General features: G+C 44.0%; 4 protein-coding genes across 61 annotated transcripts in view; all 4 read left to right on the forward strand.

Annotated features, from left to right (window-relative positions):
* Window positions 1–20967: 20967 nt before the first annotated feature.
* Window positions 20968–36100, forward strand: CXXC1 (CXXC finger protein 1). 9 transcript variants are annotated; one of them, XM_032152289.2, is made up of 15 exons: window positions 29956–30834; window positions 30913–30998; window positions 31563–31681; window positions 31782–31882; window positions 32169–32404; window positions 32498–32677; window positions 33075–33101; window positions 33179–33424; window positions 33587–33706; window positions 33864–34048; window positions 34325–34532; window positions 34612–34722; window positions 34863–34912; window positions 35067–35574; window positions 35690–36100. In XM_032152289.2, exons 2-15 carry the CDS (start codon window positions 30996–30998, stop codon window positions 35834–35836), a joined length of 2241 nt encoding a protein of 746 aa, XP_032008180.1. In that variant the 5' UTR covers window positions 29956–30834; window positions 30913–30995; the 3' UTR covers window positions 35837–36100. The 9 variants fall into 9 exon arrangements, with proteins under 9 accessions (XP_058294330.1, XP_058294328.1, XP_058294329.1 ...); XM_032152292.2 differs by lacking the exon at window positions 30913–30998 and having other exon boundaries at window positions 29963–30834; window positions 35067–35163; window positions 35422–35574; window positions 35690–36099; XM_032152293.2 differs by lacking the exon at window positions 30913–30998 and having other exon boundaries at window positions 29972–30834; window positions 33587–33694; window positions 35067–35163; window positions 35422–35574; window positions 35690–36099.
* Window positions 36101–36882: 782 nt separating this feature from the next.
* Window positions 36883–49507, forward strand: MBD1 (methyl-CpG binding domain protein 1). 50 transcript variants are annotated; one of them, XM_032152305.2, is made up of 18 exons: window positions 36979–37060; window positions 38410–38544; window positions 41149–41263; window positions 41355–41521; window positions 41609–41691; window positions 41935–41975; window positions 42372–42518; window positions 42626–42754; window positions 42910–42984; window positions 43109–43225; window positions 43309–43377; window positions 44002–44169; window positions 44492–44791; window positions 44884–45021; window positions 45400–45531; window positions 45617–45678; window positions 46816–46887; window positions 48544–48632. In XM_032152305.2, exons 2-17 carry the CDS (start codon window positions 38435–38437, stop codon window positions 46853–46855), a joined length of 1893 nt encoding a protein of 630 aa, XP_032008196.1. In that variant the 5' UTR covers window positions 36979–37060; window positions 38410–38434; the 3' UTR covers window positions 46856–46887; window positions 48544–48632. The 50 variants fall into 50 exon arrangements, with proteins under 50 accessions (XP_032008187.1, XP_032008194.1, XP_032008189.1 ...); XM_032152304.2 differs by having other exon boundaries at window positions 48537–48631; XM_032152296.2 differs by lacking the exon at window positions 46816–46887 and having other exon boundaries at window positions 36883–37060; window positions 48537–49507.
* Window positions 49508–51671: 2164 nt separating this feature from the next.
* CFAP53 (cilia and flagella associated protein 53) lies at window positions 51672–91583 on the forward strand. Its single transcript, XM_032152334.2, has 8 exons — window positions 51672–52012; window positions 62321–62550; window positions 63298–63471; window positions 72440–72743; window positions 73248–73466; window positions 80832–81048; window positions 85142–85244; window positions 91166–91583. Exons 1-8 carry the CDS (start codon window positions 51776–51778, stop codon window positions 91392–91394), a joined length of 1713 nt encoding a protein of 570 aa, XP_032008225.1. The 5' UTR covers window positions 51672–51775; the 3' UTR covers window positions 91395–91583.
* A 32999-nt stretch (window positions 91584–124582) lies between these two features.
* The window catches only part of MYO5B (myosin VB), a 374136-nt gene continuing 355625 nt past the window's right edge, over window positions 124583–143093 (forward strand). Inside the window, exon 1 of the mRNA XM_058438377.1 lies at window positions 124583–124931. Within this exon, the coding sequence (XP_058294360.1) occupies window positions 124905–124931 (27 nt within the window). The 5' untranslated portion in view covers window positions 124583–124904. The remainder of the gene's footprint in view (window positions 124932–143093) is intronic.

A 143093-nucleotide genomic window follows, 5' to 3' on the forward strand; every position in this document is an offset into this window, starting at 1 on the left:
GTTCTCAATCACAGAAAGCAAGCATTTAGACCTTCTTTTCCCAATAAACAGGAAGGTAGCTTTAGATTTTTTACTCGTGTCCTGTATTCTGTTATTAGGAGAATATAGTTTTATGGTTGCCTTGTCTTCCTGATGAACAAAAACTTTTATCATTATGAATTGTCCCTTTTTATCACTGTTAATACTCTTCATCTTAAAGACTACTTTACATAATAGTAATACAAGTAAACAGCTCAGTTGTCTTATGTTTTCATAATATAGTTTTTTTGTGCACTTACTTTTAACTCATCTCTTTATATTTAAGGTGTACTTTTTGTAAAGAGCATATAGTTGAGCCTTGCTATACTTGGAGAGTTTCTTCATTATCATTTAATTTAACTATTGATATGGTTAGGTTTAAGTCTACAATTTTACTTTTTGTTTGGTGCTTTTCCCATCAGTTTCTTCTATCTATTTACTTTCATTCGCTCTCTCTAGTGCCTCAATATTTTTAAATATTTCTTCCAGAAATTATAGTTGTTATGTGAAAGAAAATTTGTTCAGTAGGAGTTACTTGAATATTATCAGAAACCAGAAACCTCTGATACACACATTTTAAAGATACTGGAATTTTTTTTTTACATTTACCAATTTATTATAAAGGATATTATAAAAGATACAGATTAAGAGATACATAGAGCAAGGTATGCGAGAAGAAGTGTGGAGCTTCCATGCTTTCCCTAGTGTGTCACCCTCTGGAGCCTTCACTTATTCAGCCATCCAGATGCTCTCCAAACCCAGTCCTTTTGGGTTTTTATGGAGGCTTTGTTACATAGGTGTGATTGATTAGATCCTTGGCCACTGATAATCAACTTAACTTTCATCCTCTCTCCTGTCCTCAGAGGTTGTGAAGTGGGGCACAAAGTCCCAACCCTCTAATCATTAAAATATGCTATTTTTAAATTTTGCTATAATGTCATCAATCCAGTAATCTCTTTTTTGAATGAAAAATGAAAAATGTATTGTTCTTCTCCTCTTAGTCCACATAATAGTCCCAATTATTTAATATAATAAATGTATTTAATTTCTCTTTTGCTTTATCAGACAAACTTGCCCTAACAGATTCTTTGACGCACTTTGACTTTGATTTTGCCTGCTTAATTTTTTTAGTACAGATTTTAACTGGGATTTTCCCATCCAAGTTCTAACCAGGCCCAATCCTGCTTAGGTTCTGAGATTGGATGAGACTGGGCACACTCAGGTTGGTATGCCATAGAAAACCTGGCGTTTTCAATTTCAGACTTCTGCATCTGCTGCTACTGTGCCTTCTCAGCATACCATATCACCAGTGTTTGTCCATCTTGCACTACTTCCAACTGGCATATGATTTGACCTATTATCTCGTTTATATCTTTAGCCTTTTGTTTCTGAATAAATGTGATAAAGGTATGTGACCTTCAGGAAGGCCTCCAATGCAGATTTTTTTTATAGTATCAGCAAGATCTTATCAAAGTTGTCACACTATAATCCCTCTCTCTGCTTTGCCAACTTCATACTTACCTATTTTTTACTTTCAAGTGATGATATTCTTTGAATAACTAGTTATTTCTCTCTTCTAGCATGTGTTTGTTTTTCACTCACAGCTTGATTTGTTGTGCATACTTACACAATTTATTTTTATATTAGTCATTGTGTTTTTCTATTTCATAATCTTTTTGTGCATATTACCCCATTGTTTGAAAACAACACATTTTTACTTTGTAGTTTGAGTGATCATTTCTTTAAGGTTTTTTTATCATATAATATATTCATTTTGTGCGTTCATGTTGTTACATGTATTCACTTTCCTTCTTTTGACATTCTGTGATAGGAAGTCTAACCAATATCTTTTGGTTCAGAGGGTAACTTTAGTGTGATAAAGCTCATTGTGTAGGTTACTACTTTAACATTTAGTTTTCAACATTATTGAGAAGGCGCATCATGGTTATATTTTAGTTCAGACAAATGAAAATGTTGGAACCTGATGATTTAATGTCTTACTCCGTTTATGTTGCTATCAAGGAATACCTGAGGCTCAGTAATTTATATAGGAAGGAGGTTTATTTGGCTCACAGTTCTGCAGCCTATACAAGAAGCATGGCACCAGCATCTGCTTCTGGCAAGGAATTTAGGCTGCTTCCACTCATGGTGGAAGAGGAAAGGGAGCCGGTGTGTGCAGATCACATGGTGGGAAAGGAATTGAGAGAGAGAGGAGGAGGTACCAGGCTCTTCTCTACAACCAGTTCTCATGTGAACTAAAAGTGAGAACTCACTCACTCCTGCGAGAAAGGCACCAAGCCATTCATAAGGGATCTGTCCCCAGGATCCAAGCACCTTTCACCAGGCCCCACCTCCAACACTGGGGATCAAATTTCAACATGAGACTTGGCAGGGCCAAACAAATTATAACATATCCCAACCGGCTTGGTGGCGGGTGCCTGTAATCCCAGCTACTCGGGAGACTGAGGCAGGAGAATCGCTTGAACCCGAGGGGCAGAAGTTGCAGTGAGCCGAGATCACACCACTGCACTCCAGCCTGGACAACAGAGCAAGATTCTGTCCCAAAAACAACAACAACAAAAAAAAAAACAAAAAACAAACAAACGAAAAAGCCATATCCCAACCATAATATTCAATTTCTCTTTGCTTTGTTTTTCATTTATTAATTTGAGTTCAATGTTGCTTTCTCAGGCATCACTGCATAAAGTAGTCCATTATACTGAATATTGTTTTGGCTAATATTTCTTTGCCAAGTTTTATTATCTTTTGAATATCAAAATTCTTTTCTGTTAAAATGTTAATATCCTCAATATATTTTCTCTGATCTTGATTTATAATTTTCATAATTTTTTCACCTGTCCCTTCTGAGATCCCATGATCTTGACTCTTTTATTTTGTTCAGTTCCACTCTTAGCATGGCAATTTCATTCTGTAATATGTCCTTTTTGTACAATAGATATTTTTCCTTTTCCTTGCCTTCAGAAATCTCAGAATTCTTAATGTTTTAAGTGGGTAATTTCTATTTCTTTCTGCTTGCAAAGTGATGGCTGAAAATTTCATTCTGGTAGTTTTAAAAAATGGCCTCAAACTCTTCGAATCCCTTCCCATCAAGAGGCTGGTCTGTTTCTCTTCACGTTGAATCTTGGTGAGTTTCTGACTGCTTCGACCACTGAGTATGGTAGAAGTGATGCTATGTGACTTCCAATGCTAGCCCATAAGAGGCTATACAGCTTTTGACTTGCTCACACATACACACGGTAGCCCTAAGCCGCCATATAAAACTATGACTACTCCAAAGTCACCATGCTGTGATGAAGTCCAATCTACATTGAGAGGCCATATGTAACTCTTGTCATTGACAGCATACACTTTACTGTGTCATTAAAGCACACACTTTACTGTGTCATTATAGCACAGGGACCAGACATAAGTGGAGAAACAACTAGGTGATTGAGGCCTAAGCCATAGGAGTCATGCGCAGCAATTTGTCTTCCCAGATGAAACTTCAGATGTCCAGTGATTTTAGCACTGTTGTCAAAAATCAATTGATCCTAGATGTATGGGTTTATTTCTGGACTCTCAATTTATTCCATTAATCTGTATGTCCAGCCTGATGCCATTACCACACTGTTTTGATACATACAGCTTTTTTTTTTTTTTTTTTTTTTTTGAGACAGAGTCTCATTCTGTTGCCCCAGCTGGAGTGGAGTGGTGCGATCTTGGCTCACCGCAACATCCACCTCCCAGGTTCAAGTGATTCTCCTGCCTCAGCCTCCCAAGTAGCTGGGATTATAGGCATCCACCACCACACCCAGCTAGTTTTTTCTATTTTTAGTAGAGATGGGGTTTCACCATGTTGGCTAGGCGGGTCTTGAACTCCTGACCTTAGGTGATCTGCCCACCTCATCCTCCCAAAGTGCTGGGATTACAGGCGTGAGCCACCACACCTGGCCTGCTAGTACTCTTTTTCTGAGTACTCTTTTCCTCTGCCTTCATGAAAATATCTTTCACATCACTAAAAACAAGGCTGTACTCAGGTTTGTATATAAAAGTATTTTCAAATTAATTAATTAATTGAAACATTTATCAAGTGTTGCATCAATTTACTTAATCTTGAGGGAAATTAATTGCTTGAAAGGAATTATGATGTCTAATGTTTGCATAAAGTCTCATTATAGGATCTATTCTTGTTATATAATCAGACCCAGCTAAAGAGAAAGAAGGCAATTATCTCAGAAACTCTGCAGGAAACTTACCAAATGGGCTCATACCAATGAGGCAGAGAATTTAGCTTCTGTCTTTTGACAATTTCAATGTGCCACACAATTTTGAGACTACAACAGTGAAATGAATAAACTTGTGAAGAAATAAAGCCACCTGTGGGAACAGATATTTTACAAGGTGCAGCAAAAACTGCCTTAAATGAACAAGCAAATATTGTTGGTACATGTTCTTCTAGAATAATGACATATACCTAAGTGTGAAAAGGCAATGCTGCAGCAAAAATTTGTGTTTCTCTAGTGTTCCTTCCATTCAGGTAATATAGGGGGAGGAGAGAAGTCTCACTATGATTAGTTGACTCTATTCTTGCCTAACTGCTTAACACAGTATCTCCGTGTGGTGTCCTTGCTTGAGTACACATGTGTGGTTTCCTCCTGCCAATTTCTGAAACCATTTGTAAGATTTCAGTAACCTAGCCCTTAATGTACTAAAAATAATGACTACTTACTTACTTATTGAGCTCCACTGAATAAGTCTACTTATTGCAGACTAAGTGTCTACATTCCTTGTCTCTAATCCTCTCATCAATCTTATAAGACACAGATTCACCCCATATTACGGATGGGGAAACTGAGGCTCAGAAATGTTGCATTATCAGACCAAGGTTCCACATCTGACAAATGGTAAAGTCAGAATTTGAATGGAGGAGTCAGTTTCCCTGGCTCCAGTGCTTGTGTTTCATCTGTGACGTCATAATGCTGCCTCCCAGCTGCACTCCCAGACATCCCCTCTTTTCACAGACTTTTAATGACTTTCAAATAGTCACTCTTAATTTGAATCTTTTCTGTTCATTCTAGATCTTTAATAATTCTGACTTTGAAAAAATACTAGTTAAATACACAGCTGCACCACACTTGTCCACCATCTGGAAAAAAAATGCCATGCTCTGAGAAATTTTAATGTAAGATTCTTAACACAGAAACACAATTTAATTGACATAATGAACTTCAAGAATAAAAAGATATTTGTGCAAGCTTTAAAGCAAGAAAGAAAAAATACTATGCACAATAGAAAAATCAGGCTAGTCAAAAATTTCTTCACAGCAATATTTCTGCTCAATATTTTACTTGAAAGACTTCAAACTTGCAGAAAAATGGAATAGTGCTACTACATAGAACACCACGATTTACCAACTAATATTTTCCTCATTTGTTTATCTCTATCTATGTATGGATTAATACCTTTTTGATTTTTGTATTCTCGTTTTCTTTGAAAACTTTATTCTCAACCATTTGAAGTTAGGATGCAGATATCACGACACTTCACATTTTTGTTGAAATGTTTCTACTTATGGGAAGATGAAATGTCCAACCCAAACAATGAATGAAAGATATCTTAAATTCTGACTACCTCTAATGCCTATAATGTGAGCTGGATGCTAGAGAAGCTCAGAGGTAACTGGAAATTAGAGCGTTGGCCTCTTATTTAAACAATATAGGTGAATCAACGTAGGAGCTTTATGGTGGGAAATTTCTCCAATATTTAGTAATCAGAGATTTATAATACTTGAAAGCATGAGTTAATCTATTCAAAGAAAAAGGAGTACATGTATCAGTCAGAATTCCAGCAAAATGTGCAGATAGTATTTAGGGAAAGCAACAAGCAATAGTAGGTTCCCTAGAGTTTGCAACACCAGGGAGCTATTACTACATCTAGCCTGGAAGGCAAAGTTTATGGAAACCTATTGAGAACAGCTATATGGGAGAGGGCCATCTGAGAGCAGCTGCGAAATTTGCTAGGGTACTTGCTAACCCATAGAGAATTGACAGGGAAAGATCTGGGACAGAAACCACCCTCCCTCATTCACCTCCCAGGACAGCAACCACCCTCCCTCATTCATCTCCCAGTCTCTAGGTCTCCTGGTGATCCTCCCCAGTGATTGAACCAGCTGTAAGACAAAAGTCAAAGGCCACTCATGAAACAGTCCACAAAGGTCAGCCCTATGAGGCAGAGAGTGCGGTGGCAAAAGGTATACGGTGCATTTGTTGGACAAAAATGAAAGACAAAATTGTTAGACAAAATTATCTGCATATACTTTCTACCTACCATTCCCATTTTGGTAGAATAATTTTTACAACACAGACATAGTTACACAAACAAAAACAATTGTAACTGAGTACTATATATAGGTTACATAATTATATTTATAATATAAAGCTATTGTAATATAAAACAGTATATTTGTAATACAAATCTGATTATAACATAAATAGACTTTGCTATTTTGAATAGTACTGCAATAAACATATGAGTACAGGTGTCTTTTTGATAGAATGATTTCTTTTCCTTTGAGTAGATGCCCAGTAGTGGGACTGCTGGGTCAAATGGTAGTTCTATTTTTAGTTCTTGGTAAAATATCCAATGTGTGGTAAGTAAATACACCAAGACACCAAGAATTGCAGCAGAGAAAGAGGTTTAATCACAAGGCAGCCAATCAAAGAGACTAGAGGAAACCTCAAATCCACCTCCTCAAGGAGTTTAGGGTCTAGGGATTTTAAGGGGTTTGGATGGTTAGTGGGCCAAGGTATAGGGATCATTGATTGGCTGAAGAATGAAGGGTGACGTCATGGAACTAAAGAAACTGCATTCTTGCATTGAGTCAGTTCTCCTTTGGGTGTCTTCAGACTAGTGGGCATCAGCTGTCCTGCTAGAATTCAGGATCTGGGCCAGGCATGGTGGCTCATGCCACCATGACAGAGATTCATCCCAGCACTTTTGGAGGCCAAGGCAAGAGGATCTCTTGAAGCCAAGAGTTCAAGAGCAGCCTGGGCAACAGAACAAGACTCTGTTCCTACAAAAATAAAATAAAGTTAGTTGGGTGCGGTGGTAAGCACCCGTAGTCCCAGCTATTTGGGAGGCTGAGATGGAAAGATCACTTGAGCCCAGAAGTTTAGAGGCTGCAGTGAACTGTGATCATGCCACTGTACTCCAGCCTGAGTGACAAAGCAACACCTTCTCTCTAAAAATGATAATAATACAATTTTTAAAAAAGAATTCAGAATCTGAAAAACATCTTGAATGGAAAGTTTCAGACTTCTAACGCTAAAGATGCTATCTATAGGAACAATGAGGAAGTTCATGGTCTGTGTTCTGGCCTACGTGACTTTCGGTTAGTTAGCAATTACAGCGAAGTGGGCCAAAGTGTAGCCTGATTAATGCTTGACTGCCCTTCAGCCCAGAACCTGGCATGTTATTATGAGGATGGTTTCAAGAAGACAGAATGAGAGAGGAAAAACTAAAAGAAGAAAATAAAGCAACTGAGAGAATACTAAAGTGAGAATATTAAAAAGAATTTGGAAATGCCAATTTACAGAAATAACAGCCTTAAGAGTGGATACACATCGGTCGTACCTTTATATGTAGGTAAAAATATGCATCAGTATATGATACAATGTGCAGAAAAGAACTAGAAAAGCAGACCTGAGACTGCTATTCTTAGAAAGGCCTGCTTGCAAAGTTGGCCCTTGGCTGACATCTGGGAACTTAACTGGTAAACAGGTACCTACATTGATATAAAACTTTCCCTTGGTCGGGCACAGTGGTTCATGCCTGTAATCCTACAACCTTGGGAGGCTGAGGCAGGAGGATTGCTTGAGGTCAGAAGTTCAGAAGTTCTAGGCAATATAGCAACACTCCGTCTCTACAAAAATATTTTATAAATTGGTCAGGTGTGGTGGCACACACCTGTAGTCCTAGCTACTATGAGCCTGAGGCAGGAGGATTGCTTGAGCCTGGGAGTTTAAGGCTGCAGTGAGTTCTGATCAAACCCCTACACTCCAGCCTGGGTGACAGAGCAAGACCCTGCTCCTAAAAAAGTAAAATAAAATAAAACACTTTCCCTAAATGATAAGGGTGGCTCACTGTGCCTAGACTGTGTGGATCGTATGGTTTATGCTGAACAACTGCTTTCCATCTGGGTATCTGGAATCATGGTACATGGTAGGCAGGGAATGCCTATATGGCCAGCTCCCAGTAAAAGCCTTAGGGACAGTCTCTAATGACACCCCAATAACATATCACACATTGTCACACTCGTTGCTAGAGGAAGTATGTCTTGTGCAACTCCACTGGGAGAGAACTCTTAGAAACTTGTGCCTGTGGTCCTTTGGATTTTGCCTCATGTGCCTTTTACCTTTGCTCATTTTGCCTTGTATCTTTTCATTGCAGCAAATCTTAGCCATGATTATGACTATGTGCTAAGTCATGTGTGCCCTTCTGGCAAATCATCAAAACTGGACCTGGCCTTAGGAAGCCCCAACACACGCAGATATTGATTTCGTCTGTGCTCTAGAGTTCTGTGTTCAACCTCAAGTTAGCATGGAGGAACCAAAGTGCGATTTTGTAATTGAATTCTAGATATTAGCTTCAGTCTTACTGCTGGCAAGAAGTACCTTGAAAGTTTCTGTCCTAGAGGTCTTTGGTAGATCTGTGTTCTCTTCTCCTGCTGCTGTGGTCCCCACTTGTGCTGAGACTCAATTCTTAGTTCCTTGTTCTGCATTGCCTGTTCCCATGCCTGGAATACTAAACCTTGGAGCTTAATTGCATTTTTAAATCTATGTCCTGATCCAGGTCCACTGTGACCCTCAGCTTTCAGAACCCTGGTCTTTACCATGCCCAGTCAATGCTATGGCTGCTCCGTTAGCTTTTTCATCTAGTTTCTCCCGTCCTGAGTTTCCCTGAGCCTATGCCCTAACTTCAGCCCAAGGCTAATTTCAGCACTCAGGGTAGGAAGATTTATTATTAATATCGAATGTGTTACTACTGGCTGTACAGCCTGGCAAAGGACTTAGGCTCCTGAGTCTAAACTGCTTAAACTGAAAATGAATAATATAACCTTTCTTCTGTTTGCCTAATAAGGCACTTGTGAGGATCAAATAAGATGGTTTTTTTTTTTTTTTTTTTTTTTTGAGACAGTCTCACTCTGTCGCCCAGGCTGGAGTGCAGTGGCACAATCTCGGCTCACTGCAACCTCCACCTCTCAGGTTCAAGTGATTCTCTTGCCTCAGCCTCCCAAGTAGCTGGGATTACAGGTGTGCAACACCACGCCTGGCTAATTTTTGTATTTTTAGTAGAGACAGGGTTTCACCATATTGGCCAGGCTGGTCTCGAACTCCTGACCTTGTGGCCCGCCTGCCTTGGCCTCCCAAAGTGCTGGTATTACAGGCATAAGCCACTGCACCCAGCCAGATTTTATATGTGTAAGTACTTATCAACTATGGAGCACTACACAGTTATACATTTCACATATTATGATTATTGCCATCATCTCCAAGCTATACCTACAGATAGAGTCACACAAATTTGACTTTTCTAAAAAGTTCTTACTAACCTTTCTCTAGGCCAACCACAAAAAAATCAAGCACTGGAATTGTCATACAAGACTTTAAAGCAGCCATATAATCATCTTCCACAAGGTAAAGGTGAATGCCCTTGAAATGAATGGAAAATCAGAAATTCTCCACAGAATAGAAACTTCAGAATTGAAAAATACAAAAACGTAATTAACATAAAACTGAGTGATATGGTTTGGGTTTGTTCCCACCCAAATCTCAACTAGAATTGTATCTCCCAGAATTCCCACGTGTTGTGGGAGGGACCTAGTGGGAGGTAATTGTATCATGGGGGCGGTCTTTCCCATGCTCTTCTCGTGATAGTGAATAAGTCTCATGAGATCCGATGGGTTTATCAGGCGGCTCCGCTTTTGCTGCTTCTTCATTTTCTCCTGCTGCTGCCATGAAAGAAATGCCTTTCGCCTCCCGCCATGATTCTGAGGCCCCTCAAGCCGTGTGGAAGTGTAAGTCCAATTAAACCTCTTTTTCTTCCCAGTCTCGGGTATGTCTTTATCAGCAAAGTGAATATGGACTAAAACACTGAGTCACTGGGTTAGCTCAATAGCGGAATGGAGATGACAGAGGAAGAAGTTGGGGAATTTAAAAATAGGTCAACAGAAAGTATACAATCTGAAAAATAGAGAAAAATAAGATTGAAAAGCAATGAAGCCAGGCACAGTGGAATGCCTATAGTCCTAACTACTTGGAAGGTTGAGGTAGGAGGATCACTTGAACCTAGAAAAAGTGAATACCAGCCTGGGCAAGATCCTGTCTCTATCTTAGAGAGAGAAAGAGAGAGAGAGAGAGAGAGAAAAGAAAAGCAGTGGACAGAGCTTTGAAAACTTTTTGAACAATATAAAAAGTTCAAGTTAACCAGGCATGATGATAGCTCACACCTGTAATCCCAGCACTTTGTGATACCACGGTAGGAAAATCACTTGAGCCCAGGAGTTCAAGACCAGCCTGGGCAACACAGTGAGATCCTGTCTTTACAAAGATTAAAAATTGAAAAAAAAATAGCCAGACATGGTAGCATGCAGCTGTAGTCTCAGCTACCCAGAAGACTGAGATAGGGGGACCACTTGAGCCCAGAAGGTCAAGGCTGAAATAAGCCTTGACAGCACCACTGTACTTCAGCCTGGGCAACAGAGAGAGAGAGAGAGAGAGAGAGAGACCCTGTAAATAAATAAATAAATAAATAAATAAATAAATAAATAAATTCTATATAATTGGAGTCTCAGAAGAAGAAAATGAGATTAGTGCGCAAAAAATATATTTGGAAAAAATGGCTAGAATGTCTCAAATTTAGTGAAAGACATAAATTTACATACTCAAGAAGCTCAATGAACCCCAAACAGGCTCAAAGATGGACTAAAAAAAGAAAACCATACCCAAACGTGTTCTAATTAAACCACTGAAACCAAAGATAAAGGAAAATTACTGAAAGCAGCCGAAGGAAAACAACACATATAGGGGTACAATTGTTGCAGGCCAAAAGAGTGAGGGTCGTGATCAACTCAGTATACCACTGGAGGCTATATGAGTAAACAGCAAACTGTTTTCATAAATGCAGAATGTTGGCAAACTGTCAAACTGCGTCTGCCACCCAGAAGGAATGCTGAGGGCAGTCACGCCCCAAGCGCAGTGTTTCCTGTGATTAGGTACATCTGAAGCCTGTTAGTAATAATATAAACCTGTGATCAGTTAAGCAGCTGGCCAATCGTTACCTTCTCCTCCTTGCTTTTTCTACCCAATAAATACCAAGGGCTGTAGAAGCTCAGGGGCTGCTTTGCTCGCTAGAAGCAGGGAGCTCTCTTCTTCTCCTGGCCCCTTCCTTTAAAACAGTTTCTGTTGTCTTAAGTTTTCATTTCTATGTTCGTCCCTTCGTTCACTCTTGTAATGACGGTCTCAAGTAGTGACAGTAGTAACTGCCCCACTGATGGTCTCAAGTAGTAACCGTGGCAGTCTGTCACATACAATGATTGAAATGCAGACTTTTCCTTAGTAACCAGAGAGTGAAAAAAAAATTTTTTTCAAGGGCTTAAAACTGACCAAAGGTACTGTTTTCTGTTTAAAGAGAAGATTAATAAAAATAAAAATAGCTGCTTCACAGTGGAAAATTTCTCATTTTTGTTCATGAAATCACCACTAATAGAAAAACGTACAGAGTGGAAGAAAGCAGAATTGGGCCGAGTGAGATGTTGAACTGCCATGGCCATTCAACATGAGATGTTGAAATCCACGGCCCAGCACATGGAGCTCTGAAGCTGGGACAACCTGCAAGAATTGCCCAGGATTGAGGCAATCAGGAAAGGCTTTAAACTCCATGTCACTGATGCGTCATTGGACGTGAACTGCCCAGGAAACGGGCGTGACCTTCAGTGTGTAACTCTCTTTGGCTTAGGCAACTCAGAAGAGGACTTACAATTGAAGGCTTTCTACTAGCAACACTTTCTGCTAGCAACACTCCCTGCAACTGGAGGAACACATTCTTGAGTCTGGAAGTAGAACCGGGTGGCCCACAGCATCCGTTATTCCTACACATTACACTGGTAAATTATCCTTCAGAAGGTGCTGTCCGGATTTGCACTCCTCTGTTATTAATGGCACTTTTTAAAAACTGAAATTGTTTTATTTCATGTAATTTCTCCAACTACATGGTGAGTGTCTCATGAGAAAGAATGTTGTATTCACCACCACCTATTTCCTCAGAGTCTCCACTTTTCGGGCTGAACCCGAGAGCCAGCGTGCAACGCAGCTGGGGGCGTGACCGACATGAGATGAAAACTGCGCAGACTCAGCAACTCAGCCCCAATAGGAGGGCGCGAGCCCCAGCGTCCTCGGTTTCCATAGTGACAGAGCCTACTCTGGTCTCTAACCGCCACGGTTTCCCTTCTTAGCTCCGGGCGCACCCAGGAAAGACGAAAATACGCCTAAGGCCAGCCTTTTGACCCCTTGCGGCGGAAGATGAAGGGCTCCACTCTAAACGTGGTGATCCTGGTAAACGCAGGAGTTGGGGGAGCGTGTAAGACCCTGAGATTTTTCCGGCTTTACCCGCCCCCAGGCCTAGCCCAGCTACCTAGACGCGATCAGCCCTCCCTTTATAAGGGGAGTGTGCTCTGGTGTAAGATTTGTTAGGTGATTAAATATAAAGAAAACCTGTTAACCACCTACCCTGCCTTCAAGAAATATCCCCCCCTAGCCAGCTTTAATACATAAATTATGTCTCTGGAAAATTGTCACTTGGGGTCTTGAAGGCCCATTAGTCTACAAGTCACCCAGGAGGGCTGTCCCCTTGTGAAGGGGTGTGTATGTCCCAAGAGGGACACAGGGCTGGGAGGCAGGAGATGTGGGCTCTGAACTGGCCGTTACCCAGCTTTGTGATCCGAAACTCGCTCTGCTCCTCTGAAGAGTGGTTTGTGGAATGTGATGGAGCTGTGGGCTTCTCTCAAGCCTCTGTCTCTCAGCCTTCTACGACTGCATTTCGTTATCAGTTCACCCCCGGGAGCTGCTTGGCAGAACTGGCCCTACACACCAGGAAACTGGAGGAAGGATGAAAGGCTGGAGGAACTGGGGTTGTGGAGGAGACCAAAGGAATGCCGCCCGCGGTAGTGTTGGCAGGTCTTGCTTAGCGCTACAGACACAACATATGGTGGCCTAACCACCCTAATTTCTTTGTTTCTGCCTAGCCAGTATAACAGTCCAGAAAACCTCCTTTCCTTTAGGAAATACTCAGGGATATGAAAATCGAATTCAGAAGAGAATTGGCTCATGCATGAAACTATTATAGACTAACACAATATTTATCTCTAGGTCCCAGAACATTAGCATCTGGAGCTGGTAAATAATCTGGTGTGCGCAGACTGCAGGCTTCAAGGCAGTGTTTACAGATAGTCTTGACAAGGAACAAAAACCGATCTATTTTGATTGGATTCTGTATTCAAACTTAAAGATCCTCTTCCAACCCAGAGATTGGACTTCAGGGCTCCAGAAATTCAGTTTAAAACTATGACTTAAACAACGCTATTAATTAACTTGATCTACAGGTCGTTATGTATCATTGTATCATATATAATTATATATATATACACACACACACTCTATTAGAATATCCCCACCCAACAAACAACAGAATACACATTATTTTCAAGTACACATAGAGCATTGGTAAAGATACATCGCATTTTAAGCCATAAAACACACCTTAACAAATTATTAAAAATTGAAACTATGCAAAATATTTTCTCTAAACATAAAATAGTTAAACTAAAAATAACAGATGTATGAGAAACTACTTAATATTTGAGATTTAAACAGCATACTTCTAAATAACCTATGAATCCAAGCAGAAGTAGATGTCAATTGGTAAATATTTTGAACTAAATGAAAGTGAAGAGTTCAAAATTTGTGGGATACAGCTAAAATGGTGCTTAGAAAGACATTGATTAGAAAAGGTCTCAAAATTAGTAATAAACCACCTTAATAAACTTGAAAGAGAAGAGCAAATAAAATACAAAACAAGCAGAAGAAAGGGAATAATAAAAAATTGAAAATAGAAATACAATAAAGAAAAATAAAAAACTCATTCTTTTAAAATATCAATCAATAAGCCTCTAGTCATACTGACAAAAAAGAGAAGACAAAAATTACCAATATCAGGGTCACTGAAGAACCTACAAGTACTACAAGGATATTGCAAGAATATTACAAATAATTATATGCCTATTAATTAGACAATGTAGATGAATTGGACACATTTTTTAAAAGGCACAAACTACCAAATTTTATTGAAGAAATAGCTAAACCTAAATAGTCCTATATATGTTAAGAAAATTAAATTTATATTTAAAATCCTTCTCCACTAAAAAACAATAAAGACTCCAGATCCAATTGGCTTCGCTGGCAAATTCTATAAAGCCTTTTAAAATTAAATCATACCAACTCTACATAAACTTTCTAAAAAATATAAAGGAAAATAACTCTGTCTGATGCATTTTATGAAGGCAGTATTACTCTGATACCAAAACCAGGAAAAGAAATTACAAGTAAAGAAACTTAATATCTCTCATGAACATAACTGCAAAAATCCTAAATGAAATATTACCATATCAAATCCAGCAGTATAACAAGAAAAGGTTTTAAGTAGTGATTAGCTGGGATTTAATCTGGGAATGCAAATCTAGTTCATTATTGAAAATGTATCTATGTAATTCACCGTATCAGTAGACGAATGATCATCTCAGCAGATTCAAAAAGAGCATTTGAAAAACTTCAATATCTAATTGTAACAAAAAGGGGACATCGGTAAACTGAAAAAGGGCTGCTATAAAAAACCTATAGCTAACAGCATACTTGATGACTGAATTCTTTCTGATCAGGCCAGGAAACAGGTAGGGGTGTATACTCTCATCACCTATGTTAACCATTGTACTGGAAGTCTTAGCCAATGCCATAAGGCAAGAAAAAATAAAATGCATAAAATTGGCGAGGAAGAAATAAAACTATCCTCAGATAACATGATTGTCTACATAGAAAATTGCAATAAAATTTTTAAAATCTAGAATAATTGAGTTTAAAAGGTTGTAGAATGCAAGGTCACTATACAAAAATCAGTTGAATTTCTATAAGCAATGAATATATGAAAATCAAGATTTTAAATCGAACTCTTTAACAAAATATGAAAATTTTAGGCATATATATATATATATATATATACATACACACCAATATATATGCTAGTTCTGCATGCTGAAAACAAAAAAGTGAAGAAAAAAGCAAACCTAAATGAGTGGAGATATATAGCATGTTTATAGATTGAAAAACTCAGTTTGGCCAGCCACAGTGGCTCACATCTGTAATCCTAGCACTTTGGGAAGCCAAGGTGGGTGTATTACCTGAGGTCAGGAGTTTGAGACCAGCCTGGCCAACATGGTGAAACCCCATCTCTACTAAAATACAAAAAGAGCATTTACAAAATTGAAAATAGAAATACAATAAAGAAAAAAACAAAAATACAAAAATTAGCTGGATGTGGTGGCACATGCCTGTAATCCCAGCTACTCAGGAGGCTGAGGCAGGAGAATCACTTGAACCCAGGAGGTGGAGGTTGTAGTGAGCCGAGACTGTGTCATTGCACTCCAGCCTGGGCAAAAGAACAAGACTCTGTCTCAAAAAGAAAAAAAAAAAAAAAAAAAGAAAAAGAAAAAAGAAAGAAAAACTCAGTCTTGTTAAGAGGTCAATTCTCCCTACACTATCATTTCAATGCAATTTCAATCAAAATCATGGCAAGACATTTTATAGAAAATTGATATGGAAAGGCAAAGGAATGAAAAAACAGTTTTGAAAAAGAATAAAGTTGAATAAGGCTTACGCTGTCTGATTTCAAGGCTTCTTATAAAGCTACAGTAATCAAGAGTGTGTGATTTTAGACAAAATTAGAATAGAGGATCACAGTAGAGAATCCGTAAACAAATACACTTATATATGTTCACAAACATACAAAGGTAGTTCAATGGAGAAAGCAGTTTCTTCAACAAATAGCTGAAGTAGTGAAATAGTGCCGGAGCCACTAGATCCGTAGGCAAAATGATATCACTTGTGGCCAGGAGTTTGAGATCAGTCTGGACAAAATAGTGAGACCCTATCTTCACCAAAAAAACACCAAGTGTGGCGGCATCCACCTGTAGTCCCAGCTGCTCAGGAGGCAGAGCTGTGAGGATGGCTTGAGCTCAGGAGGTCAAGGCTGTAGTGAGATATGATCATGCCACTGCACTCCAGCCTGGGCAACAGAGCAAGACCATCTCAAAAAAATTGTAAACAAATATTTCTAGCAGCTTTGTTCCTAACCACCACAATGTAGAAACAACATAAATGTCCTTCAATGGGTAAATAGATAAACAAAATATAGTACATGCAAAGAACTACAACTCTGCTATTAAAATGAAGAAACTACTGATACAAGCAACAACATGGGTTTCAAAAGCATTCATCCAAGTGAAAGGAGCCTATGTAAAAAAAAAAATCCTTCTATATAATATTTCGGAAAAGGCAAAATTATAAGAACAGAAAATAGATCTGTGGTTTCCAGGTGCTAAGGATGAGGGATAGGCTGACTAAAATGGAGCGGCACATAAGAATCACTGAGGATAATAAGAGAGTTCTGTGTCTTGAGTGTGGTGGTTGTTACATAACTATGAATATTTGTATGCTAATATAAGTAGATTTCATGTAAACTAAAATAAATGAACTATAAAATACATTTAGTTCTGACCATGGATGTAATGAATTCCTATCATGTCACTTCTGCATCTGTTTTGAAAATAGGTTTAACTTTCTCATTCCAGAAGCTGGCTTAGTCACCCTGGACACAGTTTCCAGCTTTCTGCCTACTCCTAGTTTCTGAATGTTCTTAATCCAGATATCTACCTTATACAACTGGCTCTTGGTTACCACTTCTCCACAGGGCAGCTAGATACAACCCACTAGACTGGCCCAACTGGCCCCACTGACCCCACATGCCACACAGACTACACAAATATGCTACAGTGACTTCTCAGTCACAGCATGACCCCATGGGATGCATGCCTGCTTGCTCTAAACCCACCACTTAGAACTCTCTGAAGGAGACCTGCTTGGGTAACAACACCCTGGACCCCAACAAAGGCCTTGGCCCATGGGTTCATCTTTCTCTCTGGCCCCCGGTTGAGCGTATTGTCCCTGCAACCTTCCTACTGGCCCTCAATTTTACTCTTCTCATCTTTGGTGCTGTAAGAAAATGCTTCTGCTATTTCATGGGTTTTGTTGCCTCTGTCCATTCTACTGGCACTCTTGAACCTAACTTTTCTCTTGGTCGGAGCTCTCCTAGATTGGCTATCTTGGTAGAAATAAACTGGACACAGGTCAGACAAGAGCCACAAGAGCATCTGCCAACATAAACAAGTTTCCTGTGAGATGGACACTTGGTCTCAGGTCAGACACTTAGGCATTGGACCATCACCTGGATAAAAAAGTAGCATGTGAAAGGCACACTGTAAACGTCCATGACCAAATTCCCCAGAGATGACAGGTGCAGTGGCTCAGGCCTGTAATCTCAGCACTTTGGGAGGCCAAGGTGGGAGGACTGCTTGAGCCCAGGAGCTCAAGACCAGCCTGGGCAACATAGTGAGACCCTGCCTCTAAAAAAAAAATTCCCTGGACCCCCACTAAGGCAGTGTTATGGTTTATGGCCATTCTCCAAAGACAGACCTCAAGACCAAATTAGAGAGGAATACAATGAGATAGTGGTTTCATCTTTCTTGATACAAGGCAGCAGTGTTGGACACACAAGAGGGATTTTTGACTTTCAATGTAAGCACAGCTCATACACTGATGTATAGGGAGGGTTGGCAAAAAGCTCAGAAAATCAAATGTGAGTTGGGGCCAAGTTGGGAAGGTTTTGTCCATATCTGGGAAAGGTGTCAACAAGGGAGAACCTGAGGTATCTGTGGGACCAAGAGAAAGTCTTCTGGGCACAGGTGCAGCGATAGAAAGGCTGGTAGAGCCATCACAGTGTAAATAAGGAAGCTGACATTTCCAGAAATAACTATGGGAGAGCGGATCTAAGAGATATAAACACAGGAAAGACAAATGAATGTTTTAAAAATTCAATTTATGAAGTTCAGGAAAACAGATGACAGGGACCTATTTTTCCTCCAAGACAAGAGGAAAAGATCAAGTCCAACTATCCTCCCACCAAGAGCCATCTACGTTGTCCCTACTGTCAGACTAAGGGACACACCTAAACCCGATTAGCAAAGTACTTGTTGGTGCTCAGTAGGTGGTCAGTGACTAGATCTGCTATACTTTTCAGTCCTATACATGCCAGTGGCTGTCTTACTTGGCAACTGAGTAAAGCACTTCCTGGCGGCAACTTTTATTTGTGTTATTTTACACAATCCATGAAAGGTTTACCATGGTCCTTGTGTTGCTCACTCCTATAAATAACACCCCAAAAAACAAGATCTGGACACCCAAAAAAACAAGATCTGGCCCAAAGATTCTTCCTGATAGGCTAAGGCAGGGGTTTGTGCAGTGCTGAGTTACCTTATTAAGGAAGAGTTGTAAGTAATCTTAAAATACTATAGTGATTGAAAAAAATCATTGCCTTCCCTCTTCTCTCATTTTTGTTAAAGGAAAATATTTATTCAAATGAAAACAGAAGCTTTGACATATGTTGTTCTTTGTAGTGTTACAAATTACTTCTCAAAAAACAAACCCTTTTATATAAATAAGCAAAAATAAATACATATGTTATAAATTCATGTTGAATTACATCTAATAAGATGCTTAAGAACAAAGGTTTTATAGTCATTTTTTTAATCCAAACAAAAACACTGCTGGTATCAAACACTAAAAACTATTCCAAACTATTTCAAACAAATTACACAAAAATTATTTTTTTGTCTCTTTGTTTTCACACAATTTTCTGGTATGCTTGAGACCAATAGAAGTTGGAACAATTATAGTTTAAAAAAAAATAGTTTTAAAAATTAAAAAAAATAAAGCAAAGCTAAGACACAACTTGGAAGCCTATAATAAGCGTTCTGAAGTTGGAAACATTTGTTTTATATTCCTAAACCTAAAGAAAGGGTCAGTCAGGGGACACAGCAGGGGGACAAAGTAATATCACCGTGTGGGTGACAATTTGACACACAGTGACAATAAATTTTATTCAGCTGTGGTGTGAAAAGTGGTGTCTGGGAAAGAATAGCAATGAACATGCTTCAGCCTCCAGCAGAAGGTCTCCCCCCTTGTGAACCTGCAAACCTGCTATCTTCCTCCTATCTCAGCACTCAAGGGCCACAGAGAGTAGAAGGGATAGGGGCTGACTTGAAACCACCTTTGCAAGAATCATAACGGAGAAAATTTTGACAGTCAAAGAGATATGCGCTAACTGACTTCATCCTGCTTCTAACCTCCAAGCTGTCCTTGATCATCCCTGGGTGTATGTGGAACTAACTTTGGGAGGAACTTAGATTATAGTTTAGGTTTGAAACAAATGCCAAAACAGCTCTTTCCCAAAACAAGGCCCCTTCTTGCCTGGGGACTAGACTGCCTTTGCAGCACTAACAAATTAGTGACAAGATTAGAAATTACGGTTTAGGAGTCACTGTTGCAAAACCTGAGATCACTGCTTGAGATATTTTTGCAGACCCTACATTCCGATATACTAGTTGACACCACCCAGACCGACAAACTGGCTCTTCTGGTCTTGTAACCCACCCCCCACTCTGCCACCACCCTCCCAATGAACTCAGCACAAGAGAACAGCTTCAACTCCCTGTGATTTCATCTTCGACCTGACCAATCAGCACCTCCCACTTTCTGACCGCCTACCCACCAATTTATCCTTAAAAATCCAATCCCTGAATTTCTGGGGAGATTGATTTGCGTAATAAAATTGCATCTCCCATGTGGTGTGACTGGCCTCATGTCAGACTTTTTTTTTTTTTTTCCTTTTTTCTTTGTTTCTTTGAGACAGGGTCTGGCTCTGTCGCCCAGGCTGGAGTGCAGTGGTGCAATCACTGCTCATTGCAGCCTGAATCTCCTGGGCTCGAGCAGTCCCCCTGCCTCAGTCCTCCAGGAGCTGGGACTACAGGCCACACCACCACACCCGGCTAATTTTTATATTTTTGTAGAGATGGGTTTCACCATGTTGCCCAGGCCGGTCTGGAACTCCTGGGCTCAAGGGATCCTCCCGCTTCTGCCTCCCTAAGCACTGGGATTACAGGCATGAGCCACCCCACTGGCCTAAATTCTTTCTTTACTGCAATGCCCTGGTCTTTATTTGTGCAGCATACCCACTGGGGGGTTACAGACTCACTCAGATAATCGAGGAAAGGGGCTTAGGTCGCCTGCCCCAAGAGCCCCGTGACTCTAGCTGTCAGCTAGGCCACAGCCTCCAGTTGGCTCAAGTGGCAGGTTTCTTAGCCTTGTGCTCCAGCTTGTGTCAAGTTTCATGAGGCCCCTGACATCCTCACTGCTTTCAACCTGTGGCTTCCCTGGGCTGTGCTCCTTGTCCCACCTGTCCCCAAGTGTGGGCCTGCAGGATCTAGCCATGCTATCTGCCACCGCCCCCCGACGTGGAGACAAAGGATCTAGTCCCTCCACGGCAGGAGAGGCTTGGCTGCGGGGTCCTCCTGCAGCCGATCCAGCTTTCCCCGCGATGGTGAAGGGCCGCGGGGATCCGTCAAGGGCCACCCGGGGCTGTGGGGCTTCCCGGAATGTTGCGGACTCGGGGACAGCCTGCGCCGCGACCAGACCCCTAGTGCTCCAGCTGCGCGCCGGCCGCCTAGACGCGGGGTTCTGATCCTCCCAAAAGCAGGTCAGAGATTGGACACACTCCACCAGGCCAACCGACCCCACGCAGGGCCCGACTTCTGGGGGCTCCTTGGTAGGATGCAGGGGACTCTAATGGCAGCTGAGGGGCACAGCAGGAGCTGCGGGGTCTGGGGGGAAGGGGGACAACCGTGGCCGCCGCGCTTTCCCGCCCGCTCGGAGAGGGGCGCTCCTGCCTGCCCACCCCCATTTTAAGCCAGTACGATAAATAGCAAAATAGCAAGGATCTTTCCCTACGTGCTAAGAAAGGCCCAACTGTGAGCTCCTGGAGCGCTCCTGGAGGGAGTGGAGATCTAACCAGACCTTTATGACTATTATAAGGCACAAAGAAACGTATAAACTGAAGCTGTATTAAGACCTGCGACTTTTCCAAGAGGAAAGGCGTTAAGTCGGCCTTTCAGGCAGAACCCGATAAATATCCAGCCAGAGAGACCGAGGTTGATCTGAAGATAGCGCAGATTCAGCTTCTCAGTGCCAAGAGGAAGTGGCTAGTTTCAGCGTCCACGGTTCCCATGGTGACTCTCCCCACTTCCGCCGGGACGCAAACGCACTCCTAGCCACCCGCCCTAATACGAGGGTAGCCCGTGACAACCAGAATGCGGCATCACTAAAGCCTCTGCAGTGACTGCGATTGTGGGATCCTGACTATGTGGCGGCGGCTGCCCGTGCCAGAGGCCCCGAAAATGTAAAGACAGCTTTTTGGCTTTGCAGGGTGTGGCAAGGTGAAGGGTCTCATAACTCGCTCTTGGGGATCGTGGAGCGTTGGGGGTGCGTGTTGAGAAGGAGGCTTGGGGAGGAAGGGAACTAGTGACCTGGTCCCAAGACTTTAGAGACTTTTCCAGCTGCCCCTACTCCCAGGCCCAACCAGCCCAGCCCTACTGGACTGGCAATCAGGGCTCACTTGAAGAGGAAAGGGTGACGTCCCATGTTGCTAAGTCAGACTTAATATCATTAAAGTGGCAATACTCCTGAACTTGTTCTACACATTCAACGCAACTCCTGTCTCCAAGCTGACTTTTTTGCAAAATTAGACAAGCCGATCCTCAAATTTACATGGAAATTTAAGGGACCCAAAATAGCCAACCTTAAAAACATGCTAAGTGAAAGAAGTCAGTCACAGAAAACCACATATAATATGATTCTATTTATATGAAATATCCAGAATAGATAAATATACAGAGATAGAAAGATTAGTGGTTGCCTATGGGGAGGGGCTTGGGGAGTGGTATCTAAATGGTGCAGAGTTTCTTTTGGGGGTAGTGAAAAAGTTATAAAAAATGATTGGGAGGCCAGGTGCATGGCTCAGGCCTGTAATCCCAGCACTTTGGGAGGCTGAGGCAGGAGAACTGCTTGAGTCAAGATCAAGATCAGCCTAGGCAACATAGCGAGACCCCATCTGTATAAAAAAAAATTAATTAAAGGAAAAAGATCAGGGCAGTAAATGCACAAGTCTGTGAATATACTAAAACCATTGAAAGGTAAACTTTTAATGGGTAAATTGCATAGTATTTGAATTATATCTCAATAAAGCTATTTTTAGAAAAATACTCGATGCCTTTCACTAGGGTTCAGAAAGATTTATTTTAAATGCATAAAGATTGGTTAATAGAAGAAAATGGGTTTTGAAAGAAGGAACCCCTTTTTTTAAAGGAAAGGGGTGTGATAGAATTTGAAAGATGAAGAAAGCTAATGAGGGCCCTTAATTCCCCCACCCCACATCTCTCATAGGCCAGACTTAAAATGTACAAATTCCATACCTGGAGAATTATCATTGGGATCTTGAACACTTTTATTCTCCCCTAGACTCCCAGGATAGCTGTCCCTTGCTATGTGTAGTGTGTGACATAGAAAAGGGGATTGGCCCAGGCAGGAGACAGCGCCTGAATAGGTGGTTAACCAGCCATGTGTTCCTGGGTTCCTGCTGCTCTAAGTGACTCTCGAGATTTTCCTGAGCCTGCTTGATATGATTGTAATTGAATTGTGAGAACTTGCTGTGCAGAGTTGGTCCTGCAGGCTTGGAAGTGGGAACGGTAGGTACCTTCAAGGACAGAAACAGTGCAGGAGGCCTGGGGAATGCTGCATGCTGCAGATTATTGATGGACCTTCCACAGTACTCCAGACAAAGGCAACTTAAACTGTTGGCCCAAGCACCTCTATTCTGTTGTTCCTTCAAACCAACCCTGAGAGGCCACATTGAAAACCTCCCTTGGCACATAGACAATTACAGAGATGGTAATGAAGCCAATTCTGTGTTCACAGCACTGCAGGAAACACAACTGTGGATTCAATTCACCTTGTGTGGTTTACTCTTCAAGAGATGCTTAGTTCTTACCTTCAGGGAGTTTATAATTTCATTAAGGAAACAACTTGCTCATATATGAAACCACTGCAGATTAACAAAATTACAGGAGTGTTCTGGTGTCTGTAATGGCAACTTTTGGAAGAGAACACAGGGATAATCAAGAAAAAAAAAATTATCATGAACACAGACCAGTACCAAAGGGTTTTATAATGCTCCGTTTTGTGTATGACAAACCTCAGCCTTGCTCTGTCTTCTGTAGGACCAAGGACTTCATGATCTGGGGCTGAAAAACCACAAACTGGAAGCTTCTGCAGGCTATAAAATTCAAAGTGATATTTACAGATGAGCTTTACGATGGATAGAAACTGACCTATTCAGGATAGAAATTGGTTGGTAGGAGTTGGGTAGGAATAAAAAGTAGAAAGAAGAATCTACCACCAAACCAGAGAAGCAAGCCTATTTAATTCTTTGTGCTTTTTTAGAGGGAGTAAGTGGGAAAGGAAGAAGTCAGATTAGAAAACTGGTGCACTTGTTCCTCTCTAGGAACCTGAGTGTGATAAGAAATGTGGGCCAGGTGCGGTGGCTCACACCTGTAATGCCAGCACTTTGGGAGGCTAAGGTGGACAGATCACCTGATGTCAGGAGTTCGAGACTAGCCTGGCCAACTTGGTGAAACCCCGTCTGTACTAAAAATATAAAAATTAGCTGGGTGTGGTGGTGGGCACCTGTAATCCCAGCTACTCAGGAGGCTGAGGCAGGAGAATCACTTGAACCTGGGAGGCGGAGGTTGTAGTGAGCTGAGATTGCATCACTGCACTCCAGCCTGGGTGACAAAAGTGAGACTCTATCTAAAAAAAAAAAAAAAAAAGAAAGAAATGTTGATGTTAGGGATGGGGAAGCTGTAGCAGGGAGGGAGCAGATTAGAATTAAAGCTACCAAAATGACCTAAACAAGTCCTCCTCATAAATGATATTAAATGACTTGTTCATGACATTTGGCAGTCTTTAAACATTTCAGAGGCATCAGCTTGAAAGTATAATATATGAGGAAAAAGGACATTTGTGTCAGGTGACCTAAGACCATCCTCAGGTTCAGTGACTCACTAGAAGAACACACAGAATACCAAAACACTGCTAAGCTCCCAATTACAGTTTGTTACGGCAAAAGAATACAGATTGAATGAGCAAAAAGGCTCATAGGCTATAGTACAGGAAAGACCATGCTTCCAGTTCTCCTCTCCTACAGGAGTCATATAAACAGCACTTAATTATCCCAGAAACAGCCTTGTGATAACATGAATGAAGTATTGCAAACCACGGAAGCTCATCCAAGCTTTGGTGTCCAGGGTTTTTATTAGGGGATTGGTTACATGAGTATGGAGGGTGCCATTGCTGACCTTGGTTACTCAGTCTCTGGCCTCTCCAGAGTTCATATTGATACCCTGTGGCCCAAGGTCCCCACCACAAATCACATTGTTATCATAAACTATCTGGTGTGGACCAAGATCCTAGGTAAATATAAACTTTTTTTTTTTTTTTTTTGAGACAGAGTCTTGCTCTGTCATCCAGGCTAGAGGGCAATGGCACAATCTGGGCTCACTGCAGCCTCCACTTCCTGGGTTCAAGCGATTCTCCTGCCTTAGCCTCCTGAGTAGGTGGGATTACAGGCACCCGCCACCACACCTGGCTAATTTTTGTATTTTTAGTAGAGACAGGGTTTACCCATCTTGGCCAGGCTGGTCTTGAACTCCTGACCTCAGGTGATCCACCCACCTTGGCCTACCAAAGTGCTGGGATTACAGGTGTGAGCCACTGTGCCCAGCTGAACATTCTTATTAGGCAAGTAATTCTGAGCACTTTAAGGTTATCTCCCAAGAGCCAGTCAAATATCAGATTTTTTTTTTTTCATGTGAAGGTTTGAACAACCAAGGCCTGCTGAGTTAATCTTTTACTGCATGACACTATTTGGAGAGTTCCCATTCTGGACCTAATTCATATTATTCTCTCAGATGTTTTTCTAGGAGGATGTTAATTTTGCCCATTTTTGTAGATGAGAAAAAGGTCTCAAAAAGATTAACTACACTCTGCAATGTCAAGTAGCTAGTATTGGTAGAGCCTAGAATCCAACTCAAGCTGTAACACTTCGTTCTTGAAGGCATGAACTGTAAAATATACCTCTAAAAACTATGACTTAAGATATTGCAATAGCCACAGAATATTTCAGTGTCATTGAAAAACATAAGATAGATATTGAATCCCTCGGTCTTATTTTTCTGGCATGTTTCAGCAAATTCTGCCTGAATTTGTGCCTGAATGGACATCAGCCTCATGAGAGACCTACAATAGTTCCTTTCCATTCAGAGTCTGGGTTCTTTCCAGACTAGGGACGCTGCACAGAATGGCCCAGGCTCTAAATATATCCCTCCCACTGGCTGCTGCTTTTGCTGATTCTCAAGTCCACTCTCTCTCCTGGGCCAAAGTGGTTGTCAGTACCACCGTCACCCATCCTGGCTCCTCCCTGCTCCCTATTCAATTCACCTGCACTTGAATGACTTCTAGGCTTGGTTCCTGCTCTCAGCCCCTATGTCCATTTGGAGAGTGAGTACCTGCTTTGATTCTTGCCCAAGGTCCAGTCTTGACCCAGTCCCTGCCTCCCGCATTCACAAAATGCCAGAAAGATTAGAGGGCCGCAGTCTGTTTTTCATACTGTTTTAGACCATTGTGATATGGCATAGTCACTTCCCAGTTCTAACTCAATGGGACCTAGCCCTCTGCCACACTCCTCTGCTCTCTCCCCACCCCAGCCCTGCCCTACCTAATCCACACTGAGTCTAGGCATCTATAGATACCTTGAGCCCTGATTTTTTTAAGCCAATTTTGAGTTTATTTGAATATTATATCAACGTCAGTAAACGAATTTAATAGTCATTATAATAGAATGATTTTCAGACTGGTCCAAAAAACAGAATTCAACTAAACCGAACAGGTGGATATGCTGGACAAAGGGATAATCTACATCCCAGATGGGATGGAATGGCACAGTGTGAGATTTCATCACAATACTCAGAATGGCATGGCAATTAAAACTTATGAATTGTTTATTTCTGGAATTTTCTTTCTTTCTTTTTTCTTTTTTGCGACAGGAACTTGCTCTGTCATCCAGACTGGAGTTCAGTGATGTAGTCATGGCTCACTGCAGCCTGGACAGCCCAAGCTCAAGCAATCCTCCTGCCTCAGCCTCCTGCATAGCTGGGACCACAGGCACGTGCCACCATGCCCGGCTAAATTTTTTTTTTTTTTTTTTTTTGAGACAGAGTCTCGCTCTGTCACCCAGGCTGGAGTGCAGTGGCACGATCTCAGCTCACTGCAAGCTCCGCCTGCTGGGTTCATGCCATTCTCCTGCCTCAGCCTCCTGAGTAGCTGGGACTATAGGCGCCCGCCACCACGCCCAGCTAATTTTTTGTATTTTTTAGTAGAGACGGGGTTTCACCATGTTAGCCAGGATGGTCTCAATCTCCTGACCTGGTAATCCGCCCGCCTCAGCCTCCCAAAGTGCTGGGATTACAGGCGTGAGCCACTGCGCCCGGCCTAAATGTTTTTATAATTTGTAGAAACAAGATCTTGCTATGTTGCCCAGGTTGGTTTCAAACTACTGGGCTCAAGGGACCCTCCCTCCTCGGCCTCCCAAAGTGCTGGGATTACCGGCATGAACCACTGTGCCCAGCCCTCTTGAATTCTTTACTTAATATTTTCAGACCATGGTTGACCATGGGTAACTAAAACTTCAGAAAGCAAAACTGTATATTCCTCAGCGAATAATTCCAGTACTGATTTTGTCTGTGCTTGCTGGCAAATTAGAATTGGAGTGCTAAGCATGATTTTGTCATTGAATTTCAGATATTTATGTCATCCTTGCTGTTTGCCAGAAGTGTGTGGAAGACTTCCGTCCCCCTCCCAGGAATCTTTAGTAGAGTTGGGCTCTCCTTTCCCTTTCCTGTGATACCCACCTTGTGCTGAGATCCTGTACTTAGTTTCTCATTCTGTGTTGTTTGTTCTCCTGCCTAAGATCCTAATCCTGATTCCTGGTGTCTGATCCCCTGGACTTCTGATCCATTTCCTGAACTCAGGTCCACTGTGACCCTTAGCTTTCAGAATCTGCTCCATTCTGTGCTTTCCTCATGAACTTTTTTATCTAGCTTCTCTCGTCCTGGGGGTTCCCTGAGTCTATGCCGATTCCAGCCCACAGCCCAACACTCACAGTAGGAAGATTTTACTATTAATATCAGATCCATTATTACTGGCTGTGTGACCTGGCAAGGGACTTAGGCTCCCTGAGTCTCAATTGCTTTCACTGCAGAGTGGGGACAGTAAGGCTCCTGCTCCATTCACTGTATAAGGCAATTAGGATCAGATAAACTATCATGTGCAAAAGTATCTTGCGAACTATCAACCACTAACAAAATAGGTTTTTAAAATTATGACTATTACCATCATCATCAAGCTAGACTCACAAAAAATTTACTATTTGACAAAATACTAATCTTTGTTTGCTTCATCATGTCCATACCAGACTACACACAGATCAGAGTGAGCACTAATAGTGTAAACTGGGAGCTCCTCAAGGGCAGCATCTCAGATGGTGCTCGGGATTTGAGAAAATATGAGAGATGTTTATATTTATTTTTATCTCATCCCTTTAAATATGTATTTTATGTAGTTTCTGATTTTTGCACTATATTAGTGTGGTAATGTGTAGTATTTATAAAATGGCTGTGAATGCTGACAGTTTTTTACTGACGGGGTGATGAATTTACAAGTTTGCACTGGCCAGGCGCAGGGGCTCATGCCTGTAATCTCAGCACTTTGGGAAGCCAAAGTGGGGTGGATCTCTTGAAGTCAGGAGTTCAAGACCAGACTGGCCAACATGGTGAAACCCCATCTCTACTAAAAATACAATTAGCCGGGTGTGGTGGCATGCGCCTGTAATCCCAGCTACTCGGGAGGCTGAGGCAGGAGAACTGTTTGAATCCAGGAGGCGGAGGTTGCAGTGAGCCGAGATTGCCCACTCCACTCCAGCCTAGGTGACAGAGCGAGACTCCGTCTCAACAACAACAACAACAACAACAACAACAAAAGTTCGCACTAATCTAACAACCTAATAAGGCTCTGATATAGGAATCTTCATACACTGCTTGTAGAAATATATGTATCAACCATCGAAAGACAAAATTACAACAAATTTAGTTATAGATGTAATGGCTTTTACTTGCAATTCATGAATTGAGGCAGATCCCATTATACAAAATAGAATGAGAGCTTCTCCTGGGAAATAGCAGAGCAGTGAATTTTGTAAGGTGGGAGCAAGGAAAAAGAACAATTTTTTTTTTAAAGCTGGTTAACATCAGATTGCTTCAGGTTGCTTTTTTATAAAGGTTAAAGCAAAGGGGACTTTCAAGCTAAAAGTGGCTTGTATGGGGATTTAGCTATTATTCTGTCTCTTTCTCCTCATTTCTTGGAAGGTCAGATGAACAATTTAGTTTTGGCTTGGTGGCATGGAACTTCAGCGTGAGTGACTCCATTTTGGTGGGGCCTAGAGCCAGAGCTCTGTCCAAAGCAATGGCCTCCTATAAATTTGAACATGTCTTACAATATTTATAGCCAATTACAAAGTAATTCTACTTTTAGAATTTTATCTCTAAGGAGAGTCAACTAAGAAGAGGCAAGAGACCAAGCTGCAATGCAGGAGTTTATTGGGGCATTAAGGAACTGCAATTCAGGGGACACAGATTCAGCTCGAAGTCAAATTGTACTCCAAAGATAGGAAGGGGAGAAGGAGTTTTTAAGAAAAAGAAAAAGGAAGCTAAAGGTGATTACACAACTTCTTTTAAAGAAATTATTATTGGTGGAGGCGGCTGGCTAGCACCAGTCCATAGTTCATTGGTTGTTGTTTAGGAGACGCAGCGCTGGTGAAATATAGCTGGTTTCCAGAATGGTGTGGTCATTGCAGTTTGGACCAATTCAAGGGTTCGAGGCAAGTTCCTGTTGTGTTTTAGTTTTGGTTTGTTTGTTTTCCTTTTTGCGAGTTTGCAGGGAGTCCATAGAATGCCTTCCAGGAGGGCCGGACGCGGTGGTTCACGCCTGTAATCCCAGCACTTTGGGAGGCCGAGGCAGGCGGATCACCTGAGGTGTCGGGAGATCCAGACCGTCCTGGCCAACACGGCGAAACCCCGTCTCTACTAAAAATACAAAAAAATTAGCCGGGCATGGTGGTGCATGCCTGTAATCCCAGCTACTCGGAAGGCTGAGGCAGGATAATCGCTTGAACCCGGGAGGCGGAGGTTGCAGTGAGCGGGGATCGCGCCATTGCACTCCAGCCTGGGCAACAAGAGCGAAACTCCGTCTCAAAAAATAAGTAAATAAATAAATAAAAATAAAAAAAGAATGGCTTCCCAGTTCCATCTTACAGCTGTTAACCAGAGTGACACCTGGTATATCACATTTGTATATTTGTAAATTTGCATATCACATTTCACAAGAAATAATCAGGGATGAGCATACAGATCTATGTTTAAGAATGTTCATTGCAACTTTATTTAGAATAATATTTGAAAATGTTCTAAATGCTAAACAATAAAGAAATGGAGAAGTAAACTGCGCTTAGGCTTATTGTGCAGCGTATAGAACTAAAATAAGATTTGATATTAGTTTAAGAATTGTTTTTAAATAAAAATAAAATAAATAGAAGCCGAACCGTGCCAGGCCTGGCAGAAGAATGACAAGTGGGAGGAGTAAGAGCCGGAAAGAGTGGTGGCAGGTGAAGTCCGAGACGACAGAGGAACTGGTTTCCTCCGCCCCGTAAGGCACACAGCCTGCCCCATTAATACATGTGGAAGGGGAAAGAGACTGAATGGAGGAATAAATACAACTTGATCCAGGTAGTGCTTCGAAAGCGGCCGCTGTACCTGTGAACCTCTCTGCCTGACAAGCGGCCAATGTACGGAATCAACTACCAAGATGGCGGCGCCCTCGAAGAATCCGCAATTAGGTCGCCGCCATGTGTCGCCTAGGAACGTACGGAATTCGACCCACGTACGGAATCAGATTCCAAGATGACGGCATCTATGAGGAAGTCACGCAGTAGGTGCAGCCATGTTGCCTGTACGTCGAGGCCGTACAAGCAGCCGCCGTACGGACTCTACTGACAAGGTGGCGGCGCCCTCGGGAAAGCCACAATGTGAGCGCGGCCATGTTCCCGGCGAACGTATGGATTCGGCCACCATACGGATACGATAATCAAGATGGCGGCGCCTGAGGGGTCTTCGGGGCTCTAGGCGGGCGACCTACTGGTTTGCGGCGGAGACGACGCACGAGGCCTGCGCAATAGGAGTACGCTGCCTGGGAGGCGTGACTAGAAGCGGAAGTAGTTGTGGGCGCCTTTGCAACCGCCTGGGACGCCGCTGAGCGGTCTGTGCAGGTTCGCGGGTCGCTGGCGGGGGTCGTGAGGGAGTGCGCCGGGAGCGGAGATATGGTGAGTACCGGGTCCAGGGAGGGGTTCGCCGGTGGAGGTCGGTCGGTTGGCAACAGTGGGGTCTGTCGGCCGACTCAGGGGTCTGTGGTGAACCATAACCGGAGTCTGTGGACTGAACGGCGGGAGTCTATGGGCAGAATGATGAACCATCTGGGAGTTCTATGGTGAGCCGCGGTGGGGGGCTCCTTAATAGAAGTTTAGTGGGCACTCCGTGTTGCAGTTCCGTGGGAAACCATGATCGGGGGTTCTTTGGGCAGAGGGATAAGGGGGTTGTAAGGAGTCACATTGGGTGGTCTGTAGTGAGCCGTGACGAGGAGTCCGTGTCCAGGTATCCGTGGACAGCCGCGACTGGGGGTGGGTGCGGGTGCCAGGTGGGTCTATGAGGTAAACAGGGAGGGGTGCGTGGAGAACCGCGATGGGAAGTCCGCAGTGAGTTACGCGGGGTCTGTGAGGCGCCACGATGGAGGGTCGCCATGACCCATTAGCGAGTGTGGACGCAGGGAGCGGGTGTGGGTGGGTGCGTGATGGGAAGCATGGAGCAGAGTAATAGGATGACAGAGGAAGGGATGGTGGTCAGTGGGGACTGTGATGGAGAGGTTTTTTGGGGGCCCCGATGTGAAATCTGCAGGCAGAGTGGGGATCCCTGCTGACCATGGTGGAGCTGTAATGGGGGGATGAGCCGCCACGGTGGGGGCTGTTTAAGGATCCGTAATGGGGGTGCCCCGCAGGAGGGAGATGGTTCAGACCCAGAGCCTCCAGATGCCAGGGAGGACAGCAAGTCGGAGAATGGGGAGAATGCGCCCATCTACTGCATCTGCCGCAAACCGGACATCAACTGCTTCATGATGTGAGCCCGGGAGAGATAGGCGGGGCTGACACTGGCAGGGTGGGGTGAGGCCGATGGGCCGCGCCCCTCACATCTCCACCACCTGCCCCATCCTCTGCAGCGGGTGTGACAACTGCAATGAGTGGTTCCATGGGGACTGCATCCGGATCACTGAGAAGATGGCCAAGGCCATCCGTGAGTGGTACTGTCGGGAGTGCAGAGGTGAGGGCCATGGATGGACAGGGAAGGCAGGTGGGGCTTCAAGGGAGGAGGAGGAGCCACAATGGGGAATCATGGGGATTAAGTGATACACGTCTGTGGTGAGCTGGAATGGGGGCTCCATTGTGAGTGGTAATAGAAGATCCCACGGGAAGAGGCAGCTCTGCCCTGGACAGGGGTGCAGAGTAGGTGGGTGGGACAGTAAGGGAGCGAAGAGGAAGAAAGAGGTTTTGGGACCATTCATACCGTCCAGTGCTCGCTCACTTTGGCCCTACTCTCTGCCCCACAGAGAAAGACCCCAAACTAGAGATTCGCTATCGGCACAAGAAGTCACGGGAGCGGGATGGCAATGAGCGGGACAGCAGTGAGCCCCGGGATGAGGGTGGAGGGCGCAAGAGGCCTGTCCCCGATCCAGACCTGCAGCGCCGGGCAGGGTCAGGGACAGGGGTTGGGGCCATGCTTGCTCGGGGCTCTGCTTCGCCCCACAAATCCTCTCCTCAGCCCTTGGTGGCCACACCCAGCCAGGTGAGTGGCTGCATAAAGTGAGTGGATGTGTAAAGTGATTCCGTTTCAGCCCTGCCTGGGTCCATGATTTCTGTTCTGGGCCCCCTCCTCCAGCATCACCAACAGCAGCAGCAGCAGATCAAACGGTCAGCCCGCATGTGTGGTGAGTGTGAGGCATGTCGGCGCACTGAGGACTGTGGTCACTGTGACTTCTGTCGGGACATGAAGAAGTTTGGGGGCCCCAACAAGATCCGGCAGAAGTGCCGGCTGCGCCAGTGCCAGCTGCGGGCCCGGGTGAGCACGGACAGAGCTGGGTAGGGTCAGGTGTGGGAGAGCTGGTGGGTCCATGCATGGTTAGTTAAGTCTAGACATGGATAAGCCAGGTGGGATTGGGCCTGACTGTATCTAGACAGGTGGGAAGGGGCCTGTCATGTCCAGATGAATGGGGCATGACCTTGTATGCTGGGCTGGCAGAACACCCCCACCAACCCTGGGTAGACAGAGTGGGGCCAGGTGTTTCCAGGTGGTCATGCATGTCAGTACAGATCAGCCAGGGCTGAGCATTCCTGGCAATGAGGGGTAGCGGGGAGGTGAGTCTGGGGATGTAAGGCCAGGCCAGGTGGGTAGGGCTAGGGCAAGGCCGCCCTCCATCCACCTGGGGCTGACCTGGGCCTTCCTCCTGCCGGCACAGGAATCGTACAAGTACTTCCCTTCCTCGGTGAGTCCAGCCCCCCAGGGTGGGGTGGGGCATGTGGGCAGGGCAGTCAGGGCCAGTCCTGAGATTCTGCCCCGCAGCTCTCACCAGTGACGCCCTCAGAGTCCCTGCCAAGGCCCCGCCGGCCACTGCCCACCCAACAGCAGCCACAGCCATCACAGAAGTTAGGGCGCATCCGTGAAGATGAGGGGGCAGTGGCGTCATCAGCAGTCAAGGAGCCTCCTGAGGCTACAGCCACACCTGAGCCACTCTCAGATGAGGACCTACCTCTGGATCCTGACCTGTATCAGGACTTCTGTGCAGGGGCCTTTGATGACCACGGCCTGGTGAGCAGACAGGAGCATCCACTGGTGGAAGGGTGGAGGTTACAGAAGCAGAGAGTATCCCTAATGAGGAGACAGAGGGTATGGAAGGCTGATATGGGACATGAGTAGGTGGTGGGGTTGTCATGAGCGGGGCAGGTGGGTCAGTGCATGCCCTGCTTGCAGCCCTGGATGAGCGACACAGAAGAGTCCCCATTCCTGGACCCCGCGCTGCGGAAGAGGGCAGTGAAAGTGAAGCATGTGAAGCGTCGGGAGAAGAAGTCTGAGAAGAAGGTGATGGAGAGGGTAAAATGGATGTGGAAAGGCAGAGGGTGGGGTTGAGGGAGAGGCAGAGGTCAGAGGCTGAATGGGGCAAGAGCCAGAAAGGGCTAGAATGGAGCAGGGGTCTGGGGTCTGGGGCTGACTTTGACTCCACCCTGACCTGACCTGTTTTGCTCAACAGAAGGAGGAGCGATACAGGCGGCATCGGCAGAAGCAGAAGCACAAGGATAAATGGAAACACCCAGAGAGGGCTGATGCCAAGGACCCTGCGTCGCTGCCCCAGTGCCTGGGGCCCGGCTGTGTGCGCGCCGCCCAGCCCAGTTCCAAGTATTGCTCAGATGATTGTGGCATGAAGCTGGCAGCCAAGTGAGTCATTCCTGAGGGGTTCAAGGGAGTCAGGAAGTGCATGGTAGGGCCTGACCACAGCCTTCTGTATGTTTACCAATCAGCTATCCACCATTCAGTCACCAAATAGCCACTACCCACTCACCTATCCACCTACCCACCCATCTGCCCTTGTGTCCATCCAGCCACCATTCCGCCAGTCACCTATTTACTTCTCCTTTTGCCATTTGCATCTATTTTGCCATCCTCACTTACTGATCACCTCACTCATTCTGTTGCTTGCTACCTTCCCTGCAGCCGCATCTATGAGATCCTCCCCCAGCGCATCCAGCAGTGGCAGCAGAGCCCTTGCATTGCTGAAGAGCATGGCAAGAAGCTGCTCGAACGCATTCGCCGAGAGCAGCAGAGTGCCCGCACTCGCCTTCAGGAAATGGAACGCCGATTCCATGAACTTGAGGCCATCATTCAACGTGCCAAGCAGCAGGCTGTGCGCGAGGATGAGGAGGTGAGCAAGCAGGGGCGCCAACAGGGCAGGGCCGGTACTTTGTCCTTCCCAGCCTTATTGTTCCTTCCACTCCATGCAGAGCAACGAGGGTGACAGTGATGACACAGACCTGCAGATCTTCTGTGTTTCCTGTGGGCACCCCATCAACCCACGTGTTGCCTTGCGCCACATGGAGCGCTGCTATGCCAAGGTTGGGGTGTCAGACTGAGGGGGCGGACCATGTGGGAACATCAGTGGGCCAGTGGGGGACAGATTTGTTGTCTGGGTGGTGTCTTGGGAGGGCATGCAGCGCACATCCACAGTTCCCTCCATTTGTGCTCATCCCTCCAGTATGAGAGCCAGACGTCCTTTGGGTCCATGTACCCCACACGCATTGAAGGGTAAGTGAGGGTGCCACGCAGAGTGAGAGGTGGGGGGTTAAGGCGGGGGTCAGAAGTGCGATGTGTGTGGAGCTGGGGCAGAATATGGGCACCAGCAAGGACAGGTGGACCTCCCTTCCCTCCCTCTACTACCCTCTCTACTCCAAACCCCCAGGGCCACACGACTCTTCTGTGATGTGTATAATCCTCAGAGCAAAACATACTGTAAGCGGCTCCAGGTGCTGTGCCCCGAGCACTCACGGGACCCCAAAGTAAGGTTTTCCCTCAGGTCCTCCCATTTTGCCCCTCCTCCCTGCCTCGCTGTCCCACATTCATCCCTTCCTTCCTCACCTCACCTTTCCTTCACTTTTTCCTCTCACCTTCCCTGCTGCTTCACCCTCCATTCCTCCTTTCCCATGCCTCCTCACCGTTCCCTGAACCCACCATTCTTTTCCTTCTCCCTCCTTGAGCCCCCATTCCTATTCTCCCTTATCACCGCTATTCATCCCCCCAACCCGGCCTCCTTGCAGGTGCCAGCTGACGAGGTATGCGGGTGCCCCCTTGTACGTGATGTCTTTGAGCTCACGGGTGACTTCTGCCGCCTGCCCAAGCGCCAGTGCAATCGCCATTACTGCTGGGAGAAGCTGCGGCGTGCGGAAGTGGACTTGGAGCGCGTGCGTGTGGTAGGTTTCTGTGCGGTTTCGGTGCTGCATGTGGTAGGTTTCCATGTCGGACGTGGCCGAGGGCAGGCGGGGCTGCAGGTGTTCCTGCTTAGGACTCCTGCCGCTCCCTTGGCAGTGGTACAAGCTGGACGAGCTGTTTGAGCAGGAGCGCAATGTGCGCACAGCCATGACAAACCGCGCGGGATTGCTGGCCCTGATGCTGCACCAGACGATCCAGCACGATCCCCTCACTACCGACCTGCGCTCCAGTGCCGACCGCTGAGCCTCCTGGCCCGGACCCCTCACACCCTGCATTCCAGATGGGGGAGCCGCCCGGTGCCCGCGTGTCCGTTCCTCCACTCATCTGTTTCTCCGGTTCTCCCTGTGCCCATCCACCGGTTGACCGCCCATCTGCCTTTATCAGAGGGTTTGTCCCCGTCGACATGTTCAGTGCCTGGTGGGGCTGCGGAGTCCACTCATCCTTGCCTCCTCTCCCTGGGTTTTGTTAATAAAATTTTGAAGAAACCAAGGAAGCTGTCTCCACATTGCTGCGGCTGCAACTGTTCCAGACTTTGGATAAGATGGGGGGCGCCTGCATTCCGGGAGAGCCCAGGGATCCACATTTCCAGCCTTGCACAGGCAGAGGGTCCACGCAGCGCGCATTCAGTGTGGTGACACCGCCCACACATGCTCCTGTCTCCCACCCAGAGCTGTCGTCCGCTGTGGACGCCAGGCCCCGCTTTTTCCCCACAAGTCCCACGATGGGGATCCGCCTCCTGCAGGGGCGCGCCCTCCCGCGTGCCTCAGTTTACCTGCGGTGCGGCACCGCCCCTTTCCCCGCCCCGCGCGCTCCCGCAGCTGTTCGGCAGGGAGGAGGGAGCGGGACACGACCGCCCTGGGGTTGATGTTCGGAGGGACCCGCGAGCACAGGATAGACCCGAGCAAGAAGTGGGAGAGGAGAGCGCCTGCGGGGCCAGGGAGTGCGCAGGCGCGAAGCAGCTTCCTTGCCGCTGTCGGTATCCGCTGTGGAGACCGCGGGAGGGAAGGCAGGGCGCAGGCGCAAGCCCTCCCCGACCACTTCCCTTCAGGTTGAGGCTGGAAAGCGCATGCGCAAACTAGATGGGCAGCGAGGAGAGCCGCGACTGCCAGGAAGGGGCGCAAGCTGTCGTTGAACGTCAGCACGCAGATGCAACTGGTTCTCGGCAGGGGGGCGCGCGCACCGCTGCCGAGCGCCAGCCCACAGGCGCGGGAGCCTCCCTATTAAGGGCACGCGACGTCGAGGCAATAGTGCGCAGGTGCTTAGCCAGAGGCGGAGCCCGAGAGGCAGGCAGCGGACATCCGGTTCCGGGAGCAACGAACAGCCGCGGAGGCGACAGCTACCGCTTCAGAGGAGGCGGCCGCGGAGGAGGAGGAAGGGGAGGAGGGCGAGGCGGGAGGCGCAGGAGGGACCCTCGCCATGGGTCCACGGGCCTAGAGTGGCGGAAGATACCGGCCTGGTGCCAAACTGGTGAGACAGCCTTGGGGCTGGACGTGGAGAGCGCTCAGGCGGAGGATGGGAAGGAATTGTGGCTCAGAACGCTGACGGGGAGGAATGAAGGGCCCTCAGGCCGATGAAGGGGAGGAATGGCGGCGTCGGAATACTGACTAGGAGAAATGTGGGAATTTAGGCTGAGGACGGGAAGGAATGGAGCTCAGAACTCTGACAGGTAGGAGTGTCGGGATCCTGGGACGAGGACGGAGAGGAGTGGTGGAGATCAGAACGCTAAAGGGAGACATCGGGGCATCTGAAGTTGAGAGAGAAATGGGGGTTCAGAACTCTGAGAGGGAGAAATAAGGGGCCCTCAGGCTGATGACAGGAGAAATGGAGGCTTTGGAATGCTGAAAGGGAGGAATAGGAGGCCCCATATAGAGGACCAGGAGCAGTAGGGGATCAGAACGCTGACAGTTAGGGATGGCATGATCCCTGGACAAGAGCAGAGAGAATGGGGGAGGGTTCGGAATGTTGAGGGGAGAAATTAGGGTCTCTCAGGATAAGGGAGGAATGGAGGATGAGAACAATAAGGAGGAGAAGTGAGAAGTGGGGAACTTTTTGGCTGTAGAGGAAGGTTTGGGGGCTCAGACTAGGGAGAAATTGTGGGTCAGAACATTGAAGGAGAAGAAAAATAAGGGGGGAGCTCTTGGGCTGAGGAAGGGGAGGCATGGGAGGCTTCCAGTGTGAGGAATGGAAAAGATGAGGGGCTGTTCAGGCTATGGGTTGGAGCAGTTGTGTCTCGCAGAGGAAGTCGAGGTTGTAACACTGAGGTAGCAGGATAAGAGGACATCAGTCAGAGAAGGAATGGAGTGGTTAAAACACTGAAGGAGGGAAATTAGGAACTTCTGGGTCAAGGGAGGGGGGAATGAGAGACTACTGAAGTGAAGTGGTGAGGGCAAGAGAAATGGGGCCCTTTGGGGCTGAGGATGGGGACTATGGGGGTCTTGGGGTGATAAAATAGAGGGATAGAGGCCCTTAGGTCAGTGACAGGGAGGAATGAGGGGGAAGGGTGAAAAGTTTCTGGACTGGCAGTGAGGAGAAATGATGGGCTGTCAGTCTGGGGATAGAGAGGAGTAGAGGATTCGGACACTGAGAATAAGAAACAGGGATCCTTGGGTTGAGGAATGACGATCTCCTAGGCCCAGAATAGGAAAGAATGGGGTGAGAATATGAGGGGTTTCTTTTCCATATATGGGCTGGTTGCCTGTGGCAGGTCCTAGGTCTTGGGCAAGCACTAATGGATACCAGTGATTTGTGTGGCCTGGGGCACAGTTTTGTCTCTTCCTAGAGCCTCAGTTTCCCTCATCCCCTCCACCCCCTTTCAGGCTACTGCTGCTTCCTGTGGCCTCCATGGCTGAGGACTGGCTGGACTGCCCAGCCCTGGGCCCTGGCTGGAAGCGCCGTGAAGTCTTTCGCAAGTCAGGGGCCACCTGTGGACGCTCAGACACCTATTACCAGAGGTACTGGGTGGGTAGTGGGCAGAGTCAGGAGTGGGGTAGAGCCTGATTCTGGTAAAATCAAATGGTGTGGTTATATTTATGGATGGAGTTTAAATTATGCACATACAGTTAATCCTTATTAGCGGATTTTATGTTTGCAATTTCACCTACTTAAAATGTATTTGTAACTTAAAAGTCACTACTCAGTGCATTTGTGATTATTCAAGGATATGTACAGAGCAGTGAAAAACTGTCACTAAATGCATGTGCTTCTATCTGAGGCTGAAGGAGCCCTTTTCAGCTTTAATACTGTAAACAGGTGTCCTTTTCGTGGTCTCTTTAGTGTCACATTTTTCTAATTTTTGTACTTTTTAGTGATTTTGCTTTTTAATATGGTCCCCAAGCATAGTGCTGAGGTGCTGTTTCGTGTTCTGAGTGTGAGAAGACTATGTCATGCTTTACGGAGAAAATACAAGGCAGATAAACCTTGTTGGTTATCTGAGTTACAGTGCTGTTGGCTGTAAGTTCAATGTTATGCATCAGAATTATGGTACAACCAGAAAAAGAAGGAAATTTGCCAATATGTGCACAAAGCTGCTTCAGAAAGTACAGAAAGCATTGAAGCTATGAGAAAGCAGCTACATTGCTGGGTTCATGAAATGACGATCAATAAAGCATAGTTGACAGCATTGTTGAGGAAAGCCAAAGTCACGTTACCCTGGGTTAGGAAAATATTAAGGTTATATCAGCTAGTGCTGGCTGACTTGCACATTTCAAAAGGCGACATGGCATGAAAAATGTTAAACTTGCATGCAATGCAGGTTCTGCTGATCAGGAGTCTTCCAAAGAATTTTAAAAATACCTGTTAAGTGTTATACAGAAAAGGCGTTGTGTATAAGAGTGGTTTTCAATGTCAATGAGATTGGCTTGTTAAACAAGAATATTGGCAAACAAACCTTACAGAACACATACGGCCTCTAAAGCCCCTGGTTTGAGTCATTCAAAGACCATGCAAATAATCATTTGTAAAAAAATATATATATTAAGTAATGTGTGTTTAAACAGAAACACACACAAAACAAAAGTTCAGATGCTCTCAGGAACCTAACCCTGTATGCTAGGAGCAATGGTTTTGTATTCAATGTTCATGGCAGCTTTGTAGAACATAACTACCATAACTAATGAGAGTCCGCATAGACGTTTATAAGCATTTACATGTGTTTAGGAAACATTAATTATTAAGTTTCTATATTCTTTCTGATTTTTTAAATCTAAGTTGCTATCTTTCCAGGTAAATATCAAATTACAAATTACTTTTTGTTTACATTTAGTTATAATTTATTCACATATTTATGTACTTGTGTAAAATTTTCAAAACTTAAAAGTGCAGTTGTCAAGAACTATAAAGGATCTGAGATTTCATTCTTAGGACAAGATAATAGTGAATTTGTCAGAATTTTGTAGATGCTGGTAGGAGGGGTAAGACTCCTGGGTTACAGATCAAAGACAGTTTATTACAACAGTTGCAGGATCCAGAATACAGTAGTCTCCCCCTTATCTGCAATTTCATTTTCCACAGCTTTAGTTACCTACAGTCAACCACCATCCAAAAATATTAAATGGAAAATTTTAGAAATAAACAATTCATTAGTTTTGAATTGTGTGCCATTTTGAGTAGTGTGATGAAATCTCACACCATCCCGCTCAGTCCTGCTCAGGAGGTGAATCATATCTTTGTCCATATCCGTATCCATATCCATGTTCTATACACAACCTGCCTGTTAGTCACATAGTAACCATCTCAGTTATCAGAAAAAACACAGTACATATTACATTAGGGTTTGGTACTATCCACGGTTTCAGGCATCCACTGGGGAACTTGGGATGTATCCCCTGCACGAGAGGGGGAATTACTATATTACTATTTTTGTGCCAGTTTCTGAATCCCAATTCCTACAGCATGACATGAAGAGGATTGTATTATTATAGGAAAAGAACCCTGAGCTTAGAGAATCAAGTCTTTTTAAATAATATTAAGACAGTAAGTATGCTTTCCCTTTACTATGAAAGGAGACCCTATCTCTTATCTTCCAAGGTTGTTTGCTTTACGAACATCCTTGGAAAGATAGTTTATCAAAAAGGACAATCGTTGTCTGTCTTGCAGGGCATACAAAAATGCAAGAAACCCATGGGGGTCCCAAAATCAATTACTTATACTTTAATTTGTGTGTAGTTGCATTTGTTTATATGTTTTTAAAACATATTTGTGCTTTCTTTACTTGATTATATACTTGGTACATAATGCTAACATTTATATGTTATTTAATATATTTGTGTTCCTATTTGCGTTTATTTTTACTTATATGAAATAGTTCCAGTATTACTAGTATTATATGTTGTAAATATGTTTATCTGTTTACATTTATATTGTTCCTAATGTTTGTATATGTGTTGGTATTTATATTAATTTTTTTATGTTTTCAAGGTTAGTTGAGGTGGGGCTGGGCAGGGCTCACAAGCCAATTCCAGGCTGCCTCCTGTATCCTGCCAGCCCTGTCAGAAGGTTGTATGGGTGAAATGGCATTGGCTCCACCTGGGTGCTAACCCATCATGGCCCATCCCTAGCCCCACAGGAGACAGGATCCGAAGCAAAGTTGAGCTGACTCGATACCTGGGCCCTGCGTGTGATCTCACCCTCTTCGACTTCAAACAAGGCATCTTGTGCTATCCAGCCCCTAAGGTACTTCACAACATGAGATGCCTAGGTAGGGGTGGATGTGCCACCCAACACCCACCCACTGACCCATATTCCTCCTTCCCTTACTTTCCAGGCCCATCCCGTGGCGGTTGCCAGCAAGAAGCGAAAGAAGCCTTCAAGGCCAGCCAAGACTCGGAAACGTCAGGTTGGACCCCAGAGTGGTGAGGTCAGGAAGGAGGCCCCGAGGGATGAGACCAAGGCTGACACTGACACAGCCCCAGCTTCATTCCCTGCTCCTGGGTGAGTGTTGGTCTAAGGTGAGCCAGATGGGTGAGGGTTGTGATTGGGGGTTCTCTTGGAGCCCCACACCTGCCTTTCCCATCCCAGATGCTGTGAGAACTGTGGAATCAGCTTCTCAGGGGATGGCACCCAAAGGCAGCGGCTCAAAACGTTGTGCAAAGACTGTCGAGGTGAGTGGCCTCCAGAGGATGGGGCATTGGGAGATAGGAGCTGGAGCAGGTTCAGTGTCATGCTAGGCTGGGGGTTGAATGTGGATGTCAGGACAGAGGCTACTGGGATGGTTAGAGGTTGGATATTGGAGATAGCAGGCATAGGTAGAGGTTGAATAGTGGAAGTCAGGGCACAGGCAGTGAGTGAAGTCAGATGTCTGTTGCTTCCTTTCCACTTTTCTTCTTCCCTCTTCCTCCCCACAGCACAGAGAATTGCCTTCAACCGGGAACAGAGAATGTTTAAGGTAAGCACAACCTGCTTCCTCTTCACAACTCTGCAGTGGGAGCAGGATGTGATGGAGCTGGTAGAGTCTGAAGGGATGATGATGGGTCCACAGGATGAAGAGTCATTTTACAGGGTGCTGTCCATAGGTCAGCAGACACAATAATGGGAATTAATGGGGTAATTAATTCCCATTACCATTAGTGCATCAGTAGACACAGTGATGAAATTAACAGGGGACCAGTAGACATACTAATGGCCTCAGTGATGGTGACCAACCAGACCTTCTCAGATACAGTGATGAGGCTAATGGGGGACTAAAATTCATGGTGATGCGAGCTGATGTAGGGTCAGTAGACATGGGAGGACCAGTGCTTCTGGAGCAGGCCCGTGATCTCGTCCCTACCATTCCTGGCAGCGTGTGGGCTGTGGGGAGTGTGCAGCCTGCCAGGTAACAGAAGACTGTGGGGCCTGCTCCACCTGCCTCCTGCAGCTGCCCCATGATGTGGCATCGGGGCTGTTCTGCAAGTGTGAACGGAGACGCTGCCTCCGGATTGTGGAAAGGGTGAGTCGGGCAAGTAGAAAGAGCCCAAGGCTCACCTCGGCCCCTGGCCCTCATGGGCTTGGCCCCATGCTTCATGCCTCTGCTCCCACCTGCCCCCCCGCCAACAGAGCCGAGGGTGTGGAGTATGCCGGGGCTGTCAGACCCAAGAGGATTGTGGCCGTTGCCCCATCTGCCTTCGCCCTCCCCGCCCTGGTCTCAGGCGCCAGTGGAAATGTGTCCAGCGACGTTGCCTACGGGTGAGTTGGGCTGGAGGGAGCAGAGCTCATTCTGCTGTTAAAATGGTCGCTGCCTCTGCTTCCTTTCAACCTGGCCTTGCCTACCTCATGTCTTTCTTTTCTGCCTAACCCTATGCTCGCCTTTCTGGCCCCGCCTACCTGCCCCTGTCTGCCAGCACCTTGCTCACCGCCTGCGTCGCCGTCATCAGAGATGTCAGCGACGCACTTCCCTGGCTGTGGCTCCCCCAACTGTGAGTGCCTCACGCCACCCTCTGTCTGCCTGTCCCATGCACGCTTTCTGCACTTAGGGGGTGGGGAGTTCCTGTATCTGCCTGGTGCCACCAAGCTGAAACCACCCTTTCTGATCTTTCCCAGGGTAAACATGCCCGCCGCAAGGGAGGTTGTGACTCCAAGATGGCTGCCAGGCGGCGCCCCGGAGCCCAGGCACTGCCTCCACCACCCCCATCACAGTCCCCAGAGCCCACAGAGCCGGTGAGGCCCCAGTGGGTGGAGGGAAGGCACAACCCTGACCTTACCCAGTACCTGCCCTGACCCCACCCCATTTGCCTCTACAGCACCCCAGAGCCCTGGCCCCCTCGCCACCTGCCGAGTTCATCTATTACTGTGTAGACGAGGACGAGCTAGTGAGTGGCCCCACCCTACCTGGATAAGCCTAGACTCTCAGGACGCTTGGTTAACTTCAAAGAAGCAGATGCTGGAATGAGCCTATTGGGGAACAGCAAGGCACAATAATGGGTCCTAGGATGGGATGAGTAGATAATGGAAAACTAATACGGGGTCAGCAGGTGCATGACAGTGCTTCATGTCACATATACCAACACTCTGGTAGCTGATGCGGGGATTGACAGAGAAGCAGCTAGCACAGTGACTGGGGTTCACATAGGATGAGCAGACAGAGTAGGCACAGTGATGGGAGCTAATAGAGAGTTATCAAAATGTTGCTGGAAATGGGGGTCAGAGACATTTTCTTGGTAGCTAGTGGTGGCCTAGGAAATACAGCAGTGGATACTTTAGTGGAGCAGCCACAGTCCTAATGGTATCGAGGGCCAGCTGGCACAGTGATAGTGGCCAATGTTGAACTAGCAAATGCTGAGGAATGACTAGCGGGGAGTTAGGAGGCTGAGACTAGTATGCAAGTAGCTCCCTCTTATGGGGCTAGAGGAGCACCAGGACCAGCACTGGAATAGGCGTTAAGGATGGCCTCTCCTAGTCCTAGTTGACAGCACCACCCATTCCCCCCACCCCAGCAGCCCTACACGAACCGCCGGCAGAACCGCAAGTGCGGGGCCTGTGCAGCCTGCCTACGGCGGATGGACTGTGGCCGCTGCGACTTCTGCTGCGACAAGCCCAAATTCGGGGGCAGCAACCAGAAGCGCCAGAAGTGTCGTTGGCGCCAATGCCTGCAGTTTGCCATGGTGGGTGGGGCAGGAAGGGTCAGGTGGACGGGATAGGTTGGGCCAGGCGCCCCAGTGCCTGGAAGTGGTGGGCAGGCTTGGTAGGTGGGTGGGTGGGGCAGTAGCTTTGGTTGAGGATTAACAGACATTGTGCTTGGCTTAATGAGTCTAGGTGGCATTGGTGTTGCTAATAGGAGACTAGCAGGCTCAGTGATGAAGGGCTCATATGTAAGCAGATTCTGTGCTGGGACTGATGGGAGATTAGCAGGCATGTGGAGCCGGGCAGGGTGGATGTGATTGGTCAGGACACCAGGTAGCCATAGCACCCTATCTTTCCTCATAGAAGCGGCTGCTGCCCAGTGTCTGGTCAGAGTCTGATGATGGGGCAGGATCGCCCCCACCTTACCGTCGTCGAAAGAGGCCCAGCTCTGCCCGACGGCACCATCTTGGCCCTACCTTGAAGCCCACCTTGGCTACACGCACAGCCCAACCAGACCATACCCAGGCTCCAACGAAGCAGGAAGCAGGTGGTGGCTTTGTGCTACCCCCGCCTGGCACTGACCTTGTGTTTTTACGGGAGGGCGCAAGCAGTCCTGTGCAGGTGCCGGGCCCTGTTGCAGCTTCCACAGAAGCCCTGTTGCAGGTGAGGGCCCCACCCTGTCCTGCCTTCCCAGCCCCACCCAGCCGCATGCCAGGGAGCTGAGACCAAGTCTGCTGCAATCCTCCCTCACGCAGGAGGCCCAGTGCTCTGGCCTGAGTTGGGTTGTGGCCTTACCCCAGGTGAAGCAAGAGAAGGCGGATACCCAGGACGAGTGGACACCAGGCACAGCTGTCCTGACTTCTCCCGTATTGGTGCCTGGCTGCCCTAGCAAGGTGGGGGCAGTGATGGATGTTCTGTTGGTGCCATAGCGGAGTGGTCTGTAAGCAGAGTGATGATGAGCCATGATGGTTCTCTTGAGCAGAGCAATAGATGTGCTGATTGCGACGTTTCTGCAGAATTACCCCGCCTGTCTAACAGACACCCTACCTCCCACAGGCAACTAGCTTTGCCCGCTTTGCTATCCAGCTAACAGAAAAACGGAGGTCAGTGAGGAATGGGAATGGGAAAAGTTTATAGGCAGAGAGATGGCCTTTCTGTGTTGAAATGTGATGGAAGTAGGATTTGTCAGCACAGTGAGGGGTTGGCTGATAGAGACTTTCCTCAGGTGAACTCTGCCCTTCTAATGGTTGTCTGTTTCCTACTTCTCCCAGGCAGTAGACCCAGGCCTGCCATCTGTGAAGCAAGAGCCACCTGACCCTGAGGAGGACAAGGAGGAGAACAAGGATGACTCTGCCTCCAAATTGGCCCCAGAGGAAGAGGCAGGAGGGGCTGGCACACCCGTGGTCAGTGCTGGGGATGCCCCACCCTACCCTGACCCTGCTGTAGCCCCAACAACCACATTGACCTATGGTGTTAATTCTTCTCTAGATCACGGAGATTTTCAGCCTGGGTGGAACCCGCTTCCGAGATACAACAGTCTGGTTGCCAAGGTGTGCCCCACACAGTGAGGGGTGGGGAAGGAGTGGGCGTTGGCCAGATGTGGGCCCTGAGTTTTGAAAGTATAGCCAGCAGTTTGGCATGGTGTAGTGGGAGGTAAAGGCCCATACCCACTATGCTGATCACAGTTAATGGGGGGCATGTGTGTAGGCCCCTAGAGATTTCTGCTGAGATCCAGCCCAATAGCATTCCAGGTTAGGACTCTCCTTTGGGGGTAGGGGAAAGACTTGGTACTCTATCATGAGATTTGAAAGAAATAGTTAGGGAGTCTGGTCCCTATTTTCCTAAGGAATTTCTATAGGGGTCAGCTTTAATATATAAATTCTTATTCAGAGAATAATCATTTGGGGTCTTGAAGGCCTTTGGAGTCTCCAGGAGACCTCTGGATGGGCTGTTAGCTGACATTGAGCAGTGTGTATCAGAGAAATGGTGCTGGGCTTGCCTGGGCAGTGGGATGGGCAGGAGATCTGGGTTCCGAGCTGGCTTTGTGAGCTGGGTTCACATGTAGTTGTGTGATCTCTGGTTGCCCTGCACTTCCTGGAGCAGCCTCTGTGGAAGGGCTTGGGCTGGATCTCTTGAGCCCTTCCTGAGCCTATTGAGGTTATTAACTTCAGATGCCATGCAGAACTGTCCCTGTAGTCCTGGCGTAGAACAAAGGGTAGATGCCTGTAAGGACTAGGGTGGTTGGGAGGACAAAGGAATGCTGGCTGCTGCAGAGTGTTGACAGACCCTGCATAGAGCCCTAGACACTGGCGATGTAAACTATTGGCCTAAGCACTTGGATTCCTTTGCTCCTACAAACCAGCCCACCAGGCTAGAAACCCTTTCATCTATACTTGGCCAATTACAGAAGTATTGATTGAGTTCCTGTTGGGTGCACAGCATTGAGGACAATAAGCCCTGCAAAGCTTACCCTTCAGGAGACACAGGCTACCTACCTTCAGGGAGCTTATAATCTGACTATGGACAAGCTGTCTATAATGGTAGTTTTTAGAAGATGTAAAAAAAGATAAAGGATAATTAAGGGGAAGTGGATGGAGGACACAGAATAGTAGGAAATGGTTTTGTAATGCTCCATTTCGCACATAGCAAACCTCATTCAACATACAGACCTGCTCCCTCTTCCCTAGGTCCAAAGACCTTAAAAAACCTGGAGCTAGAAAGCAGTAGACTGGAGGCTTCTACAGACTGTAGGATTCAAGGTGATATTTGCAGACTGGCTTTATGAGAGACAACACTGATCTACTAGGGGCTGGACCCTAGATTGGTTGCCAGGGCTTGTGTGTGAATCAACCCTAGGAGGAAAAACCTACCACCAAACCAGAAGAGCAGGCCTAACAGTACTTTGAGCTTCTAGAAGAAGTAAGCGGGAAAGGAAGAGAAAGAGTAGAAAGTTGGTGCATCTTCTCCTCCCCAAGAGCCTGAGTATAAGAAGTTGGATTTTAAGAGTGGGGGAGCTGGGATGGGGAAAGGTAATATAATTAAAGCCACCACAAAACAACCTAAACAAGCCATGTTTATGAATAATTGTAAGTGGCTTCTGGATGAGACCTGGCAGTGTCTCTACATACTTCCTCAGGGAGATAGCAATTGAAAATGTAATTGAATAAATAAGGAAAGGAACTGCTATTTGATGTGTTCCTCTGTGGACCCAGTTTATTTAATCCTTAAAATAATCTTTTTGGGAAGACATTGATTTTGTCCATTTATGTGGATGGGAAAACTGAGACTCATTAATTTGTCCAGTGTCGAACAGCTGGTGTTAGTAGAGCCTAGGATCAAACCCAGCTTTTAAAGCCCTTGTTCTTTAAGCCACTAAACTGTAACCTGTAATCCTGTATGCACTAACAGGAGTTTTCGGTGACCTTGAAAACACAGATTACTATAATTACTATAATAAATCCCTTACATTCCTGTCTCTAGCATGGTTTAGGGAGTGCCAAGGCTCGATGTAGATGGGGTCACCTTGTCAGAGCATCTGTTCATACAGAAACTGGGTTTCCTGCAGACCCCAGGTGCTGCATGGGATTCCTTAAACCCTACAGGATGTATCTCCCCACTGGCTGCTGTCCATTTTGCTTGTTACCCTGACTCCCCCTCTTCAGCCAGAGCAGTCTTTGTAACTAAAGCTGCCAGCCTGGCTCATCTTTCCTGACAATGTGCATCTCCTGCCCTGTGATGACCTTTGTGCTTGGCTCCTGCCCTCAGCCTGAATGTGTTCTAGGAGGCTGAATTCCTGCTTCGAGTCCTGCCCAAGGGCCAGTCTTGGCTCAGCCCTACCTCACTCTCTCCAATTCTTCATTCATAAAGTGCCAAAAAGATTAGACCTGTAATTTGTTAGCCAGCTTTACAAGGCCAGGACTGAGTGAGTGCCTCCTTAAACTTTGTATCCTGCGTGCCTCCCTTGCCTTACCCTAGTCCCAGCCCTGCAGCTTTAAGTAATTCAGACATGGATTAGCCATTTCCCAGTTCTATCTCATACAGTCCAGCTTCTGCCACCTTCCTCACCCCTTCCTTTATTCCAGCCTAACTAGTTCAGCCCTAGTCAAGACTGGATAGACTGATACTGCCTTGTTTCCCCCAGGAACCAACCACCCAACCCCAGTATTCTGGTAATTTTGACAATGATCTATATGAAATTTATTTGATTGACATTTAGACTCATGAGTTAAGCTTCTGCCGACCATGTATGTTAGGGTACAATCAGAGGAGCAGAACCATTAAGATAAAGATTATGTATATATGTATTTTAAGGGATTTATTATAGGGATCTCACCGCATGCCATTGTGGGAGCTGGTTAAACAGTCTCTGTAAGGCTGTTGTCTTTGCATCTAATGCTGGAGCTTGAAGTCTGCAGGGCAGGCACTCGGGAAGGGAAGATGGATGTAAAGTGTGGGAGACCAAGGACACAGTGGAGCCCACGAGCACGAGCTGGAACCCACGAGGATGGCCTGGAAACAATGTCAGTCTCTTACCACCTCCAGCTTCGATGATGTGGGTGTCCTGCAGAAGAAGCTGGTGCCCTTCCTCACAGAGTTAAATATGCATCTGGCCCAGGAATTAGAGAAGCTGAAGGGATGATCCTGGGGAAGGTGGAGCAGCTGCAGGCCTGGCTGCAGGCCTGACTACTGCCCACACCAATGAGGTGATCCAGCAGATACATGGCAACGTGTGAACTGCAACAGCACCTGGTGCCCCAGCACCAACCTTCCAAATGTAAAAACAATATGCTGCTGTTTCACTTCAGCCCTCCAGTTATCAAGCAAAATGTCTCTTGTGGCCCATCTTACTGGAAGAGAGTTCTGGGAAACAGCCTCACCAAGGTGACACATTACAAAGCCACCCTACCATGAATCTGCTCCCAAGGGTCTCACTGCTCACCTGAGGATAACTCAATATAACTATGTTGCTGAAAATGCAAAGCTGAAGACCATGGATTTCATGGTGATTCCAGCAAGTGCAGAGATTCTATGAAGCCCACCCAGAAAAAACTTGCTGGTCCTGGCTATTTTTGTGTCATTTATTCAAGTATTGAGAACCTGGCCTATGGTAGGCACTGTACTTAATACTAGGATACAGAAATGCAAAAGATACGGCCCATGCAATTTTATTAAATGCATCAATATGTATTACAAATGGTGAATGGATTTCCAACTTTATCATGGAATTTAATGCTGAATATATAGAATTCAGAAAATTGTTGGGAGGACAGCCCTTTTGTGAACCTTGTTTGGGGCACAGTAGGAATTGGAAATAATTTAGTTTCTATCTCTAAGCTGTTCTATTTTAAAATTATTTTTAAATTTTTATTGTCCCACTTACTCACATGCTTAGTGTTTCTTTTGGGAGTGGTTTGGTGGGAACAGTGTTGACTGCCTCTGAGAAACTGGGATAGTGGATGGGAAGATCAAGGTCCCTTCTTTCCAAGGACCCTGAGCGATTCACTTCCCTAGGCCGCGGGGGGCGGGGGGTTGGCTGAAAGCTGAGGCTCTTGGTGCTCAGCACTGGCCGGACACCTTCAACCTGCTGGTGGGTCCGCCAGGGGGCGCCGGGGCGAGAAAGCCCTTCGTTACCGGCCGCGGTCACCCACCGGGGCCCTGGAGGCACCGCCCGTCACCCATCACCCCTGGCCTGGCCGCCTGGGGCGTGGTCTCCGTCCGGCGGAAACCCCAGTACCTGGGCTAGGGCCAGAGGGAAGCTGAGTCCCCCTCTTCAAATAGTGGTAAAACAGTCAAAACCGAACCGGGGTTAAATTTCGGAGCTCGTCCAGGGTGAGGGCGGGGCTCGACGACCTAGGACGTTCGAGTGCAGCCGGGTGTCGCCAAGGGTCGGTTTACCCCATCGCCTCAGAAATTCCGACGAGGCCCTCTGGGCTGCACAACCTTGGGAATCCCCAACGGGCGGCCCCGAATCTCCGCCGATTTTCCCAAGCCCTGCTCCGGGCCCAAGGCGTTTTCATTGCCGCCTACCCGGAGGATGTGTGGTGGGGGTGGTTCCACCCAGACCGACGGGCGGGCCCGGCGCCCGTTGGACTCGAAGATCAAAGAACCGCTCCTCTGGACACTCCAGGAAACTGAGGCAACCACCTAATTTGTTTCTTTTCTGTTTCAGGCCACGTAAACTCTTAGTAAATGCAAATGAGTATTTTACTGAACTGCAATTGAAAGAACCGTTATAGAAAAGAACACAAAATGACAGAATTATTAAAAGATGATTAAAAGAGAAGACTATTTCGTGGCTGAAAAGCTGAACCAGCAATTCAGGAAATGGAATTCGTATTTAGAAACGTACCACATACAAAATCCGAAGTGGGTGGTTTACAAATGATGAAGGAATGCTAATTTACAGTAAATTGCGTCCTTAAGAGGGCATACACATTAGTTGCACTTATTTTACGTCAGTTTGACGTAGGTACTGATTTGTTGCATGTGCTCAAGTGTTCTATGCTCACCCCCACTTTAGAATGGGAGTACCACAGTGTCATTCTTAATTGGCTTTTAGGTATTACCACCTTGCTCTTGACTGGAAATGCAACTGTGGTTACCACCCGTGCTGCAGGTCCGTCCTGGTTCCCTGATTTGTGTTTCCTGTTCTGCCTGGATCCTGATTCTCAGAAACCAGTTACTGGACTTCTGATCCACATCCTGACCCTGGTCCACTGTGACCCTCACACTCTTAATTATGCTCCACCAGGTCGTGCCACTGCCCCACTAGTCCATTTGATCTGCCCCTATCCTAGGATATCCTGAGTCTAAGCCCTGGTTTCTGCCAATGGCAAATAGGAAGATTTTATTAACAGGTTTTTAAAAATTATTATTATTACTGGTTATTTGGTTTGACAAGGCACTTAGGCTCCCTGAGCTTTGCCTTAGCTGAAAAATAAGGATAGTAATACTTGCTGTTCTATCAACCACGTAAGATACTTGCGGCCGTGCGCGGTAGCGCACCCTGTAATTCCAACACTTTGGGAGGCCGGCGGGAGGGGCAGGGGAGAGGATCGCTTGAACACAGGAGCAGGATTTCCAGCCTGAGCAACATAGCGGGACCCCCTTCTCTTCAAAATTTGTTTTTAAATCAGCAGGGCGTGGTGGCGCAGGCTTTGTAGTCCCAGATACTCTGGAGGCTGAGGCCCAGGAGGACGAGGCTGCAGGGAGCCATGATCACGCCACTGTACTCCAGCCTGGGCGACAGCGAGACCTTGTCTCAAAAAAAATCTGTGAGGTTCAAAGGTTGTGTGTGTGAAAATATCTTGGAAATTGTAAAGAACTACACAAATATAAGGTTTTCCTGTGATTATTACCGTCATCAAGATTAAGCTAGAGAGAGTGCAAAATTTAAGCTTCCCAAAAAATGTTCGCTAACCTTTCTCATACTTTTAGACCATTACAGGATATAAATAGCAAAGTCAACTGGAATTGTAATTAGAGCTTTGATTTTTCTTGGGCTAGAGGTTTTTTGTGCCATTCTGATGAACCCTAGAGGAAGGGAGCAAGGTCGGCGGGGCTTGGCCGAGGGGCGGGGTGAGGACCGCGCAGGCTCAGCTTCTCGGCTGGAAGAGGAAGTCGCGAGTGCAGGCGTCTGCGGCCCCCATGGTGACCAGACCGACTTCCGCCCGGCCCGCCCACCTCTACAGGCCCTTAGTCCCGCGAGGCGCACCGCAGCAACCAGACTTCTGCGTCGCGGAAGCGGGTCCCGCAGGTCGTCACAGTTGGGGGAAACGCGGCGGACGCCGCCCCCATCCCGAAGGGGACTCGAAAATGTACAGCCAGCGGTTTGGCAGCATACAGCGGGAGGTTAAGGGCCCCACTCCCAAAGTGGTGATCGTGGTAAGCACAGGATGTGTCTGCCAGACCCTACAGCTTTCTCTGCGCACTCCAGGCCTGGCCTATCCCACTTCGGCCCCCACCCAGGGCCTTCTCGAGGGGAACGGGTGTCGCCTGATGCAGTGGGTTGAATTTTGAAAGAAGGAAGATAAGGTCGCTCACCTATCTACCCCACCTCTCACCCACTCATCTCCCTCTATTTTCATCCTTACAGCCTTTCATCTGCCCCCAAAGTTATAATATTTAGGTTCTGTTTTTGGAGAATCACCACTAGGGATCATAGGGTTTTTCAGTCTCCAAGACACCGGAAGGATGTCTGTCCCCCATGCAGTGGCGAGTGTGTGTTATGGAAAGGGCACCCGGCCCAGAGACAGATATGGGGGCAGGGCAGGCCTATGAATTGGAGCTGGTCTTTCACTCCTAGGAAAATCGTCTGAGGAAGGGGAATTAGATTGTGAGTGGTTATAGCACCCAACGCCTTTCCTGTGCCAACTCAACCAGTAACCATTGCTGGACAGAAGTGTCCCTTCAGACCTGGGAAAAACTCAGGTGCCTGCCTCTAAGGCTGGAGTGGTAGTTGGCCAGGAAAATGTGCTTGCTGCAGAATTTGATGGTTCCTGCTGAGAACCTCAGATACTATTGGTCCATACATGTAGATTCTTTTGTTTCTACAAACTAGTTTCTACGCGCCAGAAAACTGCCATGTAGGCAGAGTTATTGCTTGAGCCCCTGCTGTGTGCGCAGTATTGTGGGAGATACAGGGGTGGATACAATGATCCTGGAAGGTTAACTCTTTATTGAAGCCTGAGCCCTCCCTTCAAGGAGCTTATACAGGTCAAGTATCCCTTATCTGAAATGCTTGGGACCAGAGATGTCTAGGATTTCAGATTTTTTTGGATTTTGGAATACTTGCATATACATAATGCAATATCTTGGGGAGGGGACCCAAGTCTAAACACAGAATTTATTTATATTTCATTACCTCGAAGGTAATTTTATTTTCCCCTTGAGGATGCTGAATAAATATGTGTTGTTTGCTTGTGTTTTGACTGTGACCCCTTACATGAGGTCAGGTGTGAAATTTTCCACTTATGTCATCATGTGGGTGCTCAAAAAGCTTCAGATTTTGCAGCATTTCAGATTTCAGATTTTCAAATTAGGGGTGCTCAACTTGTAATCCAATTGCAAAAAAAACTTATGTATAATGAAACCACTAAAGGTTAACACGGTAAATAATGATGTGCTATATTGTCTGTGATGTCAGTTTATGGATGAAAGATCAGTGATACAGCTTTATTATGCTCCACAATGCACATAGCAAACTTCAGTCAACCTATAGACCTGCTCCTTCTTTAGGTCCAAGTACTGTAAGATCTGGAGCTGGAAAGCAGTAGATGGGACACGTTAGTAGGCTGTAGGGTTGAAGGTGATAATTATAAACACACTTCATGAAGGACAGAAGATCTACTTTGGGTTCTGTATCCAAACACAGGGCTCAGAGTCTGAGCCATTGTTGGGTGCTATTACTTGTGTTGGGAACCAATAAGGAACAGAAAACAAAAACACTAAACCAGAGAAGTGGGCCTATTGAATACTTTGCACCTAAGAAGAATTAAGAGGAAAAGGAAGAGGTTAGAGTTGGTGCATCTGCTCCTCCAGTGTTTGAGTGTGATAAGAAAGATAGATGTTAGAGGTAGCAGAATTGCGTTGCAAGAATTAAAGCCACCAACAGATGAGACTTGGACCCTAAACAATTCCCCAGGAGAAACCTATGAAAAATTTAATGTCTGAAGTAATGGGACATCAAAAGGAGCAGCTATTTGATGAGTGTCTCCTAGGAATCCATTAGGAGGATACTTATTTTGCTCATTTGACAGGTGAGAAAACTAAGAATCAAAGAGATTAAGTAACTTGCTCAATTCAGTTAGTAATGGACAGAGGCCAGAATCAAACCTAGGATGTAAAGCATTGTTCTTTAAGACAACCGAACTGTAAATTATAATCCTAATAACTATCATTGGAGATGCTACAGTAACAAAAAGCCTTCAGTGACCTTGAAAACCCACAGTAGTTAGTAAAATATCCTGTGTTTTCCTGACTTTAGCATGGTTTAGAGCTGTGATGTCCAATAGGTAGCCACTAGTCACACATAGCATTTGAGCACTTGAAACGTGCCTAGAGTCACATATTGACAAGATAATATTTTGGATATATTGGTTAAATAAAATATACTATCAAAATTAACTTTCCCTGTTTCTTTTTACTTTTTTTAAATGCAGCCACTTGAAAATTTAGAATTACATATCTGTTTTGCATTATATTTATATTGAACAGTACAGATTTTGAACAATGCCACGACTGTGCTGAGATTGGCATCACGTTTTTTGAGAACTCCAGGTCATACCCCTAACTTATCAAGAGATTGGGTCCTTCCCAGACCAGAGTCCTTCACATGATTCCCAAGCCTTAAAAGGCTTCCTGACCCCTTGGATACCGCTCATGGTATTTGTTACCTCTTCAGCCAAAATATACCTCAGCCCTGTTTCCTGTCCTGACAACTGGAGCCAGTGTTTCTAGATTACCTTGGTGTTTCATTCCTGTTCTCAGCTCACACTGGGAGCCTTAATTCCTGCTGTGTATGCTGCCCAGGGTGCCACTGTGATCCTCCTCTGCTTTATTTTCACAGATCTATATTCATAAAATGCCATCAGTATTGGAGAACAGTCATCTAATTAGCTGGCTCTAGGCTCCAAATAATTCTGACATGGGTTAGCTACTTTCCATGATATAACCCCCAACATCATCTTCTGTCTCCTTACCACCCCAGGCTTGCCTTATCTTGTTCAGCTAAATCTAGGTACCTATATGTGTACCCTGAGCCCTGAATCTTTTCATTAAACTGTCTTCAAATGTTGATTTTCTTTCCTCAGGAGACTTCATTACAAACACCTAACCCTAGTATTCCGGTAGTCCTGATGGTGATATTCTAAATGTAAATGATCAGATTGACTCTCTCTCTCTGCCTCTTAAGAGTTTTGTTTCTATGAATCAGCACCCCAGTATCTCACAACTTACCTAAGGAAGACTTGATAAAACTGTTCCTGAAAATAAAAAGCTCAAGACTGTGGATTTTGTGGTGGCTCCAGGAGGTGCAGAAATTGCATGAAGCCCACCCAGCAACATTGTTTCATTCATTCACTCATTCATTCATTCATTCATTCATTTCTATTGAGAACCTCACTGTAGTAGGCATTATGTTCAATGCTAGAAATACAGAAAGGAAAAAGATACAGTCTATGTGATTTCATTAAGTGTGTCTATATATATTCAAATGGTACATGCATTTCTAACTTTTTTAGTGGACATATCTGTAAAAACAATACATTTATAGAAATTCAAAGTAGCCCAAAAGGTCAGGAACACACTCTTTGCATTAAAACTTCTGGGCACCATAGAAATAGGAATTAAGTTCTACCACCAGCTTTTTTTCTTTTCCCTCCTTTCTTCCTCCCTCACTTCATTTCTTCCCTCTTAGTAAAAGATCTTTCATTATCACAACTCATTATTTTTTTTTTTTTCTTTTTTATTATACTTTAGGGTTTTAGGGTACATGTGCACAATGTGACAATGTGCAGGTTTGTTACATATGTATCCATGTGCCATGTTGATTTCCTGCACCCATTAACTCGTCCTTTAGCATTAGGTGTATCTCCTAATGCTGTCCCTCCCCCCTCCCCCCACCCCACAACAGTCCCCGGAGTGTGATGTTCCCCTTCCTGTGTCCATGAGTTCTCATTGTTCAATTCCCACCTATGAGTGAGAACATGCGGTGTTTGGTTTTTTGTCCTTGCGATAGTTTACTGAGAATGATGTTTTCCAGTTTCATCCATGTCCCTACAAAGGACACGAACTCATCATTTTTTATGGCTGCATAGTATTCCATGGTGTATATGTGCCACATTTTCTTAATCCAGTCTATCGTTGTTGGACATTTGGGTTGGTTCCAACTCTTTGCTATTGTGAATAGTGCCGCAATAAACATACGTGTGCATGTGTCTTTATAGCAGCATGATTTATAGTCCTTTGGGTATATACCCAGTAATGGGATGGCTGGGTCAAATGGTATTTCTAGTTCGAGATCCCTGAGGAATCGCCACACTGACTTCCACAATGGTTGAACTAGTTTACAGTCCCACCAACAGTGTAAAAGTGTTCCTATTTCTCCACATCCTCTCCAGCACCTGTTGTTTCCTGATTTTTTAATGATGGCCATTCTAACTGGTGTAAGATGGTATCTCACTGTGGTTTTGATTTGCATTTCTCTGATGGCCAGTGATGATGAGCATTTCTTCATGTGTTTTTCGGCTGCATAAATGTCTTCTTTTGAGAAGTGTCTGTTCATGTCCTCTGCCCACTTTTTGATGGGGTTGTTTGTTTTTTTCTTGTAAATTTGTTTGAGTTCATTGTAGATTCTGGATATTAGCCCTTTGTCAGATGAGTAGGTTGCAAAAATTTTCTCCCATTCTGTAGGTTGCCTGTTCACTCTGATGGTAGTTTCTTTTGCTGTGCAGAAGCTCTTTAGTTTAATGAGATCCCATTTGTCGATTTTGGCTTTTGTTGCCATTGCTTTTGGTGTTTTAGACATGAAGTCCTTGCCCACGCCTATGTCCTGAATGGTATTGCCTAGGTTTTCTTGTAGGATTTTAATGGTTTTAGGTCTAACATATAAGTCTTTAATCCATCTTGAATTAATTTTTGTATAAGGTGTAAGGAAGGGATCCAGTTTCAGCTTTCTACATATGGCTAGCCAGTTTTCCCAGCACCATTTATTAAATAGGGAATCCTTTCCCCATTTCTTGTTTTTGTCAGGTTTGTCAAAGATCAGATAGTTGTAGCTATGCGGCATCATTTCTGAGGGCTCTGTTCTGTTCCATTGATCTATGTCTCTGTTGTGGTACCAGTACCATGCTGTTTTGGTTACTGTAGCCTTGTAGTATAGTTTAAAGTCAGGTAGCGTGATGCCTCCAGCTTTGTTCTTTTGGCTTAGGATTGACTTGGCGATGCGGGCTCTTTTTTGGTTCCATATGAACTTTAAAGTAGTTTTTTCCAATTCTGTGAAGAAAGTCATTGGTAGCTTGATGGGGATGGCATTGAATCTATAAATGACCTTGGGCAGTATGGCCATTTTCACGATATTGATTCTTCCAACCCATGAGCATGGAATGTTCTTCCATTTGTTTGTATCCTCTTTGATTTCATTGAGCAGTGGTTTGTAGTTCTCCTTGAAGAGGTCCTTCACATCCCTTGTAAGTTGGATTCCTAGGTATTTGATTCTCTTTGAAGCAATTGTGAATGGGAGTTCACTCATGATTTGGCTCTCTGTTTGTCTGTTATTGGTGTACAAGAATGCTTGTGATTTTTGTACATTAATTTTGTATCCTGAGACTTTGCTGAAGTTGCTAATCAGCTTAAGGAGATTTCGGGCTGAGACAATGGGGTTTTCTAGATATACAATCATGTCATCTGCAAACAGGGACAATTTGACTTCCTCTTTTCCTAATTGAATACCCTTTATTTCCTTCTCCTGCCTGATTGCTCTGGCCAGAACTTCCAGCACTATGTTGAAAAGGAGCGGTGAGAGAGGGCATCCCTGTCTTGTGCCAGTTTTCAGAGGGAATGCTTCCAGTTTTTGCCCATTCAGTATGATATTGGCTGTGGGTTTGTCATAGATAGCTCTTATTATTTTGAGATACGTCCCATCAATACCTAATTTATTGAGAGTTTTTAGCATGAAGAGATGTTGAATTTTGTCAAAGGCCTTTTCTGCATCTATTGAGATAATCATGTGGTTTTTGTCTTTGGTTCTGTTTATATGCTGGATTACATTTATTGATTTGCGTATGTTGAACCAGCCTTGCATCCCAGGGATGAAGCCCACTTGATCATGGTGGATAAGCTTTTTGATGTGCTGCTGGATTCGGTTTGCCAGTATTTTATTGAGGATTTTTGCATCAATGTTCATCAAGGATATTGGTCTGAAATTCTCTTTTTTGGTTATGTCTCTGCCAGGTTTTGGTATCAGGATGATGCTGGCTTCATAAAATGTGTTAGGGAGGATTCCCTCTTTTTCTATTGATTGGAATAGTTTCAGAAGGAACGGTACCAGTTCCTCCTTGTACCTCTGGTAGAATTCAGCTGTGAATCCATCAGGTCCTGGACTCTTTTTGGTTGGTAAGCTATTGATTATTGCCACAATTTCAGAAGCTGTTATTGGTCTATTCAGAGATTCAACTTCTTCCTGGTTTAGTCTTGGGAGGGTGTATTTGTTGAGGAATTTATCCATTTCTTCTAGATTTTCTAGCTTATTTGCATAGAGGTGTTTGTAGTATTCTCTGATGGTAGATTGTATTTCTGTGGGATTGGTGGTGATATCCCCTTTTTCGTTTTTTATTGCATCTATTTGATTCTTCTCTCTTTTCTTCTTTATTAGTCTTGCTAGCGGTCCATCAATTTTGTTGATCTTTTCAAAAAACCAGCTCCTGGATTCATTAATTTTTTGAAGGGTTTTTTGTGTCTCTATTTCCTTCAGTTCTGCTCTGATTTTAGTTATTTCTAGCCTTCTGCTAGCTTTTGAATGTGTTTGCTCTTGCTTTTCTAGTTCTTTTAATTGTGATGTTAGGGTGTCAATTTTGGATCTTTCCTGCTTTCTCTTGTGGGCATTTAGTGCTATAAATTTCCCTCTACACACTGCTTTGAATGTGTCCCAGAGATTCTGGTATGTTGTGTCTTTGTTCTCGTTGGTTTCAAAGAACATCTTTATTTCTGCCTTCATTTCATTATGTACCCAATAGTCATTCAGGAGCAGGTTGTTCAGTTTCCATGTAGTTGAGCGGTTTTGAGTGAGTTTCTTAATCCTGAGTTCTAGTTTGATTGCACTGTGGTCTGAGAGACAGTTTGTTATAATTTCTGTTCTTTTACATTTGCTGAGGAGAGCTTTACTTCCAACTATGTGGTCAATTTTGGAATAGGTGTGGTGTGGTGCTGAAAAAAATGTATATTCTGTTGACTTGGGGTGGAGAGTTCTGTAGATGTCTATTAGGTCCACTTTATGTAGAGCTGAGTTCAATTCCTGGATATCCTTGTTAACTTTCTGTCTCGTTGATCTGTCTAATGCTGACAGTGGGGTGTTAAAATCTCCCATTATTATTGTGTGGGAGTTTAAGTCCCTTTGTAGGTCACTGAGGACTTGCTTTATGAATCTGGGTGCTCCTGTGTTGGGTGCATATATATTTAGGATAGTTAGCTCTTCTTGTTGAATTGATCCCTTTACCATTATGTAATGGCCTTCTTTGTCTCTTTTGATCTTTGTTGGTTTAAAGTCTATTTTATCAGAGACTAGGATTGCAACCCCTGCCTTTTTTTGTTTTCCAGTTGCTTGATAGATCTTCCTCCATCCCTTTATTTTGAGTCTATGTGTGTCTCTGCACGTGAGATGGGTTTCCTGAATACAGCACACTGATGGGTCCTGACTCCTTATCCAGTTTGCCAGTCTGTGTCTTTTGATTGGAGCATTTAGCCCATTTACATTTAACGTTAATATTGTTATGTGTGAATCTGATCCTGTCATTATGATGTTAGTTGGTTATTTTGCTCGTTAGTTGCTATAGTTTCTTCCTAGCCTCGATGGTCTTTACAATTTGGCATGTTTTTGCAGTGGCTGGAACCGGTTGTTCCTTTCCATGTTTAGTGCTTCCTTCAGGAGCTCTTTTAGGGCAGGCCTGGTGGTGACAAAATCACTCAGCGTTTGCTTGTCTGTAAAGTATTTTATTTCTTCTTCACTTATGAAGCTTAGTTTGGCGGGATAGGAAATTCTGGGTTGAAAATTCTTTTCTTTAAGAATGTTGAATATCGGCCCCCACTCTCTTCTGGCTTGTAGAGTTTCTGCTGAGAGATCAGCTGTTAGTCTGATGGGCTTCCCTTTGTGGGTAACCCGACCTTTCTCTCTGGCTGCCCTTAACATTTTTTCCTTCATTTCAACTTTGGTGAATCTGACAATTATGTGTCTTGGAGTTGCCCTTCTCGAGGAGTATCTTTGTGGCGTTCTCTGTATTTCCTGAATCTGAATGCTGGCCTGCCTTGCTAGATTGGGGAAGTTCTCCTGGATAATATCTTGCAGAGTGTTTTCCAACTTGGTTCCATTCTCCCCATCATTTTCAGGTACACCAATCAGACGTAGGTTTGGTCTTTTCACATAGTCCCAAATTTCTTGGAGGCTTTGTTCATTTCTTTTTATTCTTTTTTCTCTAAACTTCCCTTCTCTCTTCATTTCATTCATTTCATCTTCCATCAGTGATACCCTTTCTTCCAGTTGATCGCATCTGCTACTGAGGCTTCTGCAATCTTCGCGTAGTTCTCGAAACTTGGCTTTCAGCTCCATCAGCTCCTTTAAGCCCTTCTCTCCATTGGTTATTCTAGTTATCCATCCTTCTAATTTTTTTTCAAAGTTTTTAACTTCTTTGCTATTGTTTTGAATTTCCTCTCGTAGCTCAGAGTAGTTTGATCGTCTGAAGCCTTCTTCTCTCAACTCATCAAAGTCATCCTCCATCCAGCTTTGTTCCGTTGCTGGTGAGGAACTGCGTTCCTTTGGAGGAGGAGAGGTGCTCTGTTTTTTAGAGTTTCCAGTTTTTCTGCTCTGTTTTTTCCCCATCTTTGTGGTTTTATCTACTTTTTGTCTTTGGTGATGGTGATGTACAGATGGGTTTTTGGTGTTGAAGTCCTTTCTGTTTGTTAGTTTTCCTTCTACCAGACAGGACCCTCAGCTGCAGGTCTGTTGGAGTTTACTAGAGGTCCGCTCCAGACCCTGTTTGGCTGGGTGTCAGCAGCGGTGGCTGCAGAACAGCGGATTTTCGTGAGACCACAAATTCAGCTGTCTGATAGTTCCTCTGAAAGTTTTGTCTCAGAGGAGTACCCGGTTGAATGAGGTGTCAGTCTGACCCTACTGGGGGGGTGCCTCCCAGTTAGGCTGCTCAGGGGTGAGGGACCCACTTTAGGAGGCAGTCTGTCCGTTCTCAGATCTCCAGCTGCGTGCTGGGAGAACCACTACTCTCTTCAAAGCTGTCAGTCAGACAGGGGCATTTAAGTCTGTGGAGGTTCTTTGCTGAGTTTTTGTTTGTCTGTGCCCTGCCCCCAGAGGTGGAGCCTACAGAGGCAGGCAGGCCTCCTTGAGCTATGGTGGGCTCCACCCAGTTCGAGCTTCCTGGCTGCTTTGTTTACCTAAGCAAGCCTGGGCAATGGCGGGCGCCCCTCCCCCAGCCTCGCTGCCGCCTTGCAGCTTGATCTCAGACTCCTGTGCTAGCAATCAGCGAGACTCCGTGGGCACAGGACCCTCCGAGCCAGGTGCGGGACACAATCTCCTAGTGTGCCGTTTTCCAGGCCCGTTGGAGAAGCGCAGTATTAGGATGGGACTGACCCGATATTCCAGGTGCCGTCTGTTTCCCCTTTCTTTGACTAGGAAAGGGAACTCCCTGACCCCTTGCACTTCCCGAGTGAGGCAATGCCTCGCCCTGCTTCGGCTCGCGCACAGTGCGCTTCACCGTCTGTCCTGCACCCACTGTTAGGCACTCCCTAGTGAGATGAAACCGGTACCTCAAGCAGAAATGCAGAAATCACCAGTCTTCTGTGTCGCTGGGGCTGGGAGCTGTAGACCGGAGCTGTTCCTATTCGGCCATTTTGGCTCCACCCCCACAACTCATTATATATCCATATACATATACACATATATATACACACACACATACGTGTATATACACACATATATATTTTTTCTATATATTTGCATAGTAGCACCTTTTCATTGAAAGTATTTTGATGTGATAACTATGGTGTCCAACCATGAGAAATAATGTGGAATAATGGGTGGCAATGTCAAGGTCAGGAATTAGAAGACCTCTAATTCTTGTTTTATCTGCCCTATTTGAAGCAAGTTCAGCAAATCACTTAATGTCTCTGGGTTTGACTAGACAATCTCAACAGAGTCCTGTTCACATTTTTAACTTTGTAATTTCCATCAACTGTTTTTCAAATGGCACATTAGAAATATTTGAGACTGTTTTGATGACATCTTAGGTATAGGCTCAGAGAATGAAACAAGTTACTCTTTAGGTGCATAAGCTGTATTCAGTTGTAGTAGGATGTATTAGTTTTTTATACCCAATTTTATTTAGTATGAGTATTGATTGAGAGCATAACTAATTGAAAATATGCAGTTGATTCTTTGGCTTATTATAGGTGATAGTTGGTTTTTGTTTTCAGAGATCCAAGCCTCCTAAAGGCCAAGGGGCTGAGCACCATCTAGAAAGAATCCGACGCAGCCATCAGAAGCATAATGCTATTTTGGCTTCCATTAAGTCAAGTGAGCGGGATCGCTTGAAAGTTGAGTGGGACCAGCACAATGACTGCAAGTTTTTGGACAGCCTTGTGCGAGCAAGAATCAAGGATGCCGTGCAAGGGTTTATGATTAACATTGAAGAAAGACGAAATAAGTAAGGCTCACAAACCTGGGACACAAACCACGAAATATTCCTAAAACCACAATTTGAGATTGACCAGTCAAAAATCAAATGTGGGAAGGATCATGGCTGAGATATTTATATTGAATCCATAGCTATTGCTGGTTAATATTTTTAATATTTTTACTTGTGATAACCTATATTTTGATGAAAAACAATCTATTGTTTCGTATTTCATTATTTTGATTGAAACCTGTTCATTTACTCTTTTGTTAAAAATATATATTTCGTATCTTATTTGTATGTGATCAAATAAAATATGGTGCAGTTGGTTGGGCTTAGTGGGTCATGCCTATAATCCTACCACTTTGGGAGGCTGAGGTGGGAGGATTGTTTGAGCCCAGGAGTTTGAGACCAGCCTGGGCAACATGAGATCCCATCTCTACAAAAAATGAAAAAATAGCTGGGCATAGGGGCACCTGCCTATAGTCCCAGCTGTTCAGGAGGCTGAGGTGGGAGGATCACCAGAGCCCAGGAGGTCAAGGCTGCAGTGAGCCATGATCACACTGCACTCCAGCCTGGGTGACAGAGCGAGATCCTGTCTCAAAAAAACACAAAATGAAACAAAAAACAAACCAACCAGTCTTATTTTATGGAAGACTGCAATGATCTTTCTCTTCTTACAAATTAGACCTATAATTCTGAAATTGAATATAACAACAATTAATAAAATGATGCATGTAGCATGACAGTTTTCTTTTTTTTGGCTTTTTGTTTCAGGCTACGTGAGCTTTTAGCATTAGAAGAAAATAAGTATTTTACAGAAATGCAATTGAAGAAAGAAACCATTGAGGAGAAAAAAGATAGGATGAGAGAGAAAACTAAATTACTAAAAGAGAAGAACGAAAAGGAGAGGCAGGATTTTGTGGCTGAAAAGCTAGACCAGCAATTCAGGTAATGAAATCAGAAAACACACAAACAGAATCCAAAGTTGGTACATTAAAATAGATTTAAGAATGCTAATTTAAAGTAAATTAGTCTTAAGAGGATATACAGAGTAGTTGTAACTTTAAGTCTTGGCAATATATTACATATCATTGAATAATACAGCGTGTGCTTGAGAACTATGTTCTAATGTTCTGTGCTTGCTTCTCAATTAGAATGGAAGTAACAAAGGAGATTATGTTACTGAACTTTAGGTATTAACCTCACCCTTGCTGTTGGCAGGAAGTTCTTCAAAAGCCCCTATGCTAAGGAATCTTTGGTAAAGTTGGGCTCTCCCCCTGCTGCTATAGTCTCTACCTGTGCTGTATGTGTGCTTGGGTTCCCTGGGGGGTTTTTGGTTGTCATCTTTTGAGACAGGGTCTTGCTCTGTCACCCAGGCTGGAGTGCAGTGGCATGATCATGACTACAACCTCCACCTCCTGAGCCCAAAGTGATCCTCCCACCTGAGCCTCTCAAGTAGCTGGGACTATAGGCACGCGCCACTGTGCCCCACTAATTTTTTTGTATTTTTTGTAGAGACGGGGGTTTCGTCATGTTGCGCAGGGTGGTTTTGAACGCTTGGACTCAAGTGATCCACTCACCTCAGCTACCCAAAGTATTAGAATTACAGGCATGAGCCACCATGCCCGGCCCTCTCTCCTCTCTTCTTTATTGTCTGTTTCCTTGCCTGGTATTCTGATCATTGGGGTCTGATCACCTGGACTTATAAAGCATTTCCTGACCCAGACCCATGGTGACCCTCAGTTTTCAGACCCCTGGTCTTTACGGTACTCAGTCTGGCCCTGTGATTGCCTCTGTATCCCTTTTCATTGTGGTTTTCCATCGTAGGATACTCTGAGTCTGTGCCCTGATAGACTACCCACTACTGTGCACTTACAGAGGGAAGATTTGCGTGGGAGTACCCAAGAGTGATCCTCTGAGATGATCTATAGTGTTATGTACAGAAGCTTGGCAGATGCTTTTAATTTCACAAACCAAGACATTCCTTACCTCTAAAGCAAAAATATACTAAAAAGTCTCCCTCCCTAGAGCTACAGCTCTTAGAGCAAGAGCTATTATGTATTTATAATGTTATTGTAATTCCTCAGTTATATTTTCAGTGCTTCTGATACTTCTAAGAGTGTAAACATTAAGAATTGCTGTTATTTGGCTGGGCGCAGTGGCTCACACCTTTGATCACTTGAGGCCAGGAGTTTGAGACCACCCTGGGCAATAGAGTGGGACCTTATTTCTACAAAAAATAAAGAAATTGGCCGGGCGCAGTGGCTCATGTATGTAATCCCAACACTTTGGGAGGCTGAGGTGGGTGGATTACCTGAGGTCAGGAGCTCAAGACTGGTCTGGCCAACATGGTGAAACCCCATCTCTACTAAAAATACAAAAATTAGCCGGGCATGGTGGCACACGCCTGTAATTATTGACTATAGTCATCCTGTTGTGCTATCAAATAGTAGGTCTAATTCATTCATTCATTTTTTTTTTGGTACCCATTAACTGTCCCCACCTCCACCCCCAACCCTCCACTATCCTTCCCAGCCTCTGGTAACCATCCTTCTCTATCTCCATGAGTTCAATTGTTTTGATTTTTAGATAACACAAATTAGTGAGAACATGCAATGTTTGTCTTTCTGTGCCTGGCTTATTTCACTTAACAGAATGACCTCCAGTTCCATCCATGGTGTTATAAATGACTGGATTTCATTCTTTGATTATAGCTGAATAGTACTCCATTGTGTATGTGTACCACATTTTCTTTATCCATTCATCTGTTGATGGACACTTAGGTTGCTTCCAAATCTTAGCTGTTGTAAACAGCACTACAACAAACATGGGAGTTTAGCTATCTCTTCAATATACTGATTTCCTTTCTTTTGGGCCTATACCTAGCAGTGGGATTGCTGGATCTTATGGTAGCTCTATTTTTAGTTTTTTGAGGAACCTCCAAACTGTTCTCCATAGTGGTTGTATTACACTCCCACAAGCAGTGTACAAGGGTTCCCTTTTCTCCACATCCTCACCAGGATTTGTTATTGCCTGTCTTTTGGATATAAGCGATTTTAATTGGGGTGAAATGATATATCACTGTAGTTTTGATCTGCATTTCTCTGATGATCCATGATGTTGGGCATCTTTTCATATGCCTGTTTGCCATTTGTATGTCTTCTTTTGAGAAATGTCTGTTGAAATCTTTTGTCCATTTTTTTATTGGATTATTGAATTTTTTTCTTATAGAGTTGTTTGAGCTCCTTATATATTCTGGTTATTAATCTGTTTTCAGAGGGATAGTTTGCAAATATTTTCTCCCATTCTGTGGGCTGTCTCTTCAATTTGTTGATTGTATCTTTTGCTGTGCAGAAGCTTTTTAACTTGATATGATCCCATTTGTCCATTTTTGCTTTGGTTGCCTGTGCTTGTAGGGTATTGCTCAAGAAATCTTTGCTCAGGCCAATGTCCTAGAGATTTTTCCCCAATGTTTTCTTGTAGTTGTTTCATAGTTTGAGGTCTTAGATTTAAGTCTTGGATCTATTTTGATTTGATTTTTGTATATGATAAAAGATAGGGTCTATTTTCATTCTTTTGCATATGGATATCCAGTTTTCCCAGCATCATATATTGAAGAGACTGTCTTTTTCCCAGTGCATGTTCTTGGCTCCTTTGTCAAAAATGAGTTCACTGTAAGTGTGTAGATTTGTTTCTGGGTTCTCTACTCTTTTTCATTGGTTTATGTGTCTGTTTTTTTGCCAGTACCATGCTGTTTGAGGTACTATAGCTCTGTAGTATAATTCGAAGTCAGGTAATGTGATTCCTCCAGATTTGTTATTTTTGCTTAGAATAGCTTTGGCTATTCTGGATCTTTTGTGGTTCCATACAAATTTTAGGATTTTTTTTCTTTTCTTTTCTTTTCTTATTTTATTTCATTTTAATTTGAGACATGGTCTCACTCGGTTGTCCAGGCTGGAGTGTATATTGCCCAGGCTGGAATGCAGTTACAGGATCTCAGCTCACTGCAACCTCTGCCTCGCAGGTTAGGTTCAAGCAGTTCTCCTGCCTCAGCCTTCCAAGTAGCTGGGACCACAGGTGTGTACCGCCACCCTCAGCTAATTTTTGTATTTTTAATAGAGATGGGGTTTCCCTATGTTGCCCAGGCTGGTGTCGAACTCCTAGTCTCAAGTGATCTACCCGCCTTGGCCTCCCAAAGTTCTGGGATTACAGGCATGAGCAACTGTTTTTTCTGTTTCTGTGAAGAATGTTATTGGTATTTTGATAGGGATTGCATTTTGTCTGTAGATTGCTTTGGGTAGTACAGATGTTTTAATAATGTTGATTCTTCCAATCCAAGAACATGGAATATGTTTCAATTTTTTGATGTCCTCTTCAATTTCTTTCATCAGTGTTTTATGGTTTTCATTGTAGAGATCTTTCACTTCTTTGGTTAATTCCTAGGTAATTTTATTTGTGGCTATTGTAAGTGGGGTTACTTTTTAAATTTTTTTTTCGCGTTGTTCACTGCAAGCATATAGAAATGCTATTGATTTTTGTATGTTGATTTTGTATCCTGCAACTTTACTGAATTTGTTTAGCAGTTCTAAGACTTTTCTTGTGGAGTCTAGATTTTTCCAAATATGAGATCGTGTCATCTGCAAACAAGGATAATTTGACTTCTTACTTTGAAATTTGGATGCCCATTATATCTTTCTCTTGTCTGATTGCTCTAGCTAGGTCTTCCAATACTATGTTGAATAATAGTAGTGATGGTGCATTTTGCCCCTTTTTTCAGATGCATCTCTCAGTGCAGTGATGATCACATGAATGACCCATGGAATGCCCTAAATCATCGATTTCATCTGTCTTTTAATTTTAGAGTAACTGGCTAAGGTTTTTATATTCAGAAGGGATTTTTAAAGTCCAAATATTACCTGGAAGTGTTTAAAACATAGCTATTAGCATTCATTCATTCAGTAAGTAGTTTTGGGCTCCTACTTTATGCCGGGCTCTGTGAGAGTGAGTGTCACTTAGGTTGTTAGGTCATCTAGTATGAGTGGGGCAAGGTGTGTATCATGTTAAGCCAGATTCAGGAATGGATGATCCAAAAATACCTGAGTTTAAATCTGGTGGAATACAGAAGGAATACAAGAGTTCATTTTTCATAGCACTCAAAATTTGAGTAGACCAGAAATCCAAAGGTCAACAGATGTGAGAAAGCAGCAGAATGACATCTGTGGAGGGATCAAGACGTGGTGCAGAGAAAAGCTTCTTCCATCTACTCTTTCTGTCATGAAGTCGCTATTAATAATATGGACAGCCCTAAACCCTCAACCCTCCTACTAGAGGCCAGAAGGAGAAGTAAGCCATTGCAGTGAGTAGTAGATAAAAGTTGCAGATGCAGCTGCTAAAAGTAAATTCAGACTGCTAAAAGGAGAGGGAATGGGAAGTTTCAGGGCTTGGGGAGCTGCTGAAAGAGGGCAGTGAAGAAACCCGGAGTAGTAACGCACAGGGCCAGAAGCGACTTGCCACCCTCCTTGGCTTGTAGATGGATAACTGAGTTCTACAGGTAGGGATTTGTCTAGATCTTAAGCTTGAGGTGACCAAAAGAGGATTAGTCTTGGATTTTCAAGCCTGTGTAAAGCATGCACTCATACCCTGTCCTCAGTGGGATTTGGACATCTTTGCTACTGGTTGCTGGGGGGAAAAGATGCCGTGGGTGGAAAATGGTATATTAGCCAGGTGACTCTCAATGGACCATTCATATATTTTCTACTCCCTAGTAAATTTATCTTAATATATTAAGAAAACAAAATGGTTCATAAGTGGTTGTGCTTTTAAAATTTATGGATTTAGCAACATTTTACAGATTTCACTTGTATAACTGAGTTTTTGCTAGTTAGATGAATTGTTAAAAATCTTAAAGAAACAAATGTATCCTATAGTAATATAATTTGAAAACAAATTGTTTTTAGTGTTTTGAATGCAGCACTGCCAATTCCTCAACATAGATCAGCAAACGTACTTTTGAGTAAGGGTGCGTTATTAGACCCTACTACTGAAAATATAGTTGAGGCTTTAACATGTATATTAATATAAAGCAGAATGAAAATTTTCTTCTTCTTTTTCTTGTGCTTTTTTTTTGTATTCCATTGTATAAATATACCACAATTTATTTCTTCTCCTGGTGACAGTCATTTCAGTTATTTTCAGTTTGGGACTCTTATGAATAAAGCTACGATGAATAGACGTGTCCTTTAACGGCATATGCATTCATTTCTCTTTGATATATTCAGTGACATTTGTAGAATATTTGATACCTGGAGTAGATCATTTTTAGTGATCCCTATCTTCTATACAGCAAAATTATTTCCAGCAATAATAATGCAATGAAATGGATAATAATGACAAGCAAAAATTACCAGGGGTTTTGTTTTGTTTTAATGTTTAATTTTAAATAATTATATGTTTACAGAAAGTGCACAGATAGTACAGAGATCCCATTTACCCCTCACCTAGTTTCCCCCAATGGTTATATCTTACATAATTGTAATACAATATTAAGACAAGGAAATTGACAGTCGTGCAAGGTGTGTGTATAGTTCTGTGCCATTTTATCACCTGTAGACTGTGTAACCACCCTACAGTCAAGATACAGAACTATTCCATCACTGCAAACATTTCCTTCATGTTACTCTTCTAGAGTCATGCCCACTACTCTCACCCCCATCATTCCTAACCCTGGCAACAACTAATCTCTATCCCCATAATTTCATCATTTTAAGAATGTTATATAAATGGAATCACACAATATATGATCTTTAGAGATTGGCCTTTTTCACTCAACATAATGCCTTTGAGGTCCATCCAAGTTGTTGGAGGTATTGTTAGTTTGTCTTTTTTATTGCTGAGTAGTATTCCATTGCATGAATGTACCTCAGTTTGGTTAAACCATTCACTTACTGAAGGACATTTTGGTTGTTTCTAGTTTTGCTCTATTATAAGTAAATCTGACAGGAACGTTTGTGTACAGGTTTTTGTGTGAGCATATGTTTTTGTTTATTGAGGATAATTATCATATACTATTGCTGGATCATATGCAAATTTGTTTTGTTTTGTTTTGTTTGAGACAGAGTTTCGCTCTTGTTGCCCAGTCTGGAATGAAATGGCGTGATCTCGGCTCACTGCAGCCTCTGCCTCCTGGGTTCAAGCGATTCTCCTACCTCAGTCTCCCAAGTAGCTTGGATTACAGGCATGCGCCACCAAGCCCGGCTAATTTTTTGTAGTTTTAGTAGAGATGCGGTTTCTCCATGTTGGTCAGGCTGGACTTGAACGCCTGACCTTAGGTGATCCATCCACCTCGGCTTTCCAAAGTGCTGAGATTACAGGCGTGAGCCACCACTCCCAGCCATAAATGTAATTTTTTCTTTTTTAATAAACACTAAACTATTTTCTAGAGTAGCTGTACCATTTTATAGTCCCACCAGCAGTATATGAGAGATCCAGTTTTTCCACATCCTGGTCCTTTTGGTAGTGGCATTGTTGTTTTGTATTGTTTTGTTTTGTTTTTGTTTTTAGCTGTTCTAATAGGTGTGCTGTGATATCTCATCATGGGCTTAATTGGGATTTACCTAATGGCTGGTGATATTGAGCAACTTTTCATGTGCTTATTTTCCATCTGTACATTTTCTTTGGTGAAATGTCTCTTTACATCTTTTGCCCATTTCTAATTAGATTTTTAGAATTTAGCTTGTTTTAGCCGTTAAGTTTTTGCCTTTTTTTTTTTTTTTAGCTGTTAAGTTTTGAGGATTCTTTATGTATTCTAGATAGTACTTCTCTGTCTGATACATGGTTTTTTTCCTAGACTATAGCTTATCTCTTTTTTTTTCATTTTTTAAATGGTTTTTTCTTTTCTTACCCCAGACATTCAGCAATCTTCTCTTATTTATCCTATTAAAAGGATCTTTTACAGAGAAAAAGCTTTTAATATCAATGAAATCAAATTTGTCAATATTTCTTTTATGGATTGTGCTTTTGGTACATTACGAAATTTCTTTTTAAATGCCCTGTAATTATACACAGTTAATGATTAGACCCCAGATTAAGGTAGGCATTTCGAGGGTTTGTTTTGGGGTGTTTTTATTAATGAATACCCTAGGATGTTTGGTCAGAATGCCTGTGGGTCAGAGGTAGTCTTGCCTCTGTCAGTTGCTGGCGGAGGTGATACAATGAAACACCAAAGAATCCAAACTCCAGGGCCACACTGCCAGCTCTTCAGTCCCAGTTCTACCACATACGAAATGGACAAACTTAGGTAAGATGCTTAACTGCTCTGTGCTTCCATTTCCTCATCTGTAAACCAAGGACAATAAAAATAATAAAAATAAATTTGCAGTAATGTTCATTGCCATATTGATTATTATGAAGATTACAAGAGTTCATATGTGTTAAAGTGCTTACAATAGTGTCTGGCAGATAATAAGCACTTAATAACTTTTGCTAATAATATTCCTACTACTGGCTATGTGACTTGGGAAGACACTTAGGCTCCCTGAGTCTCTGTTGCTTTAACTCTAAGATGAGGATGATACCTGCTACCTGTAAACTATAAAGCACTCACAAACATAAAGTTTTCCTCTTATCAATGATTGTTATCATTAGAATAAATAGGTATTCTGTCTATCATTTAATTTATTTTTTTAGAAACAGGGTCTTACTGACCTAGAGTGCAGGCTAGAATGCATTGATATGGTCCTAGCTCACTGCAGCCTCAAACTCCTGAGTTCAAGTGGTCTTCTTGCCTCAGTCTCCCAAGTAGCTAGGACTACAGGCATGTGCCAGCATGCCTAGCTAATTTTTAAAAAATTTTTATAGAGACAAGGTCTCACTGTGTTGCCCAGGCTAGTCCTGGTCTCCAGCGATCCTCCTGCCTTGGCCTCCCAAAGTGTTGGGGTTACAGATATGAGTCACCATGCCTGGCCAGATATCCTATCTAGCTATAGTGAGTATCTCAGCCTGGCGTGGTGGCTCATGCCCGTAATCCCAGCACTTTGGAAGTCTGAGGCAGGAGGATCACTTCAGGCTAGGAGTTTGAGACCAGCCCTGGCAACATAGCAAGACCCTGTCTCTACAAAAATAAAAATTTTTTAATTAGCCAGACATGGTGACATGTGCTTATAGTCTCAGCTACTTGGGAGGCTAAGGTGGGAGGATCACTTGAGGCCAGGAGTTCAAGGATGCAGTGAGCCATGATCATGCCACTGCATTCCAGCCTGGGCGGCAGAGTGAGACCTTGTCTCTTAAAAAAAAAGTGAGTGGCTGGGCACGGTGGCTCGCGCCTCTAATCCCAGCACTTTGAGAGGCTGAGGCAGGCAGATCACAAGGTCAGGAGATCGAGACCACCCTGGCTAACACGGTGAAACCCCATCTCTACTAAAAATACAAAAAAAATAGCTGGATGTGGTGGTGGGCACCTATAGTCCCAACTATTCGGAAGGCTGAGGCAGGAGAATGGCATGAACCCGAGAGGCAGAGCTTGCAGTGAGCCGAGATGGCGCCACCGCACTCCAGCCTGGGCAACAGAGCGAGACTCTGTCTCAAAAAGAAAAAAAAAAAAGTAAGCATCTCTAAATTAGGGGTTCTCAAAGTCAAGTGAATAGGTCAGTCATTGGGGTTAACAGGTTGAGTTTTTGATCCGAGGTCACACAGGAAATGGAGTCAGGGCTGCCTTTGCTTCACTCCAGTTTCCATAGTCAGGCTGTGCCATCCTGGTGCTTGCCCTCCCTGCTGCTCCCTCTTGTTTCCTGTGCTCCGATGGCCTGCATACAGGTCTCTGATTTTTCTTGCTTCATTGTGTGATTGTACAGATGTGTGCCTCAATAGAGCAGTGCCTCATGAAAGGCTGGGTTTTGTCTTTTAAAAATTTTCCTTTCAGGGAACGCTGTGAGGAGCTCCGTGTTGAATTGTTTTGTATCCATCAGAAGAAGGTGTGTGAGGAGCGGAAAGCACAGATTGCATTTAATGAGGAGCTGAGGAGGCAAAAGCTGGTGGAAGAGCAGATGTTCTCCAAGCTCTGGGAGGAAGACCGATTAGCCAAGGAAAAGCGAGAAGCCCAAGAGGCGAGGAGACAGAAAGAGCTGATGGAGAACACACGCCTGGGGCTGAATGCCCAGATCACCAGCATCAAGGCACAAAGGCAGGCAGCACAGCTGCTGAAGGAAGAGGAGGCGCGCCTTGTGGTGGGCCTTTAACATGTTTGTTAGAGGGTGATCAATGCCATGGGTGTAGTACAGTTTGCAGGCCTGTTACTGTACAGTTTGTCTGATGGCCTGGGCTAGTTCATAGGCACATTTCCATTTTTGGACTCTTAGTGCTGGTTAATAATGTATCCAAATGTATGGTGCAGAGTACATAGAAGGGTCAAGTGTGGAAGGCCAACACACCCACAGGTGGAGAATGGTGGTGGACGATGGGTACTGGGATTAAAAGTGGCTTCTCTTTATGCTTTTCTGTTTTCAACTCTACAACTATTTATTACATTATAATCACACATGCCCAGGCAATTTTCACAGTTTTATTGCTGACTCAACTATGAAAATGCAAGTTTTCTTTCTTACAGCCTCTCTAAATCCAGGTGTGTATGTATTTCCAGAAATCCTTTATTCCCATCTCCGAAGTCAAATGCACTAACTTGTCTTGTCCAACTCTACTGATGCATTATCTTTATTATGATTCTACCTTAGGAAAGTAACAACGCACAGATTAATCATGAGAATGAACAGGATAAGCTAAAGAAACAGAAGGCAAAGCAGGAAACTAGGACCATTTTGCAAAAAGCCCTACAAGAGAGGATAGAACATATTCAGCAGGAATACAGAGAAGAACAGGACTTGAACATGAAGCTCGTGCAAAGGGCCCTTCAAGACTTACAGGAAGAGGCAGATAAAAAGAAACAAAAAAGAGTAAGACATTTTTTTGGTGCCTGCTACCTGCTGGAAGGGATTCCTTACTGAGTTCTCAGTCTTGTGGAAGATGGCTACAAATACATAGCAGTGCTACTCTGAGTGTGGTCCACGAGCCAACAGCATCAGCACCATCTGGGAAAATGTTAGAAACAGAAATTCACAGGCTCCGGAATCAGGATCTCCCAATCAAAATCATGACGGGCAGGAAATCTGTGTTTCAGCACACTCCCCCCAGGTGATTCTGATGCTAACTAAAGTCTGAGAACTCCTGGAATTTGAGGAAGACATCACTCAGAAAGTGACATTTGAGTTGGACCTTAAAGGATATGTCAAGTTTTGTCAGGCAAAAAGATTAGGGAAAGGCATTCAGTATTGAGTTAGCTACCTATACGTTTGGAATTTGAATTGAACTTTTAAGAGTGTTTTGTTTCTCCCACAAGTGCTTTTTCTTGTTTTTACCTGGTTCTTAGTGTGCATGTGCTTTGTTTTTTAATTAAACTTCTCTCTCTCTCTCTTTTTTTTTTTTTTTTTTTTTTTTGAGACAGAGTCTCACTCTGTAACCCAGGCTGGAGTGCAGTGGCATAATCATGGCTCAGTGTAGCCTCGCCCTCCTGGGCTCAAGCAATCCTCCCACCTCAGCCTCCCAAGTAGCTGGGACTACAGACATCCACCACCTAGCCTGGCTAATTTAAGTACTTTTTGTAGAGACAGGGTTTTGCCAAATTGCCCAGCCTGGTCTGGAGTGGGCTCAAGTGATCCTCCCACCTCGGCCTCCTAAAGTGCTGGGATTACAGGTGTGAATCACTGTGCCTGGATAAACTTTTCATTTTGATATGATTGTAGATTCACATGCAGTTTTAAGAAATAATACAGAGAGATTCCTTGTACCGTTTACTCTGGTTCCCTCAATGGTAATATCTTGCAAAACTATACTACCATGCCAGTCAGGATGTTGACATTGATATAATCAAGATACTGAACATCTCATCACCACCAGGATCTCTCATATTGCCCTTTTATAGCCACACCTACTTTCCTCTTGCCCCACCCCCTTCTTAACCCTGTTCATTTCTATAATTTTATTATTTTGGGAATGTTAGTAGAATCATATAGTATGTAATCTTTCCAGATAGCCTTTTTCACTTAGCATAACCCTCAGGAGATTGTCCAACTTTTTGGATCTATCAATAGTTGTTTATTTTTATTTTTATTTTTTTAATTTTTTTTTTTTTTTTTGAGACAGTCTTGCCCTGTCACTCAGGCTGGAGTGCAGTGGTGTGGTCTCAGCTCCCTGCAGCCTCAACTTCCCAGGCTCAACTGATACTTCAACCTCAACCTCCTGGGTAGTTGGGACTACAGGCACAAGCCACCATGCCCAGCTAGTTTTCTTATTTTTTGTAGAGATGGGGTCTCACTATGCTGCCCAGGCTGTTCTTGAACTCCTGGGCTCAAGTGATCCTCCTGCCTTGGCCTCCCAAAGTGTTGGGTTTACAGGCATGAGCCACTGCGCCCAGCCTTCTTTTTATTCTTTTTTTGTTTGTTTGTTTGAGATAGAATTTCACTCTTGTTGCCCAGGCTGGAGTGCAGTGGCGTGATCTCGGCTCACTGCAACCTCCGCCTCATGGGTTCAAGCACTTTTCCTGTCTCAGCCTCCTGAGTAGCTGGGATTACAGGTGGGTGCCACTGCGTCTGGCTAATTTTTGTGTTTTTAGTAGAGATGGGGTTTTGCCACGTTGGCCAGGCTGGTCTGAAACTCCTGACCTCAGGTGATCAACCCGCCTCAGCCTCCCAATTTATTCTTGAGTAGTATTCATGGTATAGATTTACCACAGTTTGTTTAGCCATTCACCTGTTGAAGGACATTTGAGTTATTTCCAGGTTATGGCTATTAACGAGTAAAGCTGCTATAATCATTTGAGTACAGGTTTTTCTGTGAACACATTCTCACTTTTTTTTTAGACGGAGTCTTGCTCTGTCACCCAGGCTGGAGTGCAGTGGCATGGTCTTGGCTCACTGTAACCTCCACCTCCCGGGTTCAAGTGATTCTCCTGCCACAGCCTCCTGAGTAGCTAGGATTACAGGTGTGTGCCACCATGCCTGGCTAATTTTTTCTATTTTTAGTAGAGATGGGATGTCACCATGTTGGCCAGGCTGGTCTTGAACTCCTGACCTCAAGTGACCCACCCACCTCAGCCTCCCAAAGTGCTTGGATTGCAGGCGTGAGCCACCACACCCAGCACAAATCATCATTTCTATGAGATAAATGCCTAGAAGAGCAATTGCTATGTCATATAGTAATTGCATGTTTAGTTTTTTAAAGAAACCGCTAAACTGTTTTTCAGAGTAGCCATACCATCTTACATTCCCACCAGCAATACGTGAGCAATCCAGTTTCTCCACATCCTCACCAGCATTTGGTGCTATCACTATTGTTCCTTTAACCATTCTGATAGATGTGTAGCAACATCTCATTGTGGTTTAATTTACATTTCCCTAATGGCTAATGATTTTGAACAACTTTTTATGAGCCTGTTTTCCATCTGTATGTCTTCTTCGATGAAATGTCTCTTCATGTCTTTTGCCCATTTTCTGTTTTTTTTTGTTTTTTTTTGTTTTTTTGTTTTTTTTTTTTGTTGAGCCAGTATCTCACTCTGTCACTTAGGCTGGAATACAGTGGCATAATCATAGCTCACTGCAGCCTCCAACTCCTGGTTTTTGCCCATTATCTAATTGACTTGCTTATTTGATTTGTTTTTTCCTGTTGAGTTTTTTGTTCACATTTAAATCATTTTATTTATTTTTTTAACAGCTTCAAGAGAGAATTCACATAACATCCAGTTCCCCAGTTTAAACCACACAATTCAGTGGATTTTACTGTTTTCACAGATATGCGCAGCCATCATCACATTCTATTTTAGAACATTTTCACTATCCTGCTGTCCCTTCTTCCCCACCTCCCACCTCCAGTCCTAAGCAGCCACTTATCTACTTTGTGTCTCTATAGATTTCCCCATTCTGGACTTTGATATGAATGGAATCACATGTTAGTGACCTGTTGACTGTCTTCTTTCACTTAGCATAATGTTTTCAAGATTTATCCACAATTGTAGCATGAATCGCTATTTTATTTGTTTTTGTGGCTGAATGATATTCCATTGTGTGGATATGCCACATTTTGTTTATGCATTATGTCGGCTGATGGACATTTGGGTTATTTCCACTTTTTGGCTATCATGAATAATGCTACTATGAACATTCATATACACAGTTTTGTGTGGACATACGTTTTTATTTTTCTTTGGGGCATGTATCTAGAAGTAGTACTACTGGGCCATACGGTAACTCTGTGTTGAAGTTTTGAGGAACTGCCAAACTGTTTTCCAAAGTGGCTGAACCATTTTACATTCCCACCAGCAGTGTATGAGGGTTTTGATTTATCCACATGCTCACCAACACTTGTTACTGTCTGTCTTTTTTATTTTACCCATCCTAATGCATCTGAATTGGTATCTCATTATGGTTTTTATTTGTATTTCCCTAGTGACTAATGATATTGAGCCTCTTTTTGTGTGCTTATTATGGTCATTTGTAAATCTTCCTTGGAGAAATCTACTTGAAGGCTATTCTGTATTCTTAGAGAAGTCTATTCAAGTCCTTTGCCCATATTTTAGTTGGGTTATTGGTCCTTTTATTATTGAGTTGTAAGAGTTCTTTTTTTTTTTTCTTTTTCTCTTTTTTTTAAGTCTCATTCTTGTCGCCCAGGCTGGAGTGCAATGGTGCAATCTCATCTCACTGCAACCTCCACCTCCCAGGTTCAAGCGATTCTCCTGCCTCAGCCTTCCGAGTTGCTGGGATTACAGGTGCCTGCCACCACGCCTGGGTAATTTTTTTGTATTTTTAGTAGAGACGGGGTTTCAGCATGTTGGCCAGGCTGGTCTTGAACTCCTGACCTTAGGTGATCCACCCACCTCAGCCTCCCAAAGTGCTGGGATTACAGGCATGAGCCACCACGCCCAGCCAAGAGTTCTTTATATTTTCTAGATTCAAGTCTCTTACCAGATAAATGACTTGCAATTATTTTCTTTCATTCTGTAGGTTGTCTTTTTACTTTTTTGATGATGTCCTTTAAATCACAAAAGTTTTAAATTTTGACAAAGTTCAATTTAGCTATATTTTCTTTTGTTGCTTATGCTTTGGGGGTCCTATCTAAAAAACAGTTACCTACTCTAGGATCACAAAGATGTACTCCTTTGTTTTCTTGTTAGAGTGTTATAATTTTAGCTTTTACATTTAGGCTTTTGATCCATTTTAAGTTTTGTATATGGCATGAGATAAGGATCCTAATTCATTATTCTGCATATGGATATCCAGTTATTCCAGCATCATTTGTTGAAATAATTGTCTAATTGTTCCCCTATTGAATTGTCTTATCACCCTTGTCAAAAATCAATTACAGTAAAGTGAAGGTTTATTTCTGGACACTCAGTTCTATTCCATCAATCTATATATCTATCCTTAGTCCAGTATAACAAATCTACATGTCTTGATTACTGTAGCTTTGTAGTAAGTTTGAAATCAGAAAATGTAAATGCTGGCTGGGCGCAGTGGCTCACCCCTGTAATCCCAGCACTTTGGGAGGCTGAGGCAGGAGGATCACCTGAGGTCAGGAGTTTGAGACCAGCCTGACCAACATGGTGAAACCCCGTCTCTACCAAAAATACAAAAATTAGCCGGGCATGGTGGCCCATGCCTGTAATCCCAGCTACTTGGGAGGCTGAGGCAGGAGAATCGCTTGAACCGGGAGGCGGAGGTTGCAGTGTGCTGAGATCACGTCATTGCACTCCAGCCCAAGCAACAAGAGTGAATCTCCACCATTGCACTCCAGCCTGGACAACCAGAGTGAAACTTCATCTCAAAAAAATAAATAAATAAATAAATAAAGAGAGAGAGAAAATGTAAATCCTCAAACTTTGTTCTTTTTCAAATTGTTTTGGCTATTCTGGCTCCCTTGCTTCTCCATGTATCTAGAAGTTACATGGATCAGCTTATCAATTTCTGCAAAGAAGCCAGTTGAGATTTTGGTAAAGATTGTGTTGAACCTATAGGTCAATTTGGAAAGTGCTGCCATTTTCACAGTATTGTTTTCTGATTCATGAACTTAGGCTGTCTTTCCATTTATTTAGGTCTTCTTTAATTTCTTTCAGTAATGTTTCTTAGTTTTCGGAGTATACATTTTAACACTTACTTTGTTAAATTTATTCCCAAGTATAACATTTCTATTTGGAAATAAAATTTTTAATTTCATTTTAGATCGATGCTGTCAAATAGAAATACAAGGACTTTTGTATATTGGTCTTGTATCCTGCAACATTGCTAAACTCGTTTATTAGTTTTAATAGTTTTTGTTTTTTTTTTTGAGATAGAGTCTCATTCTGTCACCCAGGCTCAAGTGCAGTGGCGTGTTCTTGGCTCACTGCAACCTCTGCCTCCCAGGTTCAAGCGATCTTCCTGCCTCAGCCTCCTAAGTAGCTGGGACTGCAGGCTTGTGCCACCACACTCAGCGAATTTTTTTGTATTTTTAGTAGAGATGGGGTTTCACCATGTTGGCCAGGCTGGTTTCCATCTCCTGACCTCGAGTGATCTGCCCACCTCAGCCTCCGAAAGTGCTGGGATTACAGGCATGAGCCACCGTGCCTGGCCAAGTTTCAATAGTCTTTTAGTGGATTATTAGTTCACTCTTCTTTTTGGTGCTCAGATTGCCTAATTCTAGATCATGGGAGTCCCTTTAAGTGGGCTGTCATGCTCTTTTGATACTGTCCACCAATGGACTTTGATAGTTTTCTTGATTCTGACACAATAAGATGTCCCAGGTTCATCCTGTTCAGTTTCTGCTCCAGTCTTATAATTGATTATTTTCCCAAGGATTGTTGGTTCTTTTTAGTGGGAAATGGTATTAGTCTGTTTTCACACTGCTATAAAGAACTACCTGACACTAGGTAACTTATTTAAAAAAGAAGGTGTAATTGACTCACAGTTTCACATGGCTAGGGGAGGCTCAGGAAACTTAAAATCACAGTGGAAGGGGAAGCAAGGCACGTCTTATTTGGCGGCAGGAGGGAGGGAGTGAAGAAAGCCACACTTTTAACCATCAGATCTCATGGGAACTCACTATCATGAGAACAGCATGGGGGAAACTACCCCATAACCCAGTCACCTCCCACCAGGTCCCTCCCCTTACACGTGGGGATTACAATTCAAGATGTGAGTTGGGTGGGGATACAGAGCCAAACCATATCAGGTATTTAATAATATCTACAACCTTGGTATTGGATGAACTCATTGCTATTGGATAATTACAGCAACATGGCAGTAGCCAACTAAAAATGCCTACACTAAATAAACAGCAGGTCTCAACTTTAGCTGCACATTACTATCACCTGGGGGAATGTAAAAGGTATCCATTAAATAGGAATTTCTGGGGGTGGGACTTAGCCCTCAATACTTTCTTTTTTTTTTTTTTTCGAAACGGAGTCTCACTCTGTCGCCCAGGCTGGAGTGCAGTGGTGCGATCTCGGCTCATTGCAAGCCCCGCCTCCTGGGTTCATGCCATTCTCCTGCCTCAGCCTCCCGAGTAGCTGGGACTATAGGTGCCCACCACCACGCCTGGCTAATTTTTTTGTATTTTTAATAGAGACGGGGTTTGGGTTTCACCATGTTAGCCAGATGGTCTTGATCTCCTGACCTCGTGATCCACCCACCTCGGCCTCCCAAAGTGCTGGGATTACAGGCTTGAGCCACTGTGCCCGGCCAGCTGTCAATACTTTGTAAAGCTCCCCAGGTGACTCCAAAGTGTAGCTAAGATTGAGAATTGCTGTAATAAAGTACAAAATGACTACCAGCCAGAGAGACAGTGCTATAATAGTAGAAATAACTTATTTTGTTGATCAGATTAAGATTTCATATACCTAAATTAAAGTAAATGAAAATAAAGCTGTATCATTGAAAATTATTTGGCAACTACTTTGAGAAACACTTTAGGAAAGTGTTTGAATTAACTTATTCAAACATGTATTATCAAACATTTCAAACAAATACAAAGAATTGCACAATGAGTCCCCATTTGTCCATCACCTCACTTTAACAACTATCAACTAATGGCCATTCTTGTCTCTTCTATATCCCTACCCATTTCCCCCACTACTCTTGAGTATTTTGGAATAAACTTCAGACATACATCTGTAATGTTTCAGTACATAGTTCTAAAAGATTGGGATTGGAGCTTTTAAGGATTGTTTTTAAATGTATCCTTACTATCGTATCACACCAAAAAATTTTAACAATATGAATTTTTATGTTACATAGGAAGATATGATAAGAGAACAGAAGATATACCATAAATATTTGGCACAGAGACGTGAGGAAGAGAAAGCTCAGGAGAAAGAATTTGACAGAATATTAGAGGAAGACAAGGAAAAGAAGTTGGCTGAGAAGGACAAGGAGCTGAGACTTGAAAAGGAGGCAAGGAGACAGCTTGTGGATGAGGTCATGTGTACAAGAAAACTTCAAGTTCAAGAAAAGTGTAAGGAACTGAATTACAGTTATATTATAGCTTGCCCTTAATTCAATTTAAGTAACAACCAAAATACTAACAACCATAATACTTACTATGTAAAACACCATGAGGGATGCAAAAAGGATGAAGGCAGGAGGCCTGTTTTTGCAAATCTTATCTAATTGGATATATATGGAGAGTTTTATATACCAGCAGGTTCCAATCAGTCACAGGGGAGAAGTTCTGAAGGTTAAAGGAACAGTACATCATTTGAATACTGTATGCCTTGGTGATTAGAATGAAGAGTGAGAAGGTGGGGCACAGACATCTGGCTCCCTCTTGTCCTTTGTATCTGTCCCTCTTTTCTTCCGAAAGTTGTCTCCATACTGTTGCGGGAAGTCAGGGACCCCGAACAGAGGGGGCGGCTGAAGCTGTGGCAGAAGAACATAAATTGTGAAGATTTCATGGACATTTATCACTTCCCAAAATTAATACTTTTATAATTTCTTACACCTGTCTTTACTGCAATCTCTGAACATAAATTGTGAAGATTTCATGGACATTTATTAGTTCCCAAAATTAATACTTTTATAATTTCTTATGCCTGTCTTACTTTAATCTCTTAATCCTGTCATCTTCGTAAGCTGAGGATGTATGTCACCTCAGGACCCTGTGATTATTATGTTAACTGTACAAATTGTTTGTAAAACATGTGTTTGAACAATATGAAATCAGTGCACCCTGAAAAAGAACAGAATAACAGTGATTTTCAGGGAACAAGGAAAGATAACCATAAGGTCTGACTGCCTGCGGGGTTGGGCAGAATAGAGCCATATTTTTCTTCTTGCAGAAAGTGAGTAGGAGAAATATCACGGAATTCTTTTCCCAGCAAGGAATAGCCCTGGGGAAGGAATGCATTCCTGGGGGTAGGTCTATAGACAGCTGCTCCGGGAGTGTCTGTCTTATGAGGTTGAGATAAGGACTGAAATATGCCCTGGTCTCCTGCAGTACCTTCAGGCTTACTAGGATTGGGAAATTCCAGCCTGGTGAAATCTAGTCAGACCGGTTCTCTGCTCTCAAACCCTGTTTCCTGTTAAGACACTTATCAAAACAATGCGTGCACAGTGGGACACAGACCCTCATCAGTAATTCTAATTTTGCCTTCGCCTTGTGATCTTTATGGCCCTTTGAAGCATGTGATCCTTATGACCTACTACCTGTTCGTACACCCCCTCCCCTTTCAAAATCCCTAAAAAAAAATTGCTGGTTTTGTGACTCGAGGTCGCCATCACGGTCCTGCCAATATGTGATGACATCCCAGAGGCCCAGCTATAAAATGTCTCTCTTTGTACTCTTTCTCTTTATTTCTCAGACCGGCCGACACTTAGGGAAAATAGAAAGGACCTACGTTGAAATATTGGGAGCTGGTTCCCCTGATGCCATACCTTTTGTTTATGTAGTTGTCTCTGCCTATGATGCTCTTGATTGTGAGAAATCTAGACATCCTTCAATGCCAGCTCAATTGACTCATGCCTTGAGTGGCCCTCTGTGTTCCCCCATTTAAAATAAATCATCTTTCCAGGGCACTTGGCTTGCTCACATCTCAGATGACCAACTGGCCAGGAGGGTCTTTATTTGGAGACCATTCTTAAAGTTTGGAGAATCTTTCTCCTTTTTAATACTTATATTCAATCCACATCAGTTACTAGGTGTTTCGTTCATAAAGGGAGTTTAAGCTATTCTTGTAAGGGTAAGCTTTGTTTTAAGGTTTCTGAAAGTTACATCTGTGCTGAGATGACCTTTGTCTCTTGGAAATCCCTGGACTAGGTTGCATCATACTGCTAAGTGATACATAGTGTCAGCCCTGCGAGATGCTTAAGTTAACTTTATGGCTCCCATTAATCTTGTAGCCACATTATGTCTCTTATTATTATACTACACTCTGCCACTATATTCCCTCAGCTTCAAGAAGTGCTTGGTCACAGAAGGATGTTTGTTGAGAGGGTGAATTTCCACCTCCAGATTTCTGCCATTTCCATGTCCAGCCCAATGGACCAGAGAGGCAATAAATATATTTATTGTTAGGGTACCATTGGATTTCACACTAGTGGTCTTTGCAAGAGGAAGCTCATCCTGGTCCCATTCATTAATTCTTCACTCCAGGAATTATAATAGCAGTAGAAAATTGTTAAGCTAATATTAGATGGAACTTTTAGAAACTGAGTAGAAAGTTTATATGCTGAAAAGATTTTTATATTCATCAGTGATGTTAGAAATAGACAATCGGTGCCACAAAGAAAAGTCAGCACAGAGACAGATGATCTCTCAGCAAGGCTATCTTTACTTTCTGCAGAAAGGGTGCTCAGTCACAGATGGAACAATAGTGAGAGCACACCTGGGCAAGGGAGGGGAAGGAGTTCTTATTCCTGACTCACGTGGCCACTGCTGCTGTGTCGTTCCACTATTGGCTAGGGTTGGACTGCACAGGCTAAACTAATTCTGATTGGCTAATTTAAAGAGAGTGACGGGGTGAGTGGTTTGGCAGGAAAAATGGTTATGGAATAAGTCAGGGTGGAGAATGAGGGCAGAGCAAGTAATCAGAATGAGTCAGGGTGGAGCAGGTGATCGGAATGAGTCAGGGTGGAGCAGGTGATCAGAATGAGTCAGGGTGGAGCAGGTAATTTGAATGAGTCAGGGTGGAGCAGGTAATCTGAATGAGTCAGGGTGGAGCAGTTGATCAAAAAAAGTTGCTTTATGAGGAAGTTAAGTTTAAAAGTAGAAGGCAAAGAATTGAACATACTGACATATTGATTCTTTGAAGATAAATTTAGACCTCATATCTAACAAGTGATAAATGTTATAGAAAATATTGAAAAAAATACAGAAAATTTATTGAGACCATTTATAAACAAGGAAACAAAATCAACCATCATTCTACCACCCAGGACTATTCACAGCTTTGTATATTTTCTTCTAGTGTTTTTACTACTTATATAATCTTCTTTCACAAATTAGAATCATGTAGTATATACTGTTTTATGGTCTATATTTTTCACTTATCAAAAATATTTTTAAGTCATTTTTTTGTCAATTATAAGATTTGTAATGACTGCCTAGAAATCTGTTATAAAAACGGACCGTAACTTATTTTACTTAAACACGGCAATGACTCTTTATATTGTTTCTAATCTTTTTACTGTTATTTTAGAATTCCAGGTTACTGTCTCCGTACATAGTTATTTTTGGATTGTATCTGGTTGTTTAAGATGAATTTCTGAAATAGACTGTGGTACCAAAGATATATACATTTCAGATGTATATTAGCCAGTTGTATTTATTATTTTGTAAACTCTGTTTCCTGTCTTTTTTTTCTAGTAGGATGCTTAAATATTTTTAACTTATAAGAGCTTTATTTATTTATTTATTTATTTATTTATTGAGACGGAGTCTCACTCTGTCACCCAGGCTGGAATGCAATGGCACGATCTAGGCTCACTGCAACCTCCACCTCCCGAGTTCAAGTGATTCTTGTGCCTCAGCCTCCTGAGCAGCTCGGATTACAGGCACGCGCCACCGTGCCCAGCTAATTTTTGTATTTTTAGTAGAGACGGGGTTTTGCCATGTTGGCCGGGCTGGTCTCAAACTCCTGACCTCAGGTGATCCACCTGCCTCAGCCTCCCAAAATGCTGGGATTACAGGCATGAGACATTGCGCCCAGCCAAGAGCTTTATATATTTAAATAATATTTATTTTATAATAAATAAATATATAATAAATAATAAATTATAATAAACTTATTAATACGAATGGCAATGAACTGTTTGTCTTCAAGGAGAGAAAAGTAGGAAATGTTTTAACATTGGTAATCTGGTATGAAAAAGGGTAATTATAGATTTTCAATGAAAAATGATTAACAGAAAATCTGTAGATTGTAGCATATATGAGCCTAAATCCAATTTATTTCTCAATTGAGATAAGTACTTCTACTTTATCAATCTAAGATCCAGCCATGACTCTAAGCTCTACCTTTCTAAAGACAATATGACTCTGGTGCCCAGAAAGATGTTGGCAAGTCGTGTCTGAAAGTCATTTGACATATAATTACTTTTGCTTTTCTTAGTGCAACGAGAAGCTAAAGAACAGGAAGAACGTGCTATGGAACAGAAACACATAAATGAAAGTCTTAAAGTACTTAACTGTGAAGAAAAGGAGAATTTTGCAAGGTATGATTTTGTTTTCTGTATCATCATTTGCTACCTAAAAAATGGATTTTTGGCCAGACATGGTGGCTCACACCTGTAATCCCAGTACTTTGGGAGGCTGAGGAAGGAGGATTGCTTGAAGCCAGGAGTTTGAGATTAGCCTGGGCAGTATAGCAACATCTCATCTCTACAAAAAAATAAAAATAAAAACTAGCCAGATACGGTGACATAGACCTGTAGTCCTAGCTACTTGGGAGCTGAAGTGGGAAGATCATTTGAGTACAGGAGTTAAACACAGCAGCTATGATTGTGCTGCTACACTCCAACCTGGGCAGCAGGCAAGATCTGTCTCAAAAAAACAAAAACTAAAACAGATTTTCAACATAAAGACCATATGCCATAATTCATGCATTACTGACATTATTTTACGTTAGTATTACACTTGTCCTTCTAGAAGCTCAAAGCAATTTACAAAATTTCATGTAAAAGTAGTCACCAACTGTCTTGGTAAAATTAAATTCCATTGCCATTATGTATATTATGATTATACACATAAGTTATTAGGCTGGATGAATATCTTTAAAAATAAAATAAATTTGAAACACTTAAAAAATAGGCACCAACCTTAAATCCTAATAAAATAGCAAGAAGATTTTTTTTCCTCCATGAAACAAATCCTGAAAAGCAGGCTGGCCTAATAAGCTAGATTAGCAGAATGGCTTATACGGACAGGATTCCATACAAATGTCCCCAGGAGGACGTGTTTAGCCTTACTGCACTTGAAAACTCTGGATGCTTTGGGAAATAGCACTGCTCTCCTCTGACAAGCCTTGGGCTGGGATTAGTTAGTGTCTTTCTGATCACCACAACCAGGCTCAGGTGGGGGAAACAGGCAGCTACCTCCCTGCAGCTTTTCTTACACCATCACAGTCTCTTCCCACTGGTGGCCATGATACCTAAATCAGGCAGCCAGTGTAGTGGAGGAAGAGGACCTGGCTTCTCTGATTAATGGTCACCCTCCCTGTTCCTGGGGCCTGTCCTTTGACTTACTCACACTTGGAGCATAGAAATAAGCTCTTCTCTTTCTAGAAACAGTATGGTTAATGTGCCTGATCCTATTCTCACTTTGGGGTCACAAACAACAATATCTGGCCTACCATTCTGAGTTGCTGCTACTGCCTCTGCTGTGGAAATCTTTCCTTCTTATATATATATATGTATGTGTGTGTACATATATATATATGTGTGTGTGTGTGTGTATATATATATGTATATTTTATATATATATATATATTTTGAGATGGAGTCTTGCTCTGTCACCTAGGCTGGAGTGCAGTGGTGCAATCTTGGCTCACTGCAATCTCCGACTCCCGGGTTCAAGCAATTCTCTGCCTCAGCCTCCCGAATACCTGGGATTACAGGCATGCGCCACCACGCCTGGCTAATTTTTATTATTTTTAGTAGAGACAGGGGTTTCACTACCTTGGCCAGGCTGGTCTTGAACTCCTGACCTCGTGATCCACCCGCCTCGGCCTCCCAAAGTGCTGGGATTACAGGCATGAGCCACTGTGCCTGGCCTCCTTCTCATTTTTAAAAAATCTCCTGTTGGAGATTTGTGAGGACTCAATAAATATCACATCTCTTCCCTGCTAAACTTCTGAATTTGTGGAGAGATAAGGAAAAAATTATGGGCAGAGGTATTACAGTTACCTATTGCTACATAACAAAACACTCTGAAATGTGTGGTTTAATTTTATGATTATCTCTTATGATTCTGTGGGTCAACAAGGCTCACCTAGGTAGTTCTTGCTTGGAACATCTCATGTCATTGAACTCAGATCCACATGACTGAGGCTATATTCATCTGAAGGCTCAACCCCTGCCATAGAGGGGTATCCACATACCTAGGATACCTACTCATATAGCTGGCAGTGTATGCTGACTGTAGTCAGGGATCTCAGTTATCAACTAGGAATTTTAGTTGTCACCTGGAACCCCTATGTATGGGCTCTCCATGTGATTTGGACTTCTCACAGTATGGTGGCTTGTTCTGAGAGGGAGAGTTCCAATAGCAAGTATTCCAAGAGGTAGGAAGAAGCAGCTGCCAGGCCAGTTAAGAGCTACACCTGGGACTGGCATAGCATTACTTCTGCCATATTCCATTGGTCATAGAAGTAGTTACAGGGCCCTTCCTGATTCAAGGAGATGGAGAAAGAAGCTCCACCTCTTGACAGGGTAGTAGAGGTTCACATTTCTGAAGAGCATAACTAGGCTGGTGGCATGGGGGTAAAAGAATTTACCAAGACAGTTGTAGGTACAGGCAGATGTATTAGAGAAAGTAGGAAAATTCAGTGCGAGAAAGCAACGAGCAGCCAGCAAGTGAGGAGCTGACTGCCAGGAAACAAAGGCTTGCCGAAGATTTTATAGGATGGTTCTTGGGCTACTTGTTAACACCAAGGTAGCAGGGAGCTAACTTGCATTCTTCTGTCAGCCGAGGTGTTTGACAATAAATCAAAGCATTTGATGATAAGCAGGAAGTTTGTGAGTTTTGTATATTATCTGCACAGGAGAGCTATATGTCCGGGGCCATGAACAAAGGCAGACCTATAGCTTATCTGCTTTATCTCTTTGCTTTATCCTGGTTCTGCCAGCCTGATTCCTTTTCCCTAATTAGGAGTACACATATGGGGAGGGAGATAGTACTATGGCCATCTTTGGAAAATAGAATCTGCCATAGAGGGGTATCCACATTATCTTTATTTCTGATAAAATTCCATTATCTTTATTTCTGATAAAAGTTGATGGAGTGTTTTCTGATTCTCTAGACCCCAACTGGGTGTCCAAAAATTCAATTCAGTTCTGATAGTAACTACCCAGAGTTAGTACAGACCCCACAGGGTAAGGGCTTAGTCCCACAAAACTGCAGCCACTTCAGACAGCAGATGCTAGTCCCAGACCACCTTCTGATAAACCAGCTATAATTTGGGAGTTCCCACGACCTCCTCCTCAGGTTCAACAGTTTGCTAGAATTGCTCAGAGAAATCAGGAACACATTTGACTATGTTTACCAGTTTATCACAATGGACACAACTCAGGAACAGCCAACCGGAAGAGAAGCATAGGGGCTTCCGTGCTCTCTGCGGGTGCACCATCCTTTCAGCACCTCCCTGTGTCACCATCACAGATGCCCTCAGAACATCCTTGTTCAAGAGTTTTTAGAGCTTCATCTCCAGCCCCCACCTTCCCCTCCCGAGAGATCAGCGGGTGGGGCTGAAAGTCCTAACTCCCTCATCACTTGGTCTTTCTAGTGACCAACCCCATCCTGAGGCCACCCAGGGGCCCTACCCTAAGTCAGCTTATTAGCATAAAATCGGGTGTTCTTATGAATTACAAAAGATACTTTTATCACTCAGGAAATTACAAGAGTTGTAGGAGCTCTGTGCCAAGAACTAGGAAGATCAAATATAATTCTTATTATACCACAGCTGATATTAAAAATGTGGCTTATATTTCTAGCCATTGAAACTACAAAGAGGCCAGGCATGGTGGCTCTTTGAGAGGCCAAGGTGGATGGATCTCTTGAGCCCAGGAGTTTGAGACTGGCCTGTGCAACATGGTGTAACTCTGTCTCTAAAAAAATACAACAACAGCAAAAAAATTAGCTGGGTGTAGTTGTGTGCACCTGTAGTCCCAGATACCTGGGATGCTGAGCTGGGAGGATCACCTGAACCTGGGAGGTTGAAGCTGCAGTGAGCCATGACTGTGTGATTGTGCCAGTAGTGTACTCCAGCCTGGGTGACAAGAGTGAGACCCTGTCTAAAAAAAAAAAAAGAAAAAAAGAAAGAAACTACAAATAAAAAAATGTGGCTTATAAATTGTAAAATTATATAACCATTATGGAAAACAGTATGGAGGTTCCTCCAAAAAATTAATATTAAAACTACTACATAATCTGGCAATCCCACTTCTGGGTATATGTCCAAAAAATTAAAAGCAGGGTCTCGAAGAGATATTTGCACAGAAATATTCATAGCACTATTCACAGTATTCAAGAGGTAGAAGCAACCCAAAGGTCTATTAATGAAATGAATAGATAAACAAAACATGGTATATATGATGGAATATTATTCAGCCTTAAAAAGCAAGGAAATCCTGTCACATGCCACAGTATGGATGAACCTGGAGGACATTATGCTAAGTGAAATAAGCCAGTCACAAAAAGACAAATACTGTATGATTCTACTTTTATGAGACATATAAAGTAGTCAGATTTATAGAAACATAAAGTGGAATGGTGGTTGCCAGGGGTTGTGGGGAGGAAAGAGGGGAGGGGAGTTTCGGATTTGCAAGATGAAAAAGTTCTGGAGATCTCTTTTACAACAATATGGAGACTTAACTACTGAACTGTACACTTAAAAATGGTTAAGATGTAAATTTGTTATGTGGGTTTTGTTTGTTTGTTTTCGTTTTTGTTTTTTGACAAGGTCTTGCTCTATTGCCCAGGCTGGGGTACAGTAGTGTGATCACGGCTCACTGAAACCTCAACCTCCTGGGCTCAGACAATCCACCCACTTCAGCTGGGACCACAGGCACATGCCACCATGCCTGGCTAATTTTTTATTTTTTTGTACAGATCGGGTCTCACTATGTTGCCCAGGCTGGTCTCAAACTCCTGTGATCCTCCTGTCTTGGCCTCCTAAGGTGCTGGGATTATTAGGTGTATGACCTACGTAATTTTTTTTGTTTTGTATTTTGTTTGTTTGTTTGTTTGTTTTTGAGATAGAGTTTCACTCTTGTTACCCAGGCTGGAGTGCAATGGCGCAATCTTGGCTCACTGCAACCTCCACCTCCTGGGTTCAAGTGATTCTCCTGCCTCAGCCTCCTGAGTAGCTGGGATTACAGGCATGTACCACCACGCCCAGCTAATTTTTGTATTTTTAGTAGAGATGGAGTTTCTCCATGTTGGTCAGGCTGGTCTCGAACTCCTGACCTCAGGTGATCCACCCACCTCAGCCTCCCAAGTGCTGGGATTACATGCATGAGCCACCATGCCCATCATAATGTGTTTTTTATTATAATAAAAATTATACTACAAATAAAAAATGTCATATATTTAAAATGTGGCTTATATATACAAGAAATTATCTAGTTAATACTGAACAGAATGATAAGATAAGGCTACCTTACCTACCCAGTCCCCAGCAGCATGAGATTACTGCAGGCCTCTTGTGCAGGGATGTGGCCCTTTGACTAGAGCAGAGCAGAAAACAGGCAGAGCAGCCTCCGAGATGAAAGGGGAAAAGCTGGCCAGGTGTGGTGGCTCAGGCCTGTAATCCCGGCACTTTGGGAGGCTGAGGCAGGCAGATCACTTGAGGTCAGGAGTTTGAGACCAGCCTGGCCAAAATGATGAAACCTCGTCTCTACTAAAAATACAAAAATTAGCCAGGCGTGGTGGTGGGCGCCTGTAATCCCAGCTACTTGGGTGGCTGAGGCAGAGAATTGCTTGAACCCGGGAGGCAAAGTTTGCAGTGAGCTGAGATCACGCAACTGCACTCTAGCCTGGGAGACAGAGCGAGACCCTGTCTCAAAAAAAAGAGGGGGGAAGTTGAATTGATCAGTTTGCTTATCCTCTCCAATTTTACCCATAGAGAAGAGTAAGGGAAGTGATGGAGGCAAACCAAGGACCATTCCCACATAGCAGTGAACATTACGAGCAGGGGAGAAGCATTTCCTCTCCAAGATCAGTATTTGTTCTAGGATTATATTAATGATTATTGTGTAAGAAACCCATTATTGAGTTTTTCATCTGTTTCTTCTCCACTCACCCTGATTTTAATGGGAATTTAATTTGACTTTACAAATTGTATTTTAATTGTAATGCTCTAAATAAATCTAAATGCTTACTTTTATAATTTTATGCTTTGACATTTCTAATACTTTAGACGCCAACGTTTAGCCCAGGAGTACAGGAAGCAACTTCAGATGCAAATCGCCTACCAGCAGCAGTCCCAAGAAGCAGAGAAGGAAGAGAAACGCCGAGAGTTTGAAGCAGGGATAGCAGCAAACAAGATGTGTTTGGACAAGATCCAGGAGGTCCTGTCCACCCATCAAGTGCTGCCTCAAAACATTCATCCCATGCGCAAGGCATGTCCCAGTAAGCTTCCACCGTAGTTCCATGAGCATCGATATATCTTTTCTTGGTCTTTTAATATTTTTAACTACAGTATGCTTGTATGCTTCTTTTAACTCCTGGATAAACTGTTCTTTTTTTCCCTGAGTTTGTGTAATTAATCAAACATAATTTTCTTCCTTTGAATAAACCTATGCCTTTTTTGGAGTTCACAGACTTACAAATCCAAATGATCTACTTCATTGCATGTTGTTATTTTCCTGCCCCCTTTGCCTCCTTTTTTAACTCACTTATGACTAGCTCCATTTGCTGACAACTATCTACCCATATGCCCATTTCTTCTTCCTTCCTTTCTCTTCTCTCTCATATACATAATTCAGTGTGAAGAGAGCGTTTTTGCAGGCAGAACTGGAATTAACAGCCACTTTCATTAACCCACCTATTTAGTCATTAAAAAAATATTTTCAATGTCTCCCATGGGTCAGGCACTATGCTAGATCCTGAGACTTCAGCAGAAACAAAACATACCGCTTGCTCTTGTTGAGCTTACATACTAGTGGAGGAAACTGGCAATAAGTGTTAAGTGCCATAAACTGGAAATGGCAGGTGTGCTGTTTCATTTTATATGTGATGGTCAGAAAAGGCCTCTCTGAGCAGCTGATACTTGAAGAGAGGTCTGAATGAACTAGCCATGGATTATCTGCAGGGTAATTATCTAAGGCAGAGGAAAAAGCCAGCGCAAGGCCCCTTGGGCAGAAGCCTGCTGAGTGCATTTGAGGCATAATATTTGTGCTGGAGTAGAGTGAGTGAAAAGAGATTAATCAGAAAGGTAGTTGGGGCCAGATGATGTAAGGCCTTGGAACCATGGTAAAGGCTGGCTTTTCCTTCACTAAAGGAAGCTATTACAGGGTTTTCAAGAGAGGAGCAACACAATATGATATAAGAGGGTTGCTGGCTGCTATGTCTAGGATAGACATCAGGGAGACAGAAACAAGCATGTTAAGTGATTGCAGCCAGGCATGGTGGTTCACACCTGTAATCCCAACAGTCTGGGAGGCCAAGGCAGGTGGATCGCTTGAGGTCAGGAGATCTAGACCAGCCTGGCCAACATGATAAAACCCTGCCTCTACTAAAAATACAAAAATTAGCCAGGCCTGGTGGTGCGCGCCTATAATCCCAGCTCCTTGGGAGGCTGAGGCAAGAAAATCGCTTGAGCCCAGGAGACGGAGGTTGCAGTGAGCCGAGATTGCGCACTGCACTCCAGCATGGGTGACAGAGCGAGACACTGTCTCAAAAAAGAAAAAAAGAATGTTAAGTGATTGCAATAATCCAGGTAAGAAGTGGTGGTAGTGTGGGAGCCAGCCTCCAAGATGACTCCCCATGATTTTCTCCTGTATTTATGTCCAGCCTTCCTGAATCATGGCTGATCTGCAGGACCAATAGAACAGGGTATAACTTCCAAGACTAGGTCATAAAAGACACTGCAGCTCAGTCAGCCACTTATGCTGGTAAGGATAGGATGCTCAAGAAGGCCTTCAAAGAGGCCCATGTGGGGAGACATTGAAGCCTCCCACCAAAAGGCAGCACAACATGCCAGCCATGTGCACGAGCAACCTCGGAAGATCCTCCAGCACCAGTTAGACATTGAGATGACTACAGCCCTGGCTGACGACTGCAATTTCATTAGAGACTCTGAGCCAGACCACTCAGCCAAGGTGTTCCTGATTCCCAACCCACAGAAACTGGCAAATAACAAACGTTTATTGTGGTTTAAGCCACTAAGTTTTGGGGTATATCGTTAGGCAGCAATAGAAAACTAATACAGGGTTGTATCTTGGGCACTGTGAGAGAGGTCAGATTCTATTTTAAAGGTAGAGCCAACTAGATGTGCTGATGGATGTACATGTTGAGTGTAGGGTTTGAAAGAAAGTCATAAAATAGAACTCCAAACTTTTGGTTTGAGCAACAAACCAGTAAACTGCCTCTGTGCTGGGAAACACTTGACATCTCTCTCAAGCTGTGAACCTGGAGATGTTAGCCAAATGAAGTCAAAGAAATTAACAAGTTACTGGGTAATTCTCATCAGTATTCTATTTGGCATTCTACCTCTGCACTGCACTGTGTTTTTCATATGTCAAAATATGTCTTGTGTTATACCAGTTTTTGTGAAAAACAAATCTGGAAAGGTCTGACATTTACATCATTTTCCTAGAGTCATTAGACACAATGAAATATTTTAAAACTCTAGGAAACCCTGAAGTAATGAAACCTAGTTACCTTTGTTTAATCCTCTGTTACTCATACTTACTTGATCTTGAAACTCTTTTTTAAAAAATCAAACCTATTAACACCTTTTGGTAAATGCTCATCTTTCTTCTGCATATTCACATGATTCATTATATCATCTCCATGGTATATTCAGAGAAGCTTTCTGCAGGATATTACTTTCTAAATAAAACAGTGCTTTATTTCTAGTAGCTCAGCCAATGTTTTATGTAAAAATTCTAGAGAAATTTATTCTTTTAGACAGTATTTTAAAAGCTATATTGAGGTATAATTTCCATACCATGAAGTCTACCCATTGTGAGTGATTTATAAAGTGATTTTTGGTAAATTTAGAGCTTTGCAATCATCACCACAATCTAGTTTTAGAATGCTTCCATCACCCCAAAAACTTTTCTTGTGCATGTTTGCACAAAATCCTACTTCTTTACCCAGTGCCAAACAAACACTGACCAACTTGTGTCTCCATAGTTGTCTTTTCTTCAAATTTCATATTAACGGAATCATTCAATATGTACTCTTTCATGTTTGCCTTTCACTTAACATGTTTTTGAGGTTCATCATGATACTGGATGCATCTGTAGTTTATTCCTTTTGATTTCTGTAGTATTCTGTTGTATGGATATACCACATTTTATACATCCATTCACTAGTTCAGGGACATTTGCATTATTTCGAGGTTTTGGCTGCTATGAACATTCACATACAAGTCTTTGTGTGAACATACACTTTCATTTCTCTTGGTTAGATACATAGAAATGGAATTGTTAGGTCTTATGGTGTTTTTCACTTAAGTTGCCAGGCTGTTTCAAGTGACTGCATCATATTACATTCCCACTGCAATATATGAAGGTTCCAGTTTCCCCACATCCTTGTCAGCACTTGTAATGGCAATTCTAGTGACTGTGGAAAGTATCTCATTGTGGTTTTAGTTTGCATTTTCCTAATGACTAATGATGTTGAGTATTTTTTTTCATGAGCTTCTTAGCCCATCATATGTCTTATTTTGTGAAGTATTTATTCAGATCTTTTCTTCTATTTTCTAATTGGGTTGTCTTCTTATTACTGAGTTGGAGGAGTTCTTTATATAGTCTGGAAACAAGTCGCAGCTACTTGGGAGGCTAAGATGGGAGGATCACTTGAGCCTAGGAGGATAAGGCTGTAGTGAGATCTGATGGTGCCATTGCACTCCAGTCTGGGTGACAGAGCAAGACCCTGCCTCTGAAAAAAAAATTTTTTTGGTCTTTGTCTTTGACTTTGCAAGAAACAGAAGCCCAAAGAAATTTCCTGTCTCTTGGTCTGGTACTTTTTGTTATGGGAAGTCAGGGAGCCCGAACAGAGGGACTGGCTGGAGCTGCAGCAGAGGAACATAAATTGTGAACATTTCATCTTAATATGGACATTTATCAGTTCTCAAATAATACTTTTATGATTTCTTATGCCTGTCTTTAATCTCTTAATCCTGTTAATCTTTGTAAGCTGAGAATATACATCACCTCAGGACCACTGTGATAATTATGTTAACTGTACAAATTGATTATAAAACGTGTGTTTGAACAATATATTAGTGCACCTTGAAAAATAACAGAATAATAGTGATTTTTATGGAACAAGGGAAGACAGCCATAAGGTCTGACTGTCTGCAAGGTCAGGCAAAAAAAGCCATATTTTTCTTCTTGCAGAGAGCCTATAAATGGACTTGCAAGTAGGAAACATATCACTAAATTCTTTTCCTAGCAAGGAATATTAATATTAATACCCTGGGAAAAGAATGCATTCCTGGGGGAAGGCCTATAAATGGCTGCTCTGGGAATGTCTGTCTTGTGCAGTTGTGATAAGGACTGAGATAAACCCTGGTCTTCCGCAGAACCCTCAGGCTTACTAGGGTTGGGAAAACTCAGCCCTGGTAAATTATTATTTTTATTGGGTTTATGTGCCTTTTCCTCTACTTATTCGACCTCTCACCTAGATGGATGCTCCTGCAGAGATCTATACTAATGATAGTGTGTGGATGCCTGGAGCTACAGATGACTGTTGCCCCACTCAACCAGGAGAAGAAGGCACTGCAATTAATGTTACTATGGGTTGTAAATATCTTCCTCTGTGCCTCGGACATGCACCTGGTTGTATCCATCTAGAAACTCAAGTCTGGGCTGCTTACCTTCCAGAGAGATCAGCCACAGGGGAATGGAGACATTTGGTCTCTGGCCTCTCCCTTTCTCCTTTAAGACAAATGAAAGGGGGAGTAATAGGAGATACCCCACACTTTCAATATAAACCTGTAGGAAAACCATGTCCTAAAAATTTTGAGGGCCCATCTAAAACTTTAATTTGGGAAGATTGTGTTAACTCACATGCAGTAGTATTAAAAAATGACTCATATGGTTTAGTAACAGACTGGGCACCAAAGGGCTATTTATAAAACTATTGCTCCTCTGGCGGAAGGGAATGCCTGGAGGCTACTTATTTTATTTCTTATTGGGAGAACGAGGATCACCATCCTACTTTGCATAGGAGGTTCAGCTTGTTCTTTCCCTTAAAATGGGAAGATAAGGGCATTACCCCACCCCCGCCAAGGCCTTGTATGGTATTCCCCATTCTGAGCCCAGAACACCCAGAACTTTGGAAATTGGCTATTGCCATGTCTGGACTATGAGTATGAGAAGGGGAAACTTTCCTGTCTGTTGTCCCCACTACTGCCCCTCGCATCCATGATTCTGAACCCCATGATAAATCCCCTTTGAACTCTCTTCCTCTTTTTGATGCCAGTCGTCCTTTATGGGACTCCGATTGGCATTATGATAATTATTCTCGACCCAGGTATGCCCCTCTACCTCTTCGGCATCCTGGGCACCTTGGATTGCTTCTTTATGGTGGAGAACACCCAGTGTTGCCACCACCGCTCATCTCCCTCAGTATCAACATAGATTCAAACATTCTGCTTTGTTTACCTCTAGCCTGACTATTCCTTTTTTTTTTTTTGAGACGGAGTCTTGCTCTGTCGCCCAGGCTGGAGTGCAGTGGCGCATCTCCGCTCACTGCAAGCTCCGCCTCCCGGGTTCACGCCATTCTCCTGCCTCAGCCTCTCCGAGTAGCTGGGACTACAGGCACCCGCCACCATGCCCGGCTAATTTTTTTTTGTATTTTTAGTAGAGATGGGGTTTCACCGTGGTCTCGATCTCCTGACCTCGTGATCCGCCCGCCTCGGCCTCCCAAAGTGCTAGGATTACAAGCGTGAGCCACCACGCCCGGCAAGCCTGACTATTCCTATACAGAGTTGTGTTAAGCCTCCTTACGTGCTGTTAGTGGGAAATATCAAAATTTTGATGAAAAATCAAACTGTCCAATGCATTAATTGTCATTTATACACTGTGTTGACTCCTGTTTTGACTTCAGGAAAAGTGTAATGTTGGTTCGAGCTCGAGAAGGAATCTGGATACTGGTAACTTTACCAAGACCTTGGGAATCTTCTCCCTCAGTACATTTAATTAATGAAGTGTTACAGTGAATTCTCAAAAGATCTAAGAGATTTATTTTCACTTTAATCGCTGTGATCATGGGTCTAATTACAGTCACTGCACTGGCCACCACTGCCGGAGTGGTATTACACCAATCTATTCAAACGGCTCATTTTGTTAATGATTGGCAAGCCAATTCCACCCAGATGTGGAATTCTCAACAGAGCATTGATCAAAAAATAGCTAATCAAATTAATGATTTAAGACAGTCTGTTATTTGGCTTGGAGATCGGCTAATGAGTCTTGAACATCGCATGCAAATGCAGTGTGATTGGAATACTTCTGATTTCTGTATCACACCATATTCCTACAATGAGACTGATCATTCATGGGAAATGGTCAAAGGGCACCTGCTGGGTAGGGAAGATAATTTATCCTTGGACATAACTAAATTAAAGAAACAAATTTTTGAAGCCTCTCAAGCTCATTTATCCATTGTGCCTGGAGCTGAGGCATTAGATTAGGTGGCACAAAGTCTTTCTGGACTAAACCCCACAACTTGGATTAAGTCTATTGGGGGCCCACTGTAGTAAATTTTGGAATCATGTTTCTCTGTTTAATCAGCTTGTTTTTAGTATGCTGGACCAGTCAAAGAATCTTGCATCAAAACCAAGAGAACGAACAAGCCTTCATTGCCATGGCACATTTATATAAAAAGAAAGGGAGAGATGTTACAGGAAGCCAGGTACCCTGAATGGAGGGACCAGCTGGAGCTGTGGCAGAGGAACATAAATTGTGAAGATTTCATCTTAATATGGACATTTATCGGTTCTCAAATAATACTTTCATAATTTCTTATGCCTGTCTTTAATCTCTTAATCCTGTTATCTTCGTAAGCTGAGGATGCACGTCACCTCAGGACCACTGTGATAATTGTGTTAACTGTATAAATTGATTGTAAAACATGTGTGTTTGAACAATATGAAATCAGTGCACCTTGAAAAATAACAGAATAGTAGAGATTTTTATGGAACAAGGGAAGACAACCATAAGGTCTGACTGTCTGCAAGGTCAGGCAAAAAGAGCCATATTTTTCTTTTTGCAGAGAGCCTATAAATGGACATGCAAGTAGGAAACATATTGCTAAATTCTTTTCCTAGCAAGGATATTAATATTAATACCCTGGGAAAAGAATGCATTCCTGGGGGGAGGTCTATAAATGGCTGCTGTGGGAATGTCTGTCTTGTGCAGTTGAGATAAGGACTGAGATAAGCCCTGGTCTTCTGCAGAACCCTCAGGCTTACTAGGGTTGGGAAAACTCAACCCTGGTAAATTTGTGGTCAGACCAGTTCTCTGCTCTCAAACCCTGTTTTCTGTTGTTTAAGATGTTTATCAAGACAATACATGCACCACTGAACATAGACCCTTGTCAGTGTTTCTGCTTTTGCCCTTTGCCTTGTGATCTTTGTCGGGCCCTTATCAGTGGTTCTGCTGTTGCCCTTTGCCCTGTTCCCTCAGAAGCATGTGATCTTTGTCGGGCCCTTATCAGTGGTTGTGCTTTTTGCCCTTTAAAGCATGTGATCTTTGTACCTACTCTCTGTTCTTATGCCCCCTCTTCTTTTGAAACCCTTAATAAAAACTTGCTGGTCTGAGACTCAGGCAGGCATCATGGTCCTACCGATATGTGATGTCACCCCTGGCAGCCCAGCTGTAAAATTCTTCTTTATATACTGTCTCTCTTTATTTTTCAGCTGGCTGACACTTATGGAAAATAAAAGAACCTACATTGAAATACTGGGGGTGGGTTCCCCCAATAACTTTTTCCATCACATACCATCATGATTTCTTACCAAAATCTAATTTGGTATCGAAGTACTCTTAATCAATCAATATGCCCTTTAAGGCTTGCTGTTTAGCAATGCTGTTGGCATTTTCACTCCATTGCCATCATTTTGTGGTCTCTGTCCAAACCTTTATGCTTGCTAACATAGCATTTGGTGCATATCCATCAAATACACCAATGCATGCACATTTCATAAATTACACACGGGGATGAATATTTTTCCTTCTATAAACCATCCTTCTGATATTTTGATTACCTTACATAAATGAGGCAAACAGCCTCTCAGAATATAGATGAGAATTTCATCTAATAAAAAGGATAGCTTCCTCTCTAGAAAGTTGCCTGAGATAACTGGAAAAGGGTATTTTATCGCAGTTAGTGCAGGGAACAATAAAAAGATGTGATTCCATTTATGCCTCTTGTGAAGCTGTCAGCTGGACAAGGGCTCTGAGAGCCTAAACTGCCTCCAAATGTCATTTTTTTTTTCTATAAAGTGCTAAGGCATGTGTTTTGGGTAGAGGCTGAGGGTTATTAGCTTAGTGCTTCCAAGCACTGCTATGTGAGACTTTTATTTGAAATGGTTTTGTGGATGTAGTTCTGGGAAAATGGACATAGCAAGACAGTTTCAGGCTAGGTTCTTGCCCTATATGTGTGACTTCAGGTTGGGCTTTCTGGGATTCATTTTTCTTCTCTAAAATCTGAACTGAAAGGGACCTGAGAGGGTGTCTAGTTCAAATCCTTCCCTTTATAGATGAGAACTCATCTTGGGTTTGGTTCTCCCGAAAGCAGAGCCTGAGATGAAGACTTGGGTGCGGTTAGATTATGTGGTCAGTGATCCAGGAAGCAGAGGTAGGGAGGCTGCAGGGAAGGAACCATGACAAGAATGTGCTACAGAGAGGTTATCACTGCAGATAACTGGGTCTCATTGCACCTGGGGACCTGCTGAGGAATTGTCTAGAAAGCATCTCAGGTTTGAAGTGCACAAGTGTGGCGGCTGGGGCATTGATCTCCCCACTCTTGCCTGCTTTGGTCAAGGGTTGTCTCTAGGGGCACTGACCCCCCACACCAGGTGGGGAGGCATACAGAAGCTGTGAGGGACTCCCTCCTAAGCCACCCTGTCCAAAGCTCTATTAAGCACCTGTGTTTGCTGCTGCCATCTTGTGGTCATATCTTTCTTCTTGATCAGCCTCAAATCCCTCTAAGCCTGGCAGAGAGGCAGAGGGAAACCTACTGTCAAAGGAGTGATATTTAACTTAATGACCAGAAGACAGGAAGGGGCAAAATGTCTCGCTCTTCAATCCCACACAAGCCCCGGAGACTTACGGAGATGAGGGGGCCACCATCCAGAAGGGGAGGAGGACAGGGGAGCTCCTGGAGACAGGAGGATATATCACCAGGCAACCCAGTGGGGTGTCTTTGGGTTCAGAGATCCCAGGGCCACACTGTTTGGGACCTCACTACTGCCAGGCCTATCATATCAACAGGGGACAGCTGTGGGGTGAAGTTGCACCGGGTATGCAAAGCAGGCAGGCTCTAGATGGCTAAACATTTGCTTGTTTGGGCTATATTTAAAATTAGATGTATCAACATTTGCATATGGTGTCAGCAGGCTGATCTAATGAGTCTCAACCTACAGTAAATAAATAAACAACCTCTGTGCCAACGCACAGGGGCCACCGTTAGCTCATTTTTATGATACTCTGAGCAGCCCGTATCCAGCTGTGCTGAACTGACAGTCACTGGTCTCCAAACAGACAGCCCCACCATTTCCCCGCAGCTAAGCCTTCACTGAGAGTGCTGTCTCCCTCCTGCAGCCACCCGGTGGATTCTAGCCTTTCCTCTCCTGAGAGCCCAACTCAACACCATCTACTCAGGCTACCCAGACATCCTAAAGGCTGCCTGCCATGCTGCTGTCTCCAGCTCTTTCTCTTTTTTATCAGGTCAGCTGGGATCCGACCTACATCCACTACTAGACCATGAGCTGTCGGAGGGAAAGGGTACTAGGGACTAAGCTGTATCTTCCCAAAACTTATCTGCTGAAGCCCTGCCCTCCATGTGACTGTATTTGCAGATGGAGCCTTCAGGGAGGTTATGAAGGTTTAATGGGCTCCAAAGGGCTGGTGTCCTTATAAAAAGAGGAGACACCAGAGCTCTCTCTTGCACACACAGTGAGAAGACTGCAGACAGGACTCCCCAGAAAGCAGCTCTGTGGACACCTTGATCTTCCAGCTTCCAGAACTATGAGAAAATAATTGTCTGTTGTTTAAGCCACCTGGACTGTGGAACTTTGTTATAGCAACTCAATCTGACTAATACAGAGAACTATCTCATTCTTCTTTAAATCTCTCGCAGCATCTAGAACAGTGCCAGGCACACAGAAACCCCTCAACAAATGTTGACTACATTGAATTGTAATCCCCAGGTGAATGAAAGATATGATGCTGCTGGGGCCCTGGATCTGAAATCTCTGACAAATCCCGAAGCCAATCCTGGTCCATGTTCACTGGAGAAGATAGCCAGGGTCTGCCAGCCCTCACCCAAAACTGCAAAACCCAAAAAGCTCTGAAACCAGAAGGTGTGATGCCAACCCTCATTTAGCAGCAAAGCTTGACCTGAATGGGAGTAAAGCTACTTAAAATTATCTCACTAGATTTTACTATAGCGCTATTAATGATTTTGATTACTGGCCACCGCCCCAGCTCTGGCAGCAAGTGTTATAAAATCTATAGTTTAGGCATCATACCACCTTTCTAGAATCAAAAAAAATCAAAATTCCAAAAAAAACAAAAACAAAAACAAAAACAAAACAAAAAAACAAAACAAACAAAAAAAAAAAAACCCATCTGACCCCAAGGGATTTGGATAAAGAACAGTGAACCTGTGCTATAGACGGGGTTAATACTAACCTCACAGCTGTCCACTCAAGGAAGACTATGAAAAACACTAATGACCCAGTGTGTAAATAAATTGCAATTGCAATTTGGACAGAATGGGAATAACTTTATTCTAAACTGGGGAGGTGTGTGATTGGAAATAAAACATGTTTTTTAATGTGAATGCTACAGATGCCAGTGGGGTTTTTCTTTTCTTTTTTTCTTTTTATTTTTTTGAGCAGTTTATTTCATCAGCCTACAAAATGTGCTGAGTACAGTTTTTAAACATGTAATGAAAAAGTACAAAACTACCTTGGAAAATAGCATCAGTGCAGTTTAAAGCCCAATTGGCTTTTTATAAATTGCCCTTAACAACTGGAGAAATCAATAACAAATACAATTATAAGGACACTAAAAATTATTCATTATCATTATCAGCATTGCTACCACAAATAATATGAATAAAATTCATTTGCTGAATGTATATAGTATATTTTTAGCAGAGCATCTCAAAACTTTTTGGTAACTAGTGCAATCTCAGCTGTGTGAACCCTCTGCTAAACCCTATGGGGCATACACTGTAAAAACGACATAATTTCTGCCCTGGTGGAATTTATAGGCTCACTGAAGATCAAAACCTAGGACAAGAAATAATTAAGAATAATGCAAGTCAATATCTAATGAGTGTGAAATACAGTAAGTGCATGCAACGGACTTACTTGTGCTAAGAAGGCTTCAGAATTTCTATGTAGCCTGGGTTTAAAAGGGCATCTGGCTGGAAGACAGTGTTAGGGAATGTTTCTTGAGGCTGCATTTGAATACCAGTATGCTGTTTTGTTTAGATTTTATGTTTATTTTGAGTGGCTTGGAGGAGGAGCTTTTGGTAACTTGACAGAGGGTGGTACTATGCAAGTCACACTTTAGAGTCACCCCACTGCTGCTTGGGTTTTTTGGAAAAGGGAGAGGTTTATGATGGCTGGGACCATCAGTTCTGGAAGTCTTCCAGGAAAAGGTGCACTGGAGCTGGACTTACAGGTTGGGTGGACTGTCGATGGCCTAGAGAAGGAAGAAGGCATTTGGAGTTTAGTGTTGGGGCAGGTCACAGTTAGAAATGGACTTGACTCAGTTGGAGAAATCTATCTTGGGGGCAGGAGATCAGAGCATTCATTCTCAGACAGACCAGAAAGAGCCATTCACAAATGAGAAAAAGGGAGTCTCCTATATCTCACCAGACTTCAAGAGAAATTAATTGCCTGCAGAATTTCAGTAACTGCAGACCCCACTTTGGGCATGATTCAAAACCAACCTATTGCACCTCCTTTCTCACTAAGGGCACGATCTTGACTGTATTGTTTACACTATTAGAGGTAATCATTTAGACTCGTTGCTTAAGGAAGAAGATGCCACACCATTAGTAACAGGCAGCAGGGTGCCTGCAGAGCCTTAGCAGCGCCCAAGTCCAGTCGAGAGGCCATATTATCCAGAGCAGCAGAGTCAACCCCACCTTAACTGTTGCAAAATTAAATGAGATGATACAGCAGAGGGTTGGCACTCCACAAATGCTAAGTGCTGTATCTCAACAACTGAAGCATTACAGCCCATAATACGTACCATATTCTTCCAGTGAAATTGTGTAATTTCCCAGAAGTGCTCAGTTTCTATTCCTAGTTAAGTTCATTCTGGTCTAGAAGAACCATTTTTTTTTCCCTCAAGGATCTAACATCTTTTTGATACCATCATTATTCCTTAACAATAGCAATGCACATGTGTTTGGCATTTTGCAAGCCTGTCTAGTTTTACTTGGTCCTTACCATAGCCCATAGGCACTAGACAGTGATGCTTTTCCTTTTTTAAATTGAGGTATAACATGCATGCCGTAACACATGTCAAGTGTACAGCTCGGTGAAGTTTTACCTATGTTTGCTCCTGTATAGCCCAACCAGCTGAAGATACAGAGCATTTCCAGCATCTCACAAGGTTCTCTCACGCCCCTTTCCAGTCACTGTACCCTCAGAAATAACCACTCTTCTGACTTCTAACACCATCCATTCGTCTTACTGGCTCTTGGACTTCATGTAAATAGAATCATACAGAATGCAATCCTCCATGCCTGGTTTCTTTCACTCAACATAATGTCTATGCGATTCATCATGTTGCTGCATATTTTAGCAGTTCATTCTTTGTTAGTACTGGGTAGTGTTTCATTGTGTGAATATACCACAGTGTATCCATTCTTTTGTAGGAAAAGATTATTAAACAAAATTTACAAAGGAAGAAACCCAGGACCAGAGTGACTAAGTCCCTGGCTCCAGATGGCACAGGTAAGAAGGTCAAGATTTGAACTTAGCATATTGGCTCCAAATTCCATCTCTTTCCTAAGGTGCCACGTTGAAGCAGTGCTTCTAGAAACTTTTTTGGGGGCTTGCAGAATTTTGAACTACATGCCTTATAGTCTCTTAAATCACTGGCAGGGAATAAGTAGTTCAATCAATAAGCAAAAGCAAAAAATAAAAATCCCATTTTGGTGGGAATCTTCATGTGAAAATGTGGCCATGTATTTAAAATGAACACCGAGCACATGGTCGGCTTTGAATAAATGCTTAATGGTCCTGAGCCATATGGAAGAAGAGGAGGTGGAGAAGAAAATGTCTGGGAGTGGTGAATGAATTCAGTTCTCAACTCTACACTTACAGCTACAGTGAAAGCAAGACTGGGAGAGAGGTGCCATTGTTTTCTTGCAGAGTGGTCGGTCTGCGGTGGACAAACCTGGGGTGTGTGTGTCTGTGTGTATGTGTGTGAACTTAGCATGCCACTAATCATGCCCTAATATGCATGTGGGCATATGCCTCTCCCTGCGTTGGAAACTGAGCTACTTTGCTCTGCCCCTGCAGGACCTGGCTTTCAAGGTCTCTCTCTCAGGAGCCAGCTGTGGCCACACCAGCTGTTTTCTTAAACGATCAACTGCAGAGTCAGATGAGAGGTGCTGGAGGCAGCTCAAGAGTGATTTGTGGAAAACCCTGGAGGGAAAAATGGATCCAGGCAAGGATTTAGGGCAATTAAAAAAAATAACAAATCATTTCATGGTAAATGCTACTAGTCAAATTCCAAGTCTGGGGCCAAGAACTAGAGAAATTCACATGCAGCAAAAATGCAAGGGACGAGATCGCTCATATTGAATGCGCTTTCGCAAAAATATGTGCTAAATACAGACATTTCCAATTGCTTCTTGGCCTTTTGGCCAAGATCAAGGGTAAATATAGGTGTCTCCGCTGTCAGGAAGAGGTGGTCTCTTCTGTCACTTAGCAGAGAAATTCTCTTTCCTGCAAGAGGAGTCTCCCAGCCACCCAAGTTACAATGGGGAAATAAAAATCAAGTTTTCTCTCTGTCAGTTCCTGTGTCCGCCTTCAGACACCCTCCCCTCTTAAGCCATTTGTCTCTCTTCCCAGCCCAGTATCTAAAGCTGCTCCTGGCTGCCCAGTGGGCAGGGTCCCACTCCTGGACACATGCCTTTCATGCCCTTTTTCTCCCACAGAGACTCTTAGTTACCACCTCCCTCCACCTCCAGCTAGTTCTCCTTTCTTTTCTGACCTCAAGCTAGCCTGTCTGTGTCCTGTGTGCAAATGTCCTACCCTCACCAGAAATGTTCTGGCGAACTAATCTCTGATGTGGCCATGACCCAGATGTGGGCCAATACCTCCATGGACAAATCTCCTTAGGGTTTTGTGCCACCAGGGGACTCCTGGAGATGGACATGTGGGTGGTTTCCAGGCTTTTGTTATTTCTGATTATGTTGCTGGGAATAAATCCACACAGTTGACTCATTTGTGTGTATATCAGGAAAGTGAATACATATACATGAAAGTCCATATGTATACATTTATGAGTATATCAGGAAAGTGAATTCCTAAAGTGGAATTTCTGGTCAAGGGAATGTGCATTTTGATTTTTGATAGTGGTTTCCATGCACCCAGCACTATCCCAGTCCATGCTACCGATTAACTTCAGAGAGAAGGGGCTGATTGATGGCTCCAGGGCTCAGTTACGGGAGGACAAACCTGACCCTGTCATGTTTCTTGAACTCTTTGGTCTAGGTTTCAAGTCACACTTTATTTTAATTTAATGTAATTTTTTTGAGACAGGGTCTGACTCTGTCACCCAGGCTGGAGTGTAGTGGCATGATCACAGCTCACTGCAGCCTTGACTTCCTGGGCTCAGTCGATTCTCCTACCTCAGCCTCCTGAGTAGCTGGGACTATAGGTGTGTGCCACCATGCCCAGCTAATTTTTTCATTTTCTGTAGATATGGGATCTCACTACATTTGCCCAGTCTGATCTCGAACTCCTAGGCTCAAGTGATCCTCCTGCCTTGACTTCACAAAGTGCCGGGATTACAGGAGTAAACCACCACATCCAGTCTCAAGTCACACTTTAAATATCAGAATATTTGTTGACACATATGCAGGGATTAAAACGCACAAAACATCACTAGACAAGTCAGCGGGGATTACAATTCGGCCATTACTGTGCCTCTCAATGCTTCCAAGTGTCTATAAAAGAACCCAGGCTAGCACGAGGCTCACTTGATCACAAGGATGTGGGTAGAGTGCTTGAGTGCACTGTCCACACTCCCAGCCTGGAATGTTCTAGCAAACATTTTATCCCATTTCTTACCTCCTGGATGAAGCAAGTGGCATCATGTTCATAAAAACTGTATCTTCAGTGGTAACAAAAATAAGTGTTCCATTTGAGGGATGTGATTTACATAATCACATTTGGTGGTGCAACAGTGACAGTTCACAGTGCTGCTTTAGTGTGCCTTGGGACATTGATTAAGAACCCCTGATGCTAAAGCCAAGCAGATCCCCCCTGGGGAAAGCAGGAAGTCTGGGACAGTCCCAACAATGCTTAACGGGAATCTTGACACGTGAGCAAATCACAGCAGCAGGAATCTGGAAGCAAGATATAGGCAGGTCCAGACATCAAGGAGAATCTGCTGCAAACATTGGGACCAAGTCATGAAACTTGGGCATACAGATAAGATCAGAGATGGAGGGAAGACTGTGATGAGTAAGGTGAATCTGGTCTCCAGGAAACCTGGACATAACAGGGAATTGGATAAAGATGAGGGCACTAGAGACAAGAGAAGGATTCAGTTATATGACCAGACTGACAGAGGCTTGTTGTAAGGAGTAACACAGGATCCCAACTACTGGAAGTAGAGTAAAGTTCAAGGGGAGAGGAGCATTGAAACTGGGTGAGGCCACTTACTGACTTTGCCTTTAAAACTGTGCAGCTCCTGGGGCCTGGCTTGCTGTGAACGGTTCCTGGGGTTTGAGGAGTGGCGAGCCAGGAGCTGGACAGTTACTTCTGCAACCACTTATGGAATAAGCTTTAAGATCAGCTTGAACAGGAGTGGCAAAATGCTTGAGTCCGATGACAACTTAGATGTGTGAGGATTTTTCAGCCTAATTTATGGAGTAACACATGTTGAAATAGAAGGAGACCATAAAATTTTAGCTAGAGCATAAAAATGTAATCCTAAATGATATGCCTCCCTACACTCCCAAGCTGCCAAGGGTGGGCATGCAAAGATTACTGGAGGCACCAGCAGGTGGGTGCTTATAGATGGCTCTGGAGTGGGGGCACCACCTCCCTCTGTGTGGGCTCTCTTGGGACTAATCACATAGTGATGTTATTTGCTTTTCCTCACTAGCCTGGGAGCTCCCTGGGGTAGAGGCCCTGCCTATCACTTTTTTATTTTTTTCTCCAGTGCTTAGCAAATGCCTGGCTCTAGAAGTGTTTGTTGAATAAATGGGTGAAGAAAGGAAGGAAGACTTTCTGTCTTATATAACTATGGCAGCTGGCCAGGCATCGTGAATCATGCCTATAATCCCAGAACTTTAGGAGGCTGAGGTGGAAGGATCATTTGAGGCCAGGAGTTCAGGACAAGCTTAAGCAACATAGGAAACCCTATCTCTATTTAAAAAAACAAACAAACAGAAACAACATCTCCAGCCTCGTATCTTTGTCTTGGTGGAACAGAACTGCTATTGGACAAAACCACCCTCAGGTGTCACCTGTTAGGGGCTGAGTTGTATCTCTCCATAAAGATATGTTGAAGTCCTAACTGCTAGTACTTTGGAATGTGACCTTATTTGGAAATAGGGTCATTACAGATATAAATGTTAAGATGAAATCATTCTGGGGCCGGGCGAGGTGGCTCCCAGCACTTTGGGAGGATGAGGCGGGCAGATCACCTGAGGTTGGGAGTTTTAGACCAGCCTGACCAACATGGAGAAACCCCATCTCTACTAAAAATACAAAATTAGCAGGGCATGGTGGCGCATGCCTGTAATCCTAGCTAGTCGGGAGGCCGGGGCAGGAGAATGGCTTGAACCTGGGAGGCAGAAGTTGCAGTGAGCTGATGTCATGCCATTGCACTTTAGCCTGGGCAACAAGAGCAAGACTCTGTCTCCAAAGGAAAAAAAAAAAAAAAGAAATCATTCTGGATTAGAGTGAGCCCTTACTCCAATATGAGTGGTGTCCTTATACAAAGCGGGGTACAGACAGAGAGACATAGATGCACGAGGTGAATGCCATCTGTGACAGAGGAAGAGACTGAAGTGCTGCATCTAGACAGGAGGCCATAAGGACAAAGGTGGGGTCACACCCCGGAAGCCCAGGAAGCCCAAACATAGTGGGCAGACCCCCAGAAGCTGGAAGAGGCAAAGACAGATTCTTCCCTGCATGTTTCAAGAGGCTGGCCCAGCTGACACCTTGATTTTGGACTTCCAGCTTCCAGAACTGTGAGAGAATGAATTTCTGTGATTTTAAGCCACCCAGCTTGTGGTTCTTTGCTATGGCAGTTCTGGCAAACCAAGACATCATCCAAACTATCCTGCATGCTGGAAAGAATCAGGCTGGAGTTGAAGAGGTCCCTACAAGTTAGAGAATAAAACGGCTTATATTTTAGCAACGGGATTGGGAAAAAAATAACCAAATAAATACATTATATGCTAGATGGTGATCATGACATAGAGGAAAATAAAGCGGACAGGGGATGTGGAGTGCCAAGGGGCCATACAATGTAAGTGAGGCAAGCAGGGAAGCCCTCACTGAGAAGACCCCTGAGGAGGTGAGGGGGTGAAAACCTTGAAGCCAGGAAAGGCAGAGGCACTGAAGCTGGCCAGACCATGAGGCATTCAAGGAACAGCAAGGGGACTGGAGAGGAGGGGATAACGGGGTTGTTGGAGCCAAGCCATTGTAAAGACTTTGCTGTGTACCCTGAGTGAGATGCTGTCTGTTTCCAGATCCATGAGTTGGATCTCACTCAAAGTACAAGGCAAAGTCCTTACGAAGTGAGATGGAAACCCTTAGAGGGTGTGTGCATGGGGAGGTCTAGAAAACAGGAAGGAGAATTCCTGGCCAATGGCATGTTAGGAAGTGTTTGGAGCCCTGGGATAGGAAGCCATAAGACAAGGGTGGGGTTCACACCCCAGGAACAACACTCAGCCTGGGGATAATGGAGAGTTATGACCAGCCAAGTACAAGAAAGTGAAATAACACTCAGACGCACAGGCATGAAAATGAAAATGTTAATGTTGGATAACTTTGTTCACCCATCTTCCCTTTAGGTATTGTTCATATTTTAATAATGGATACCTAGAAATACAAATCACAATTGAAAAAGAATAAATCATTTCCCCAGGACAGACCAGAACCAGGGCCAATGTATCTTTTCATAAGCTCCAAAGCTAAGTTGATTTATGCAAAGTTTGAATATGCAAACCAGTAGTTTCTGCACTTTGACATGAGTGCAAATTGATGGCACACTCTGTAAATAGCTTTTGTTAAATCAGTAACATTGGAAAGAGCTAGAGGCATCCTTCAGCTTAAATATTCCATCTAGACTTACCTCTGCGGGTCCTTTTAGCCTTTGGATTCCCCAGCCATGGAGGCCGCTTGGCAATAAACGACACCAGGAGAAACCTCAGCTGTGTGGCTGCCCTTTGTGTCTGTAACCATGCAGCCTCTGTGCAGAGTCAGTGCAACTGACATTTTACCATCAACCATGTGAGGGACACTCTTCTGTCGTCTGAGAGTTTAGCAGTGAGCAAGACAGACAAGCTCTCTGCTTCAGGGAGCCTATATTTGAGTTGAGTGGAAGGGGTAGACGGGAAATTACAAGATAGAAATAAGATCATTTTAGAATGTGAAGGGATGCAATGAAAGAGAAATGGAGAGGATGCAATAACAGATAAGGTTATCAGAGGCCTTCCTGATTACGTACTATTCTGATTAGGCTGGAAATATGAGAAACCACAGGCTTGAGGGTTATAGGGCCACTGCGCCCAGTCTATGGATCAATAATATTTTTAAAAATCAAAATTAATGCAAAAAGTCCACAAAGCATGAAATATCAAAATTTTAAATAAAGACAGGATCTGGCAGTGCTATGTTCAACCATGTTGGAATCAGAGGCCAAAAGAAAAATGTGTGTCTGTGTAGACATGCCTTAATGTATTTCTTCAGTGGTTAACTTTTTCCAGAAGTAGATATTGAAAATATTATTGATGAGTTTGCTTCATTAAAGCCAGCGAAATTATACTAACTTCTGGTTTTGTTATTATGCAGTTAAAGGTTAATTCAGCAGGCTTGAGGTGTCCAACCCTGCACATTCCAAAGAAAGGATGGGCCCTTGAGCTCCCGGGAGATATAACCTGTGAGTTCTTGGAATTCTGCCTGATATGAGTGTCTTTGTCTTCCTAGAGACTTGGACTACCCTAGATAGCTTCTTATTTTTTATTTTAGAGATGGAGTCTCACTCTGTTGCCCAGGCTGGAGTGCAGTGGCACTATCATAGTTCACTGCAGCCTCGAATTCCTGGGCTCAAGCCATCTTCTTGCCTCAGATTCCTGAATAGCTAAGACTATGGGAACATGCCACTACACCCAGCTAATTTTTAAAATTCTTTGTACAGGCAGGATCTTGTTCTGTGCCCAGGCTGGTCTCGAACTCCCAGCCTCAAGCAGTCCTCCTGCCTCAGCCCCTCAGAGCACTGGGATTACAGGCATGAGCTACTGCACCTGGCCTATCCCGGATTTATACTAACAATGTGATTTTTGTTGAAACCTGTTGTTGTTCACCTGGGAGCCTGGGCCATGCTGTATTCATTTTACCTCTGGAGGTGGGATAAACGAAGACTGGCCCCAGTGAAAACCTGACAAGTTTGGGTGAGCTTCCCTGCTTGGCAATACTTCCTCCATGTTGTCACACATCATTGCTGGGAGAAGTAAGTGCTCTCCCTACGATTCTCTTTGTTAAGGACAATGGAAGCTTATGTCTGGTCTCTTCTGAACTCTGCCCTGTGCACTTTTTTTCCTTTGCTCATTGTAATCTTCTTCCTTTCATTGTAATAAACCAAAACCAAGACTATAACAGCTTTTTTGAATTCTATGAGTCCTTCTAGCAAATCCTCAAACCTGGAGTCCTGGAGATCCCTTAACACAAATATAATAAAATATTTAAGCTTAAAATAATGTGCATTTTAACAACCCACTTTATAATTTTTCAATATTTTTTAACTCCCTTAAGATCCTGGGAAAAGTTAACCTTTAAAAATATACAGCTGGGGCCGGGCGCGGTGGCTCATGCCTGTAATCCCAGCACATTGGGAGGCCGAGGCAGGCGGATCACCTGAGGTCGGGAGTTTGAGACTAGCCTGACGAACATGGAGAAACCCTGTCTCTACTGAAAATACAAAAATTAGCCAGGCGTGATGGAGCATGCCTGTAATCCCAGCTACTCCGGAGGCTGAGGCAGGAGAATTGCTTGAACCCGGGACGCGGAGGTTGCAGTGAGCCGAGATTGCGCCATTGCACTCCAGCCTGGGCAACAAGAGCGAAACTCTCTCTCTCTCTCTCTCTCTCTCTCTCTCTCTCTCTATATATATATATATATATATATATATATATATATACATACACACACACACACCACACATATATACAGCTGGGCATGGTGGCACATGTTTATAGTCCCAGCTACTCCAGAGGCTAAAGCAAGAGGATTGCTTGGGTTCAGGAGTTCTGGGCTGTAGTGTGTTATGCTGACCGGGTGTCTGCACTAAGCTTGGCAGCAACATAGTGAACTCTCAGGAGCTAGGATCACCAGGTTGCCTAAGGAGGGGTGAACCAGCCCAGGTCAGAAACTGAGCAGGTCAAAATTCCTGATCGAGGCTGTGAACAGCCACCGTACTCCAGGCTGGGCAAGATAGTGAGACCCTGCCTCTTGAAAAGAAATACAAGGCTGGGCGCGGTGGCTCATGCCTGTAATCCCAGCACTTTGGGAGGCCAAGGTGGATGGATCACCTGAGGTCAGGAGTTTGACACCAACCTGACCAACGTGGCGAAACCCTGTCTCTACTAAAAATACAAAAATTAGCTGGGCGCGGTGGCAGGTGCCTGTAATACCAGCTACTTGAGTGGCTGAGACATGAGAATAGATTGAACCTGGGAGGCGGTTGCAGTGAGCTGAGATCGCACCATTGCACTCCAGCCCGGTCAATGGAGCAAGACTCCATCTCAAAAAAAAAAAATGTATATAGGGGCACACGTTTTTACCTCTGGCCTTTGGATTCTATATGGCTCAGCATGGCACTCCTGAATCCTGTCTTTATTTAAGTTTGTGTTTTTTCTCGTCATGGACCTTTTTTTTCTTTCTTTTTTTTTTTTTTTTTTTTGCTATTGCATTAAATTATTGTCCTAATGTCTTGATTACTAAGTTTTTTTGGTGCTTATTTAAATTTTGGGCCTGAGGTGAATGTCAGGGGTAGAGCATTCCAGGGAAGGAGCCAGTAGGTTCAAGCAGCCTGAGGTGAGAATAAGCACAGCATGTTTGAGGAACAGAAAGAAGGGATTGAGGTCGGGAGATCAAAGTAGGAAAGGAGAAGGGCAGGAAGAGATGAGGTCAAATAAATGGAAGTGGAGAGACCAAGCAGGTAGTTTTTGCAGTAGCCCAGCAGGAAATGGCTGGGGCTGGTGGAGGGTGGCAGCATTGGAGATGGAAAAGGTGCCTGATTTGGGATGTGCCTTGGAGATTGAACTATTAGGCTTTGCTGATGGATTAGAATTGAGAATTGAGGAAAATGGGCTGGGCGCAGTAGCTCACACCTGTAATCCCAGCAGTTTGGGAGGCCGAGATGGCGGATTGCTTGAGTCCAGGAGTTTGAGACCAGCCTGGGCAACATGACAAAACCCTGTCTCTATTTCTTAAAAAAATGTTTTTTAAAAATAGGCCAGGCTCGGTGGCTCATGCCTATAATCACAGCACTTTGGGAGGCCGAGGCAGGAGGATCACCTGAGGTCAGGAGTTCGAGACCAGCCTGGCCAATATGGTGACACCCCGTCTCTACTAAAAATACAAAAATTAGCTGGGCATGGTGGTGCGTGCCTGTAGTCCGGCTACTCAGGAAGCTGAGGCAGGAGAATGGCTTGAACCTTGGAGGCGGAGGTTGCAGTGAGCTGAGATCACACCATTGCACTCCAGCCTGGGCGACAGAGTGAGACTCCATCTCAAAAGAAAAAAAAAAACAAGAAAAACAGAATTGAGGGAAATAGAGGAATCAAGGATGACGCCTAGCCTAGGATTTTGGCTTGATGGTAAGTGGTGATGCTATGTATCAATATGGTTAAGATTCGGGGAAGAACATGCATGTGGGGTGAAAATTAAGATTTTCATTTTAGTCATATAAGTCAGAGTTACCCTTAGACACATATGTGGAAAAGACAAGTAGGCAGCTGGATGTTTGGGCTGTGCTCCCAAAAGACATTTTATTCTTCTGTAAATCTCTGTAATCTCAGAGAGTGTCTGAAATATAGTGGGTGTTTAACAAATGATGTTTAGATTATTTTTTATTTAAAGGAATCAGAAACATATAAGACTCAGAGTTAGAAAATGACTTAGGATTCTATGCCACATTTAGATTCTTTTTGGCAGATAACAATTCGTTGCCCAGGAAGCTTGTGGTGGCTACAGGTGATAGAGAAAGCAGTTCATTCAGCCCACGTGCTACCACTTATTAGACAAGCTTTCAGCAGCAAGCAGGTCCAGAACTGGCTTGGTAAGCTTGATGAGGTTTCAGCACTCCTGCCTTTTAGGGATTCTGATCACACCTGCAAGGCAGGGTTACTTGAGGCTGCCTGTATACAAGGTTCATTCATTGCAGCATTCAGAGGCAGGAGTTCGTGATTCTAGTCAGCTTTTTACAACCAGACGTCCTCCTCCACCATCGGCTGAACACCAGGCCAAATTAGGATCCAGCCTTGGGCACCCTCCCTCATGGTGCAGGTTATAGGGCACTCCAGATTCTTGCTCTGGCGTGTTCTGGCAAGAGCGGGGAGTGTCTCTAGCCTACCCCTAAATCTTGAATACCCATCATTTAACCAGAGTGCCAACTTCTAACACGCATCCTGCAATTTCACAAGTCACCAATAAAAACTCACTTGACATTCAGTCTGTTAATTAGCCTAGACTTGGTGATTGATTGAAATGTGATAGCAGAAGGATTTGTGGTGGCTACATCTAGAGTGTGGCCTTTTGAGATGTGCCTGCTGACTGCTCTGGAATGGAGATTCTTCACAGCCTGTCACCTGGCCATCCCTAGAATTTAAGCTCAAATTAACTGAGTGGGACTGAAGTATTTCAGAGTATATAACAGACAATCTTCCCTAGTTCCCTGATCTTTGAAAGCGGTAGCTGGAAGAGCCAATCCTCTCATTTTAGTAACGAGAAGTCAGGCTCAGAGAGGAAGCGGGACCGCCCAAAGTCACCCCTTTGGTTGGCCGTGCGGCAGCTCTTGGACTGGGCATTTCTGGGAAGAACTAGGAAGATGATAGGGGCTCCCGAGACCCGCTTGAGTAGCAGAGAATTTCATAATCTCTCCCCACCTGCCTGGCTCAGAAAGTTTACCCTTCACCCCACATCACCTGGTAATAAATCAAAATGGAACCATTAAACCAAGGCCTTGCCGTGGGGCCCATGTTTCAACCTGATTCTAGGGGAGACTTCCTCTCGGTTGAAGTGAGAGGGATTGAAAAATGAGAAAAAGCAGAAACAAAACTAGCTGTTGGGAAAAGTGTCCAGAAGAGGGCGTGAGACGCTGGGTATAAAACATTCCCGCGGCCTCTGTGATCCTCGGGAAAGGGACCGGCAGCTGCTTAGGTAAGAGCGGATTGCGGTGAGAGCCAAGTGTCTGTTGGAGGACTGGAGGCTCAGAACACTTCAGTGGGGTGAGAAGGAGACTGTGCGTTCGCGGACGGTGATATTACATTTCTTCTGATCCATGTCACCTCACTTTTCTCCTCCCTCCTCTCCATCCAAGCTCCAATAGACTCATCATTACCTTCTGGGGGGAGGGGGCGCGGGGGGGGCGTGTCATTACAGTTACTTATATAGAGCCCGTGAGCCCTGGGAGTAGCCTCTAGGGGCAGGGATTTTGGAGGTTCTGGGAAAGCATAAACCACACTGTTTTGCCTCCCTCTTCTTCAAAGAGAAGAAGTCAGCCCCGCCACCCCTTTTCAGCAGTCAGGATGCCTCCTAGGAAGCAAAGCCGCTCATTCCATTTCGCATTAAAGGCGAGGTTTACGTGAAACACCCCCTAAAGGAAGCACATGACTTACAGTCGTACTGAGTTGTAAAAAACTGGTATCAAACCTTCCCGGGAAGCAAGCTTTAAGGTGCAGGTTTCCTCCCTTGAGACTATCAATCCAGCATCTGTGACAACAGCTCTAAGCTTTCTTGGGCACCATAAGCCAGGTGTAAGGAGGGCAGCCACCAGGGAACCACCAGTAATTCCCAGCAGGGATACAGCCCACCGGTGGCAAAATAGCATCCTTGACAGTGATAATCCAGGCTCTGCTTGCATTCCTTCAGGGACAGCTTGCTCACTTCTTCGTGAGATGTCTGGTCCTCTCTTGATAGTTTTTCTTATGTGAATGTTGTACTTATGCCTCATGGTTGTCCAGGATTTATTACCCTGAAACTTCCTCCCTGTGGGCCTGGCCTCTATTAATCAGCTTAATCTCTCTTTCACAAAACTGATTTTTAAGTATTTAAGAACACAATGTCCCTATCTCTCGTTGGGGGTCCCCAGTCCTCACCATTCCTCACTCCTCAGAGTCTTCTTTTCCTAAACTAAACAACTTCAATAACCTTCAATCATCCTCACATGTTAGAGCTCCACCATGGAAGAATGTTGGAGCAGAAGTCTGGGTCAGGGGGTCGGGGACTGTGCCAGGGCCTCCCCGTCCAAATAGTAACAGAAGTTACTGCTGAAGCTGCAGAGGCTGGGTGCTAACTTAAAACAGGTGAAAAAATAAGTCTGTATTGTCCCAAGAGAGACCTGGAGATGAGCACAGAATAACTGGCAAGCTAAAAGCATTTCACAGCATCAAGATGGTTAACACCATTTTAAATCCTGAATTCCTAAAGAAAGTCCTAATGTGGAGAGCTGTGGAAGTGGCTGTCCTCCACCCCAGGGGCTTTAGACTTTCTTGCTCTTTTTTTTTTTTTATTTGCCAGGGTCTTGCTCTGGTTGCCCAGGTTGGAGTGCAGTGGCATGACCACAGCTCACTGCAGCCTTGACCTTCTGGGTTCAAGCAATCCTCCCATCTCTGCCTCCTGAGTATCTGGGACTACAAGTGCATGACACCACACCTGGCTAATATATTTTTGTAGAGATGGGGTTTCCCTATGTTGCCCAGGATTATCTCAAACTCTTGGGCTCAAGTGATCCTCCATTTTGGCCTCCCAAAGCATTGGGGTTATAGGTGTGAGCCATCATGCCCAGATGACTTTCTTGCTCTTATATTCTCAAAATGAATTTTTTAAAACCTATATGTCTCCATACATTTTGGATATTTTTAAAGTTTCCATAGTTGAAAAAGATGTAATTTTGGTGTATCTAGTCACTTAAAATACTGTATTACTGTTTTAAATGAACCCAATGGACTCTGTCATAGCAATTTGATAACTTCCATTGCCCATTTTTAAAATACACAAACAAGTTATTTAAATCAATTATTTTTTGTTCCTTGAGCCTGAAACTCCATTCCACTTTTTCCACGGAATTTTATCCTACATTTTTTTTTGTGGTAGAAGTCCTTTTAATAACCACCCTATAATAATTAACCACAACAAAAATAGCTATATAAATTAATATATTTAAAAAATTTCCAGTGGTCTAAGTATTAAAATTATTTTGAATTATCACAAATAGTATTACTGCACAGCTTCAAAAATCTATTCATATTTTTGTTATAGTGCTGAGAGGAATCTTGTTTACATAAAGAAATAGATAGGAATGGAAGTTTTGTTGGAACAGCATCCTTCAATTCTTTGAATTCCTTCTGAGTTGCCAAAAATTACATAGTGATCCATCAAAGGATTATTTTTAATAACCTGTCAGCTGACCACTGGCTTAAGTCCTGCTTCAATTTTGTTGATAGCACAGAAGTGGAAACTACTTGAGCTGCAAAAGAATTTGTGGCCCCTTCTTTAGTTACTTGCTTTCTCAACACCAAATTACTAAGTGTCCTTTTGTGTGGCATCATGCTTTGGCTACCCAGGCAAACCACCATCCTACTACTCAGGAGGTCTGAGAATGTGTCTTTTGCAAAGCAAGAGAAAGGGACCTGGGAACTGAGACCTGAGAATGACCCTCACCTAATTGCAGGCCTGATTTTTTTTCAAATCAGTGTTTAGGAAGAAACACATATGAAGGTATAAGATCTGGACACTGATTCCTTTAAAACAAAATATGGGAATAACAACATGAATAGTCTTGGTGTACAGGGCCCCACAAACCCCAATTTGAAGATGGCCACTTTAGCAGGTATTTGGGGAATGAACCTGCCATGATGAGGAGAGAATTTGCTAGAATGAAGTTCTTATCAGTAAGCCAAGGATCACAGAACACTTTTGTATATGATTATATTAGTCATCTATCACTGCATAGCAAATTATCCTCAAACTTAGTGGTTTTAAACAACACATTTATTATCACACAGTTTACATGGGTCACAGAATTATATCACAGTTTCTTCTCTCTTTCTTCTTTTTTCTTTTTTTTTTTGAGACGGAGTCTCGCTCTGTCACCCAGGCTGGAGTGCAGTGGCGCAATCTCGGCTCACTGCAAGCTCCGCCTCCCGAGTTCATGCCATTCTCCTGCCTCAGCCTCTCCGAGTAGCTGGGACTACAGGCGCCCGCCACCACGCCCGGCTAATTTTTTGTATTTTTAGTAGAGACGGGGTTTCACCGTGGTCTCGATCTCCTGACCTCGTGATCCGCCCGCCTCGGCCTCCCAAAGTGCTGGGATTACAAGCGTGAGCCACCGCGCCCGGCCACAGTTTCTTTAATGTAGATGCAGCTTTATGGGATCCTCGCTTCAGGGTGGATCACATGGTTGCAATCAAAGTGTCAGCTGGGGATGTGGTCTCATCTGAAAGCTCATTGTATTACTCAGGGTTATCTAGAGGGACAGAACTAATGGAAAATATATATGAGTTTATTAAGTATTAACTCACACAATCACCAGCTCCCACAGTAGGCCATCTGCAGGCTGAGGAGCAAAGAGAGGCAGTTGGAGTTCCAAAGCTGAAGAACTTGGAGTCTGATGTTTGAGGGCAGGAAGCATCCAGCAGGGGGGAAAGATGTAGGCTGGGAGGCTAGGCCAGTCTCTGTTTTCCCATTTTCCTGCTTTTTATTCTAGCCAGGCTGGCAGCTAATTAGATTGTGCTCACCCAAATTAAGGGTGGGTCTGCCTTTCCCAGCCCACTGACTCAAATGTAAATCTCCTTTGGCAATACTCTCACAGACACACCCAGGATCAATACTTCGTATCCTTCAATCAAGTTGACACCCAGTATTAACAATCACAGTCATTTGGACAAGAATCTCCTTCCGGCCGGGCGCGGTGGCTCACGCTTGTAATCTCAGCACTTTGGGAGGCCGAGGCGGGTGGATCACGAGGTCAGGAGATCGAGACCACGGTGAAACCCCGACTCTACTAAAAATACAAAAAATTAGCCGGGCGTGGTGGCGGGCGCCTGTAGTCCCAGCTACTCGGAGAGGCTGAGGCAGGAGAATGGCGTGAACCCGAGAGGCAGAGCTTGCAGTGAGCCGAGATCGCGCCACTGCACTCCACCCTGGGCGACAGAGTGAGACTCCGTCTCAAAAAAAAAAAAAAAAAAGAATCTCCTTCCAAGCTTACTCACATAGTTGTTGGGAGAATTTGGTCCCTCAAGGGCCGTTGGACTGAAGCCTCCTTTATTTCCTTGCCATATGGGCCTTTCCACAGTAACTCTCCATCAGGGCAAGCATATGACAAGAGCCAGAGAGAGTTCCAGTAAGATGAAAGTCAAAGTCCTTTATAATTTAATGAATCTGGCATGCTATCATCTTTGCTCTATTTTATTGTTAGAACCAAATCTCTAGGTCTAGCCCACACATAAATGGAAGAGATTACACAAAAGGAGACCATTAGGAGGTGAGAAATATTGGGAGCCATTTCAGAAGCATCCCATAATCGGGCTTTAATGACTGTTGGGGAAAACAACTTCGAGCATTATTCCCATGTCTCAGGGACTACTATTTCAACCATACTTCCATTTCTTGGATACAATCTGGAAAACTCAACTCAGTACTCAAATCTATATGAGAGAGACAGTGGATTGCCAGCTGGCCGAGGGTGATGAGGACATTATGGATCTCTGGAAATGAGAGAGGACCTGCAGAAGTTCAATGACTGTGCTGGCTGCCTCACAGGATAATGAATTCTCTATCGGCAGCAGTGACTAATCAGAGCCTGGGTGGTCCCACATTTGGGAAGCTGAGCATTCTTGCACTGTGCATTAGGCTAGATGACCTCCACCCCAAAAACTGTGATTCAGGGTCAGTGAGTCCATGCCCAGGTTTTAGTTCAGGGATAAGTTTGTTTTCTCTCATCCTTTCTTCCATGCAGGTAAAGTTGTCCCCTTTTCATGTTTAGGGAGTTTATATTCCAACTGTGAATATACTTTATGGCTCCTCATCCAGATCCAGAATTCACTTTATTCATTCCCTTGCCCTGGTTTGGGGGGCCAGACCTCAGGAGAAATCCTGACATAGTTTAAGACAAGTTTTCTGGAAGAGACAGAATTTGGAGAGAAAGGAGTCTAATGGATTATGTTATTACTGAAAACATTTGAAACATTTGCTGTCCTGTTCTGGTTGCTCCTCCAGTCAGTGCCCTGCCCTGATAATTTCAGAAGCGGCCCTGCATCTTGTTTTGGCCAATGAGATGTGAGTGCATCCCTCTCAGTACTGAAATGTGAGTCAGTCCTCAAGCAGAAGCTTTAGAAGCTGGAACGGGGTTTGCTACATCTCTTTTCCTTCCACCACAACACAGGGAAGCTTCTAGGTAGGAGCCCAAAGGAAAGTCTCTAGAGCAGAGCCGCATCCAGCCCATGGTGGGTATGTAATATGAGCAAGAAAGACAGCCTTTGTTTCAGGAACTGAGGCTTTCGGGATAGAGCAGGAAAGGGAGAAGATATGAATCTGTTTGGTAAAGGAGAAGATATAAGAAAATTATTATTATTTTTGGAAACAGAGTCTCACTCTGTTGCCCAGGCTGGAGTACACGGGCACAATCTTAGCTCACTGCCACCTCTGCCTCCCGGGTTCAAGAGATTCTCCTGCCTCAGCCTCCCAAGTAGCTGGGTCTGCAGGTATGCTAATTTTTGTATTTTTAGTAGAGATGGGGTTTCACCATGTGGGCCAGGCTGGTTGTGAACTCCTGACCTCAGGTGATCTGCCTCAGCCTCCCAAAGTGCTGGGATTACAGGTATGAGCCACTGTGTCCGGCCCATAAGAAAATAATTTTAACTGTCACTGTATAGTTTATAAACTGCTTTCACAGAAGGGCCAGTGAATAAGAAGGGTTCTTCTTAGTGGAATTCCTCCTCTCTTTCTTTCGTTGCTTATGCGAATTTTTCTGTTTAGTAATCCCGTTGTTTTCTCTTTTCCACTAATTAATGAGCAGTACTTTGTTTAAGACTTGGCCCAAAACATATCTCAATTTACCTACTATTTACTGTGATCAACTTTGTGCAAGTCATGTTCTAGGATGTGCAGAGGACACAAATATGGATCAGGTGTGGTCCCTGCCCTCAAGACTCTTAGAGCCTAGTGGTGAGGAGGAGCAAGGGATATTAGTTCACATACCATACAGGGTGCAAATGAATGCCTTGGAAGTTCACTTTTTGTTATTTGTGTGAGAGAAATCCTCACCTGTCAGGAAGGAGACTAAGGCATTTCCAACAGGTATCTTCTTTTTACTTTGAGAAGCCATGGAGCACAGAGCAATGTTTCTCAAAGTGTGGGCCCTACACCACCTGGGATATGTATTAAATTTGCAGATTCGTAGGCCGGGCGTGATGGCTCATGTCTGTCATCCCAGCACTTTGGGGGCCGAGGTGGGCAGATCACCTGAGGCTGATCAATCTCTACTAAACCCCCTCTCTACTAAAAATACAAAATTAGCCAGGCGTGGTGGCGCATGCCTATAATCCCAGCTACTCAGGAGGCTGAGGCAGGAGAATTGCTTGAACCCGGGAGGTGGAGGTTGTGGTGAGCTGAGATGGCGCCACTGCACTCCAGCCTGAGCAGCAAGAGCAAAACTCCATCCAAAAAAAAAAAAAAAAAAAAAAAAGCAATTCAGACTCATTGATCATGTCTCTGACCAAATGAATTAATATCCCCTGATAGCCCCTTAATCCTGGTACACACTCAACATCCATTGACATAAAAAGCAAGGGTTAGACACTCGAGTGAGACTTTAATTGAACAGTAGCTGTCTGACCTGGAGTGTTTTTCACACCCTTCCTCCCTAAGCCTCACTTTGCCCATCTGTAAAACAGGCTTAATATTCTGAACCTCCTTTATAAGGTTGTGAGGCTTCAACAAGATCACAGAAGTAAAGCGCTTGGTATGTTTCCTGGATCAAGTAAGTTTTAAAATGTCTTTATTGTTCAAAGGAGGGAAAGACCATATCTGACTGTGGGATTAGAAATTCACAAAGCTCTGGCCAAGTGTAGGATTCAGGAATGCGATTCAGTTCAGTCAACATGAATTGAGCCTTTCATTTGTGCCAGGTGTGATGGAAGCCAGACAGTTGGAACCAGTTAGGGGTGGGGAGAAAGGATGGAAACAAATGAGTGTCAGGTTGGTCCGAGGTCCAAGTGGCATTGTTACCATTGCCTATCTGCAGGTGGAAAGGTTGATCTTGAGTAAGGTTAGAATTAGATTCGAGAATTAGCATTGTGAGCGAGAGACAAAATGGGGGCGTGGCTGAGAAGAAAGATGAGATCTCTGAAATGGAGCATAGTTTTATTCAGAAACCAGGAAGAGGACGCAGGCCTAGAAAATAATGTTGAGAAGGTTTGGTTAGAGAGGCTGAGAAAACAAGAGAAAAATAATACCCAGGGAAGAGATGGTTTAATAACGTAATGGGTTGAATCAATTCCCACCCCATGCTTCACAGTGATGAGGCAATTTCAATAGCATAGGGCTGAGTGGAAGCCAAATAAGAAGAAATTAGAACAGCAACTTTTATTTATTTATTTTTTATTTTTTAAAGATGGAGTCTTGTTCTGTCACCCAGGCTGGAGTGCAGTGGTGTGGTTTCAGCTCACTGCAACTCCACCTCCCAGGTTCAAGTAATTCTCCTGCCTCAGCCTTCCAAGTAGCTGGGATTACAGGCATGCGCCACCACGCCCAGCTAATTTTTGTATTTTCAGTAGAGACGGGGATTTCACCATGTTGGCCAGGCTGGTCTTGAACTCCTGACCTCAAGTGATCGGCCCACATTGGCCTCCCAAAATGCCGGGATTATAGGCGTGAGCCACCACACCCAGCCACAACAGCAGCTCTTAAACTTGGCTGCCATTAGAACCATCTGGGAGCTCTTCAGAATCCTTTCACCCAGGGCAACACCCCCCAGACAAGTTAAATCAATTTCTGGGAGTGGGAACCAGACATCCCACTTGTTTCAAAAGTGATTTAGATGTGCATAAAGTGTTGAGAATCAGAGAATTAAGGAGGGACTGGTTGTAAGTGGAGATAGCTAAATAAGTGAAGCTACTGCTTTAAGAAGTTTAGCAGGAGAGGAAAACACAAAAAGCCAGGAGCCAGTGGAGAGAGGAAGAGTTGCTAGTAGAGAGATGGGACCACTAATGGTGGTGGAGGAAGAGGCCAGGATCTAGACAAGACTGACGACTTTCTTATTCAAAAAGGGGAGAATCACCCGGAGGCAGAAAGAACAATGAGTACTGGCCCCACACCAGAGTTTCTGGTTCAGTAGGTCTGCAGTGGAGCCCAATAACTTGTATTTCTAACAAGTTACCAGATGATGCTGATGGTGGGCGTGGGGGGTGGGGACACACTTTAAGAGCTACAGGAATTCGGGGAAGGGAACTATGCAGAAAAACTTTTGAGGAAGAGAAAAAAATCCCTTTCTGCTCTTGCCACTGATATGAAGAGTTCCATTTTAGGTCCAATGAGAGCCGCCCAAGCTTTGGTCAATGCATTTGTCACCCTGGAAGTACTATCCTTTAGACTTTCAGAGGAGCTTTAAAAATTGGGATACCCAGGTCCCATCCTTCATTATATCAGAATTCCTTGGGTTGGGGCCTCTTCCTTGGAACGCTTAAAGCTCCCCAGGTGACTCTCATTGTGGAGGTGCCCATGGGAAGGCCTGCACAGGTGAATTACAACGGGATCTTGCGTTCCAGGTGGGATGCCTCTGAGAATCACCTTTTGGGGCTCCTCAACAACGGCCTGGGCTGGTACAGATGTATCTTCTGGTTGAGAACCACTTTTCAGGGGCAACCCCTGGGTCAGGGACAGATGTCACCTTCAAAACGGAGTGTCTCCTCTGACAGCCCCTGGTCTCCCACCACAGACTTCTGGCAGTTTTTTTTTCTTGGTTGAAATTTCTACTTTTCGCTGCAAGTGGGAGAGGAGCTGAAGTTGCTGTAGGCAGCCAAGTGCCATGGGCAGAGAGGGAACACAAATAAACGAGGTAGTGAGTGGCAGAAGGACCCGGAGTCTGCATGTAGGAGAGACGGGGGTTGGGAGAACGTGAGACTTCCCGGAAAAGCAGAAACCCTCTGAGATGAGTGGCCTGGAGTCTCCTTGGAGGCTGTGGGCAAAAGTGGCCAATATTTGTACAGAAGGAGTTACGACTCCCACCTTTCTGACAAGGATTTCCGCTCAGAGAGTTCAGTTTGAAGGAGAAGATCCTTGGTGTATGTATATCCAGGTCGCCTTAATAACGATCTACGAGTAACTGAATTTTAATCATGAAAGCGCTGAATACAGCCAGGTAAAATCGAGGGCAATGTCTGGGGCCTTCCAGCCATAGACGCTTCTCTTTTTTTCCCCCCTCTCTGGTTAGTTCCTCCCCCCTTATCTTGTCTGCACCGCGTGCGTGCCGGACTCCGCGGGGCCGGTGCGGGTGGAAGCCGAGCGCGGCAGGGCAGGTGCGGGCACCGGACGCACCTGTGCCTGCGCGCGCGCGGCGTCCAGCAGGGGGCGGCCCGCGCCGGTCCCCGAGCTCCTCTCTGAGCGCCCCGCCCCCGGCCCGGAGGCCCAGGTGGCAGCGGGGGCGCGGGAGGGCGCGTCGGGCCGGGCACCGGCAGGGCTCAGAGGCGCGGCGGCGCACGGGCCGTCCGCTCTGACGCGAGCGGGTCCTCCCTCCTCGCCGGCCCTCGCCTCCTTCCCACACCTGGGCGGGGAGCGGTGCGGCGCGGCCTCCTCCCCCGGCGCTTGCAACTCCTGTTCGGCCGCAGTTGCGCCGCCGCCGCGGGAGTAAAGGTCGCGCCGCCGGGATTTAGCCGGCCGCGGCGCCTCCGGGAAGCCGGCGGGGCAGGTCGGAGAAGACCGAGAAGATCGAGAAACTCCAGGCCAGCCCGGGAACATGGCGCCAGGCGGGCCAGCCGCGGACTGAGAGCCGCGGGGCAGCGAGGAGCCGGGGCCCAAGCCCCGCCCGGCCCGGGCCATGTCGGTGGGCGAGCTCTACAGCCAGGTGAGCGCGGCAGCGAGGGAGACGCCGCGGGGCCGGGGTGGCGCGCTCGGGGCCACCTAGCACTCAGGGTCGCCTTCTCCCTCGGCTACTGGAGGCGGGAGGTGACGGGAGACCCCCCCCGTGTCCCCCTCGTCACCGTCCTCGGAGTCGCTAACTTCGGTTGGAGGAGAAAGTTTGGCGGTTCCGGGAACGCCCGCACTGACCCGCCACCCGGCTCCTGGAGGTTCCGCAGCGCCACGCCTCAGCACCAAGCCGGGGCTGTCGCCCCCTCCCCGCCGTGCCCCTCACTTTCGTTGCCTGGGCTTGGCTCCAGCCGAGTTCCCCGAACGGCAGGGCGACCCTGCCAGCTCTGAGCGCCGTGCGCGGGACGGTCCCCCGCGGTGCGCCCGCCGCTGTCCCCTGTCCCCGCCGTGGACCCCGCCCCAGGGGCTCTGCGCCGCCGGCTCTCGAGGGCGCGCCTCCGAGGCGTCCTTTCCTCCCGCAGACCCACAACAGGGAACCCTGGACTTGGGAGAGGTGGGGGTTCTGGACTTGGTGGAGAGGTAGGACACAACCTGGCGTGAGGGCGCGGCGGCTGGATGGAGTGGGGGTAAGCAATGGGTAGAGGGGTGCGCCGTTATCTCCGGAGACCCCAGGGGAGAGTGTTGTGAATTTGCTGGGGATGGGTGTTTTGACGCGGCCCCTTTGGTACAAAGAGGGCTTCAGTGACTGCGGGGAGGGGATTGGAGTAAAGTCGAACCGGGACAGGGTGTGAGTTTCAGGATGCCTTCAAGGTCAGAAGGGATGTGCGAGGCTGGGTGCTCCGAATCGGGAACAGGTGCAGACCGGGCGGAGACGCCCGCGTTCCGCAGCAGTTGCTGTGGTTAAAGTTAGGGACAAGTCACCGCTTCCAGGGGAGCTCGAGGCAGCGCTGCAGCCGCCCGGGACCCCTAGAGTTTCAACCTGGAGTCAGTAGTGAGAGGGGCAAAGGCCTTTTCTTCACATGTGCCCCATGCCCCTTTAAGAAAACAAGTTTTGGATAGTCCAATGCCTGGTTTTCCTGTTCGTCTTCTTGGGTGGCCAAAACACGTTTAACAGTACCTGTGCACACGCCTCCATGCAGAGTTGTGTGTGCGTGTGGTGTCCACGCGCGTTGCGTGGGTGTGCGATTCCCGGGACACCCGCCCGGGCCAACAGGTCTGGGCTGGGTAGGAACAGTCACTTCCGCGTCCTTACCTGGCGATCACTCGCGGCTGTCTAGCCCATGTGGGAGCCCTTCAGCTCCGTGGGCCGGCCACCCTTCTAAGTTTGAGGAATTTTCAACTCTCCCATTCCTCCTGGAGGGGAGCAGGGCCAGGATGAGTTCACGCTCACGAAGGTGGCCGCAGAGGCTGTCATCTGGCTGGGGGTGGGGCCGCAGCAGCCTCAGATACCGCTTTCGAGCCCACCAGGGGCCACCTGTGCAGCGATCAGGGATGGGCGACGGCCTCTGGGGGAGGAGGGGAGGAGGCGGGAGCCAGGGCGTGAACTCTGTGGCAGTCCTGGCCTTGGAACGGCACCCCACCCCTCTTAGCTGTGGAGGTATTGGGAGGATCCCTAAAAGCTCAGCTTTCAGTTCTTTCCCTGAAGCCGGTTAGGTTTTCAGGAGCTGGGACTGGAGGCTGGAAGCCAGTGAGGCAGGGGAAAAATCTGAACTGGAGTGCTCAAAGAGCCGAAGCTTTGTTACATTAAAGTGCATGGAGATACAACTTGTACTCCTAAGTAAAAGGAGTGACTCAACTGAATATACCTACAATGTGTTAAAGTATTTTGTCAGGCAATATTGAATTGCTGTATTATATGAGGGGGAAAGTTTGTGGGGGAAAAATGGAGTTAAAAGATTAAAAATATAAACTTTATTTCTCAACACAGTTTCCATCAAGTTCAAGACACTTTTGTAAGTTATACCAGCCACTTAGTTCGTCCCTAAAGAACTGAGGGTCCTGGGAATTTAACCATGTCAATGCAGTCTCTTTTACATTATTAACTGGAAAAGATGCGGGTCATTTACTTCAAGATTAGGACACAAAGTCAGAAGGAGCCAAATCAGGACTGTGAGGTGGACGCCTAATAGTTTTCCATAGAAACTCTTGCAAAATTGCTCTTCTTTGAGAGGAATGAGAAGGAGCATTGTTGTGGCAGAAAAGGACTTTCTGGGGAAGTTTCCTGGATGTTTTTCTGCTAAAGCTTTGGCTTCCTCAAGACACTCGTAATAAGCAGATGTCATCATCATTTGGCCTTCTAGAAAGTCAACAAGCAAAATGGCTTGAGCATTCCCCCAAAATGTTGCTATGATCTCTGCTCTGAACCAGTCCACCTTTGCTGTGACTAGACCTCTTCCACCTCTTCGCAGTCTTTGCTTTGATTGGGCTTTGTCTTCAGGATTGTACTGGGAGAGCCACATTTCATCCCGTTACAATTCAAAGAAATGCTTCAGGGTCTTGATCCCACTTGTTTAGAATTTCCGCCGAAAGCTCTGCTGTTGTCTGCGGTTGATCTGGGTGCAGCAGTTTTGGTAGCCATCAAGTGGGAACTTTGCTCAACTGTTTTTGGTCAGAATCATGTAAGCTGAACCAGTTGAGATGTCTGTGGTGTCAGCTGTTGTTTCTACCATTGTCAGCCCTCTTCAGTTAGGGCACAAACAAGATACATTTTTTTTTTTTTTTTCTCTCAAATGGATGTGGATGGTCTGCTGGTACAGGCTTCATCTTCAACATCGCTTCGTCCCTTCTTCAAATGAGTTATCCACTTAAAAACTGATTTCTTTGGGGGCGTTGTCCCCATAAACTTTTCATAAAGTAATGATTTCACAATTCTTCTCTCCGTGCTTCATCATAAATTTGATGTTTGGTCTTGCTTCAATTTTAGTAGAATTCATGTTGCCTTGATAGGGGCTTCTTTTCAAACTGATGACTTACCTTTCTTAGTGCCTCAAACTAGACCCTGTTCTAGATCCCATTCATACTTGTTATAACAAATATAAAACTATGAGTTTGTTTTGGTGCAGAAAACTCTGAAATCCATGTGAATTTTTTTCATGATATGCATTTTCCATGACCTTGAATAGTGCTCATATGAGGCTAATGGACAATTGAATAAACCCTTAATCTTCGGAGTACTAGTTTTGAAGAACAAGAATTAATATTGGATTGCTTTTAAAGACAACACTTGTAGGAGAAAACAATTTGATTTTTAGTTAGAAATGAATACATTGCATGTTAATCCTTAGGAATGATGAAGTAGTGGGAGTCTGAACTTGGGTTTCAGTGTACTTTTTCTCAGGTTATGGAGATGTATAAAACTGGTGTCACTAGAGGAAGGTCTTGGATATAAGACACTTAAAAAGTAGCTTCATTGGTGTGAGGGGTTGGCATAATTAATCCCAAACAAAAATTAGAATTCTTCCCTAAGGGCTGCTGAGCTGCACCTTGCTCTGTTAATGGGTTTCCAGTTCTTAATCATTTAGGGTCTTGATTCTGAAATTAAGGAGATTTTCTGGGACCCAAGACAGTAGCTTCTAGATTTATGTTTTGAGCATCTGTTATTCTTCCTGGCAATTAACACACTTGTGCTTTACTATGAGAAGCAGTTGTGTAGTTGCCTAACCATGGTCTCCCCACTTGCCAAGCTGGCTTCTCAGTGTGCATGTGAATCATAAGTTACACAGGGAAGTCGTGCCTGCTACTCAGATTCACTTTGTTTCTTAGAGATTATTCATTTTATTGTATTATCAAAATAGCCAATGTTCCCTTTTATTTTTAACTTGCGAGTGGGCTTTCCTAATGTGATGAACACTGGAGCCAGACACACACATCAGTGTATTATGTGTGATGGAAATAATTACCCATTATGCTAACAGCATTTATACATTTTTGGGAATCGAAAATTTAAAGCCCTTTGATTATACCTGTTGCTTTTGTGACAGTTAGAAGATGTTATTATTGGAATATGAAACATTTAAATATATATTAGCTTGTATTAAATAGCATTCAGTAAGAACCTAGTGTATTTCTAGTTATCTAAGAAAAGACTTTCTTTTTCCCCCCATCCAATTAAATGTGCTCTTGCTCTTCTTGATCTGTTCCCTTCAACTGGCAGTTTATATGTTACATGTTTTTTTTTGGTAGGTTGGGGGCCAAAGGGCACTTCTCTATGAACAGAGACACTCCTGTTCTCAGAAGACCCAACACCTCACCTTTGAGAAATTGTTTTCTTTGTAGTGAGGTTTTTCTGGATGGAGAAAGAGTACCGGTCAGTGCCAGACACTTTCAGGGTGATGTCAAAGTGAGTCAGTCTCATTCACTCTCACATCAGCTCTAAAGGTGGAGCTGATGATGGTCTCTGTTGTCACAGTGGCATGCATGTGGTCAGTGTGAGTGCTTGGCTTCCAACCCACTGGAAAAGACAATGTGGGCTTTGCTTTGCACAGATCCAGAAAGAAGCCCACACATGTGCAAGCATGGTGAATACCATTTCATTATGATGATTGCAGATAGTAGTCTGATTTTAAAGCATAAAATGTAACCTCTCCTTCTCAGGCTGAATACTACAACTCTTGTCTATAGAAGAGTTATTTGGGACAAAAAATTTAAATACTGCTATTTCAAATACCTGGATTTTCAATATGCTACTTTGATTCTAGCCAGCAGAGTGAATGAGAAATCGTCAAATTGAAACTGGTGCCTTGAAACCAGTGCCTTCAAATAACCTTTTTTTCCTGCTTGGCTTCTAATTGATAGGTGGTGTCTGAGCAGTGGGTTTTTGAGTGCTGCTGGGAGGTTACTTTACTGGCAGACACACCATGTGTATGGCAGCTTTGCACCCAGGAGCCTTTACTAAGGGCGCTTATTTGGGACCAATCATTTCAAAAATAGATCTGTGCTTTTGGACAGGTGTCCTTTAACTGTCCTTTACCTATACCTCAGGTAATGTAAGTTTCTCCCAAGTGTCAGTCTGAAGGCAGCAAGAGCCACCTGTTTCCTCTGTACCCAGTCACCCCTGCTGGAGGGGCTGATGATTTGTTCTTTTGCTGGTAGCTCTGAGTGATGTTCTTTTTTCCAAAAAGTGCTGACAGTGTTAAATACATGAGGACTTGAAGAGTGTCAGCAGATGCTGTTAGTGCTCCTCTTGTTTCCCCCTTACTCCCTTCCCTGCATACTGCCTTGGTGTTAGCTCACTCCCAATAGCCAGCACCCATCTCTTTGTCAAAGCTCCTGAAGCTGTTTTGCCTGTGTGCATAGGGAGCCTGGGAATTGACACTCTGCAAGAGGGAACAGTCCTTAACCAATGGCACTGTAATGACATTAGTTTCCTGTCTCGTCACCTCTAACAGCTCGAACACCTCTAACACCTCGAACAGCTCTAAAGTATGGCCCATACTGTTTTCAGTTTCTTTGTACAGTTGAGCTAAAGTTACCATGCTTGGGACTTTCCTTAATATCACATGCTTGCTTGATTTCCTTCCCTCTCTTGTCCACCTTCTCTACTCCCCTACCAGTCTTTTCCTGAAAACACTGCCTTACAAGTCTCTTGAGCAGGAATCCTTGTCTCAGGATCAGATTCTAGGAGCCCAAGTTAACCCATAACTCATGGTGGCTTAGCTTAGTGGATGTTGAGAATCTCAAGGGCTTTGGCCCCTCTAGGGTCCCAGGAAAGGCTGAAGAGAAGCATGGAGGTTGTGTGTCATGCTGTCACTTTCCTTCTGAGCCTCATTCTCTGTCTTGCATGTGTTTTTTTTCTTCTCTCATCCCTAGTTCCAATTCCGTTGATCCTCTACTCCCCATTTTCAGATGGGCCTATAAGCCCAGTGGATCCTGCTTGACCCTATTGGCGATCATCAGAATTTTGAAGTTTCTACTTGTGACTTGTGGATGTGGCATATTCCAATGGCCTGTAACCTGTACTTATTGAGCAGGCTCTTGCCCTGCCCTCCTTTGTTGGTACGTGTGGGTTTTTTTTTTTTTTTTTTGACCGAGTCTCACTGTGTCACCAGGCTAGAGTGCAGTGGAACGATCTCAACTCACTGCAACCTCCGCCTCCTGGGTTCAAGTGATTCTCCTGCCTCAGCCTCCTGAGTAACTGGGACTACAGGTGTGTGCCACCATGCCCGGCTACTTTTTGTACTTTTAATAGAGACGAGGTTTTACCATGTTGGCCAGGATGGTCTCGATCTCTTGACCTCATGATCTACCCGCCTCAGCCTTCTTGATAGTTTTTATGTGATGCCTTATCTACATAGGCTGAGATTCTGGAGAACAGAGGCCATGCCAGACATTTTTAGGAGCCTTCAGTGTGTTTGGTGATAAAAGCTAAATACACAAAGTACACTAACAATACAGGATTATCTGTGTGTCATTAGAGGAGTGCACATAGTCCTCTACAAGTTACAGGCATTTTGTAGAAGTTACAGGCACTTTGCAGAAGTGTTGGTCTGGTGGCCTACAGTACTGGGGGAAAGACTTCCTTTAAGGTATAGTGGGACATGACTGGGGCCTAAAGAATGAATAGGATTTGAAATGCATGAGGAGGCTGTAAAGAAGGATGCTCTCTCAGGAGGAGACAGGGGAGAGTGAGTTTAAGCATAGGGACAGGTATGAGCTAGATGTATGTGGGGATAATCATAGCATTATTTTTAACTATTTTGAAATATAGACTTACAGAAACATTGTAAAAATGGTGCAGTTTCTATATTTTTCCAGATTGCTCTAGTGTTAACATGTCATATAACCATAGTGCAATTGTTGAAACCAGGAAATTAACATTTCTGTAATACTACTAACTGGTCTATAGAGCTCACCGGAATTTTACCACCCTTTTCACTAATGTTCTTTTTCTGGGCCAGGATCCTGTCTAGGATTCCACATTGCCTTTAGGGTTGTAGCTCCCTGCCCCCATCTGGTGACAGTTGCTCAGTTTTTTGTCTTTCATGACCTTGACACTTGAAGAGCATTGGTCAAGCCAGGCACAGTCACTCACACCTGTAATCCTAGCACCTTGGGAGGCCAAGATGGGAGGATCCCTTAAACCCAGGAGTTCGAGACCAGCCTGGACAACATAGCAAGACCTCGTCTCTACAAAAAATAGAAAAAATTAGCTGGGTGTGATGGCATGCACCTGTGTCCTAGCTACTCTGGAGGCCAAGGTGGGAGGATTGCTTGAGCCTGGGAATTGAGGTTGCAGTGAGCTGTGATTGTGCCGCTGCACTCCAGGCTGGGTGACAGAGTGAGACCCTGTCCCCCCAGCCCCCCAAAAAAGCATTTCTCAATAATTTTATAGAATGATTTTGGGTTTGTCAGACTGTCTTATGCTTACGTGGAGGTTGTGAATTTTGGGCAAGAACACATCAGAAATGCTGTGCCTTTCTCACTGCATCACCTCAGGAGACAGTGATATCAATGTATCTTGTTACTGATGGATCACTTTGATCCCTTGGTTAAGCTGATGCCTGTCAGTTTCCTTTTATTGAAGAATGGAATTTAGAAATGAAGATCTGGATGCTAGGTGTACTCATTACTACTTTTTGTAGTTACGTAGAAATTACAGAGACTAGAACTCAATAAATGCTTTATTAAGGGCAAGGGAAGTAGAAGAGTCAACTATGAACTTGAAATGTCCACCTTGAGTGTGGACAGAAGTCAGGTTGGAGCAGGGATAATTCTTGATTTTTGACATGTTGGGTTTGGGATGAAAATGGTTTGTCTAAGTGAAAGCATTTATATACATTTGGAGATTTACCAAACAGCTTAGAGGAGAAATGTCAGGATCTGGGGTTCTTGCAGATGATGCCTGGGATTTGCTTTTCTTTAATGAAGAAATGCAGTTGTCTGATAGCATGGTGTTAATAAGGGTAAGATCAGGAGCTTGGTATGGGCATTTCCAAGGCCTTTGTGACTATGATGTTGACATGGACACCCTGGATATTGTGGCGCTCTCAGCTCCGACACATTGGAACAGATACTGTCTAAGCCTTGATTTCTTTATCTGAAGAATTGGGGTGGTACCTGCACCATGGGAAGGTTACTGGAGGCTTATGATCCTAATCCATGTGAAGTGCTTGTTTAACATAGTGTTGGCAACTGTTCATCAGTTTGCTTCTCCCTCCAGTCACCATGCTGGGTGGCAGTCAGCATTATGTGGCTAGCATGATTTTTCCCCTAACCCTTCCCTGCTGTCCTGCAGGGGTCTTGATCACAAGGAGACTTGGTGAAAGAGGAAGTAGGATTGCTACAAACATGAACTATGAGAGCGGTAGACAAGGCATCGTACTCTCCACCATCCCTGGGGAAGGAGCAAGAGCAGTCCGAAAGAAGTTTTAAGTTTAACCTGTGCTTTCTGGTCTCTTATTATAGCTTTAAAGGAAAATTAGAAAGTATTTTTCACAATGCTTCTCTTTTCCCTCTGTGAATACAAATGATTATTGAAACAATCCATACAATGCAGGAAAGACAAAAGCTCTTAGTCTCATTCCCAGAAACAGCTACTCTTGACCACTTAGGCATGTTCTCTGGACCTCCGTTGTCCAACAGGGTAACTGCATGTGGCTGCTGAGCACTTGTGATGAGGCTGGCCCAGCTAGGGATGAGCTGGAAGCATGCAGTACTGTGCACACTGGGTTTCCAAGACTTAGAAAAATGTATGCAAAATATCCTTCATACTTCTTATATTGGTTATGTGTTGAAGTGATTGTTATTTGTATATTGGCTAAAATATTCTGTTCAACTCACCTTTTATATGTGATTATTAGAAAATTTAAAGTACCACAGGTGGCTCAGAGTTGTAGTTTGCATTCTGTTTCTCTTGGGCAGTGCTGCTTTAGACTTATGCACAATATGTACTCAAAACAAATGGGATCGTGCCATGTCTATTACTCTAAATCTTAATCTATGGCTATCTTTTCCTGTAGCCTACAAAGGCAATTTTGCCATTTTTAATGGCTGCACAAGGCAGCATATGGATGTACTGTAATTTTTTCTTAAAAATATACATTTTTTAAATTGCCAAGATCTGATGCCATATATTGTAATGTGTTTAACCATTCCCATGCTGCTGAGCATTTAGGTTGGTTCCAATTATTTTCCATTTGTTCTTTGTTGACAGTAATAATTGCAGAAATTTATGGGGTTCAAGTGATTTTTTTTTAATACACATATACAATGCATCATGATTAAATCAGGGCAATTAGGTTATCCACCGCCTCAAACATTTATCATTTCTTTGCATTAGAAACATTCAAGATCCTATCTTCTAGCTTTTTTGAACATACCAATAAATTGTTAATCTTTTGATACTGTGAAAGATTGTTCTTGTAACCTCATTTATTTTCTCAGAATAAATTCCTAAAGGTGGAATTGCTGGCATGCACATTTACAGTCTTCATTGATATGGCCAAATAGCCACCGGAAGAGAACCAGTCTGTTTCTTCACCACTCTAAGTTCAGGTCATTGTTCTTTCTCTCTTTCTTTCTTTTTTTTTTTTTTTTTTTAATTCTTATTCATACTAAATATTTTACACGTTTTAAAGTTGACTTTCATTGGAGGGTTGAGCCTCTGTTCATATGCTATTAACTGGCATTATTTCTAACTGTTTTTGCTCATTTAAATGACTACTCTATATTTTTATTTTTATTTTTTTGAGACAGGGTCTTGTTCTGTCACCCAGGCTGGAGTGTGTGTGGTGGTGCAATCATGGCTCACTACAGCCTCAATCTCCTAGGCTCAAGCAGTCCTCCCACCTCAGCCTCCCAAGTAGCTGGGAACAGGCATGCGACACCATGCCCAGCTAACTTAAAAAAATAATAATTTTTGTGTGTGTGTGTGTGTGTAGAGATAGGGTCTCACCATGTTGCTCATGCTGGTCTTGAAGTGATCCTCCCACCTCAGCCTCCCAAAGTGCTGGGATTATAGGCATGAGTCACAGCACCCAGTCCACTCTATATTTTGAGACAGGAAAACATGGAAACCAGAATATTCAGGATACAATATATACATTTAAAGAATAAAGCACCTTGGCATGTATTTTCCCCTTCATTTGTTCTGAGCTTATGTATTTCGAACCCTGTAGTTGAAAAACTACTGGTTTTGGAGCGCTTTTGTGCCAAGTCACTTCTCAGCACTAGTGTTAGCTCATTTAACAATAACACAGGCTTATGTGACTTTCCCAAAGCTGACTGGCTTGAGGGCCCAGCTTCTGACCACTGTGTTCTACTGCCTTCCATGAGGTTATCTGTCCATTTATGGTGAGTCAGGACATCATTTGGATATAAGGGGCCCTAATATAGAGAGTCCTTTCTACCTAGCACTGCCTTGCAACTCTCCCTGCCCCAGCAACAGGAAACTCACCAAGATCAGAGAAGGATCGAGTTCATGTGCAGAAAGAACAGCAGGTGGTCTGATCCTGCTTGTATTCTTTTGCCACTGCCACCACCACCACACCCAGCCCCATGTGCATCCTGGTGCTTCTTAAAACTCTGTCCCAAATGTAGGCAGAACCCCTGCTTTTGGCTTTCCTTAGACTGTGTGGTCCCAAACGAGATCCACATCTTCAAAAAGGCGAAGTGTAACAAAGTACACAAAGTCTTAGTCCATTTTTTGTTGCTGCAACAGAATACCCGAGACTAGGTAATTTATTTTAAAAAGGTTTATTTAGCTCACAGTTCTGTAGGCTGGGAAGTTCAAGGGCATTGCCCTGGCTTCTGGCAAGGGCTGTCCTGATGTCATAACATGGTGGAGAATGTCAAAGCAGAAGCAGACATGTGCAAAAAGACAAAATCTGAGGGGCATCCTGTCTTTATAACAACTCACTGTCGCAGGAATGAATCCATTCCCAGGAGAACGAATTCAGTCTCACTATAGCAAGAACACACTACTGTGAGAACAGCACCATACCATTCATGAGGGATCTGCCCCTATAACCCAAACACATCCCACTAGGCCCCTCCTCCCACTGCCACCACATTGGGGATCAAATTTCAACATGAGCTTTGAGGACAAATGAATCACATCTAAACCACAGCATACCTGAAATTCAAGGAGCTTGAAATTGGGTATTTCTGATCTAAAACTAACCATCCTTTCATTCTCAGGGCCTTGGTCCACTTTTCCTGGCTCCCTCTCCCCCTTAACATCCTCCAATGAAAAGCTGCCTCCTTCCTACCGTGCTTGACATTTTAATAGGCATTTTGCTTTCTTTCTGGGCCATGACCTGACACTCCTGGAAGCCTTTCTGCATCTTCTTGTTTAGTCAAAGATCTTTGCCTTTTATGGGTGTGCCCTGCCCTCTGGAAATTGGTGTCTGATGGAAGATGAGCTTGCCTTCCTCACTCAGGTTGTCCGCTCTGGCCATCTTGGACAGATCCCTTCATGATCTGAGGAGAGTGCCTTATAGAGGTATATCCAGGACCCAGTTCATTCCCTGTTACCGTGTTAAGTGCTTATCAGGGGGTTTGCTAAAGCACTTCAGAAACATCCTCCAATTGAGCATTTTAAGTTTGACCCAGGAGGAAGTCCTGGAGTTTTTCAGGCCCAGGCATAGATGGGCTCCGCTGATCTCACTAATTTGCCTGTGAGAATGAGCAAGCTTATACATATGGGCTCACATTAATGGCTCATAATGCTCCTCTTAAAACTTACCGGTATAAATCATCACCCTCCCTTGAATAATCCTAATAGTGACACAGACTCTGCAGCTTTTGTCTCCTTTGCTGAAGTTTGGGGAGGAATGGAGAGGCCCATCCTGAAAAGTTAATGACTTTCCCAGACAGCTTTTGCCATTATAAAACTCAAACATGCTGTAACACGAAATCCTAAGAGGAAGGAGAACATCCAGATGCCTTCTGTGTGGAATTAAAAGACTTCTGTCTTCAGGACTAAGCTCAGGTCCCTTGCTTTGGAGACCAGCCTCCATGATTAAAAAATACCAGGCAATAAAATGCCATTTTTATTCATACTGTGACCTGGATATTGTGTATCTTGGAAGGTGAAAGGGTGAAATATTTGGACCAGTAAGTTGTCCTATATTTCACTATCTACTTCATGTGCCCTGGCCATTCGCTTTAGACTGTTGTTCAGTTTCCTTTGCTAGCTGTTCACCCAGACCCTAGCACAGCCCACCAATCATATGATACACTCTTAGAACATATTACTTCATTTCCTATGCGGCCCAGCTTAGGTGTCATCATTTAATGTGCTTTAGAGAGGAATACATACAGAATAATACCATTCTTAGAATTTCTGAAACAAAATGAATAGTATTGAAGGATATATATATATATATATATATATATATATATATATATATATATGATAAAATTGAGGAAAAACCAGGGAATGAAGGAAAAGAAAACAGTCTAGAATAATTATTTGGGAGGTGGAAGTGGCAGGGGAGCAGCATGGGAAACTGTACTATTAACAGTCTAATTTGGGTAGTGAGTTCACAGGTATTCATTTTATTACTACGCATCATCAATTATCCAAAAAAGGTGGTTCTGCTGAAAATAGTATGAGTTATAATGCAAAATTAAAAGATACAATGCCAAATCAAACGCTTTGAGGTCATAGGTAGTTTTAGATTCACCGTTTCACTACTCTTTGTTTTGGGTATGCAATTGGTAGTTGAGGTTGAGTGTGTATATTTGCAAAATTGCTGTCATTGAAGTTGTAGGTAGAATCTTAGCCTCACATCCCTCACAGTTCCCAGGGTAGGGTTTTGCATACTGTAGGAACTCAACAAATATCATTGAATTGGTTTAAAGTTCACCTACAATCCCCCAACCCCCCACACCCTGGTTCTAGGCATGGCTCTTTGAGGAAAGTCCTCTCCTCACCAAGGAGCCACCTTCCTTGACCATAACATTACCTTCTGTGATTTTGGAAAGGCTTTTGGCTTGGCATAACCAGTAGAAAGCCCGTCTGTTTCCTCTGGCACTTGCCTAAGTCTATGGAATGTGGAGCCCCTGTCAGGAGATAATTAAATGTTTTTCTTTTTTGTGACAGTGCTCAAAGGTTTAGCACAAGGTGTGAATGTGGAATATCAGCAAAGTAACATTCATGGATGTGAGAGTGAATTTAACTGCCTTGTGTTTGACTATCCTAATTTTATACATTATTTTGGTCATATATGTTTGCCCTTACCTTCTCAAGGTTATCATTTGTTAAGAGCACAGTCTCCTATTTTTCCCCCAATTAACTCAAAAGGTTTTATTAACAATCTTTCTCCACCAAGCTGGCCAAAGGAAGAAAACAAACATCCCCAAAACCAGTCTTATGAAGACCCATGGGAATTTGCATGATGAGGTGGGGGCATGTATGGATATCCACCTGTCCTGTTAGATCTAGCAAAGCTGGTGGCTTTCAGAACAGAAAACAGTGAATCCAAGAAGAAAAACTAGATCGAGTTGTTTTCTTCTCTCACCCAGAAAAGATAACAGTACTCATAGTTTTTGCCTGAAGGTTCAGACCATCTTTCATATTCATCACGTAGGCAACAAAGGTTTGGAGCACTGTCTCACCACTGGGATGTGTTACAGCCAGCACATGAGGCTGAGAGAAAGAGCCCACCCTGGCAAAAGTAGGCTTTTGACCTTGAGTTCTTCTAATCCAATGGTTCATTTGTCGTATGAATAAGCATTAAGGAGGTATTAGTACGTTAAAGGGAGATGAATTGCCTTATCTCATCCCATCATCAGATTTAATCACATTTTCAATTTGCCTGAATTCCCTAATGAGGGACAATATTTATTTGTAAAGTTAGGAAAATGAATGTCTCCTCAGCCAGAAACTAGTGTTTCTTTGCTATCAAGCTGCTTGCCCTTTTAATTGCCATTTTACTATGTGTATATGTGTGACTGTGAAACAAGCTGCAGGCACCAAAATGATGGCAATGCCCATAAAATGTGATGGATTTTTATGACCAGCATGCTAGATCCTGCACCATCTGAATGCGTTCTGTTTCCTTTGGTATGGCCACTTGGGCAGAGGGGTGCAGATGCTGTAGCTCATCAATACCTCTTATGAAACTGGCTTCAAACCTGATGGCGTGTGCTTTTGAGTCCTCCCTATGGTGACAATATCTTTGTCTGGAAGATAGGCTTTCTGTTCTAGAAATAGTTAAGTTATTCACACAACTAAGCTGGTTGAGTAAGGTGAGGACTCACTGACTTATCTTGCTATTGTCGACTGCGTGTGGCTTCCAGGTATGGATGTCAATTTTGTGAGGCCTCTTACTAGCCATCATCATCTGGAGTTACAGTTAGGCTTTGAATGTTCCCAGTGATCCATAAATGTAGAGCCTTCCAAATTGTCAGGAAAATACTCATTTGGATGTAGCAGTTCTGGTCTGTTTGGTTAATAATTTAAAGACAGAATTTTATAGTTATGCTGATTTATAGTTCCACTCAAATTATATGTATGTTAGTATAATTAACTTAGTGAATGAACTTATAATTACTTCAATTTTATGGCAAGTATAATAGCATTAAAAATATCTATTGATTTAAAAATCACATGGAAAGCCCATTTCACCTAATTTCCTAAAATGCACTTTTGAAAGTGGATGGCGAATACTCTTTTTACTCCCTTCCCCCTGCTGTGTCAGGCAGGATGACAGGTGCTGAACGTAAGTGAATGAAAGATAAGGAGGTGGAGCAGCATTATCCATGATCGTCCAAAGCAGGGAGCAGCCTTTTGACTATTCCAAGGAATGGTCCATGGAAGGATGAATGGATGCATGAGATGTGGTCTGTCAAACAGTGGGATATATTCAGCCTTAAAAAAACAATGAAATTCTGACATCTGCTACAACAAGGATGAACCTTGAGGGCATTTGGCTAAGTGAAATAAGCCAGTGACCCAAAGATAAGTGTGGGTTTCCACTTATATGAGGTATCTAGAATGGTGAAATTCATAGAGACAGAAAGTAGAGTGATAGCAGGGTTTTTAATGGACACAGAATTTCAATCTTTCAAGATTAAAACAAAGCTTTGGAGATGGATGGTTGCGAGGGTTATACAACAATGTGAATGTACTTGATGCCACTGAACTGTACATTTAAAAAAATGATGACAATGCTAAATTTGTGTATCTTACCACAATTTAAAAACTAAACTCGGGGAGCAGGTGGGTGGGAAGGAGGACTGGAAAACAGAGGTTAGGTGTTTAGATGGGGGATTGGCCTGGGTTTTGAGTCCTGGTTCCTCAGCTTTCTAGCTGTGTAATCTTGGGCATAACCTCTAGACTTCAGTTATCTGTAAATCAGGAGCAAGAGTCTAGGACACCTCTCAGGCTTGTTGATGAAATGAGGTAACATGTGAACTGTATTAGTTGCTGATAGCCACATCACTAGGAGAAGGTCAAGGCCACAGCCCACTGCAGGGCAGTGTGGTGGGCGTCAGAGTGGCTGGGAAGGGAGCTCTGTCTGCTGAATCACTGGCTCCAGCTCCTCAGGTTCTGAGTGGCCAGCCTTGGATCGAGTCCTTTCACCTAACAAAGCACCAGCATTGATGAGGAACCTCGAGGTTACAACATGCTTTTCCTTTTCAGGTGTGGAGAAGGCCCTTAGGAGTCTTAAGATCCTGGTTTTGAGGACCAGATCTGTCAGATCTTCAGCCCTAGAGGTCCGGACCTAAGTGTTCCATAGCTTATGGTTATGGACCTTCCTGCATTTTGTGTTGAGAAGAGCATCCCGCATTGATACCACCAACAGGATGCTTGTATCTATCTTTGTCCCTCCTAGCACTTGGTATTCTTGGCTATTTTGGGTCCAAGGGCACTGCAAGGCATAGGCTTCATTCTGAGGATGCTTTAGGCATTAAGGGAGATGAGGCTTTTTCAGGAACCAGGCTTAGCTGGTCTGAGAACTGTGGCCTAATAGGCCAGCACAGTACTAGGGGGCCAGAAGAATGCTGGTCTTCCATGGCTTTAGGGAGCAGGCTGTCCCATCAGCAGCAGGGGTGCATTGCCTTCTGTGCTAGTGCTGGCAAGGAGACTCAGTTACTCTTGTCCTTGGCTCTTTTCCCTGTCTTCTCACCTCTGCTGTGTGGTTTTAATGCCCTTTCTGAGTCTCTGGTTCCAGTTTAGATTGGCTCCACTATGCACTGCTGTCCCTGTCATTATGACCCAAGCTCTGAAGCTTTTGTAGAAGGCAGCCTCTTAATTGCTGACTCCTGGGCAGCTTCCTATACCTGGTTCTGGTAGCTTTACCCACTTCAGATGAAGGAACTTCCCAAGATGGCTTAGTCACTGGGAACCATGTTTCCATCAAAACTAGAGGTTGCTGGTACCAGAGACCTGGTTTTTCTACTTTGGGTGCATCAAATACAGTTGCTGTGTCTCTTGTAGAATTGGATTTGGGAGACTTGTTCTAGGCCTGGTTTCCACTTCTTGCTGGATTATGGTTATTTATGGAACTTGCATCCTTCTGCCTGTGTCTAAACTATCATCAATCTCTGCCTACATTCTGGTAGTGGCTGGTGGTTTTCATGTCTGGAAGAGCTTTAACCTGCTGTCACACCCTAAAAATAATGCTGGGCTATCGGCCCTAAGATTTGCCATTTATTTATTTTTTTAATTTAAACGTTTAAATTAAATTTTAATTTAAACGTTTAAATTAAATTTTAATTTAAACGTTTAAATTAAATTTTAATTTAAACATTTAAACATTTTTTCCTTGGATTTTAACTCCTCTTCTAAAAGTATTCTGGGTCCTCACCTTTTTTTCGCCCTCCAGTTGCTTCCTCCACTCCCCTCGTTGCCTCACACTTTAACCTTCTGTAATCCATCCTTAATAAAGGCTCTAGGGATGGCCCACTGTATTAACATCCCTGAAATCTGACTGGCAGCGTGAAACCAAGCCCCTTTCAGCAGGCCACTGGAGTCACACAACACTAGCCGTGGAGAGAGTTCTTAGTTAATGAGACAGATGCGAAGAGTGTCCATCTGAATTGCACTCACACTGCAATGTGAACCATCTCAGAAATCAGAAACTGCCTAAATGCTGGCCAAAGAATGATGACGTGTCTGGAGCTGTAAATAATACCCAAAGCCCTGGAATGGTAGCCTGTATCTAAAGTGAGGCAGCTGAGTGCCAGCCAAATTATTTAGGTTATAACTGTTTTCTGCTGAATCTCACTCAATAAGTAAACTCTTGGCTTAACACTGGAATTTAAAATCTTGCCTTATGCTTTTTGTGTTTTGCTAGAGGGTCAGTGGTTGCACTTCCCTGCTGGGCTATGTTTATGCATCTCAAGTGTTTTCTGTTGCTGAGTACTGTGGATACTAAGAAATGATAATTTTTTTTACGTAGTTATTCACTGTGGCAAACAGTGATTAATATCCGAGCTAGTTCATGGCACCAGACAGGGAAGTTGATATTTTTCAGTCACACACTTTCTGATTTAGCAGGGTGTTATATCAGTGGGAAGTGGCATTGATTCTACTTTGTGCCAGTTTGGGCTGGGAGCCTTGGTGGTGATCTGAGTTCGAAGCTCTTACGCTCTGATTTGTGAAAATGTTCACTTTCAGCTGATTGTGTGCGCCACAACTACCCTCTCCCCACAGCAGAGATGTCTTCCACTCTTAGCCTTGGTGGGTTGGGTAGTATTATATAACAGACACAAGTATTCGAGAGTCTTTTTGATGCTTAGCATGGTGCTGGGTGTAAAAGGCGAAGAAGGCATAGTCCTTGCTATTAAGGATTACAGTGCAATAAGTGCTATTCAGGAGTAGTGTATCAAGGAGGTATTTAACAATATTCTTGCCTTTGGAGATGACAAGAAGGATGGGCTGTGGCACCCCTCTACTGCAGGCAGTTAGAGGTTGCCTGGCTGTCATGGCAGCCATGAAGACAGTGCTCCAGGAGGCTTCACCTCTTGCTATTCCCTGTGGCTGGGTGTGCCTGCCTTGCATGTCAATCTCTCAACATGCCTTCCTATCCCTGCCTCAGATCAGTTGAGGAGGACTGAATGCTCTGTTTAGAACCACAGTTCAGTGGGTGGTGATGAAGACCCACATCATTTGGGGGCTTTCAGCCTTCAGAGCAGTTCCCTCTGAGCAGTTAAAAAGAACTCTTGGAATGGGATCCCTACTATGTTCACCTGGAAAACTGCTCCCTCCCACCAACCCCAGGGAGGGGCTCAAGGCAGTTAAGGAGAG

The sequence above is a fragment of the Hylobates moloch genome, unplaced genomic scaffold, assembly GCF_009828535.3.
Source record: "Hylobates moloch isolate HMO894 unplaced genomic scaffold, HMol_V3 SCAFFOLD_5, whole genome shotgun sequence".
NCBI lineage: Eukaryota > Metazoa > Chordata > Mammalia > Primates > Hylobatidae > Hylobates > Hylobates moloch.

Excerpts from the sequence above, each read along its gene's own strand:
- CXXC1 (XM_032152289.2), top strand. Across the intron at positions 34,913-35,066 it reads TACCCCACACGCATTGAAGG|GGCCACACGACTCTTCTGTG; the intron begins GTAAGTGAGGGT and ends CCAAACCCCCAG. Across the intron at positions 35,575-35,689 it reads ACTTGGAGCGCGTGCGTGTG|TGGTACAAGCTGGACGAGCT; the intron begins GTAGGTTTCTGT and ends CTCCCTTGGCAG.
- MBD1 (XM_032152296.2), top strand. The coding sequence starts at position 38,435 with ATGGCTGAGGACTGGCTGGACTGCCCAGCCCTGGGCCCTGGCTGGAAG. Across the intron at positions 41,976-42,371 it reads GGGAACAGAGAATGTTTAAG|CGTGTGGGCTGTGGGGAGTG; the intron begins GTAAGCACAACC and ends CATTCCTGGCAG. Across the intron at positions 42,755-42,909 it reads TCCAGCGACGTTGCCTACGG|CACCTTGCTCACCGCCTGCG; the intron begins GTGAGTTGGGCT and ends CCTGTCTGCCAG.
- CFAP53 (XM_032152334.2), top strand. The coding sequence starts at position 51,776 with ATGGTGACCAGACCGACTTCCGCCCGGCCCGCCCACCTCTACAGGCCC. Across the intron at positions 72,744-73,247 it reads AAGAGGAGGCGCGCCTTGTG|GAAAGTAACAACGCACAGAT; the intron begins GTGGGCCTTTAA and ends ATTCTACCTTAG. Across the intron at positions 81,049-85,141 it reads ACTTCAAGTTCAAGAAAAGT|TGCAACGAGAAGCTAAAGAA; the intron begins GTAAGGAACTGA and ends TGCTTTTCTTAG.